The sequence below is a fragment of the Aythya marila genome (assembly GCF_965140915.1).
Source record: "Aythya marila genome assembly, chromosome: 1".
NCBI classification, from domain to species: Eukaryota; Metazoa; Chordata; class Aves; order Anseriformes; family Anatidae; genus Aythya; species Aythya marila.
The window spans coordinates 22,747,714-22,862,756 of record NC_139042.1 but is presented as its reverse complement, the minus strand read 5'-3'; the positions used below and the strand labels follow the sequence as shown (position 1 = coordinate 22,862,756).

At 40.1% G+C, this 115,043-nt stretch overlaps 1 protein-coding gene across 2 annotated transcripts; it reads right to left on the bottom strand.

Moving 5' to 3' along the window:
* Positions 1-27,509: 27,509 nt before the first annotated feature.
* B3GLCT (beta 3-glucosyltransferase) lies at positions 27,510-97,317 on the bottom strand. 2 transcript variants are annotated; one of them, XM_082780236.1, is made up of 15 exons: positions 97,142-97,317; positions 88,623-88,684; positions 87,235-87,274; positions 73,634-73,743; positions 57,934-58,010; positions 54,575-54,686; positions 49,740-49,876; positions 48,353-48,416; positions 43,149-43,280; positions 42,271-42,340; positions 37,832-37,945; positions 35,856-35,955; positions 34,765-34,884; positions 32,366-32,510; positions 27,510-29,233 (listed from the first exon to the last, which is right to left on the bottom strand). In XM_082780236.1, the coding sequence occupies exons 1-15, from the start codon at positions 97,230-97,232 to the stop codon at positions 29,066-29,068; spliced, it is 1,542 nt and encodes a 513-aa protein (XP_082636362.1). In that variant the 5' UTR covers positions 97,233-97,317; the 3' UTR covers positions 27,510-29,065. The 2 variants fall into 2 exon arrangements, with proteins under 2 accessions (XP_082636362.1, XP_082636363.1); XM_082780237.1 differs by lacking the exon at positions 37,832-37,945.
* Between the last annotated feature and the right edge of the window lie 17,726 nt (positions 97,318-115,043).

Genomic DNA, 115,043 nt, shown 5'->3' with positions numbered 1-115,043 from the left:
TTTCTGTCGTCCTGAATTTAACAATTACTCCCACAAATACTGGGAGAGGTCCCATGGCAGCTGGCGTTAGGCTGCAGGGATGCTCATTGCTGGTAAAAAACTGAGGAGAAGAAGGAAAGAGAAATAAGATTATGATTGATATTTGCAGTCTGCATCTCACTCTGCTAACTAATTCCTAGTAGTCAAATAGATTGTACTATTATTCCTATTTTCTTACTTGTCGTAACAGTGTCAGTCAAAGCATTGCTAGGGCAACATTGGTCTCACTGCATTATAATATGTGGTCATAAACTGAGACCACAATGCTTCTCCATGACAAGATGACAGTTTACTATTGACTGTAGAACCAATTTAGAATTGAATCTGAAAATAAGCACAGGATTGAAAATGGAAAGTATAATTAGAACGTGCCCTAAGTTAGGACTCTAAGTCACACGTTGTCATAAACAGATCTTGTTTTCATCCTTTAGTTGTAAACTCCAAGCCTCTGTTCCTTACTGGGAATGGGAATGCTCAGTTTTTAACATGAGAGTTATTCATGGATACAAATGGGCTGAAGTGGGGCCTGAGGAGAGGAGAAGGGTTTCCCCTTGGGTTATGCATTATTAAGAAGAGCTTGGAGAGGAGATAGGTATGTAATGCATGGAGAGGGGAAGAGCACACCTGTGAGATCACAAATTGAGCACACCTCTTTTTTGACCTTCAAGGGTGAGGATGTGCAAACCAGAGAGCTCCCTTTGCAGCCGAGAAGACAATATTTCCAGATTTGAAAAGGAAGGAGGAGGAGAAGAGGAGCAGCTCGACATCTGGGGGAATAACTGGCACAGTTCTCTGCTGCAGGTTTTTCTGAGAAAGACAGACAGGTTTTGCTCTTACAAAACGCAGGCATCAGACTGGATTTATCAGCATAAATAGAACGATGTGGACGTGCCTCCTGTGCTGAGGCATCCTGCACACTGGGCTGAGGATCCAGCAGGAAAACCTTCCTCTCATTACTTATGCGCTGGCATGAAGAGAGCCTGCAGAGTGCAGGGAGATAAGCCTCAGCTGCTCAGCAAATGCACGATGTGCCTCAGCGAGTGCATTATACAAATAAACTGATACTTGATGGGTTTGCAATTTAATTGTGAAAGCTTATGGAGTGGAACACTGTTAACAGCATAAAAGGCATTAGTTGGTGGGCGTCTCTGTGCTGAACCTAGAAAGTAGGCTCAGCAGCTGTCCTCATTTTCTCCTCATTGATTTTTTTCTCCAGTGGTGAATTCAGTCTGTGCCGTGGCACCACGGTTGCCATATGTTCCTTGACCTGCTGTGCAATGCCCATACAACCTCTGAGATGGGGACAAGGCAACCGGGCGCAGCCATGCACTCAGGGTCCCTCGTGCTGCCCCTGAGCCTGTGCCAAGGGAAGGGCACGCCTGATGGGCACGTTGCTCTCCTCCAAAGCAGCCGAGCAATGAAAGCTGGCTGCTTGCGAGTAAGAAATGGCCACGGCCACTCAAAATGAATACAAATAATAAGCTCTGAGTTCAGTTGCTTGTCTCACTTCCTGAACCACCTTTCCAAGACTGTTAGATTTACATTAAATTCTTGATATTAGACTCACCATTCCTGAAGCCAGCCCATTTACTATCCAGAGTTATGCTTTTCCTCATCAAGTTGAACCTTGATTGTTATTCCCTCCTCAGATTTCTCTTTCAGTAGCCTTCTCCTGACCTTCCAACCTGCCTTTGCCTTCATGCATCAAAACTACCCCACCAAACACAAAGCCAGCTTATGCATTTAGGGACTAGATTGTTTCCGAACTGCGCCCACACTTACCGAATGGCAACTATGCATCTTCTTTTTTTTTCCCTCTTTCCCTCCACATGACTTCAGAAGTGCTTTCCATTTATTGAAACGTAAAGAAAACGTAAGGTAATCGCAGGGCATAATTTAGCTTGCCTTTTGGCAGTTTTTCACTCTATCTCAATGCTTTCTGACCTCTAAGGCTGAAGAGGATTTGAGTTAATTTATGGCCACTTTGCTCTGCAGAAGCCTGGAGTGTTCGTACAATCAGTTCTGATGTCTTCAGCGCTGGAGGAAATGGCCTCCAGGTGACAATAACCATTTGAACCACTTTTGGTAGAGCTATGTGAGCACAATTTTTAACACCATCCAGCACCTTGCAGCGTTTAATGACTTTGTAAATCAAAGAAGAGTACCCTCAGACTGGTATCCTGTAGAAATGGATGGGAAGCAATACTTTATCTGAATACAGTGCCCCGGTCTAAAAATTGAGGCAAAAAAAAGAAATAATGATAATAATTTAGAACTCCAACTAAGTTGTGACATTGATAAATACTGATTAGCTGTTTCTGAACTGTAAAGAAAACTATAAGAAATACAAAGGGAAAAGATGTCTTCTGATAATAATCCTGTGACTCTACCAGAGGATTATTTTTCTGCCTCTCATATCATACAACAAATGCTGGAGGAAGTTGCAACAGTAAAAAAGACAGAAAGATATATTCTGCTGTTTTAATTAAAAATTATTACAAAACTTGGTTTTATTAGTATCAATACAATATCAATCCATAGCTCCTGGGGGAGATATCCTGTATTTCTCATTTATGAAGAAAGAGAGGCATGCGGAAATATATTAAATCAGAGCCAGGAATTTTAAAAGTGTGTAGCTGGTCTTACTTCAAATTAAAAAGTGATGTTATACAAATCATTGCTATTTTTATTGACAAGGCTCTCTAAGCAGCAAAATTATTTATGCGCTTTGCTGTTGCAGAATGCTACCCAGTCATTTTGCACGGTTGAAAATAAAACTCATGCTACAATGTCATATCCAAAATCTGAGCACCATGACAGCTGTCTAGCAGTGGTCATAAATTTTTTGGCCATGTTCATATAATAAAGAACATCTCTGGCAACTACAGCTAGAAAAATACCTGCTCCCATAAGAAAATATTCTCCCAACCAAAACACTTCTCATCTGTGTTTCTTTTCAGTGCTTCCTCAGCCAAGATGAAGTCTTGTGTTTGTGTTGTTTCAGTTACATTAGTACTCCACAGGTTGTGAATCACCATAAAAAACTGCACTACCCACCCAGCCCTAAAGGACAGAGAGCAGGAACAGATCGTGCCGCCACTGCGTTTTGCCATGGGAGAAAAATCAATACCTGGAAAACATCTGTAAATTTACAGCTAGGAGCTTTCAATATATCATATGGTAGCAAGATGGGATATGCTTTGCCGCTGAGGTATACAAGGCATGTCAGCCTCCACTCTGAAGAATAACCCAGAAGCTGTAAATAAACCTCTTTTCCCAATACCTCTGAAAGGAATAAAGCAGATGCATAGACCTGGTGGCTGTTCCCTCGTCTCCAGTTGTACGCTCAGGCATTTGAACCTGGAGCTTGCTCCTGGTATTCTCCCTCCCTGGTCCAAGGGCATCCTTAATATCACAATAGACAGGAGTCACTTACCCATTGCTGTAGCTCTCTTCAAGACATCTCTTGATGTATATTTCAAGCTAGATGTGTTTATTCCCCAATTCAGCATCAATTTGTTATCACCCTTCATACAGACCATGAGACTGCCTGCAGTACCTGCAAGCTTGCATTCAGTGCAACACTCAGGTAGATGACTCTGAGCATGCAATAATTTCTTAAAGGAAAAAAACACAGCACTAGCTTTGGAGAAGCAGGATATTTGTTTTTCTTAATCAGAACAGAAATTTCTATACTTTTTTTCCAGCTTTATCTTTTTCAGTGCTCAAGCTTAACACAAAGAATAGTGACTACATGACTCACAGGGCTGAATGTCAAAGGCCACAGAGAAGTTTTGGTATGCAAGGCTCTTGGTCCTGCCACTGCAGTATTTCATGCTGACAGAAGCAAAAGAATAACATTATTAGACTGGGGATGAGCCAAGCGTTATCACTTTTACTCCATTTAAGAATTCAGTCACCAGAGGAAAGACAAGTTCAATTGAATAAGAAGTAATGGCTACATTTCCTCTGCTGTTACCTCGGAGCCCCACTCTGTGTGAGAAGGAATGAATTTAAAGAATGAGAAAAAGCCCTTACATGAATATATATGAAACAAGGTACTGCAGGGGTAAGCATACCCTGAGTCCAAGAAAGACCAGAGGGGAAGAACTAATGAGGATAGTTGAAATATTTTAAGGTCTTTCATTCCAAATATCTATATTTTATAATTAGGTCCTAATAATTTTGTACTAAGACATATTCATTAACAAATGCAAGTTTGTTAGCAATGCTTTAATCTATATTTAAGATTATTATTAGAAGGAATTATAAATTGAGGTCTGTATCAATCCTACTATATAAAATAGCTCTCCAGTAGCATAAATGTAAACGAATGCTTCCACACACACACACACACAAAAGTAAGAACAATAATATCTGAATTATATTTTGCTGGCACAGATATCAAAATGTTTTATGTATTAACTGTATGATGCTCACCTGAATATAAAGCAGGAAGATAATTTATAGGATATTTTCAGAATTGCAGGAGTGCCAGTACCTTTCAGTTGAACTATGGAGAGGAAAGTAACTTAAGAGACAGTGAGAAATCAACATTCTTGGCAGGAACACTGTGTATCATTGACTATAGGACATCATATCTCTATTAAAATAAGATAGACCAAGAGTGTCTGAAGAGAGCTGGTAGCCCAGAACCCATGGGTACAATGTGTTATGCTTCTCACTGAGGAGAAGGAAAATCTTGCTCCAAAGGCGGAAGATTAAATGGAGAGGTTTTGTGTTTTGAAAGCACTCTGAGAACTACCATGGAGAAACATCCTAGAGCAAGTATATCAATAAAGCTTTCTCAAACCAGTCAATGACAATACCAGGTTTGAGCATTATCTTTGAAAAGTTCCCTGGGTGTCCAAGTGAGTGGGGATATGGCAAAGACCAAGATGGAAAATTGCGTTTTTAGTAAAGAGATTAATATTCACAAGGAAACTAAACCACAGCATTTGCCAGCTACGCTTACTATGCTTCAGTGTTTTTCTTGGTGAAGTGTTAGGATTTGGCCCTGGTTCAGCTGAAATCAGGAGTAATAGTCTCTGAAGGGAATGGAGTGAGGGCCATCGAGTGGGACAGGCACAGACAGAAAAACATTAAGAAAGTTTCATTCTTCCTTAGGACTTATTACATTTTTTTATTATTATTTATTGTACTTTGTGTGTGTGTGTGTGTGTAGCCTGATTTGTCTATATGTACTTCTGAATAGGGAAATGAAATATTTTTTCTGTATCTCTATATTTTCTTTTTGTATATTGCACTTAAGGCCAGGTTGTGTCACTCTATCCACATTAGCAGGTAACTTTGATTCAGTGCATGAGCAAGCCCATACAAGTCAATGAGCATGGGTTTAATGCAGGTGTTTGCAGTATGGAACAACTCACTGCTCCTAATGGAGCAACTGTTGGGATCCATGGGGGAAATGTTTAATTTTTCCTCGGTAATGTAAGTTAAGACATCAATGGAAACAACTAATTTTGGTGAAAATTCAATCCCTCCCTCACCCAAAACGCCTAGTACTCAGACTCTTGAATTGTGATCTTTTATTTTTTCTCTACTGGGAGTGTTCTCCTGGGCAGCAAAATGACGGATACTGAAGTAGTCAGTATTAAAGCTGTTGAGAAAGGTGTTGAGAAAATGTTTTAAAAAGAAGTGAGGACATACTTGTATGCCATTGCTGAGCTCAACTTGTGTGTTATAATCTTGTGAACAGCTGGCTTTTTAGTAGGACTGTAAAATAGAGTTTTCCACTCCACAATGTCACAAAATGCAGTTTTCCAGTAGAGTATCAATACAACAAAGGTAAAGTGGGTGAGATAAGAGCTTTGATGTTTTTAGCAGGAAAAGGACCCATTTCTTTTTTTCATTTTTTTTTCTCCCAATTCTCCCTAGCTAATTTTACTTGGCTTGTTTGAAGATATGAATGTGCATGCATTCCTTCATAATTAAATGCTTCTTTGCAATTTGCACAGCTAAATGCAGCATCACTGGTTGTGATCCACAGATTCAGGAGGGATCAGGCTGCTGATGGCCCTGATCAGTCAGAGGCAAAGAAATGAAAGCACGAGCAGCTATGGCCACAGTGCAATGGGTGTCTGTGGGACACCAAATGAATAAAGTAAATGAATGAAGTAAAGGAATAAAGCAAAAATGTAACACAACATGCTGTGAGGAGATGCAGCAATTGCCCAGGATAATCTGGGCTGAGAGATAAAATAAGAGAATAAGAACGCCTTGAAATAAAACATTTTCTAATGGTCAGGAAACAACTGAAAAATAGCACTCAGCACTCACTGAATAGCACCTAGAATACTTGAGTTTTGGGCCCCAGTCCGAATTCCTGCTTTGAACATGAGACCCTCCGACATCCCTGCCAAACCTGAAAGATTTTATGGTTCTTTAATGGTGGGTTATGACAATGTTAAGACCATGACCAAGTCAAGTTATACCCCAAAAGAGAAGGCATTGGATTTTAAAGGAAGTGCAGGACTGTTTTTGTAACAGTCAATAAGGAAACCAATAATTGCCCCGAGATTTACTATAATTTATTTGGAAAAAGGTTTTCACTTGCTTTTGGTTGACTTGCAGATATAGGAGAGCATTCAAAAGGAACAGATCACAAAAACATTGCTTTCATGGCTTCAAAGAATGTTTTTTTTTCCCTAGGGGTCTGCAGACACAAAGTGACAAAGGGGCTGCGGCACTCCAGTGGGATGGCAAAAAGTTAGCTGTGGTAATTCACTCGATTCTGACGGCAAATTAAATAATCCTGTCATTTGTGAGCCATAGCTAAAATATAAAGCCTTTTTTTTTTTTTTCCTCTAATGAAGATAGATTCCCTAGAGTAAATAGGCTCATCTCTCAAGAGAGGAAACAAAGCCCTAGTTGAAAAGGCTGTTTTCTTCATAGGCACCGATGCCTCAAACACAGTGACATCAAAGCTTTTGTAAGATATGTTTGTCACTATAAAATTGAAGAGGGAATTATCGATTGCTTGCTGGACTGCTTTGAAGACACCAAACTATTTCCTGTTGGAATATTTGAAATGAGGTGAAGCTATTCACTTTGGTGTCACATGCCAGCAAAAGGAAAGTGACAGTGAGCATTTGTGGTATAAAACTGCTGCCTACGGCATGGCAGCGGGTGTGCTATGGGGTGCTCATTGCTTCCTTCGGAACAGTCTGCAGCACACGCCGACCACTCTCACCTGCCCAAAGAGCTTTGGACTTGAAATGTATTGAGTTTTGTCAACTTTGAAGGTATGAAGTTGTCGTGGTTCCGCTCGAGTGGGCAGCCGAGCTCCACCACAGCCGCTCTCTCACTCCCCCTCCTCAAAGAGGAATGGGGAGAAAATATGTGAAAAGGGCTCAAGGGTTGAGATAAGGACGAGAAAATCACGCAATAATTATTGTAACAGGCAAAACAGACTCGGCATAAAGAGATAGTAAGATTTATTGCCTATTACTAACAAGCGAGAGAAGTGAGAAAACAAAGGAAAAGGCAAACCAAAAGCACCTTCCCCCCCATCCACCCTCTTCCACCTCCTCCCCCCGAGCGGCACAGGGGAACGGGGGAATGGGGGTTATGGTCAGTCTACAGCACTTCTTCTCTGCCGCTCCTTCTCGGTCACTCTCATCCCCTGTGCTGTGGGGTCCCACCCACGGGATGCAGTCCTTGATGAACTGATCCGGCATGGGCTTCCCACAGGCAGCAGCTCTTCCAGAACTGCTCCAGATATGGGTCCGTACCACGGGGTCCATCCCTCAGGAGAAAACTGCTCCAACCTGGCTCCCCTACGGGCAGCAGCTCCTGCCAGGTCACCTGCTCCTGCGTGGTCTCCTCTCCACGGGCTACAGGTCCTGCCCGGAATCTGCTCCGGCAGGGGTCTTCCACAGGCGGCAGCCTCCGTCGGTGCAGGGCCACCTGCTCCACCGTGGTCTCCTCCACGGGCTGCAGCGTGGAACCCTGCTCCACCGTGGTACTCCATGGGCTGCAGGGGGACATCCTGCTTCACCATGGTCCTCACCACAGGCCGCAGGGGACTTCTGCTCCAGCGCCTGGAGCACCTCTCCCCCTCCCTCTACACTGACCTTGGCACCTGCAAGGCTGTTCTCTCACTCCCGGCTGCTGAGTGGCGCAGCGTTTTTTTCCCTGTCTTAAATATGATCTCACAGAGGCGCAAAACAACATCGCTTATTGGCTCAGATCTGGAAAACAATGGGGCCCTTCCCAAACATGGGGCAGCTTCTAGATCTTTCTCACAGAAACCACCCCTATGGCTCCCTGCTACCAAAACCTTGCCATGTAAACCCACTACAGGTACTTCCTCACTTGATGGTTCTTTCTCATTTTGTACCTTTGTGGAGTCCTAAAATCCTTGCCAGTTGCCACTAGGTATTTTTCTATTACAGATAAGATGGTTCTACTGCAATTAAGATCCAGAAGAAAGGATGAAAGTGGGAAAGGTGAAGAGATTCTCTGACTGTTTGAGTACTATTTCACTTCCACAAGGTACATAATATGACTCCGAGATGCAATTTGACAATTACAACACTCCAATCTTGTATGTCTATGGTCTATAGCATCATGATTGGAAGATAGCCTAACACAAAGATTTAAATTTGTTTAGTCAGGTGCTTATCTGAAAATATGTCATAACAAAGCAAAACAAACAAATTCCTTAAACCATAAACGGAGTTCACTTGGAGGTAAACGCAGTTGTTTTCCCATTTTGACTTCAGGAAAAAATATATATATTGAGAGAATGCCAGTAAATTGCTGGCTTTCAATCAATAATAGGCATTGAGGAAGGACATGGCACCACATAAGAAATCTAAATGTTTTCATTTGCACAGTGGTAGCAGGGGGCTTCTGTGTGGTAGTCTCATAAATACAGGATACCTCAGAGTTACTGTGTCTTTAGTCATCAGATTTTACAGAGACATTTTATTTCTCTGGGTAGCTTTATAGGTGCAATGCATGGTTTTTTTTGTTTGTTTGTTTGTTTGTTTGTTTGTTGTTTGTTTTGTTTTGTTTGTTTGTTTTTTTGTTTGCTTGTGTATCTTGTTTTTCTTTCTGCAAAGGATGACTTGGGGTAGTTTTACTCAGTTCATCAGTTAAGCAACTGTTTCACCATTCTGCAGCTATGATTGTCTCCCCTCCTCCTTCTTCTCCCTCCAGGGATGGGCAGTCCTCAGCTCAGGAGGAAAAGGGATTTTGGATGTATTTTGGGGGTGACATTGAGCATCACATCCTGGCGTTTTCTTATGGAAAGAAAATCCTTCTGCATATATATGTATATACATATTTCTTTCTGAGAACACTGTGTTCTCCACTGCTTTGGAAGAAAGCTAGGCTTGTTCTTCAGAAAGTGTTAAAGACTGTGACTTCACAGGCATGTCTGCACATATTCAACGAGTCTGACATTTCAGTTCAGGATATTTTACCCTTTTAAGCACATATGAACAGAATCTGAGCAGGCAGCTAGGTTGGATTATGTTCACCGTTTTCCAGTCTGACTGCACCTTCTGTCAGAATTTGGTAATTCTGACAAATTAATGCATAAAGATAAAGTAGAGTATCCCATATGGAAGGGAAACACAGTGTCTCTCCCTAAGGCCCACCACATTGGTCAAGTTATTCCTTGTTCAGAGGAGGCATCTTAGGAAGTTAATGGCCATGAGTGATGCACTGGGGGCAGCAGCCTTTCAGTACATGCCAGACACCTTGCCATGCCTCTCAGCTGGTTGGATGTGTCCTCTTGCTTTGCAGTTCTTCAGCCCATGCTGCAGACACCTCTGGGAACTGTCTGTGCAGCTGAGAAAAGTACCTATGAAGATATTTGTTAGCTAACACATAATCACCTGAAAGAAACAACGTGAAAAAAAAAGTAAATTACTCGTTTAAATCTCAACAATAAAAATGAAATCCCTCCAGTTTTCTCATTTCTTTTGTTTTATCATAGCTGCTATCTAGACAATAAATGATATAAGATGCTGCAATTAGAAACAAGCAAATGAATTTGATTAGAAACAAGCGTTGATCTCACCCAGACAATGTCAAATTTATTTAAATCAATATAAAAACCTTCTTTGAAAGGCTTAAGTGTGATGACATCACTCTCATTATCTGTTAGATGATGTTTAACTAGATGAAAATTTCCATTTTTTAACTCATTTGTTCAAAATAAAAGACTCACAGAGGTGGATGTCTTTACATGTTACAATATCTGTAAAGGTAAATCCTAGAGTCTTGAAGTCACTGGATGTAGCAGACAAAAACAATCTATTGGGTAGGTGTACAGGAAGATTTGACAGGGCTAAAATGGTATACTTAAAAATTATTTTTAACAGTAGCCTTCTTCATGGCAATGAAGAAGGGAAAATGGATTTTTCAAGGTCTGAGCAAAAGCACTGAAAGGCAGCACTGCAGACACACTCAGCTTCAACCCAAGCAAAAGTCAAGATGGTGCTCTTATCTAAAGTGGCTGAGAGAGGAGGATGGAGAAGACAGTCTGAACTGAGCCCTGAACCTCTGTGAGCACTGCCAGAAAGAAGGCAAAGTTTTATTTTAAACAGGCATCTGGAGAAGGCACTTATTTTTGCAGCACAGAGGTATCCATTTCAGAGGTACCCTGAGCAGACAGACAGGAAAACTGGGTGGCTTTGGAGGAAAATCAGGAGGCAAATGTAGACAGCACAGCCTTAAGGAACTTAACGATGAACAGGAAGAAACCCATGGAACAGTTGTTAGAAGTTATGCCACAATCTAAAGGCAGAGCACAGAAAAGGGACCCATTAGATAGGGCAGATAATGCCCATGGATGGGAAGTAAGGTCCCAGCTCTTTTATAAAAGCCTGGAAGACTTCCACCTAACAGCCTCCACTATGGATTGCCAACTCATTGAGTTTCCAGCTGTCCTGGAAGCCTCTGTTGCTACCTAGGGATATTTCTGCATTAACAAGTTTTGATGACCTGCTTTGACAATCCAGGTATGCCTCTGTCACTTCTCTACCCCACCTATTGCTTATATTCTGCTCTAGGTGAAAAAAACAAACTCATCTGTGGAGATAAGCAACAAAGAGACAAAGAACAGCTCCTGCCTTGGTTCCTCCCTACCCTCCCCATTTGATTCCTCCTCATGCAGAGGCAGACTGAATATCAATAACTTTCCTGTCCATAATTTAGTAACCTGACTCGTTGTAAACACCCTTCAGTCTTCAAAACCAGATAAGTAGAGGATCTTCTTAATTCTCCTTGAGTGTGGAGAGAACTTGACATTTTTTAGGTCAAAACCACAAATAACATGTGGAAAGTGCATCCCAAGCAAGGGATAAATGCTTGTAAAACCAGAGCTGTGGTTTTTGATCTTAGGTAAATAATACAGAATCAGGCGAGTATTCACCTCAAAAAGAATATGGAGTGAGTCCATGGAGAGCAAGAAGTAGACTGTGGAATTCAGAAAGCATCAGAATAAAATTTTAAGAGAATAAAATTGAGTTAAATTAGACCTTGCAGGGCTAAAATAAAAAGTGAGAGAGTTTTCATCATGTAAATGAAAGAGGAAATTTGTGGTCTGACCCCAGAGCCAAAGGAATGCCTCGTCCCAGTTTTCAGACTCCCATTGGGACTCTCAGCAAACCAAAGCAGCCCCTCTGGTTTACAATTACAGCATGAAGTATATTTTATTTCACAGAATCACAGGATTGTAGGGATTGGAAGGGACCTCAAGAGATCATTGGGTCCAACCCCCTGCCAAAGCAGGTTCCTTAGAGCAGGCTGCCCAGGTAGGCGTCCAGATGGGCCTTGAATATCTCCAGAGAAGGAGACGCCACAACCTCCCTGGGCAGCCTGTCCCAGTGCTCCGTCACCCTCACAGTCAAGAAGTGCCCCCTAATACTCAGCTGGAACCTCCTGGTCTTCAGTCTGTGCCCTTTGCCTCTCATCCTGTCACTGGGCACAAAGCAGGCCCAGCTCTCTCAGCCTGTCCTCATATGACAGGTGCTTCAGGTCTCTAATCAGAAATAGTGTCTGTATTTTAGGAAAAAACTAAACGTGAGCTGTTTTTGCTTCAACCTGATTTGAATCTGTGGCATTTTAAAGCTTCTGGGAAGGCAGGCAGGCAGGCAGGAAGGAAGACATTATTTGCAAACGTTAAATAGCAAAGAGTTTGTTTAGGGGCTTAAAGTAATTCTTAGGAGCAGGCTATGGGCTTATGTTTGCTCTGATTTATGTATAGAAATGGGGAGTCAGCTTCCAAACTGGCGTGTGTCACTGCATGGCCCCAGTGGAGCTGTCATACTACAGGCTTGCACAGGGCACAAACCAGGAAATAATTTGACTCAAGCTAATAGTAACTCAAACAAAGGGCTTTACATAGCAAAACATTGGGCCAGCAGATTATAAACAGTCCCTTAGTAATGCCGTATTTCAAGTTTCTTGACTCTTTACAGAGTTCAGAAGAAGCATTAGTTAAGAGGGGATGAGCCAGCTCCTCCTCCCAGCTAATGGTGTAGGAGGGTTAGGGGGATAATTCATTTTGTGGCTCTTACGTATTTTAAGGTCTCCACTGGAAAAACATTGCTAAGTACAATTAGTGATTTTAAAAAGAAGGAAAGAGGTGAAAATGGAGGGAAGGAAAGATCCCAAATCCCATAATTGCCATATGAAAAGTTTAAAAAAACAAGCTGGGAGCCTGCTTTACTTGCAGTCACTGCACTGTGCTGATGGGAGGCCCGTGCAGGGTGACTTCCACGGGACTCTGGAGGCTGATATTCACAGCTCTGTTGGACAAACAAGCCAACACAAGACCAACACGATAAATGCTCTATCTTAAATTTTCATAAAATTCTCATTATTATTAACTTTACATGAAATTGGGCAACTGAGGTTCTGGGAAACAGTGTGGAGATGTACTACACTTGAACTGAGCTTTGTCTCAGTCAAGAGTCAAAGAATGGAGGAATGATCATACTCCGACTGGTTTTATGCTCAGTAATAAATGCAGGTCAGCAGCCCAAATACACCAGCTATTATGTTTATTTGGACAAATTATGTGTAGTTCTGTACTAGGATTACCAGACGCTTTTCTGATGGCCTATAATTGTGCTGAATTTAGAGGTTCTCAACTGTTTGAACAGCTTTCATACAGTTAATATTAGATATTTTGCAAGGTTAGGTTTAATTGCTTATACATGCAAAACCATAAATAACTGGTGAAACAAACCATTTATTTTCAGATTGACCACATATTTTATTTTTTTTTTTTTCCTGAAATAAAATAATTCTCTGCAGCAATTTTATAAAAATAGAATTAGATGCTGGCACTGGAAAATTGTTTGGAAGAGGATGTAATTAATGTAATTAAAAATTTGTAAGATTTGGATATGCAGGGTATCTTTTATAACTCATCTCTGTTTTGCCTGGCACCATGCTTTTACCTGATACCATGCTTTACCTGATGGCTGCTGGAAGTGTCTTAACTGAGGCTACTTAAAAATGACATGTTCTTCATGACATGTTTAGTGACATTTCCCCTTTGCCTAATTAGCAGAGAGTGCTAATTTCTTTTGATGGTGCATAGCCAAACCAGTCTGGGAAAGAGAACTGACTTCTGTCCTACCTCATATCAAACATTACTCATCATTTGAACTCTAGTTGAAGAACTCCAGACCTGGTTCTCATTTATGGCTTTTTAAATAATAAGAATCCAACACCTGATCTTGGTTAAGAGCTAATTGTTAAAACTTCCAGAAACATTTTTATCTGGTAGTGTTAAAGATGTGATCTTCAAAGATGTGCAGCTTGCACTGACATCCTGAAAGATGCAAGTGATCACTTTGTAGTGGGACCATTAAAGCTGGCAAGAGTTAAAGAGGTCCTGGGCCTGCTCTGTCTTGGAGGAGATAGGAAGTTTTTTGTTTGTTAAAGCCTTTCTTATGTTTAGACTCCTGTTTTCAAGCATCTATGCATGATTTCACTTATCTGTGGAAAACTTTCCTTTGAGACTGTACAGTTGTGGTCAAAGCCCTGTGAGGTCTCACACCTGTTAAAAGCTCTGCAGTGAGGGATCTCATACATTTAAGGAAGGAAAGGAATTAGAAAAATGGCAAGGATAGAAACCTGGATGAGACTGTAGGGCTTGGGGAGAGGAAGGTTTTGTTCTATCTCTACAGCCAGATCCTGATCCACAATCTCAGGTTCTGCATCAGGGCTGAAGACATGATTGGAGATGTTTTCAGTGTGGTTAAAATCCTGCAAAAACTGTAAGTCATCCAACCATTGGACTTAATTAGCAGAAGTCTGAAAAATAAGATTACTCTAATGACAGAATCCCTCTCCATATGATATTGTTCAAAATATTCTGGACCTATTTTTTGAAGCTGACCCAGGGCAGCTTCACCAGCTTTGATACAGAAACAGGACTGGCATCTCCTTCACTTGGAGCAATCAGTTGCTCCATGCATGTGCCAGACAGTGCCCAGAAATCAAACTAAATAATGCAATAATTAAATGGAAAGTTTCCAGAGCAGATATGTTGGACTTTAGTTATCCCCATCCATTTATTCCTTATGAAACTAACACATTAAAACAATCTGCTTGTAGGCAATGTTTCCAAAAAGAGATTTTTTTTCTGAAGGTTCTCTGCAGCCAAACCCTCACTGAAAACAAACAGAAACAGAAACAATAACATGTGCCAGTGGTGCTGATACCAGGAAAGTGGGGACATAAGCAAGCTGAGGACAGTGTTCAGCACTGCTCTGGTTCAGATGGAGGACACCATGTGGGTCCTAAACAGCTTCAGGTTCCTTTCCTCAACGTTTCTTACAGGGGAACAGAGTTAAACTGTGTCTGAATAACCCTAACTAACTGCTTTAAGAGAGCGCCACATCTTCAAAAGAACCTGATAAAACGCACAAGCTAGCATGCATTATTTAAGAGCAGCTGTTGCCATAATGACTGTGTGCAAAGAATAGCAGAGCCACAAATCCCAGGCACCACATCCTGCAACAAAACCCGCGCGGATGTAACCCTAGGACCTCATTTGCCTAATGGGACTTACTACAGCTAAGAAACATGTTGACAAGGGGCAATGGCTTTAACATCTTGCCGTCCAAAACTCAGTTTTTCCCCTTACTTCCTTCTGCTTGGTCCAGCCCTGGGAATTTTGCCACTGAGAGCTGGCTTATAATAGCTGGATCAGCTCAGTTTTCTGAGTGCTTAGGGAAACTGTTAATGCCTGCATTGAGTGCTAGGCAGTGGCCAGTGACAACACTTTGGGATACATTTGGTCTAACAAGGGAAAAGCACGGTGCAAGTGATAGCTGGTGGTAATGAAATCTGCCTCCTTCGAATCTATGCAATATTGGCCTGTGCAATATCGATTCATTCAGCGTTTCCTCCTGAGAGCACAATTATAATGCGGAGACAGCTCATGGTGGTGTATCAGAGCTACACACACAGCAGACACACAGCAGTAAGACACAGAGAAGACAGCAAGAAAGCAGTACAAAAAGCTCCAGAAGCACCGCTTACAACGTCCTAATGAGAGCTACAAAAAAGGGGCTTTTTGGGTGCTGTTTTAAAAAGGAAAAGACTCAAACTTGTTCAGTTTTGCACAGCCCAGACACTTAGGTCATTTGCATTTTGGCTAGCTGCTCACTGAGAAGCAGTAAGTAGAGACTGCATAAAAGCTTGAATGATATTCAGGGAGAAAAAAAGACCCTGAAAGCACCAGGTCATACATATTCTCCTTTCCATTACTTGATAAAAGAGTTTTTACCAAATAACTCCCAGGACTTTATGTAAAGGCAGCTCGCAGAGGTATTCACATGCATGAAGGAGGTTTCAAGAGCGTTTCCTCAAGTGGATTTGATCGCTGTGCTCATTTCCATCATCTTATGACCTCCACAGAAATTTCCAGTCAGGCAAAAGCTCAGTTTGCGTGGCCTTTGAGAGCTGAACAAAGCGCTACCTCTCTATTTGATCCCAAGCACAAGCCCCGGGGTAGGTCTGGGCTTAGGTATGTTTGTGTTGGAGCCCTACCCACTGTTTCCTCCGAGCCTGCTTTTATTTTTCCACCAGCCACACGGCAGTCATAGTGCTCACTGTGGCAGACAACCCCACATTAATCATCTGAGATAAGCCGTCAGGCAGCTCTGCCTTCCACCCAGCTGATGTTGCAGCTCCCATCCGTCTTCCTCCCTTTTCTTTGAAAGCAAGCAGTTCACCTTGGCTTTAAATCTGCACATTAAATCAAGAGGAACACCTGTCTTTTTTTAGCCTTTGAAAATATTTTAATCTGTTCCTTTCCAACAGGCAGATATAGCTAGAATTACCACTAATGGGTTTCAATACACAAAGTTTTATGACTTGGTGGCTGGCACTGCTTATATCATGTGGGTTTTTATTTACATAATTGTGTTTGTCTTGATTCCCCAAGCTGATATTTATTAGCACAGAAGAACTGGCAGAGCTGATATAAGGAGCAGTATTTAAAATATATTTGTCAGCCAGAATGAATCTATGATACAATGTGCCTCTCTGTGGGTTTCATAGAAAAAAGCCTTATTGAAGAGCTTTTTTTTGCAGGAGTTGTGCAATTATCCTGCTTTTAAATACAAACCTATATGTGTACCAAAACAGTACTGGGTACCCATCTATCAAATATAACACATGATCATAGATAAAATTACCTGTAACCAAAATACTTAGCTTTACAGAGATATAGGTTGTTCCCGTGGCCATAGAACTAAGGTAAAATAAAACAGAGACACACACTTCACTGAAGGTGGCTTAGTTTTGGGTGTTTGGCTTTAGATATCTATGGCTTTGCAGATTCCCCTGGACTTTCCTGCACTTTAACAGCCATGAGCCTGAGGTACCAGTTGATGTCTGAAGCTGTTGCGCCTCACCAGGCACAGAGTAACTTGCCTGAGGTCACACAAGGTTTTGCAAAGACCCTAAACTTATTTTTCCTGTCCTGTCCTGCCCAGCTCAACTTATATGGATCCTATACCTGTTGTCGTGCCGGTGGGCTGCTGCTGCTTCTGCAACAAAGCTGCTATGGGATCTTCTCCATGCACCCCACTGGTGCTGCTCGCAGTGGATGAATACCCCAGGAGCTGGCAGAGGGAGGTGACTTTGGCAGTCCTGTCCTGTAGAGGCTTCTCACTGCAGTCTCATAGCCTGCAGTGATCCTCAGGGGGGCTGATTCGTGTCCTCTCTGTGTCTGTGGGGTTTCATCCCCTTTGTCAGGATGGCAAAGCTCTGGCAGGAAGAGGTGAGCAATAGGTGTATGCAGGGAGAAGTGCTTGGGCCTTGAAGGTGAGCTGGGGAGGGAGTTCATGGGGTCACCCCAAGTGTACAAGGAGATAGGCACTGCCTGCAAACCTGCAGGTGGGGAGGAGAAGGACTTTTTATGGCTGGCTGCTATTAAAAAACCCTGCCCAAAGACAAACCATTCCCGAGACCTAGTTTTGAATGAAATTTTGCTTAGTGTCATAACTAAATCATCACAAAGAAGGGTTTCAGTAGAAAAAGCTATGGTTAAAAAGAATTGAGATGCCATCAATCTTTGAATATTTGAGACTATTTAAACCTTATTCCCTCTTAATGTGGGGGAAGAGGCTTGCTGTGCCCAGGTGAACAAGCCTTGTCACGAGGAGCCTGAGGCTGCTCTGGCGTCACCTCCTGAACCAAAGCAGTGTGGACCCAAGCGTACAGTCACCTGCATCACCTAATTATTACTGCCCTGACAAACACTTAGATGCAGCTCCCAAGGATGCAAAGAACCAGCACCCACAAAGCTCTCCTCACCACAAACACAGTCAGGAAGCATCTTGAAGTTGTTTAATTAATGCCTTAATACAGCACTGCCTCTTACTACACACAGGTTGAAAGCCCACTGTCAAGTCCCACAATAGCCCATGACATGCTGAGGGCCACCTTCTGCTCTTCTCAGCCCCACAGGACACCTTCTGAAGGCAGAGCCACCACAGGGCTGTCCAGGCCTTTTGGCACTCCTGAATTAAGACAGCTGCTCAGTGCATTTAGCTGCAGACTCTTGGTCATAGCAGACGGAAAATCAGCCCAATTTCCTGGGAAAATTATGTTAAAAGGAATCCCGCAGGCTAGGGAGAATTTTCTCCCAGTTTTGCATAGAAATGATACGACAGCAGTGTTCATTGGCACTGCTGAGTTTGCCAGGTGCAAGAGGAATTGATTAATGACAAAATTCTGACTGTGCATTGCTCTTCAATGGGTGGCAAAATCTCTCCCCTTTTCTTTGTATTTTTATAGAGCTGAGCTCTGCTTCTTCCTACAAAGCTATTCCACTTTGACTGTACTCACCAGGCATTTCTAATTCCTCTTTACAGCAACACTTTGGCCAAATCCTGAACACATTCAGCAATTACATACAGGAACCTTACCACCAGGTAAGGGGCTGGCTGTTAAAGTGCAGAAAGGAGATTTGCCAAGGTGCTGCGAAGTGCGAAGTGCAGAAGGCAGCTGAGTGCTGTCATGCAAGGAAATGCCAGATTTTATTTTTGCAGACATTTCGTGCAGCAGGGACTTCAAGAAGTGCTGACGCTCAGCAGACCTGGGGTGCTTCCTTACATCATTCCTGTCAGCTGATGGCACGAGTATCTCCTCTGTGGGAGAAAAGCAAAGTAAATATTCTGGTATGTGAGTGCATAGAAACAAGTGCAAAATGGCAGGTGGGAGGAGCAGGAGCAGGAGAATAAATCTGAGGTGCTCTGGGCATTTCCTACCTCTCAGATAGCCTTGGTCTGAATGAGACAGCTGTGATGATGTAAAGGGCACTCCAGATTGCTGAGGTCCCCTCAGCCTCCCTGCTAAATCTCTGTGTGGATGATGGGTTCATTATGCCAAAAAAAACAAGCCTAGGTAGGAGGAAAAAGAGAAAAATATTTTGGCAGGGAAGCCAAACAACGCTGCATGAAAAAGAGCCTCTAAGAGTCTGGTAAGCCATGGGATCTCTGAAGCAGTATGGGGTCTGAGAGCCAAGTGGTGGGAAGGTTTGAAGGGTTTTAGGAGGAACCTGCAGACCTGCGATTATCCCTGCAGGACTGATGAAGTCTAGAGCTTTGCAGCACCCTGGGGAGAAGCCCCACCAGGTTAATCCACCTCAGTTTTTTGCACAGGATATTTCTCCCTGCCTGGCTGACAGGTCTGATCTACACCCCCAAACAAACAATGAGAGAAACAAACAAAAAAATTATACTCTACCCTGTGAGTAAATCTCTCTCTCTTTTTTTTTTTTTTTTTTTTTTTTTTTTAATTTCCCATATTCATAAATAAAATGACCTGAGACATTTTCCCAGCAAAGATTATACTGTTTGTTATTCAGTAGCTTGTAGTTTAGAAGTCCTGCTTCCCACTGCTGGGAGCACAGGACAGCCGTGAAGACAGACAACCCAGTGCTGCCCAGGAAGGATGTTGTCACCCAGGAGCAGAGTCTGCAGGGAGAGGTTGGAGGCACGAGGCTTGCTCAAGAAAGGATGCTGAGGCAGGGCAAGCCAGGGAGTCCACACATCCAGCTGTAACCATCGGTGATCTCCAATCTCTTTGAACCTATCTTGAAAATACTTAAAAGTTTATAAGGTATTTCAAGCTATGTCACACCCTTAATAGATTTTTAAACATTCTTGATAGTTTATCAAGGAAAAGAAAAGAGCTCTTATGCCACATGAATGTGTATTTCTTGAATAATTAATATTACCCTCCAGGGGATGACTCAGTCAACTCAAACGTGATTTGTATGTGTAATGTGGACTATTTCTGCTGAGATGTATGACTAAAAGTGCATTTTAAGGTATGTTCTAGGAAGGCAGAATTAAGACAGTCTTGCAACATTACTCCCTGTGCCTGAGATGTAGAAGCCCAATATCCACTCACAATTATCACATTTCTTTCTTTACTTTGGTCACAATGATTAAATGCTTGGATCCCTTTGGGAAACTTCAGCCTGTGGGATGCAGGCACGTCAGGAAGGGTTTTAGCCAACAAAGGCATTACGCACACCTGAAAAAAAAATGCACAGAACAGGACAAATCATTAGTTGTATGCTCACGGATATTGTACCATTATTTCCCAGTTCAGATGTAAATAAAGATACTTATTGGTGGCCACTAGGTAAAATCAGTTCCCCAGAGCTCTTGAACACTAAAGTTTAACAAAAACAGGTGTCTTTGAAATAAGCCTTATACATAGAATCACAGAATCACAGAATTTCTAGGTTGGAAGAGACCTCAAGATCATTGAGTCCAACCTCTGACCTAACACTAACATGTACAAATGTAGTAAAGAAACACTTCCATATATTCTCTTTGAGCACGTGCTCCACTGAGATTGTCACTGAAATCAGGGGTTTTCTTTATTTGCAGATGGGAGAGGAGAATATGGCATGGATATCTGGAAATCTGCAATTAATAACTCTATTTTTCACTATTTAGGGGACTTAATGGAGAATAGGACACTTTTTCTGAGGGTCAGAGTCATTACAGAAAACTGTATTCATATCTTATGAAATGAAACAGCATTAAGATTGTCTTCTCTAAGCTACGACCCATAGGTCATGTTCCTGAGAGCTGTCTAAAAGACAGGCATAATTACATTATATTTTTAAGTGATCTGAGGGAGAAACTTTGCTCTGCACAGCCCAGCCTGCAAATGCCTGTCCCTTCAACCAGCAATCAGTAATTCCTCTGAAGGCTGACACGGGGCTGCGGAAAGCCAACACCAGAGAGCATCTCCTCGGAAGAAAGCAGTAATTCGGGGCTCCCTTGCCAATCCTGGTGTGCCCTGCACTTAGCAGTGGGGCTGCCAATTAGCTAGCTGGCTGCTTTGACATGCTTTGAAGATGTAAATTGGTTCTTCAGTTCCATCAGGGAAATGAATGAAGTGCTGCTATTATATATATATTTTTTTTTCACAGTGGAAGCAATTGCTTGTGAATATTAAAGGAGATATCTGCCTGCACCAGTCTGTATTCTGATTCCCCTCAGGTGTCTGATGCTCAGCCTCAGCAGTGAGCACTTCTCTTTGCACCCATGCAGAGGCCAGGGTAGGGAGGAACCTCAGTCCAACCAGCAAATAACCAAAGTGTGCACTCTTACAGGCAGCCTGCCTGTGTGCTGGTGTGAGCAAGGTACATCCACACAGGATGCCACGGCAGCCACAGACCTGGGGGGAGCTGGAGCAGGTCACCAAGCCTCCCCAGCCTCTCCGTGTCACAGATCCACCTTCCAGGCAGGACAGTCCCTAGACAGACACTGGTTGTAATTGAAAACAGCCTCTCCTTCATCAGCAGAAGATTTAAAACCTGCACATCACCGCGGTAATTGGCCAATTAATTTCCCACAGGATGAAGGCAGCAGGAAGACCACAGGCAAAAGGGAGAGGGGAAAAAATGGGAGGCAAAATCAAGGCAATGAGAGATGGGCTGAGCTGTGACCTGAAGTAAGCGATACAGATGGGATAAGCTGTTTCCTATGAGGCCACAAGCTGCAGATAACCCCTCCTGTGGAAAGCTCCTGGGGCATCACTGGCCAAGCAGGGGGAAGGAATGGGCACCTGGGTGGGGGGCTTGTCCTGCACAGATGTGTAGGGTGCATGGATCCAGGGTCAGGGCCCTGCAGAGATCCTGTGCTGGCACTGAAAAAAGTGGGAGTATTTTGTATAAATGTTATGTTTGAATCTCTCTGACATTTTCCCCTCGGTGCTAATTATTCCCAGCAGCTTCTCACCATGCAGCAAATGCCTGGCACCGTGACGATTGCTAAAAATGTGTAAATAGACTCTACAGGAAAGTGCCTGGAGTCACCTTGCAAAGTTAAAGAGAACCTGTCAACTAAGTAAAAATAAGTCAGATCTCAACCCATATTCAGCAGCTTCAGAGACCTCTCAGAGGCAGAGGCTCAGGGAGGATCTTATCAATATGTGGAAGTATCTGATGGGAAGGTGTAGGTTAGGTGGAGCCAAAGTCTTCTTGGTGGTGCCCAGTGCCAGGACAGGAGGCCATGGGCACAGCCGGGCACCCAGGAGGCTCCCTCTGAGCACCAGGCAGCACTGCTGTGCTGGGCAGGTGACGGAGCCCTGGCACAGGCTGCCCAGAGAGGCTGTGGGGTCTCCTCCTTGGGGAGCTCCAAAAGCCGCCTGGACGTGGGCCTGGGCAGCCTGCTCTGGGTGTCCCTGCTTGGGCAGGGGGGCACCAGGGGCCTCCAGGGGTGCCTGGACTACTCTGTGATTCTGAGTTTCTGTGTAAATGCTGTCCTCTTGGAAGTAGCTGTGACAGGTATTCTTAGAGGGACATAAAATATAAAGGATCTGCTCACTCAGAAGCAGCTAGCACAGCATTGCCTCCAGTCCTGTCAGCAGCGTAATTGATACTGACTGGAGTCAATGAAATACACACCAGGAGCTGAGCTCCATCTTCTTCACCTTCTCACACCAGAAGAAATGGCCTGGCTCTGTTCACAGCTTCAGCATTAAAGGGACTTTGTAGGATTTAAAAAGCTAGAGTTCCTGCCATGTACAAGTGGAAACTACAGACAAAGCCAAGCAACTTCACTGCCTGGAGCTTCAGCAAGCAAGTGCCTCAGCGCAGGGTTAGGACAATGGTGGCACTGTGTGGGCCCAAGGCTGTGTTTCCACCCAGCTCCCTCCCTCATCTCTCTGCCAGTTTGCTGTGGTTTCAGCAATAAATTACCATCTGTAGAGACAAATTGTGTCAGTAACTGCAGTGTGTCAGAGGACACTGCAAGCCCTGGGGAGAAGATCTCACTCCTGAGTTACTGGAGCTTTCTGAATGCTAGTTCTCATGTCAATTCAGGCCTGATGGGCCTGTGCAGACCCAGAGCCAGTGGCAGTGCTGCTCCACGGGTTGTCACGTTCCCCTCATGCCTGTTTGTCAGAGCTGCTTGTGCAAAGGTGTTCAAGAACATTTGGTCTCAACTGGACGTGTAGTCTGAAGTGTGCCTTGTGTCCCTTCCTTTCAAACTGCGAAGCCAGAAAGTCAGGGTGTGGCAAAGCACATGAGAGTGGGATACGTCTTCAGCTGGCCATTCAAACTACTCCAAAAGAGGCCAGGCAGAGCCTACCGGAGTGTCAGCAACCTAAAAGGAGGCTGTGCCGTCCTTTTGGTGAAGTTCAGCACAGTTTTGCCCAGCCAAACCCCATTCCTGGATACTTGAGGGCTTGAGGGAGCAGCAGTACCAAGGACATCTGGAAGGAAGATGTGGAAAGTGAAGGCTGGAGCGTGTCCAAGAAGCTTAGCACGAATCAGAAAGTTTAGTGAATCAGAAAGGACAGAGCTTTCTTGGGATCCAGGGCATGCACCTCTTATGGTGTGATGTCAAGGGACACAAAACAGGTCAGCTGAACACCTAGTTTGAAGGAAAGTGTCATAAGCACAGGAAAAGCTTCAGATATCTGAAGGTGCATCCTACTGATGAAGATTTCTAGGGATGATCTGTCATCGTTTTAAATAACTTTTAATATATTTCCAGCAGAAACAGTGGCTATCAGGAGGTCACCTTCACAAATAGCTGTGACAGTTGGTAGGATGTCCGGAAACCTAAAGGAAGGTGCTGTGACAGATGTCAGCCCTGCAGAGGTGGGGCATCCTTCAGGAAAAACCTTAACCAGGCCCCCACAAAACAAAATAACTGTGAGATGTGGAAACCTTTAAAGAGTTTTTATTGGAGGGTGATCAGTGGAAATCACCCACAAAGAACTGAGTCCCTCAGCCCTCACAGGCAGCACAAAAAAATGGAGGTGAAAGTACCTTAAAGGAGACCTGGAGTTCCTTAGCACTCAGAAGAGAAGACAGAGTCTGCTAGGTAGCCATGGGTGGCCACCAGGCCAAAAGATGAGTGTATTTCACCCAGCACCTCAGTTGTGAGGATAATAGGGTTGGATAACAGCTCCCCCCAGGCACTGTGTGAGCAAATGTGGCAGGAAGGGGAAGGGGCCTTGAGTTTCTCTCTGCCACGTTAAGAAAACCGGTGAAGAGAATTGTTTCGTCCAGGAGGAGGTTTACCAAGTTATGATGCCTTGTCTGATGAAACTGGAAGTCAGCCAAATGAGGGAGAGACATAAATTATTCCTATGAAACACGGGATTTAGAAAGAACACAGGTTCAGCCCTGCCTTGCAGCAGACTATCTGTCATTTCTAGTTAGACTTTGGTGCAGATTGACCTCAAAGCACTTTGCATTCAAATATGATCCCTAGGGGATCAAGCCATAACTCACACTTGTAATGAAGGTTTTTTTTTTTTTTTTTTTTTTTTCTGAGACTCTCTCCCAGAGTGATCAGCCCACCAGATACAGATAAAGAGACTACTGACAAACAGGTCTGATGCTGTTGACATATCAGCTCCAAAGCTTGTTCACTTCCTGGCATCAAAAGTTGCTCAGTTTCTCTGGGATCCTAAAACCATATTCAGCAAGGGGAGCTTGGCTGACTGCCCTGCAGAGCCTGGGCTTTGGGATCCTTGTCTTCAGCATGTCGCTTGGCCCATAAATTGTGGTGAATCAGCACTTAAGGTTGAATGTATGCATGGCCCATCATCCCAGCCTTGGCAGGAGTTTTCTTGTCTGGGCTCCTCAGGCATTGACAGAGCTGAGGAAAGCAGGGATTTGACGGATGCTCTGTTGAGACTCTTCATCTCAGAGGTGGCTCCAGACTTACACAAGCACGGGATGCTCTGATGCTCTGTGTACACAGGGACTGAAGCACTACCCACAACCACCAGCAGTAGAAACCCAAAACCCCAAGTCTCCACTTCGAACTGAACTGTATGCATACAGGTATCACATGGAAAGAGTCACAGTGAGGACATGGGTCTATTTAGCCCAGTGTATCTGCCCTGTTTTAAGTATTAGTAGTTTAGAACCTCAGCTTGAAGAGGTTTTTTGAAACCACTGTGTTTATAAGCCATTTACTTTTGTTCTGTGATTTTGTACAAGTCGTTTTGCAGTTTTCAGCCTCTGCACAGCCTGTGCTTCTGGGTCCTGCAGCTTAGTTTTGTGCTGTGGGAAGAGTCCTTGCCTGTCTTGAAACTATTCCAGTAAGTTCATTATCAGAGTGTGAAAAACCACTCCCTGCTCACCCTTTCTGTATCACTCATAATTAGGCAGACCTCTGCTCCACTCATGCCTCAGTTCATTGAACTCATTGACTCATGTTCAGTCTTCCCCTGAACAACTTCCCCGTGTTCTTACAGATCCGTATCACTCTTTGCATTGCTTCTCACTGTCTTTAAAAAAAAAATGAGTGATGGAATATGTTACTTTTTAACCCAAACGTATGATGTTTCCTACTTAAATGAGTGTTGACAGGTCAACAGCTCAAGGAGCCATTAGAATCTGACTCATTTCATTGCATTTAAAGCTTCTGTTCAATCTCTCTTCACATCTTGTACAGGCAATGACAATTCAACAAGCCTGGCCACGACATCACTTGTTGGGATCTATTCAGTCCCTCAGCTGGATGGTTCTGCAGTACAACCTTGTGTTTTTCAGGGCATCCAGCAGAGTGCTGCGGTGCTTGAATAATGCTTGCCAAGAAGAACAATGTTGTTATTGTGTTTGCCCATGGAGCTGCAAGCTGCGTTAGCTGTGGTGTTTAAAACTGACTGTAACTTCTGCTATTTTGGGACTTTGCCTGTGGGCAGGTGGATGTAAAGGCAGAAGTTAACCCACCTCCACTCGGAGCTCTGCAGAGGCTGGAGAATGGTTCCTCGTGTGTAAATCCAGCACCAAAGCAATGGAGTGCAGCAGGAGGCTGACTATGATGAAGGTAAATCCACAATCCTTCAAGCTGCCAGGGACACAAATGAAATAAAAGCATAAAAGCTGCACAAAGTACGGTACAGTTTTATAGCTTCACCTCAGTATCTCTTTCCTTTGCTTTCTGCACTTCTACAGCCTCTCTGCCCTGTTCATTGCAACCTATCTGACATTCCAGGACACTCTTTCAATAAACCAGAAATATCTTACGAATGCAGTGGCTGAATTGCTAGCAAAGGTCACGAGAGCACTCATACGCAGAGGCTATGAGGATGCTGGAAGGGCAGCAAATGTTTTATCAGATTTTGAAAGAGTGTCAGGACAATTACAGGCCTCTAAGAGGAGCGTTTGCTGAAGCGTTAATTATACCACTTAGATGAACAAGTGGCAAGACTTGATGGAGGCGAGCCAGCACTTGTAAAACAGAATCCTGTCTTATTCTGATAAGACTTTTAATCTTTTTTCAGACATTCAAACTGCACTTGACAGAGTTCTTCACAAGCAGATAATAACTTGGTAATTATGGGATAATTGTCCACATTTTATTGAGTTAAAAAATGTATTTCACTGTTTATTAAGTGCCAAGTAATTCCACAGCTAGTATTTGTAAGATCAGAAGCATTTTAGTTAACTTATAATCCATTAAGAGGAAAATTCCAGTGTAAATCTGCTTGGTAGAGTACCATGGGACAAGGCCTGCGGGGAGGAGGGGCCCAAGAAACTGAGCTTCTCAGAAAAGGGAACTTCATCCAACTTTACAATTCCATGTTAATTTGTTTGCTGCAAAAGTGATTTGTGAATTTCTGTTCTCTTGCTTTAACGTTATACCATTTATAATCCCCTTGTATTTCTTTAAAAATCCTAGTACTGCTCAAGCTTATTACAGCCTAATTTTGTCCAGATTTCAGATAGTAACTGCCTTGCTGAGTCTTCTAAAACTAATTATGGAAGGCTTCAATTTTGAAGAGTTTTTTTTTCAGAAACTCCCTATTTGAAAAAAAAAAATCTTACATTTTTCAGTTCATGGAGTAAAACGTCACTTTTGCCATGCTGCTGCTAGGGATGCATATTATTGGTTATGTCTCAAAATTTAGAATGAGTTTTTGGGATAGGCTACTTCAGTAAATTACTGCTTCATTGTTTTCAAAACCATGACGACTGGAATCAGAAGTCTTATACTTACTAATACCTCCAGGATCCTTGCAGTAAAGCCCAGAGGAAATGGCAAGAGAAAAGGTGGATTTTAAAGAGCTACTATCACCTTAGTCACATCAGAAGAAAACGTTCAAGTAAGTGACCAAGCAATGAGTGAGTCAATGTCTCCCAGTCTTTAAGACAGAAGCACAGAAGTGCAACACAGCATGGATCCAAAGCTGAACAGCTTTGCCTGGCCTATTCTGCCTCCACAAGGCCCAAGGAGATGTGAAATGTCACCAGTTTGAAGTTGGAAGTGATTAACAGCATCATTATAGATGGAGTTTTGTGATAGCTTCAAGATTCTCAATCACATGAAGAGTCCACTGCAAAAACATTTTTAATTTGCACAAGAGACTTGAAAATTAACCTAATCTGGCGAAATATCTAAGAACTGAATATGAAATCAAACAAAAATCTTTAAACACTCTTTTAGTACAACTGACCATCAAATGTTATTCAGCTGATAAAATTACGATGCAGGTGCTTAAAGAATTCCGTACTCTCGCTGCAAAAAGGAAGAAGGCACAAAAGGTTTAACAAGAATGCTTTTATTCAGCTCTCACAGTTCTAAACAGTAAACATAATTAACGATACATCTGTGGTACCAGACAGCATACTCCTGGTATCAGTAAAATGTCTACTGTTTAAGGCACTGATAGTGGGAAGGAAAAAAAAAAAACAAAAACATTGATTGCTCCTATTTAATCAGTACTTGAATCTATTATGAATATGTGCTTGCTATTAAAACGCTTCTAATTCCACAAGCTACATTCACAAACAAGTGTTTATACAACTTCAGTAATTACTGAAACAGGAATCAGTGGCTCCCCTGTTTAGGCATAAGAGCAAGTATTGCATGACTCTGAATGGAATCAGTTTCTAACCTACCAAAAATAAAATAAACCCAGGAACAAACCCACAAATGACTTCAGCAGTATGGCTTTAAGACCCTGTATTTGGTTACAATATAGCAAGCGAAGTTAAATAACAGCATACAAGTGCCATATTCTGTTCTCTTGAAGTAACAGTTTTACAGTATAAAAATTAGTTCAGAACATACCAATGCCAGTTTTTGTACAAACATTTTTACAAAACTGAATTGCTCAAAGAAAAAAAAAATCAAGAACATTTAAATATGAATCACTTTTTACATGTTTTAAGCATAAAATTACTTATCTTGGTGATATAAATTATAAATCCTACAAACTTTTTAAAGCTGGCATCCACGCACTACTGAAATGCACACGTCAGAAATACTGAAGTGTTAGTTCATCGGAAATCCTTAAGTCAGATTTATACTTGCCAAATAGATACACAGCGATTTAGGTTTCTGAAGGAGCCACAGTGACCTCCCGTGGCCACTTCAGAAATCCCAGTCTTAACCTTATCACGTATTTTGAACACGACATTCCTCAGAAATACTGATCAACTTAAAGGTAAAACAATAGTTCACGCTTGGTCCACCTATCCAAGGGAGCTACAATATTTCTGTTTGAAGTGAGTATTAAGGAACATGGCCTTCACATGACCCAGCTCCTGGTCACAGAAACAAATTCATGTCTCCTCTCTCATTTATCAGGAACCTGTTCTAGAACGGTTCAGAGAACTGTTTCTGCAGGTCAAGCAGACACGAAGGTCAATAGATGTTTAACAGATGTTCGGTGTTAGGCTCCCAAATAAAGAACTTCAGTTTTTGCAAGAACAAAGAAAGGAAATGTGAATCGATGCTGACTCCAAGTCCAAAACAGAACACAGATAAAGTTGTAGGAGACATTTTAAATGTGTGGCAAGTTCATTGGTATATAAAGCCCTAAAACATTTTAAAGAGAAACCAAACTAACAAAAGAATCCAAATGTCAATTACATCCCTTCTTCCATCACTCTGAAGGAATGTAACGACCAGGAACAAAACAACAACATCTATATTACGAACAGATGATCAATGTAAGAACAGCACAAAAATCACAGTAGTGTCAGCCTCTCATCTGCAGTACATTCATCTGCTGCTTATAAATCCTCCCTGTTGTAACCAACTTTCTTTCCGTTAAGTACCTCTTCTGCGTTTGGTGCCAGCCACGTAAAATATACCTTCACTGGATCAATATTCCAATGCTTGTGAAACGATATTGGAATCTGGTGAGAAAGGTAGTCTTTTGGGTAGTCCATTGGCCGTGCCTAGGAAGGAAGAACAAACCAAAAGCACCAGTAATCAGTTCTGAAGGATAATTTTGGAATCAGAAAGGATCACCGCTCGATGGCCTCTGTTTTATAGCAAAGCAACATGGCTTTGACAAACTATATAGGGTGACAACAAAGGTTATTTTACATCATCCTGTTAAATTACAGGCATTAGCTTAGATCTTAAACTCATGCTACAGTCATCATGGCACAAAGTACACTGACAATAACCCTGCCCTATTTCTTGAAATGAAATGGCCGCTATCTATGAACACAAGCAGCAAGCAGTATTGTTTGCATCACATCTGTTTAAACATTCAGTTTGGATTCAACAATGAGAAAATGATTTTACGTAATGTTCTCTTCGTTCCTCCTCTTACTGAGAGATGTCAGCACTGCTAGTGGGACTGTAGGATCCTAAATATAGCAGCTGAAATATATGAAGTTTTACGATGGCAAAGGATCACCAAACGCAGGTGATATTGTGGTGCCAGGAAACTGCATCATTTTTCTTGATCACATCACATCAGAAGAGACAGAATTACAACAAATGCACATAATGCAGCTGACTTCCTATTGTGCCAAGCATGTTTTATTTTCTCTGACAATTTAATGGCAGGTAAATGCATCACTATGCAAACAAGCCCAATCTGTAGTGGTCTCTGTAAACTATTTTTTTTTCCTGTTGTAAATAAAAATTTTGTATAGAGAAACGCAAGAAAGGCATGCAAAAACTTACTCAGAGAGCACTTTGTTTCAACATTTTTAAAATGATTTAATAAAAGATGCATTCTTTTTTTTTTTTTATAAGTAAAATAAAATTGAATCAATGAGTTGATGCTGAAGCTCGTAACTAATTTAATACTGTACATTTCACCTACTTATGGTCACAATAATGAATTCTACATGCTGCATTCATCATGCTCTTTCATGTACAGCCACTCATAAAACCAGGCAAGGAAATTTGACATTAAGAAATCTGAGCTGTGTTTTTTTTCCTCTTATGTTTAAACCACAGACTATTTATTTAAAGAATTAAAATAAAATAATTTGGTGCAATCAAGAGGGAGCCCAAAAATATCTTTCTGGTTTACAAAAAATCCAATTTTGGTTTCTTGGTTTTAAAAATATTTGTTGAATAATAGTGAAATTCAGAGAATGAGCACACTCTAATTTTATTCAGTAGTTTTTCCCCTCAGGCTTAACTTTTGTTTAAGGTATGCTAACTTAGAATTTGTTATAAGTGACAGTAACAATGTATTACAATTCAACTATAATTTTCTGTGTGGAAAATCCAACTGCTAGGATTTCACTTTCAAAGTGATTCTGTATCAAATGTATGCTATTAAGGATTACAAAGAAGTGCTTTGTGTGGTTGTGTAAGTGCCACTCCTACTAATCTGTAAAATGAGTTCTAGTCTTTCCAACTCTCATTTAAAAAACAACAACAACAACAAAAAACACCCCCCAGCCTCTACAAGCAAATTATTCAGTAATTCTGTTGATGAAGATGCATTACTTTTCTTTCATACTTATACTGAAAGAAGTGATGATAAACCAGGAAAGAAAAAATCAATATGATTTTTTTTTTTATATGCACAAAGAATTCTGAATAGTGTGTTCTCAGTCATCCCAATTCCCTAAATAGTAAATGTAATCAGAAAGAAAATCTCAATACAGGAAAAGCTGATAATTTAATTAGCAAACTTCTTCCTCCCTCCCTGACAGCTGCTTTGAATTACTTGGTAATTTACTAATTTTTCAAGCAGGCTATTATCCTAATTTCAGTTTATTTTCAGCTACACAGATCTTCCCAGTTTTTAAACTAGATTAACTTCTGAAAAACATCCAACATTTCACTGATTTAAATGCTAATTTTTAAAAAAGTTCTGCACTGTTTGGAAAAATCACAAGCGCTTCTTCTCTTTACTACCATGGGAGGAAGGCAAAGTGTTTATTTGGTTCACGATGCAACAAATCTCTCTGGGACTTGACGCATCATGTTTTCCACTATGATGTCACAGTTAGATAATGAAAAATTCTGGAAAACAGAAAGACGATTTAAATCTATTCTGATCCTCTTCTCCCAGACTGGAGAATACGCTCAAAAGAAAATTATGTTTTGTGACCTTTTTCACTTGTGCTACCATAGGCCAATTTATCAAAAGGTATTTGTATGATTCTTCAGAACCCTCCATAAAAACAACAGTTACAGGAACACTTTAATGTTATATTCATATACACTAAGTAATAAGATGTTTCAGAATACTAAATTCTGAACCACTAGAAGTATTGGATACAGAGATGTATTGGGTTTACATAGTAAGCAAGGGTTTGGTAGTGGGGGGCTGCAGGAGTGAGGAGCTGCCCCATGTTAAGTTAAGAGCCAGCTCCAGCTGCTGGCCAGAGCCAAGCCAGGGAGCAACGCTGGTTGTGCCTCTGGGAGAACAGACTGAAGGAAGGGAAAATCTGCACAACAGCAGCTGGGAGAGAGGAGTGAGAAATGAGAGAGAACCAGCCCTGCAGCCCCCAGGTGAGTGCAGCAGGAGGGCAGGAGGTGCTCCAGGCAGGCAGCAGCAGTTCCCCTGCAGCCTGTGGAGAGGCCCCTGGTGGAGCAGGCTGTCCCCCTGCAGCCCATGGGTCCCACATGGAGCAGATCTCCACGCTGCAGCCCCCCCATGGGTGGAGGAGCCCCCTGTGGAGCAGGTGGATGTGGCCTGGAGGAGGCTGCGGCCCATGGAGAGCCCCCGCAGGAGCAGGCCCCGGGCCGGAGCTGCAGCCCGTGGAAAGGAGCCCACGCAGGAGCAGGGGGCTGGGGGGAGCTGCCACCCACCCATGGGGGACCCGTGCTGGAGCAGTTTGCTCCTGGGGGATGGACCCCATGGGACGGAGCCGTGTGGGAGCAGTTCTTGAAGAGCTGCTGCCTGTGGGCAGCCCCCGCAGGCTCAGTTTGGGAAGGACGGCATCCCGTGGGAGGAGATGTTCTGGAGAGAAATAAGCTACAGCAATAGCATCTTGGTTATAGTTATTACAAAGCAGACTGATGTGTAATATTTATGAGTCACATTTTATGTGTATACTTAAAAGAACAAAATGTATTATAAACACTAGTATAAATAACTCTCTGACCTGATGGAAGAGTGGGCTATGTGTTATAGGGATTCCTAAGCCACTGAAGCACATCCCAAGAACCATATCATCAGGTGCGTCCATGCTGTAACACCGGCATTTACTAGCAAGTAGTTTCTGAACGGCTGTTCTGCTGAAAACCATCCTGAGTTAAAAAACAAAAGAGTATTACACAGTAAGTACTAGAGAAGCCAAACAACTGTAAATAATTAAATATTAATTATAAATATTAATCATACATATAATAAAATTGAAAGACAACAAGTAGCCCTCTGGTGCAGCTTATCAGAAATTTCCAAATTTGAAAAGTCAGTACTGACAAGTAATGCAAGAGGCATTGTCTGAAAGATAATTACTTCACATAAAGAAAATGAATTATGCTGTTACTGCAACAGCTACTTATCAGCAGTAAAAACGGTGGCTAGCTAATTACCCTTACATTTTGCCAGGACTTTCTCTTCTGTCTTAGTCAAATATATCGTCTAGTTACTTCTCATGTAACCATTAAAAGGAAAAGAATTTGAAACCTGAACTGTCATTCTTTGAATCCTCTGCTGTACAGAGTTCTGTATGTAAGTGAAAAATGTTCCTTGAAGCTATTTACAAGGCTTTTCTGCTCACCCTCTCTTGCTCATCTAAATACCAACAAGAGCCCCACAGCTGTTAGATCATTAGCACTAAAATAAGCCTCCAGTAGACCAGAAACATGATGTCTTAAATTCAACAGCTGAGGGAATATGCTCTTGTCTAGCATTCCCTAGCTGTCTTTTCTGAAGTGACAACATCAACACAGTTCAATACATGGTGCTCCAGCTTCTACAAATTCCACTAATTAGATTCACACTCCAAAATTGCTACACAGCTTCATGAGTTTGTTCACAACATGACAATCCTTTGCTTGATACAGGGACATAGCAAAACTTGTAGAAATACTGAGGCTAAGGCAAAAAGCCTGGCCTGAGAATATTGCCAGATTGGGAGCTGTAGAATATTTCACATTAGCATTGCAACTTTGAAGACAGATCAACTGCTTGTATCACAAAAAGACAAAAACTGGTGAGCACAATAGGAAGTCATATTTCAGTATTCAGATCAGAGGAGGAAAAGTCAGCTAAAGCCTTGAAAAAAAAAGAATCAGGACTTGTGACGTGTTGCTATGCAGAAGGTGTGGTGTAAATTGCCCACATCTGGGGAAGATACTTGCTAGCTGATTATCTGGATCGTGTCCCTTCATTTATATAGAATTCTTCACTTTAGACAAACCTCAAAATTGGAGTATGGAGCAAGACACATGATCTATGCCTTCATCTGTTCAAACCCAAGAATAAAAATAATCCCCAAACTTCTACATCTAGATGACAGAACAGAAACTAAGACATAAAGACTAAAGATACGGAGGTACAGGACTGGTAACTAACAAACAGCAAGGTCTTTTTCTCAACTCTAGCATAAACCCTACTTGAGCAAGACCTTCTGCAACTACGCAAAACAACGAGAAGGTGAGTCAGAGGATCTTTATTTACTTATGGATGGATAAGAAAACTGGCAAGCTATTATAGTCATTACTTTTCACAGAGAACAACGCTAAGGCTATTTGGATGTCCACACTACTTGCTTTAGATGGTTCTCATTGTAGTAGGAGCCAAACCAAAAGATCACACACACGTTAATTTAAACCAAATTCTATATACAATCTCAGCAGCCCATCTCTCTCATGCGTGAGATCAACCCACAATGTTCTCTTTCTATGAGAAACTGTTCTCCAGGATATAAATATCAAGTTCCTTGCTTAGCTACCTCTCCATAAATCATTGCATAAAGTTCAAAAACAGAAACAGAATCATCATCATTTTTAACCATGCTTGGACACAGGAAAAAAAAAAAAGGAAACAGGAAAGAATGTTTGCATTGCAGCACTTTGTATCATCACTATGTGCTTCTTTAGGTTCTCCTGCAAACTCCACCACAGTTCAGTTCAGGAGTGTATTTTTTTAGGCAAGTATCCCAATTGTCTCTGCTCACAACACTTTGAATCAGATTGTGAGATGGTCTGAGTGTGCAGAATAAATTCAATCAAATGAAACTGAGCTGTATGATCTGCTTCAGGAGAACATGTGGTGCTGATAACTGGTAACTGTTCACAGGAATGCTCAAGCTCAAATGAACCCTCTTAAACATGCATGGTGCTCAGCACCAACTGCTTTGCTCTACAAACCTGTTCCTACTGGGCTGCACAGCTTCTGACTAGTTGTGATATTTAGGTCTTGGAGCATCACTGCATTGTAGTTGTACTGAGCAACATCACTGTTTCTGTTGCAACTGATTTGTATTGTAATTCAAAACATGTGCATTCAAACTAGGAACTGATGGAGTTCTCAGCAGGAATTTAAATACATTACCCTCCTCCTCCAGTGATGTAACTATATCCTCCTGTTCCCAAGCCGTAACCATAACGCTCTCCAAGAAATACTGCTTCATTTGGGTCATAGCAGCTGAGCAATTTTCGGAGCCTGAATATACTGTAAGAGGAAAATCCATTGAAAAGAAAAATTAAACCATATAGATATTTATTTTGACAAAGACATTGCTAGCCTAAGTAGTATTCTAGTAAACAGCACAAAAATTATAGGAGAAATCCAGAAATTCTACAGAAACAGAGATACCAACTTTAACAGGAATTTATGATGGACTATTTACTGAGAAATGATTGTTTGATTTGCTCAAATGATGGATCAGTTAGCCTAGAAATATTTTTCTGAAGTAGGCCACGTTTCTCAGCAAAACAGTCAGATATCAGAAAACATACAATGTTATTTTTTCCAAACAATGGTAAGAACTTTGCATATTATCACTTTGGCTCAGGAATTTAAAGAAAAAAAAGCTAGCTTAAATTATATAAATACTGCTTTATCTACATTTACAGTTTCTTCCAAATTCTTCTTCTGGCATAATTTGATGTAAATTATTATCTTGAACCACATATTCTCATGTTCATGACTATGCACTCCTGATGGTTGATTACTGTGCTTTATTTTTCTTATACTGCAGCATTGGTTTTCATGCAAATGCGATCCAATTTACTAACAAAGGCAAGTCTCTGAATATTGTTTGAGATGGCTGTGACAAGCGACTACAAAATCTTTCTCCTGGCTCAGTTGTGCGAGCAACACAAGGGAAAAAGTGTATTAGCAAATGAAGAAAACCAATCAGCTCATACATGCCTATACTAAAGGATCACGCTGTGCAACCTTCAAATTTTTAGGCTATAGGATTACGTAGTAACGCTGTGTGCATAGTTTTTATCAAGTTAGAAGACTACATTGTTTTTAATATCAGTCAAGGAAACAGAACAATTTCCTTCCCTGAAGGAATACAAAGCTACATAACTAAAAATATAGTTGTATATCTTAAATACGGAAGAAGAGATGAATACTGCTAAAACTGCTATCAACATGAACAGTGGTGATTCCTGAAATACTGTAACATATACCTTATCAGTGTGTCATCATCCACTATGACTAACCAAGGAGTTCTGGGAGAGCTATGATTCAAAAACCTTTCCAAAATGGCAAAAGTTTTCCCACAGTGACCTAAAGGAAGAGGAGTAACAGAAAATATGATTTAAATATGATGAGATTTTGTAATGAACAATTATTCACAAATTAAAAGTATTTTATAGCACTTTGCAAAAACATTTTGGAAATGACACAAAATATCTGAGATGCAAGTTTAATTTATATCCTTCATTATGCTGGATGGTTATTTGTACAAATAGTTCCAACATAATCATTGCTTTCTATGCAGGACCATACCTATGAAGGATGCTGAAGTATGAAAGTTCTTTGGTTATGAAAAAATAGAAAATAAACTATATTTGAGCTATCCTATTGAACTGTTGGACAGTTTGGGGCAAACTACTACTCTTAATTTCTGAAAATGTAAAAAGAGGAGATTATGACAGAAATATCTTCTGCAAAGTACTCCAAGATATTTTCATAGTATTTAATGATGCATCTGATCCATTGCTCGCACATAAATATTTCACAGAATCATAGAATCGTAGAATGGTTTGGGTTGGAAGGGACCTTAAAGACCATTTAGTTCCACACCCGCTGCCATGGGCAGGAACACCTCCCACCAGACCAGGCTGCCTGTCGTGAGCCCATCAGGGTCCCTCTGGATGGCATCCCTTCCCTGCAGCATGTTGACTGCACCACGCAGCTCGGTGTCATCAGCAAACATGCTGAGGAAGCACTTGATCCCACTGCCCATGTCCCTGACAGTTAAGCAGTGCTGGTCCCAGTACTCAGCTCCCTGAGGAACACCACTCATCACTCATCTCCACCTGGACATTGAGCCACTGACCACAACTCTCTGAGTGCAACCACCCAGACAGTTCCTTACCCATGGAGTGGTCCATCCGTCAAATCCATATCTCTCAAATTTAGAGACAAGCTTATCATTGGGATAGTGTCAAATGCTTTGCACAAGTCCAGGTAGACGATGTCAGTTACTCTTCCCCTATCCACCAATCTACTGTACTTGTAACCAGCAACTCAGGTCCCAGTAAATTCCTCCATTTAAAAGATAAGGATGGAACACTGTATTTGAAGCTACATCCAGTGAGAATATTTTGAACAAATGCACTAACTCTCTGCTTCAGAAATAAAATAAGCCTTAGCTCTGCTGATTTTGTGAAACCACAAACATAATTTATTTTAATTACTATCCTCTGTCTGCCTTTGATAAGCTGCATGGAAAAAAGGACAGCTGGAAATAATCCAGAGATCAGAACAACTGAATTAGTGGGTCAGATAAAGCTGGCGGGCCACAGCTTGGACACCTCTAATTGAGAAGGTAATAGCCTGTGGCGGACACCGCAAGCCTAACAACAATAGAACATTAAACCCTAAAATGAATAAATTCATTGGAGCCATCACATCCACAGCCTTTTTTTTCCTATTCAAAGCAAATTACTTTAAAATCACATCATTTATCATTAAAAAAATCTTCCAATATTAATGTTTAGCTTTTGAATCCAAATTGAGGCATACTAGACACAAGCATACAATACTTGAATACCATATGGGAAGTAATTTATGTTCAGAAACCAGTTGGCACTGTTTGAGGCCTTTGGTCATAAATCCAAAGTGAGCCCAGGGTAATTACACCGTTTTTTGTTTCTTGGAGTATGTCAGCACACCCTCCTTTCATACTCACAGCAGGTTTCTACTCAAAAAAAAATAATACAATATTCTATCTAGTTGGGTGAACTTTGCTCTCCATACATTTTCTGTGTGACAAAAGCATTCTTTTAGTTCTAGCTGCAGGAATGTGCTATAGAAAAACACAATTTCTAGATGTCATCCTCTGCATATCCTCCAATGAAATATGCATATCATCCTGAAGCATTTCATCTTTACACAATCACTCCTGCAAAAGTGAGAAGAACAGCCACCAGCTCACCTCTTTCAGTATTAGGTACGCCTAAATCTATAGTAGGAATGGAGCTGTCTGCGTAATCACTGTAGTATTCAATAAGTGCAGCTTCTCTTTCCCAAGTCTGCTTTACGACTGGTACTGCAAAACAGTTGTTGACATTGAAACATAAGTAACTGCTAGATTAAAATGCTGATGTCCTCGTTAACTGACATATTCCTTCACACTGTAAATAATATTTCCAGTACAACAATTTCCAGAAAATAATATTTCCCGTACAGCATCAAGGTTGTAAGCATTCATTCTTTTTTCCTTCCTACAATATTTAGGGAAACATTTTTACATTTTTATGTCAGCTAGCCAGGACAGTTTTATTTACACCATAATGAATTTCCTTTAAGAATATGACTATGGTTGCATTCATATTACATTGAAAAGGGTGATGTTTACATTTGTGCAAACCCAACTATGGAATTCGTTACTTTTACACTTGCCATGTTAGACTTTATAGCATACATCAGCAAGAAGACTATTAGAGACCAATCATTCTTCCAGTATTGAAACTGTCACATTATAAAAACAGCATATCCAACTGTACAGCATAGAAAATACTCTGAAGCATAAGCGGACCGAATGCATCTTTTGAAACACTATATACCTAATATTTGACAGCAACACCATGTTAATGCTCAAAAGCACCCATCTGTGGAGGCACGCTCACAAGAGAACATTTATAAATACACAACCAATTTTTATCCCCTGCAGACTTTATTCAAAGGACTGTTTAACATTGTCGACAAGCACAACCCTTTCCTTAAGAGTCTGCCATTTGACTTAAACATTTAAAATGCATCACACACAATTCTAGTAATGATGCTATAAATGTTTAAGTTATTGTCAGCCCCAAAGCAGTCTGACAGTGGGACTTGATGACCTTTGTACGTCCCTTCCAGCTGGAACTATTCTGCTCTATATCCTGAAGTGAATGAATTATGATTAACACACATTAAAACAAAAACAACACAGAGTGGTACGAACACCTGTAGGATGTTTGGAAGAGAATGATCAGATTAATATCAATGATTTTTCTTCCATTTTAAAAATGAAGAGGTCAGGACTTAGATGAGCAACTACTCTGAAACATCGTGCTTCTCCTCTCATTGTCTGCCTGCTCTATGTTCCGTTAAGTCTCATTAGGAGTTGCTAGTTATTTAATTGGTCACCAAAGCCCTAAATCCCAAGCATTTTACCTACGTATAATATAAGTAATTTTCTACACTAGAAAAACTACTTTCCTACTACAAGGAAATATTTATATAAATTCCCTTTGCCACTATTTAACCGTGATGCTTGTGAGTAACTCATTTCAGCCCCTTTCTGGAACCATCCTTCACCTGAATGTTTGCTGCCTACCTACTTGCTTGCTTCCCTCTATTCTGATCATATAAGGATTAATTGTACGGTTAATTATTGATTGACCAACGGTCAGTTCGATAAGATTAAAATGAACTAAAAGGGTACTGTTAGGATAGATAGTAAGAACTCAATCCACTAATAGAAAAGGCTGCAGCATGTGCAAAAAAAAAAAAATGCAATTCCACTTCTGTAGCAATGCACAATAGAAAATGTTGCTTTTACAAGTTTTAGGCACTTAAAACTGCTCACAATTTTTGCATTAAAACCTAAAGGGAATTATGTACAAAAAATGTTCATATAACATTATGGTGAAGTTCTGAATTACAAAGTCAGGAATTTCACACTATATTAACTTTATCTCCTAACTAGTAGTACTAACTAGTAGTACTATTTAGTGTACTAAATACTAATTTTAGATCATATAACACTGCATAATCATGCACTAATTGGCAGAGAATACCACCTAAACTTACTTATTTCAACTAGAATTAAAAAAAACAAGTAGAGAAAATGATTTTCTTATTTTGTAGAAGTGGTCCACTTCAAAAACGTTCCTCAGAAGAACAAAACCAGAAAACTTTTGGAAACTAAGGCTCCAAACCAGAAATGTCTCAGATACACAAAACTCTTCCACCATTCACCTGGTGGAGGCACACCTTTAAAGGTTTTTTTTTTCCCCACTCTTCTACAAACAAGGACCTAAACCTCAGTACAGTGCTTTAACATACACAACTATTTGCTATTAAGGACTAAGCCTCTCACTTTCTTTGGTGGAGTCCCCTTTTTTCTTTGTATAGATGAAAAAACAGTTCACTGAAGTGGGGACCTGAATGTCACCTTAGTTAAATGGTCTAATAAGGGAATTAGTAGCTAAAGCAGCTCTTTTCCTTGCTTGTTTTGATGGAAGTGTCACAGACATATGACTATCGTAAATTAAACCCCACAAAAATTTCCAATTTCTAACATGTTTTCCAAAGAAAGTGCAGCTGTTTGAAAATTTCTGACCAACCACTGATGCAAATATTTATCAATATGTATTAATACTAGTGATCACAAGGAACTTTTAATACCACACTGCAGAGATACTTACAGAAGGTTAGCTCTTAACTCTGAATTTTGTTAATTGTGCAATTTCTAGAATCCTGATGTATGTTTGAAGTCTTAAAATCTTCTTATATTACCATATACAGTATGAAGGAGAGTTATATCTGAAGTAAATACTTAAATTGAGATACTTTTGTACATCAAACTCCAAGCCTTACTGTTGCACTTATGCAGATTTTGGTATACAATAAAAAAAAATGACTTACCAGGTAAAAGGAGCTCTCTGAAGCTGGCATCCATTAATCATTCAAAATCTTGAGTAAGATTATCCTCTATTGCATAACACTGGAAACTGTGAGGAAAGTTCAAGAATTTTCCTCAGTCTTCAACAGGTGTTTCTTGAAGGATATTTATTTATGCTACCTTTTTGAAGTCATATGTTCCTTTTTGAGAAGGTTTTTGTTTGTTTTAATTTGGTTCAAGAAATTAAACATGGATCCAGAAAGGAGAACTCTTCAGTGAACTCCAGTTACAGGACAGTCAATTTTGTTTTGTCAAAAGCTATTTGCTAAAAATATCCAAATGACTATCACAAAACAGCGGGAAGAGGCATTCATCAAGTGCGGTAACAACAAAGTTATTAAAATATCTTCAAAGGAAAGAAAAGCACCTGGCAAATAATCTAAATTTAGAAGTGATAGAACCTACAGTTTTAGATGCATCAGTCTATGGGGACTTAGTTAAGAAAAGAGCTTTTATCTTCATGCTGTCCTCTAACAATAGGTGTGGCAAACACCACACAAAATTTGGTACAAATACTAGCCCTTCATTTTTTCCCCCAATAATAATCACTTTAAGCTTATGAACAAAGTATGCTGACACTACTACATGCCTGGAGTATTCAAGGACATACAGAATTCACATAAATCCATAAATTAATGATAAATAATAAATCCTGAATTTCTTTATTCACAAAGAATATAAAAGTAAAATAGAACGGACTGGTAAGTGGCATCAAGCAAGTAGAATGTCTACTGTTAATTTGGAATTTTTCCTTCCAAGTTTTGTATACACTGTATCTGCCTCAACTTAGCTAAGCCTTACTGTGTACTAGCTGAAGCTGGGTGTCTCTGTGTCTGTATTTTCCTGGTGCCTGAGACAGAATTTAATACCCACTGTACAGATTTGTTTGGACTGTGCTACGTTGTTTGCTTTGTGTTTTTTTTTTTTAAACCATGGTAATCATGGTTCATGGTCATGTTTTCATGGTGACTATCATTACTTGTAGAGCACCACAACTTCCAGATGAAATACTACAGTGTTGCACACTTGAGAGATTCTTGATCTGGACCATAGCTTCAACAAAGTACTACAGCTGATAGATTTCTACAAGAGATGAAATTTCCCATTCCAAGCATTATAAAACACCTGTGCACAACCAATTGCTTAGGGTGACAACAGGTGGAAGCAATATGACAGCATAAGCCACTCAATCTTCCTTTTATCCTGCTCTCCAGTCCAATAAAAGAGCAAGTGGAGAGAGCTTTCATCTTACTCAAATTTCTGAAGCAGTCACCATTGAGTTGCACAAGTGTCATTGCTAGCACAAAGAACAGAACTGATCCAACTAGCAGGGGAAGTCACTGAAGGATATAAAAAGCAGCAGTATTAATATCACAATAGCACCAAGTAACATCAATATAATTACACATATTTGTAATATATGTATTCGATTTTAATATTGTCAACCAATTTCTAAGAAACACCAAACTACTGTAATTTTGTCTTGAACATTTTGCAACCTTCCTGAAGAACTCTGAATAGAAAAAAAAAATCTACCTAAAGAATAATTCAGTGAGACTTCTGAAGCCTTCATGCTTCCCAGTGAATTTTGCAAATATTTAGTCCTCAGAGCAACACAGACAGCATGTATCAGCTTGTTTTTATATATTAATTTCATGAACTATATTGTACAGACCTACTACCTTGACTAACCAACAACTTACTTCTGTCTCCATGAAATTTCCGACATGTTTTTACAGCAACAAAGACATCTTCCTTTTTCACTGGCTCTTTCTATTTGGACAGAACAAAAATGAATTTTGTAATTGCAGGCTCTGCCTTTAACATTTTATACGATATGTATGTCCATAAATAAAATAAAACAGAAGATACCTTTTCATTGTACAGCGTATCAAGTACAATAGCATATTAGTAATATAGTAGAACTGAATTTTTTGTCTCTTGAAAAAAGATCATTAACGATTTAAAATTCCTAGAATAGCATTATTGAAATACTTTTTCTGTTGATGTAGTATTCTAACATGAACAAAACATCTATCATTAGGAAAAGAAAGTGAGTGGTGAAATTTGTTGCACTAAGAATGATTTGTCTGAAAAAAAAAAAAAAGTTCTTTTAAACTTATTTGAAATTAACATAATCACTATGAGAAATGCTGAACTATATGATGCTCATAAAAAGAAGCTTAAAATCTACAGGTGAGTAATCTTGATTTCCTCAACTCTACAAAAGACAAAAAAAAAAAATATTAACCACCTTTGTTTTCCTTTTTGGCACCTAGAATTTTGCTGTCCTGGAATCATGGAACACTTTTATACCTCTAGCAACAGTTAACGCATTACACCATAAATATATTCTCCTAGAGGTAGAAGAGATGAATTGTACATTAATGTACCAAATACCGTATTATATTTTATCTTTATCCTAAACAAGTTTTATATTTCCATCTGTGAAAAAAAAAAAAAAAAAGAGTATCTGTACTTGAGTGTCTCAAGGTTTGAGATTTTTTGAAGTAAAATATTATGCATTTTAGTAAGAGTTTTACCTTAACTAAGCAAGTGGTATTTAAAGTTTGGGACTTACACAAAGTGGCAGAAAATTACTGAATGTTGTAGCACACTGATCAACCTTATACGAGTTCACGTCATCTGTGCAGAATTCAGGCACTGGTGTAAGATGGGGTCCATCCCCTTTCTGCCAAATATACAGGGCAATCTATGAAAACAGAAAGCACTTATATCAGTAAGAAAAACTGGATAAACATTCTCAGGGCTTAGAAAGAAACCACATTACAAGTTAAGCTTAACAAAGAAAATGGAAAATATTAGATGCCAGAGAGCATGTGACTTTATTGATTTACTAACTGGATACTTTACCTCTTGCTTACATTTCTAGAGCCAACATCTATTTTTTTAGTTTGTTTTTTTTTGCTATAACAAATTCTATACATACTCAAGCTTTAAAGGATTAAAATAGTTTAATATATTCAAGCATGTCAAAATAACTGATCTCTAACTTTTGTAAGAGGTGGAGTGAATATTTGCACCGTCCTTCAAATTAAACAAAAGCTCTTATTTTGTTGCTTTTTGGAAATTATTTTGATAATTTGGAATAGGTAGGGCTACTTCTTCCTATGTAGAAGTTTTCAGCTTTTCAAAAGAGACACATTCCCTAGTAACAATTTGAAATTAAATTTAAAATTTAAAATTTGAAATCAGCGATGACATTGAGAAGTTGTAAAATACACTGAAAGAAAACGTAGATGTTCTAAACTATAGTAGATCCTTGTCTATTTTAAATGGAACAACAACCAAAAAAGCCAGCAAAAATTTACAGGAAAAAAAAAAGAAGAGGCAAATCAGTGATGCCTGAAGCTGACAAAGAAAATACCCCTTGAGTTTATGTTATTCATTTTATTCCAAATTAAATGAATACTTCCATACGTATTTTATTAAACGTCAAGAACACTCAGACTGGCCCAAAATTTGTATTGCAAACCTTTTACACTGCTTATAATGCCAGACTAAATATTCATGCAGAAAAATTCTATGCTGGGTGCCTTCCTCAGACCAGTTAAAAGATTAACTCCACTTCATCTAAAATTGTTCAAAAATTTGCTAGAACAAAGTGAAGTTTCTCAAAATCTAAAAGGCAGAAAAGAGCATCTCATTAAGTATATGCATTCAGAGTTTCCCTGCTGCACTGACATACATTTTGAACGCTTAATCTCTCTCAAGGACAGCTCAAAGATGTGAAAGCATCTTCCACTTTGTACAAGAGCTCTTTGAGCATAGACTCAAGATGTAGGAATCCCCAGGTTGCTTCTGCCTAACTATCAGAAATTACAGTTTTGACTTTTGAAAATGTTGCTATGCCAACAAACCAGGGATATTCTGGGATTGACTCTCCATGCTACCTCATGAAACGGAGTTAGTGTGCAAAAATTTAGAGTCATGGAACCAACACAGTGTAGCAAGGAGGAGCCTGACTCTACCACACAGGTCTCTTCCACGCAAAGAAAATCAATCTTGGGTTTTCAAATGTTCCCAGAGACCCTTGCATGAAAAACAAGTGTGTGCTTCACTGGAATATGGGACTAGACCCAGCACACACCAAAGGAAGTGAAATTGAGTCTCCTCCTCGCTATTTTATGCCTGCTTGGAAAGTATTAACCATTAGTTTTAAATCCCCTCAGGTTATGCAGGGGCCAGAATACAGATCCTCTTTTAGGGATAATTCACCATTAATCTGTTTTTAAGAGATCAAAATATTTTCTTCTCTCCAGTGTTTGAGAAGAACTCAGTTCAAACCAAGAGCATTAAGTGTGGTCTGGACATGCCCAGGTCATCCTAGGTTAGAGACTTCTAATCTCAGCCCTATCAACAGGCTGAGTCACAGAATCACAGAGGGGTGAGGCTGGCAGGCACCTCTGGTGGTCACTTTGTCCAGCCCCTGCATTATCTTTGTGGCCCCATGTCCGTCCATTTTCCTCTTGTACAGGGGAGATCCCAAACTGGACTCCAGGTGCAGCTCCATCAATGCTGAGTAGAGTGGAAGCATCATTTCCCTTTAGCTGCTGGCAGTATTTTGCCTAATGCAGTCAAAAACACTGCTAGCTCTCTTAGTGGCAAGGGCACATTGCTGACTTGTTGAAGAATCTCAGCATCCTCAGAAAAATCCAGTTAGCTACACACAGCCACTTCTGGAACTTAGGGGGAATAAAGGGGAAGCGCCTGTTTGTTACAGGCGCTGCTAGGACTGGAGGCAGGTTTGAGAACAGAACCACATTCTTGAAACTTAAGCTTAGAGATTTGAAAATTTTTAGACAGCAAGCACCTAGTGTACAGTCACATACTAAAGCAATTAACTGAGGAGTTTTTAAGAAGTTGCTGGTTGAAAGTGGGCTGTCATATACAGATGCACTCAGACCACTTCAATTGCACAGTGAAGTCTTTAGTTTAATTGCACTGAAAAGAGTTTAAATTACTGCATTGTAATTTGTACTTGATGGGATACAAACGACAGCTGTGAGTGCAAACAGTTGCCACCAGTGCTCTGATGGCAGTGACTAGAGTTAAGGCACTGTAATTAAGCTGCAGGTTCTCCATACACAACGATGAGTTCTGTAGTTTGTAAATTCTGATTTCTTTAAGCCTCACCTTTGTTAAGGGGTCTGTTTCTTTGCTGTTTTAGCAATATTTTGGAAACACATATGATCTTAGCATTAAGAGGGAGTTCAACAAATTACTAAAGAGAAGGGCCTCTCTGTATAGAAGAAAATGGAGAAGCATGAGTGGCAGTTCAGCCTAATACCATTAATAGTGGTTGGAATAAAGGAGGAATATGGAGAAGTATGGAACATGTAACACATACATACATGTACTTCTGTATGCTCCTTGCCTGTTCCTTATCAGATCTCCAAGGTTTTCTCTTTGCCTTGCCACTATAGTCATGTTACAGGTGTAACAAGTGGTTCTTGACCCTGTCCCGTAGCTGGGAGACTAGGTAACTTCATAGCCTCCAGTGCATTTTAAGATTGTATTAGCTCAAAATTCAGCTAGTCAGAATGAACGTTTACCACATGAACAACAACAACAAAAAAAAGCAATGCTTGTGCTGCACAAATAATATTTAAGAACTCTAAGTTAACATTAATTATTTATGAAGGTTTGTGATGTGCTTTGATTTCCCACTAAATAATGAATCATGAATAAAAAAAAATCCTTAGACTAGTGTCAAACTGTTCTATTTCAGGGGTGAGGATAGACTGCCCTTTTGGTTATAGAACAGGATGACACTGTCCTCAAAATAATGGAAATAGATATACAATAAAAGATGAAAGATAGCCTCAATCCTAGTTTAAATCTAATGTTAGATATACTATAAATATATATATATATACACATATATATATTGTTCACTTCCAGTATAGAGTAGCAGGACATATGCTATACCATGCAGTTACAAGAAGTCTAAAAAAACATCTAAAAATGAACAACAGCATGACTGTATTTAAAGTTAGGTATTCCAGATGGGAAGAGCGATAAATGTTATGGAGATAAGTAAGAACTTGGGAAAAAAGAAGGTTAAAAAAAGCTGATACAGAGCACAGTAAAACACCAAGGACTAGAGGAGCGCGTTATTAGGACTCTGTCAAACTAAAACATTTCTTAAAACATTTATCATCCTTCATAAACTTAAACATTACGTGCAATCATTAAAGACCACAGATTATATCCTTTCATGTGTTGTCAATCTTGATTCACACAAGAAGGCTGTAGGAAGATAGAAATGATTTAAGAAGACAGTGATTTATAAAATAAATGAGGAGGAATGGATCTGTCTCCAGGGAGCTGTGAGACTGTGCAGAAGAAATAACCACAGAGCTGAAGCAGGTTATCAATGGCAATAAATTTGAAATGAAACATATGCAAAGAATTGCTAACCGAATAAGGAGAGAGAAGTAATTTTTCCAGACAAGTGATCAATTGCTTTTCATTTATCAGCGTGTGGCACACAAAAGAAAAATCTGCTAATGATTTATTCTGATGACACTACTATGTTTAGAGGCTTTGTCAGTGCTGAGGTAGACTAGAATATTGTGAATATCCAAATGACTTTGAGGTAAGTTACAGAACCGAGATTAACAGCGTGTAGTGCAAGGTCTTGAATTCAGGAAAATTAACAAGTGGAAAGAAACAGCTTGTTGGCGTGTTTCATGTGGCAAAATGGAGGCTGAGAGGGGTCCAATTGCTCTGGAGAAATACATCAGTCAAGGAGGGAAAACCATGTGAAAGAACAGCACTGGCACAAAATCAAATTCAATGAAACATGCTACCAATGCATACTCTATAAATACACTACAGATTTATGTTGGAAACAAGGAGCTTTCTAACCATAACAGCATAAAGATCTGGAACTGCAGCAATAGCTTTAAGATCTTTTTTGTGTTGTTTCCTCCTTTCCATCTGGGCCAGAACCACAATTTATAGCTGACTTTTAGGAGAGTTTTTTTTTTTTTTTTTTTTTTAAATTCAACATCACTCATTATTTCAGGCCCAAACCAGCAAGCTTACTCCATATTCATACTCCCTTTGCCCCACAGTTCAGTTCACCTTTCGTGACAATACAAAATCCTGGGCTGCAATAAACATTTTGAAGGAAGAAAAAATACAAAAACTTCAGAAAAAGGCAGCACTGATCTTCTTTCAGATCCCCACTCCTTTCTTCTCATGCTCCTTTCAGTCAACTCACCTATTCTCTGAAGACCTAGTAGCTACGCTTTAAAATTGTTAGAAGCCAGAGGCAAAGAAATTTCCAAACCGCCACACTGCAAGTTGATCACACTGACACAAAAGTTTCCATTCCTCAAGCTATTTCATCCGAAGTTCAACATATCTAGCTGTTAGAGTCCAATTTAGAAAGTAAATGAGGCTTGCCAGTGTCTGAGATACTCTTCATGCCAGTGTACGTTTCATTAATTAGAAGACTCTCTCCCTCTCCATAGAGCAAGCCTCAGAAGATACCTCACTGTACACAATCATGCATATTAATATGAACGCAATTTTATTTATGAATTCTTCTACGCTTGAAATGCGATTTTAAAACGTTACGTTATAATATTCTAAAGCAAGGCAAAGAAATTAAACATGCTATTGTGTTCAGAATTTTTAGCAATTTCAGAAAACACACCATTTCCATTATAAATTTATCAATATTCCAATATATTTGAGACTTTTTTTTTTTTTTTTTTTTTACTTACTTTACAAGCATAGCACACTGCTTACCTCATGTTTTAGATCTATAGTAAAGTCTGACTTGAGCGGTTCACTTTTCAACTTGATTGCAAGCCTATGAAATTAAAGATGAAATTTACTCACTTAAAAAAGGATATTAAAAAAAAAATATTCGCTATTGTATGCAGTGAAGTGTGGCTGGTGTTTTTAACCACCTTATAAAAAAATCCCACTTCTGTATTTCTTACCCCCAAAATCAACTTGTATTTCATTTTTGTATTTATTTTTTTTGTCTGCACACAATATGATGATGTTAGTATTAGTTTTCAGCACAAACATTCTGACATATTCCTCCTGCCCAAGAAGAAAATTCTCATCTGGAGAAGACTAGAACAGTCTGGCAAAACGTTTTCAATAGATTTAAAGCAGCAGTGTCTTTTAACCTCCATACATACCAGCATCTCAAACTTCAGACAATATTCTCTTTTTTGTGTACTAAAAATTGCAATATTTAAGCACCTTCAATTTATGGAAAGATCTTCCTACAGCAAGATGCATTCGACTTCTGAAATATATGAACTTTTAAAATCTAATTTAAAAACGAAGTATCTAAGCTGAGCTAACCATCCAGGCTCTCTCTATAGCACGAGAGAAGCATTTCTAGAGGGCAGTGCAGTCACTGGAAAATCCAGGAATAAAACTACTGTCTGGAGGTGCCTGCATTTTTAAAATGACAGAGATGGTATTGAAAACTAGCTGACATGATGTTAACTTTTACATAGGCAGAATTTAGCAAAATATATCATGTGTACAGGCACAACAATGATACAGAGATTTTATTTCTGTTTACAAATTCTTGAGTGTAATTCTTAAGTGTTTATTTCTAATAGCTATGCATGAATGGATAGAATAAGGAAGAAACTGAATTTTGTCTAAGGAGTATTTTCAGGGTAAGTTCACAGTAAGAGTACAAATCTGTGCATGCATACCCAGAGCTAGCTGTACATTACCATGACTAGCTGGATATCTTTGTACCTTAGATCCTCAAACTGAAGTAGACTTGCAGGTTTTAACATGGATGCTGATAATAAAAGTAACAACAGCAAGAGCCCAGCATAGGCTAGAAAACCAATGCATGAAATCAAACAGCTTGCCAGCCTGCAGTGATTGAGTATATCCCAAGCTGTCTGCCCTAGCTAAGCTGCAATCAGTATTCATAAACAGCTCAAAGTTAAAATTTGACTCTGGATATTTACATGATCCGTAGCTGTTCAAGTGCACTGCAGGCATGTGTTCATCTTTTAGAGAAAATATTAATCCATATGAATTCATAGCTTGTTAAAATAATATTGATTAGCATCTAGAAAAAAATGTAGAAATTCAAAACTTAATTGCTATCAATAAACAATTAAGAAGTGATTAAAAATCCAATTCTTACTTGTTAACAAGTGGAATACTAAGTGCCCATCCAGCAGCAAAATCTGGAAATTTAAAGACTGTCGGATTTTCAGCAAAGGCATAGTGGTGAATTATTGTAGATTCTTCATCATATAATGCTTTACCTAAAAACCACTCCTGTAAAGGAATATAGGAAACAATTTTGTTCATCTACAGCATCCTTTTAGTGAAGATGATGACTGCATTCATGCTGAATAAAGCAAACCTGAAAACAAAAACAAGGGAAGCATATTGTTCACAATAATTCAGACAAAAATTGGTAAGAAAATAAAGGCAGGTGCACATTGTAATTTAAAACCTCAGCACGTGCCCTGGATTCCACCTGTTCAGAGAGCACTGAATCACAGAACAGTTGAGGTTGGAAGGAAGCTCTGGGGGTCACCTGGTCCAGCGCCCTGCTCAAGCAGGGTCAGTCAGAGCAAGGTGCCCATGACTGTATCCAGCCACGTTTTGAATACATCTGTAGGATTCTCCACTGCCTCTCTGGGCAACCTGTTCCCATCTTTGACCACCCAGATTGACTACTGATTAGGTAAAACACTCAGAAGCACTGCATTGCATTCAGGAACTTTTTATACATCCATTTTGAGTTTTCATCTGTCTATACCCTTCTCCACTAGGGAATCTAAAAAGCAAAGACATTTTAAATACCTTGATTTTCGTAACAGTTAAGTGAAGATGGTCTCAAGTATGCATTTGTAAAGTAAACAAAAACAATTATTATTATTAGAATTTTTAATATACATTGAAGAATTTACCACTGATTCTGCTGTATCTGAAGATATTTAAGCAACTGAAATTCTACTTCTTTAACATTATCATCAGCTGTCCTAGTATTTCTGTTTAGAATGGATATAAAACAAGAATAGCCCCATTTTTTGCAAAGTAAGGGCTACTATGTATAATATATAATAAAATATATATATTAAAAATGTTTCTCATGGTTACAGGTACAAATGATCAAACAGAATTCTCAGTTACCCTAATGGTTATATTAAATCACTCAAGTGTGGAGTTGTCAGCAAAAATGACAGGAACTCAGACTGCCCTTTTCCTTTTTCCTGACAATTTAAAATTTATCACTAAAAACGATTCAAATTAAGGCAATTTTTTTTTCACTAAAGATACTTCTTCTCCATACTCCCCAGCATATTTCATTTTTCTCCTCCTTTAAAGGGGCAGCTGTCAGCAACAATGAAAAATGCCATACGTTAGAATAGTTCGCAAACTTGATATAAGGTAAATAAATAATTTACACAAAATTTGAGAGAAAAGGAAAAATATTCAACTAAAAGTACTATCAAAGCATCCACCTCCAAAAAACATCTGACCCCAAGAGCATCCTCCTCAGTAGCCACCTTCCTACCTCCAAGCAGAAGCAGCTATATAGGTTGTGCTAAATTTTATACCTGCCCAGAGCAAATGAGGAAAAATGTGTAATCTTACAATGTGTAAGATTTGGCCAAAGCAGGGAAAGTCAGCAAAGTGAGCTCTGCATGCACAGGACACACCTCCAGCCAAAATCAACTGGCCAGGCATGGCAGGACCATGAAAGCATGACTGCCTCACAGGACATTCAGCCTGGCAAGCATCTGGCTGCCTAGAATCAATAAAGGGACAGACAGCAGGAGCTGCTGGTGATACTTGTTTCCCCACACATACCTGAGTCAAAGCTACGGGATGGGATGCTGCCTGCTTTGAGAGCCTCACCTCTGTAAGGATCCTTTGGTGTGGCCAGCTCATGGCTAGGACCCATATAAGCAACTCAAGTTGAATTCAATGGATGCCACTCCTGCCCAGAATCCCGATCCTACAAGGGACTGATGCAGGTGTAACCTGCCTTGCATATGAATGCGTGTGTGTGAGGTGTTGAGTGCTTTCCCCCCTGAATTCTTATTTTTCTCCTCTGCTTTGATCAGCTAAACTCGGTAAAACTAAATCAAACAAAGCTTGTAGTTGACTAGTTACTTCTTCAGGTAACAAAGGCTGAAAAGTTGTTTGCTCCCAAAATCCCCACGTGCCTTCTGAGGCTGAGTGCTGTTCGGGAATCTGTTGAGGAAACAGCCAAAGTTAAACTGACACTATCCATTACATGAAAAGATAAGGATGAAGAATTTTTCCACCATTTTCTTTTTTTTTTTTTTTTTTTTTTTAAATCAACTACACAGGAGTTGCTGCCAGGTATCTACTTACTCAGCCCTCAACTTATATCTTCAATGATAACAGACCCTGTTTTCTCCTTCCTTTATTGCAACAATTCAATAGTGTTCAGTGGAACAATTTAAAAACAAAATATTGGGAGATGACAGAAAACGGATAAACACACTAATTTTTGAGCACAGAGATGACTGCCTTGAAAAAAATATCAAAGCCAGTCTTTAGGAGCATTTCCGCCAAATGTTTTTTAACATTTTTAGGGCCTCCAAGATTTCAAAATATTTAAAACACAAGTACTCTATTCGGTTTCAGAAACATAATAATAAGAAACAATAATAAATATTAACATTTTCATATGACAGCAATATTATTATCCTAATTACCTTAATTTTAGATGCATTTTTACATCAGAACAATCCATTAATGGCAATATTTTTTTTCAATTTCTCTATAAAATACCTAAAATTAAATCCATCCATACACCCTTCTCTGGCTTTCACAGAATATTGTTTCTGGCATTATTAAGCCACAAATCAACACAGTGAAGGCATTCCAGTTTACAGCTGATACTCCGCAGGCTGGTTTGTTTGTAAATCACTTATTTACTACACAGATATGTAGGAGGAGTTGTTCTGTGCAGGCTGGTTTTACAAGATGACATCAGTTATGTACTAAGGAACTCACAAAGTACTTTGCATATAGTTATTAAGAGCTATTAAGTCACTGCTGCCCACCAGCTTGGTTTGCTCATTCTGCATGTCTTTGGAGCCCCAATCAGTCATCCTATTAGGATGATAGGAAGAGGAGTGGCACATACAGTTCGGTTTAACCTTGCTGTCTCTCATTATGAAAGCACAGATTGAATCAATTGATTATTAAATCATAGTATCACAGAGGGGTTGAGGGACACTCAGAGCAGGCTGTCCAGGACCACATCCAGGCAGCTTTTGAAGATCTCCAAGGAGGAGACTCCACAGCCTCTCTGGGCAGCCTGTGCCAGGGCTTGGTCATTCTCACATTAAAAAAAAGCAGTGTTTCCTTATGTTCAGACACAACTCATCATCTGAGTGCTGGTCTTGTCATTTTTATGTAAATCAGATATTCCTCACTGTTTATTAGTTTTACTGCAGTCAGTAATATCCTTGGTTAACTGCACAGGTCATTCTCTTAACATTCCTCTATGGTCTCCTATAGTGCTTCAACACATCTGTTTTCACTCATATTGCATTCACATCATTCCCTATAGCTCTGTCACTAACCTCTACATATTGAGATTGAAAAGCTGCAGATTCATCAGCAATTCACATGCCCCTTGTAGACCTTTTATTATGATTAATGTATATCAGCTTTTTATTATGCAGTCTGCTGACATGATAGAATGAATTATGAATGAGCTCATTCTGGTCTAGCTCATCTTAAATTATGTAAATGATGGACTACTACTTGATATAAGGAATCGGTTATGGACTGTTACACTAAGATGACTATCACTCTATAAAAGCAAAACATTTTATTTTCATTTTAAAGCAGGTCAGGACATAATTTGTCGTCGTAATAGGATTTACACACCTGCAAAGGAGAGATTTAAAATTGGTATGTAAGCAGCATCTAGAAGAAACGTTATGTTTCTGTTCAGGAAACATCAAGTAGAAGTGTTTCAGAACAGAAACAATTGGATATTCCAAAGACTTGGAAATATTCAATAGGCTGTTTTGAAGACAGTGTGTTTAAAAAATGTACAATATTTAAGTAATTATTGTTATCATTTTCAAATAGAATTGTGTGAAAATGCAACAAGGCCACGTGCCTGCAACAGAAGTAAATACACTACAGTGAGATCTGGAGCAGAGTTCAATATTCAGTCAAGGTAACAATAATGAGGCAAAGCATATTTCTCATAGGAGATTTTGGCTTTTTTTACTGCAGGCTAAAGAAGGACATCAAGCTGAGGTGTTTTTCTGAACACTGAGCTGAGTTTTCTGAACTCTAAATATTAGCAGATTTCTTATTAGTTGCACTGCCAAATTCAACTGTGTTCCTTGGTGACTGCTTTTTTCTTTAGTTCCACAAGTCTTCTGGTGTTCTTCCTTTTCCAGCAGGTAAGGGTTTTATTTCTCTCTTATCACCAAGACAGTTCAGAAAGAGAATGCAAATAAAATACCCTAAAATATTAGATCAGAGACAGTTTGACTAGTATCAGTCACTCTGTCTGATGATAATCAGAGTAGAGAACAGACAAGAAAAAGGGGAGGGGAAGACACAGCAGACTGCATCCATCTTTTTACTGCTCATACATCATTTTTGGGATATCCACAGAAGGACTTCTTTTCTGCTCAATTTTAACAGTTATTCAACACCTAGACATGTTCTCATGGTTGTTCATGTTAAATACCTTGCACACTCTCAGCCTCAGCATCAAAAACTTATTCCTCTATTTTAAACTGTTTGAAAATATCTTTTCCAATCCTTGGAGCTATAAGCCATACAAGCAGTGATATGAAATTGAATCCTTGACAACTGAAACGCTTCTATAACATGGAATCCTAAAATTCTGTGTTTATACTTCTGTACTTAAAAAAAAAATGATTCCCCCATTTAATCTAAAAACCTATTCAAGCACATTAAAAATACAATTAAATATCTAAATGTTTACTTCACCTTAGAAGCATCAAATCTTCCAAGAGTTTCTAGCAGCTTTACAACTTGTATTCTTGTATCTTCTTCACAGAAGAAAATCCATGAGGAATTCCTACCATAGGCAATGGAGAAGCTAACAAAAGAAATGATCATTTTACTACTAAACTGGCTTACAAACAGAAGGATAGATTCAACCTCCCCAAATATGAGTACTTGGCAATTAATTATTAATTTACACAGAAGCTTTTAGTATTAACGTAGAATTACATAATCAGAGCACAACAGTGAATGGATATATTGCCTCTGCTGCCATCTACTTATATAGCACTAATTAGGCTAGGAAGAAAGGAACATGAAGAACACCCACTCAAAAATGTCCACGTCCTACAGGTGTAGCCATCTATCAATTCCAAGCTTATAGGCAGCAGTTTAAGTTACCATCCCCTCTGTATCTCAACTTTCTTCCAATGAGCCTCATTATTGGGCACCTAACATTGCAATGATCCTGGAACTACCTAAGGAGATGCTTTATGACAACTGTTTGACACTGATCACATCGTTGTCCCCAACTTAAAAACTTCATTAGCTCTTTCAATATGGTTAAACTATGCAGACCGAAGGGACTTGCCACCTTCCTCAAAGCTAACACTAATCTTGATGCAGATTTCCTGACTCCCTAATGAAGCTGTCATCTTTAACTTCTCCACTCTTCCCAAATGATTTTTCCACAACTTAACAAGAAAAAAAAAAAAAAAAAAAGCCTTAAAAATTCATGACATTGTAATGCTGGGATTAAAAAAAATAATCAATCTTGAATTGTCCTTCTCACAGCTTTTATGTTGGTTCAATTAAAGAAATCATCTGAGGAGAGGGATAAGAAATTGGCTTCTGTAGACATCACAGCCTTCTTCTCTGCAGCACTGCTTACTGATAAAATCAGCAATGAAAATAAACAACAGAAATGTAAGTCGAGAAAAATAAGTAAAATAGGGTGATAGGATTATTTATGTTTTAGGGAACTGTATTTTCTTTAGAAAACAAAACAAATAGAAAAAAAAAAAAAAACACAACAAACAACATTGTCTGAAAAACATTTCTGCTAGAGCATGAGACATCTGCATCTACGGGTCTTCAAATAATGTGCTAGAAGCACCAGATGGTTGCCTGGTACTAAACCAGTTTATTTTTTATATTCTGGGATAAGTCACATATTCCTGTAAAGCTACGCTTCCTCTGTGTCTTGCAATGGTATTTGATCAGTCACTGCTTTCTGCTTTTGATATTTGATTTGCTCAAGTATAATAGCTAGAAGAACTCACGCTTCATTCATCCTTTCAGTTTGTAAAATTATGTACTTGTTGTCTTCTCAACACCGAAACCTAGGCACTTCTGTCATTCAGGTAACAAACAAAATACAATCAGCTAGGAAAAACCTAGTTGACAACACTTCCTAGTTGTTCCTTCTAAAACCTGCCAAATAAGTATCTGGATGGGTATCATATAACTTCATGTCTTTAAATATGCACAGTATTCAGTGCCTATGAAGGCTGAAGGCTTTTCTCTTGTGTTTTAGTGAACATCTAGAACTTCAGGAGAGAGACATCTGGATTTATATGAAAGCAGGTGGGTGAAGGACAAGCAGAAAACAAGCAGAAAGCTGTATGTCAACGGATGTCTTACGACTGCATCTTCAGAAAAGTAAATCTTCCTAATTAACCTCTGCCCAAGAACTAAAACGCAAGATTTTATTTATTTATTTTTTTTAAACTGTTTAGAGGCCTCCTGAAAATTACTGTCAAATATGAAATTGAGGGAAGCCATTCTTGTGAAAGCAGTTTTCAGGTAAGAATGCATCTAACATCACAATTCCTAGTATTGTTAGCTCCTGCAGAATGGGATGATCCCTTGAATCTTTCTCTCCTCCTCCTCTTCTTTACATTGAAAACACCTAACTAGTACAAGCCCCACAGCATGAACTTATTTCTAAATTACTGTAAGCATTTATTCTGCCAAAAATGATAAAAGAAACAAGCACAAGGAACTTGATATTCCAGAATTCTCTTCAAGATAAAAATCTGAAAAGTGATTTTTCTTTTTTGATTCCTTAAAAAATCTCTTCTATCAGACAAATGAGTATCTGTATTTTTTCATCTGAGTTTTGCTACCTTGTAAGAGCTGTATCTGAAAGCCTTGTCATTGAGACATAAATAATTCAGAAGAGAAGCCATTAGGTCACTGAAAGGTGAGCAAAGAAGGAAAAACAAAGTTGACATAGCTGGAACATCATCTTCCTGTTTTTCAATTTACTTCAGTTCTCCTTGTGCATCTTTTTCACGTGCATCTTAAAAGATAACCACTACATATGCACCATTTTCATGTTTCTGCTCATACAGAAAGCAATGGAAAACAGGAAAGAAAACAGTATGAAAATCCTGTTCTGTAATCAGTCCGATGCAAAACCCCAAAACCAAACCAAGAAATATCTTTTTGAGTACCTCTAGTAACATTATTGCTCTTCTGATGTGCCATTAGCTAAACTAAACCTCAAGAGGCTGCAGAGCCTCTGGCATCAATTTCAAAAGCAATTCTGAGGCAAAAGACAGCCTTCAGCTTCAGGTCTTTCTCAAACAGGAATTGTTGCTTTCTAACAATTTGTAACATACTACCATGTAAATGCTGCGAAGTCTTCCTCAGAGCAATCTGCATAAGCTAAAATGAAAAGATATTTGAAATTCCCTGTGTCCTCTGACCATGGTAAGATGAAAATTGGCCATAAAAACTTCTAAAAAGATGTCAAAACCTATACCTTTCCTCTGTGGAGGAGCACCGCCTCTTAGGAACACTGTGAGCAATGGAAGATAGAAACCCAATACAGATATTATTACTTTTTTTTTTTTTTTTTTTTTTTAAATGATTTATCCTCTTCATTCAGCCAAGTAATCTGAAAAGTCAAAGATTCTGAAATACCTTACACTTTACACTGTGAGCAAATGGAAAAATACACATTTTAAAATGGTATTTCTTTAGACTAGTTTCCTTTTCTAAAAAATTTTAAGTCCCTTTTGAGTGGACCTCAAAGTCCTAACTTTATGAGGCAGGTAGTTGTTCGCTTATGTTATATTATCACTTCTATAATTGTTCTTAAATTTAGAACGTCCTTCTCTGATTTAATGAAATTTGACTGAGAACTGCTTTAGAAAGCTAAAAAAAAAAAAAAAAAGAGCAAGAAAGTAAAAACATAAGGTAACAACTCTGATCCAAAAACTGTTGCTTCTGTGAAAAATTAAGTCTGAGTAATTCATAGCTATATTCTTTAAGTATTAATTAACCTGAAAATTTTATATATTAACCTGAAAATAACCAGCATTTATTACACTTACTCTCTCATTAATGGCAATATGGTCCATGCACCTTCATGCCTGTCGATCTCATGAATAAGCAGGACTATAGGTAATTCCTTTAAGAAAAATAAATACACTCTTGTTAAACACAAATAATAAACCTTTTTTTCCCTATACACCAGCTAATCTTAAAAAAAAAAAAAAAAAAAAAATCTGCAATAACTACTTGGTTCTTCATTGCTTTTACTGGTATGCAGCCCTGCAGAACAGATGATTTAAAACGGTATGAAGTAAGGTGACCTACAATTTAGAGAAAGTGCCTCTTACAACTCATGATTTCTTAATTCTGTATTACATATAAAGCTAATATACTTTGAGATAAATATTTTTCAGAAATCCCATGTAATCAATGAAGCAACATATCATTTTCATTTATCTTACCGTAAAAATCTCATACTGCAAAGAAAGACATAAATAACGTAGGCTATTTTACAAAGGCTCCCATTGACAGTCTCATTACAGAGTTTACAAGATTTTTTATTTGCTAAATTCAGCTTTAAATGATCACAGTAACACCATGACAGAAACTCACAGGTTTAAACAAAAATCAAGATGAAGGTTTAACATTTTTTTTTGTACTGAAAAAGTAAAAAAGCATCCTACAAACCAAAATCTTCCTATAATTTTTTTGTTCTTTTGTTACTTGAAAACTCTTTGGTGTGGCATATCAAGACGTTTAGCAGAAAAGTCTGGAGAAAGTTCCCAAGAAAACATCCTTTAAAGATCGCCCATCGATAAACCAAATAGGGAAATTTACTCAGTAGTTCATACATGTAAAAGGTGGGAAATATATAATGCATGCTATATAGGCAGTACCTTACTCCATTGATTTACTAGCTGTTCATTCACAAGTACAATTCTCTACTGCAGCACCACGAGGGTCACAACAGCTTCACAAATGACCAAAACCTCCCTGTTGGACTATTGCAGCAGTAGTGACACAAATATCTTCCTAGCAGACAAGCCTAACCTCCCAAACGGTTTGTCTAAACTTTGCCAGCAGCCAAGCATATTCCATTGCAAAAATTCACCTAACAAAGAGCTGGTGGGGTAAATGCATTTCAATACGAGTGACTTACTACTTGCAGGCACATGGTCCCAGCTTTCCATTACGCGAACTGTTCGGTAATGTGGTTAAAGACTCGTCTCCATAAACACAAAGAAGCACAGAGCAAGAGTGACAAGGGAGGAGAAACCGCAAGTCAGATGGGTCCACATGTCCGTGTAGGAACTGGGCAGAGTGAGGTGTGTGTCAGTGCCATGAGCATCAAAAGCTGGGCTAGGAGGAGATAAGAGAAGGAGGAGAGGCCTGGGAGATGAGTACTAAAGCAGCCGTGAACTGGGGCACACACTGGAGAGACCAAGGAGCCTGACAGCTGGTTACTGGAGGGACCAGGAGGTCCCAGCTACTGGAGAACCTCTTGGGAGCAGGCGTCAGCTACTAGTAGGGCTGCCAGTCTGCACCAGCTCCTGGAAAGACCCCCGTGCAAGTGGGTGGCAGGGAGGCTGGGGAGGGTAGGGGTCAACTACTGGATAGCCCGAGCATCCAAAGCTTCTGGGAGGATCTACAGAGGATTCATAGCGTGTGTGTGTGTGCAAGCAGTGCTGTGGTTTGTGTCTGTGCTGATCCACAGCTGAGAAAATACTGCGTGGAAGTGTGCACGTACCTTTTGGGAATGCATGCTTGGCCTCACTACTGGCTGCTCGTAGAGACACGGGACTGCAGCCTCGGCTGGGCTAGCAAAGTCTGCAGCTCCCACCACGAAGTGCCTTCATCTCCCACGGGTTTAATTCCTTTCCACTTACACCACGCACATGCCAGTCATTTCTGGCTTGATGAATGCTTCCCATGAACATAAGCTGATGTCATTGGCATAAAATTCACATCAAAACACAAAAATATTTTATTCTCTAAGTAACGCTGTACGATAAAGTTTACACTTGTTGCTATGTCAGGTTTACATTAAAACCTTTTTAAGGGCAGTTAAGCCATGGCAACTTGGCATACATAAAACCCCCAAGTTTCATATACTAAAGAAAACATCTCTATCGCTCTAGAGAATAAACTGTGTCTTTCAGGATTGCATTAACTCTATCAAAAATAACTACCTACTTCTTTTTTATTATTATTATGTTCTTGTGAATGACACAGATTGAAAATGAACTATGCCAAAACCTTAATTTGGACCAGGATATTTAGCTGCATCTAAAACATGAGCTGTTCTGATTTATGGCTCTAGTTCAAACCAATCTATCAAAATGCTTCTGGCTGCAGTTTCGATTTATTGCAAACCCACAAAGTCCAGAGCTTTTTACTGGATGGGGCAGTGTTGCGAGGACATTTGTTGTCGACGGAAGGAAGACACAGACGCTCAATATGAGTGATCAGTGAACTTCGATTTATTGGATAGCTCAGTCGTCTTTTATCTAATTCAATATAATTAGCTCATACATATTGCAAAAGCTAAGCTCATGATTGGTTAGTGCATTTCTCTATTCTATCAGCTAGTTTCCCACCAAAATAACAGTTAGTACTTTCCCAGCATACCAACAGATATCATGTTCTTGTACCTGAAACCTCCCTGAAACCTCCCTAAAACCTCCCAGAACTTACATTCCTTCCCAGGCCGCATTCACGTATTTTCTCAGGCTTATTTACGTACTTTCTCAGGCTCATTTGAGCTGTGTTCGATACTTTGTTAGCTCGCGACCTCCTAGTTGCTCAACATTCACATGACCTACTTCACTTAACCATTCCTCCACAATTCCCCCGTTTTTATTTTGGGCTATAAACACCTTCTCTGTGAGTTGTTCTAGTTTCCTAGATAAGCAGCTAAAGACTATGCGTGCAGCAATTATAATCAATACAATTATAAGCAAAAGGCGAAGTCCCTCTTTGATTAAGTAAAAAACCCATCCCCCTACATTTCCAAAGACAGATTTAAGCCAATCATCAAACCAATTATTCTGTATCGTAATTTTTTGTGTATGATCCCTTAACCATTTCAATTGATTGTGAATTGATTGCCCATGATCAGAGAGATTAAAGCAACACATTCCTTCTACATCTTCACACCCATGTCCTTGAGCTAATAACAAGAAATCAATAGCGGCCCTATTTTGTAATACAGCATGTCTTATGCTCTCCATATCTTGCGACATTTCAGAAAGAACTTGTGTTGTTACATTTGATTGTTTAACAGCCCAACAAGCAAGCTTATTAATGTTAGTCAAAGCATGTGCAGTTCCCACACCAGGTACCAAAGAAGCAAAGAATCTTTCTGCTGGACCCCACAATTCTACACCATCATTACAGTCAGAACCCAAAGTTTTTAATTCTCGTTTAATTCTTCTGCTCCCTGTCGAGTTCTTCCACGAGTGCAAATCTGGAACGAAAAGTGTGAGTCGTCCTAGGTAACACGGACCCCCAAAAGCACTAGCTGGTATTCCTTGCCATGCACGGTCCCCACAAATTAAAAACATACCAGGTGGCAAAGCTTTGGCCTGACTTTGAAACCAGATTGAATTGGTATCACCTATTCCATATGCCCCAAATGGTACACTAATATTCCCGGTGTTGTTCCATCCACAGTAATGTCCATTGGCCTCAAATCCAAGGGTCCTCGATGTTATGTTGGTCCAGTGCGTTTTATTTTGTTTCCCTTCATGGAGTACAAAGCATGTTTGTGTCCAGTTACTACTGCTATTCCCTACTACCACAGACCCCAGGAGATCCAGTTCTTGAGGGTCCCATGGCAGTGAGTTATTAAGAGCTTGCAGGGCAGCAACTACTCCATCCGAGACGTTTGCAGAAAAGGATCTACTGAGTAGAGTAATACTGGCAGAATATGGTGCTAACATTTCACTCAGTTCCTTTGGATCCCCTATTGGGACCCCAAACAAGCATGTTCTAAAAGGATACATAACATAACACAACTATACAACTTAACCCTAATAACACTACAATTACTGTAAGCACTTAATGGTAACACAATTAATAGTAAGTAACACAACTTAATAGTAACACACTTAAACCTAATCACTTGATGGTGATCGAAGGCTGTTCTTGACAGTTGTCGAGGTGTCACAACCCACGTCATTGTCAGAATAATTATCAGCAACCTCTTCCTGGTCGTCTTTGGCGTGTGCAGATTCTAAAGCTGCTTCAGTCCACTTTGCAGTGATCCACTGGGTACCTGTTTCTGGCACCATTTCAAAATCTCTATAACATTTTTGATCAAAAAGTTTTAAACAGTACGTTCCCTTAAGTTTCTCCTAGTGGCTACTTCACACAATGACCCCATACTTGTGAAACATGATTTTGCTTGACCAGTACTAATTTCCTATGATTTCAGCCTGTACTATGGCAATAAATGGGCTCTCACTAACACAGTACACAGCACACTCACACCCAGAGCACACTTGCACACTCAGAGCACACTTGCACACCCAGAGCACAATTGTACACTCAGAGGCCTCTTGCACATCTCACTCTCAATCATACCACAACCTCAATCATACCACAAGAATATAATTTAGAATGATAAGCAAACAAACAAGTATTGCCTCTCATTGTGTTCCTCCTGAAGTGACTTGCAACACTTTGTTTTAAAACCTTACCCTTACACAAATACTTTCAACACAAAATACCTGGACATTTAAGAATAACACATACAATTATTAACACTCCAGTTAGTATCCCTTTTTCATTGCAAGGTAAACCCCTTATAAAAAGAATGCCAGAGAGAAGCAGCACAGCCGCCGCTGCTTCCATGGTTACGTCAGACAGGCTGCAGGGTCCTGATGTCCGTCCCTCTGCTCTGTGCCGACTCGCCACACGGTGAGGGTCGGCTGCCGTTCGATTCCGCGGAACTCCGAGTGCAGCGCTGCTCGTGGCGGTGACTGAGGGGGGGGGAGGCTCCCATTGCCCCGTAGCCCCCTGAGGCAGCGTTACCGTTCTCACTGAAGGCAGCAGTGGGCAATCCCCAGCTCCAGCACTTCCCGGCAATCCCAGTCGCTCTGTAGCGGTAGCAGCAACTCTCTGCTCAGCCTGATGTATAACTAAGGCGTTAGTGACTGCTCTCCAAGGCTTCAATAATTTTTTAGCAGCCTTATTTTCATCAAACAATTTGTCCCCAAATTTACGCCACTCTGTTTGTTCAAAAACTGTATCAGGATTGATAAAACAACCCTTAGCTACCCCATATGCTAATAATCCTGGTAAATCCTTTTTGCAGTCTATAAGCTGTGTGCTCCGCTTTTCTAAAAAGCATTTGAGCAAATCATACGCCGCTTGTCTCTCCATACCTTTATATACGTCGGTACCGTTGCAGCCTTTGCAAAGACCTCGGCGACGCTTTCCGGCGGGACCCTCTATAGGCTCATCCCGGGTGCGAGGACTCCCTTTCCGAGCTGCGGGTGTGGGGATTCCAGGTTTCTTGTCCATTCACCTTTCAGACCTCAGATGCAGGGATTCAGCAATTTATAATCCTTTTCACCTCCTGAGCTGCGTTGCAGGACCGGTCCTCGTATTCCGTCCAACCGTGGCTCGCAGGTACAATTCCAGCGCAGGTTCAACTCCAGCGAAGTCCCTGTTCCTGTATTGCATGTCCCTGTTCCCGTTCAGATTAGCCCCACGTTGGGCGCCATTTGTTGCGAGGACATTTGTTGTCGACGGAAGGAAGACACAGACGCTCAATATGAGTGATCAGTGAACTTCGATTTATTGGATAGCTCAGTCGTCTTTTATCTAATTCAATATAATTAGCTCATACATATTGCAAAAGCTAAGCTCATGATTGGTTAGTGCATTTCTCTATTCTATCAGCTAGTTTCCCACCAAAATAACAGTTAGTACTTTCCCAGCATACCAACAGATATCATGTTCTTGTACCTGAAACCTCCCTGAAACCTCCCTAAAACCTCCCAGAACTTACATTCCTTCCCAGGCCGCATTCACGTATTTTCTCAGGCTTATTTACGTACTTTCTCAGGCTCATTTGAGCTGTGTTCGATACTTTGTTAGCTCGCGACCTCCTAGTTGCTCAACATTCACATGACCTACTTCACTTAACCATTCCTCCACAGGGCAGATCTTAGTAAGAGCATGATCAACATCTGGTGTTTCACAACAATCTAAATACACTTTATGGAGAAACAATAAAAATGCTCTCTTTGGGGATTGCAGATAAGAAGGTAAAAGGACAAACCTCTGTCTTTACATGAACATCTGATTTTACATGCATACAAACCCTACAGTTGTGCTACGATTTGCATATGGCCACGGATTTTATTTCATGTGGAGTCAGACTGAGATACAGACAGTTAATATCAACATATTCAGTGTCTATATTACATTAAAGGCTGAAGTTGTACTCTTTTAAGTTACATTTTCCATGCAAAAGGTATGAAATTATGTGATTTAGGAAGCTCTACCACTTACTCTGGTATCTCCGCTTTAACAGAAAGAACTCTTTCCTTTACGCAGATCAAAGGGGTAACGATACAGAAATGGTGCTCTTTCTTGAGCCAATCTGATACTTTGAAAAGGTGTCCTTTCTCTCTGACATTTTCATAAGCCTGCTCTCTTTCTGTCCCTACACAAGTCCCTCTAAAACACGAAAATACACCTCTGGCGTATATCACTCTTTCAACTCATCTCTAACAATGCATCAACTCTGATTTAGCAAGTGAAATGCTTAAAAGAACTGTACAGATAGAATAGCCTCCTCCTCTCCCCCCCCCCCAATAAAAAATAAATAAAAACTACTAACCAGGATGACCTTTGTTGCTTTTCCTTTCTTATTTTATGCGTTTTCACTCAATCTATTCATTTTACTTATTCTCCTTTGGTACAAATATAGAAAAAGGGCAAAAGGTAAGCAACAGCAGCTTTGGGAAGCAAAAGGGCATACACAGACTGGCTTATAGAGGATGGCTAGATAACCAAAGTAGTGATAAGCTTACAGTAAGTCAGATACGGCTTCTGTGCATCTCAAAAACTCTCCTCCAAATGCTCAAGTCCTTACAACATCTATACCCTGTGCTGTATTCACTAATTTTCTTTACCTTGAAAGTATCATGCTTCCACAATTACAGAGCCCGTATGCCTTCACAGAGATTAACACTTTAAATTTCACTTACACCACGTGTAATCTAAATAAGATAATGTAATCACTTTTAATGACCAAGAAACCGTCCTCTCCACTTTCACAATCGAGCTGGCTTTAAAAAGGCAAAAAGCAGAAAATGGAATCTCTTGTGGCCTGAAATAAAGCGTAAACCACTTTAGCTCCAAGTGTCACCTGCTGTATCAGCACGCCGAGCGCAGCAATACCTGCCACACGCTACAGCTGTGAATGCTGCACACAAAATAACCCCTACGCAATGTGTGACTAAAGGAGTTAGATCCACATCTTTAAACCAATTCATAAACATTGGCACAGCCTCTTATCTTTAAAATTCTGTATGATATAAAAATGTAAATAAATGGAAAATGCATCTTTAAAAACATTTAGTATTACTTCTAGCAGTTGAAGTACAAGGATGCTGGTGATATGCTCAGTTTCACAGTAAATCAGCAGCAGAACTGGAATCATAAACTCTGGCTCTTGAATCCAAATATTACAAGTCATCCTCGTCTCTCTGTTCTACTCTCAGATGCCTAGTTATCATTTTGAAAATGTACCAACTTTCCTGAAAATATTATGTGCAGTTTCAAAGGGTTCAGGGAAAGGCCACAGCAGTACACTGCCTCCATAAATCAAGAGAAAGATGCCGTGTATACATCTGGCTTCAGCTGATCTTACATTAAAGAATGATGGAAGCATTTACCCAGTCACACCGAGGCAATAACTGCAACTTAAGAAAGTGATTTGAAGTGTCTGTGACTATAACTTGAAGTAAGAGGCAAAAAAGAAGGAATAGTTGTAGAAGAAGAAGAATTTTAATTAATTTTCCTACTGTACATTATATTGAAAATCCTCAGCACACAACTCTGTGAAGCATACACGAATGCATACCCAAAGCACTGACTGCTGAGTGCCCACACGCCAGATCCAACAACTCAACGCCTGACAAAATAGCTGCAGTAAGTATTTGTATTTGAAAGCCCGTTTTAGGCAGTTAGTTTATTGCATAAGGATTGATTTTACAACTGTTTCATCATGAAAATAAAGCTTTCTGCAACGATATATTGTTTCAAACCCCAACAATTATCATTGCTCTCACTTTTTCATGTGGCTAAGATGCTGGTAGCCATGGATTTTTGGATTTTACCAGGCTGCTCCTCAACAATAGCTGGAGTAAATTTCAGCATGCTTATTACAGTGCTGTCAATTGCTAACGCGCTGCCTAGAGTTCCCACAATTAGAAAATCAGTAAAAAAAAATATCTGGTAAGGTTCTTGTTATCCAAAAAGAATTATTTGTTTCAGCAGTCATCAGCGTTCATTTGGTTTGCATTATGTTCATGGCTCCACAGGTTTTTCCTCAAATACTGGTACAATCAGGTCTCCTGCAGCAAACTGAGAAACAGGCATTCAACTCAGAATTTTTAAGTGTGCCTGTTTTCCACTGCTAGGAGAAGAAAATGTGTTTACATTGATACACTTGCCTCCAATCTTCTAGGTGAAAATGTGCACAGATTATCATTCAGATGATGAGGACATGAAAAGACTCAAAAAAACACTAAAATGAAAAAAAAAAACAATTCAAAATATATGTTCATCAACAAATTAATTACACCCCACCCCCTCCAAAAGTGTCTAAAAATATAAAATAGTTCTAACTCAATCTCTTTTTAATCTAGACCGGCTACATGTTTCAAAGACCAAAATGAAGTCCGGAGTCTTCAATTAGTGCTTGCTAGCAGAGTTAGCAACTCCTGACTTTCTGAACTGACCGACATAAAAAGCTAATTAACTCCATTCTTATAATTACTGCGATGTGAACAGCATTCAGAGGTCTTGCCCCACTTCAAAATGATTACCATAATTGTTAATACTTACCAAAAAAGAGAGATATTTACTAATTGAAGTTCAAACCTAATGAGAAGATTGAGACCTAGACCCAAACTAGTTCCTACTAACCCGGCTCTATCTATTCAGACTAGGCTAGCCCAGCATGCATTTTTGTGCATTTTTTTCTACTCACTGCATCTTCTTGCACCACAGAGTGCACAAATTATATTCCTTTGGGATGAAACTAAACCAAAAGATGTGCTGCATCTGCAAACAGATCTCCAGTTCTCAGAAACAAGTCAGAACTAGTCCAGTGTAAACCTCCTCGAAACATGGTGTAACATGGGTGCTAGCTCCTCTGCAACAACTGCACTGGGCTGTCTATTTGTTCCTATTGCAACACGCTACTTGTTTATGTAGAAATAGCCTAAATAAGCTACTATAGGACATTTACTATAGTTTCAGGGATTTAAACTGGGATTTAATAATACAATTCTATGAATTTTAAATCAGTCTAACTTGAGCAGCAGTCAGAATTCTGGAAACTAAGACAAGCATTTGAACTTGCCAATTATAAAGTGTAGCTTTTGAGGAAGACACTTAATAAAGATAAAACAGATCTCACCAGTTTATTCTGCATTTCCTTTTCCTTCCCTAGAATTATCCAACATCTTCCCTGTTCTGTTCTTCTGACAGATAATTATCATCAACATCCCAAAGGAAGATTATTTTGTAACAAGACAAAAAATGTGGAAAAATCCAGAAGCAACTGAAGTGTTTATTACAATAAATGCTACCAGACATGTATGTAATGTGACAGTAGCCTAGAATGACAATAAATTGCACTGAAGCACCAGTTGCTTGCTCATCACTTGTCTGGATAAAAACCAGTCTTAAATACTGTCTGCACAGCTCACAGTTTGCAAGAATCCCATATAAAATTGATCATATAGAAGACAGACATGACATATAGTACACAGATATTATTCATGAACGCAAGTATTAGTGATGAACCATAATAATTATATTACCAACTGATCTGGATAAAATTCTCAATTTAGGAAGTCTGTTGATGATAGATTTTGCTTTCAAGCAAAAAAAAAAAAAATCTAACATGATCAGCCACAATAAATCTTTTCTCATCCAAATCTAATGCATAAAGACATTGCAAACAATTAAATTAAGTTTGTTTTGTTTTGTTTTTTGAGGAGGGGGAGGTTGTTGCTCATTTTTTTTATTAGAAAATTGACCTTTCAAAACCTATGTAGTCCGTCCTAATGTCAGCTAGTTTGCAAAACCCACACGTACATAGAAATGGGGGGCAGTTTACTTCTGTTCTTCTCTGCCTGTAATGAAGCCTGTAGATCACTCTTATTCGCTCTTCACAAAGAAAGATATACCTTGGCAAAATTGTTTCATTCAAATTTCATGATTTATGTAGAGATTATCGTAGAAGAGCCTGAGAGGCAGTGCTTAAATCACTTAAACTGGCCAATTTCATGGATACATTTTGCTCTGACATGATTTAGTCACCTCCAAGGAGACTCAGAGATTCGAGGAGGCCACTGATAAAAGGCTGTAACTTCTTCCTTCCTCCCTTCTGCTGCAATATCATTACTCCAATTTTTTATTCCCCTTTGAGGGACTTGAATTCTGGAAGAATTTAAGAGTGTCAGATGCTCCATGTACCCATAAGCATCTCTGCCCTCACCACAGAAGCTCAGGCTGTGTCGTCTCAGCAAGATACCTTCACACAATCATTGCCAGGCATGTGCCACGTGCATCATTTTGCTGTGGAAAGAGCCCCACTGATCAGCCAGAGACAAGCAAGAATCAGGCCAACCAGAGTGGAATATAACATCTGTGATACTCATCTTCACAATGAGTTTCAGTATAGACTGCCACCTGAGCTTCGTTTTACCTAGAGGGGAAAGCAATGGAAAGCTAATGTAGAAGGAGCACTGGAGAGCCTTGTTTTTCATAAATGAAGTCAATAAAAACTGTCCACCAACAGGCAAGATAAACTGACATCTTAAGGGATAAACATTTTAAGAACTAAAGGTGACAGAAACAATTTGTGAGACTGCAGAATTTATTTGGCCTGAATAAATCCTTGCAGCTGAAAAGAAAGCTGTTTGTAGGAAGGAAGCAGACCTGTACACTAACATGGTAACAAAAAAATGTTATTTGATCTAATAACACTGGGAAATAAAATAGTGATGTGTAAACCAGCTCTGTTCTAACAACAACAACAAAAAAAGGGGAGGATCATAAAGTTGAATCATTCTACACATAGAGAAGGATTGGCAGGACTGAATGCAGCCCAACGCTTTACTTAAATAATTCATTAAGCTTTGTTAAAACTGCAAGATCGAGAAGTGAAACACCTGACCAGTCACAGGTGGAATCGGCTTCCATGGTGTGGGAAGCTGTTCTAGAATCCAAAATTTGAGGAAGAAACCTGTGAGTTGAAGCCTCAGATCCATTATGGATGGGGCTGCACTGATGGTATTAATTTTAAAAGGCCTCCAGCAAATTAAGCCTATGAATAGCTCTGCTAAATATACTCTTCTAAATATACAGATTAAACAAATCAGTCGCAGTGAAGAAGTTCTTCCACCAAATTTTATAAGCAAAGCTTCATTAACATGCACGTAGGCTTTACAGTCACGGTAAAACACAGAACTGTTCAGACCTACTCCAATACTCAGAATCACTGGAGAAGTCCAGCTACAGAGTTTGTTGGAAAAGTATCCCTGTTCCTTTGTGGAATACATCTAATAAGGAACAAAATAGAGAAACTATGACTACAGCCCAAGGAAAACATAGATGCGTTTTTCAGAGTTATTTCCACCTCAGCCTGATACAGTATTTAGAAATTTCTTTCAGGTGAGATATGGGCACCAGAACTCACAGTGGGAATAGTATCCAACAATAACAGAAAAATATTTAATGAAGCATTTAGACAACAGAACTTCACCTAGAATCCTCCAAAGAATCTGAAAGCAGACGTGGAAGTTGAGCTAGGAAAAACTTTAGAAAACATTAATTCACCCAGACAAGGAATGCATGTCCCACAGGAAAATTAAAAAGCAAAGAAAATATACTCTAGAAATCCCCCCAAAGTAGTCTTTCACAGATGGTCAAAACACGAGCAAGAACAATTTGGAGATCATTTCAGACAGGAATATGGTGAATGTATACATTAAAATTCAAGTGAGCTCTTTAGACTTGCTTCCTCTCAACGCTTTAGCAAGGAAATCTGTCATTTTGTTGAAGCAGTGCAATGGTGCTGCCAGTACAGCCTAGGTAATTAAAAGTAGCAGATTTTTAAAGCACATAATGCCACACTCAACAGCAATTGGCACACGAACAATAGATACCGAGGCCATGACTCTGATGGCATAACAAAACAAAGCTGAGACACGCACCAAGAGGCTTTTCCAGGTTACAGAGGACACAAAGCAGCAAGGACACAAAGTTATGGTCACTGGGTGTTGGAGGCAAAAAACCACAGCCTTCTGTAAGCATGAACCTGTCAGGTAACAGACTGAACTTCTGCGGCACAAACCAACAGCCAGCTGGGTTTCTGATCAGCTTTATTCCTTCTTCACTTCTGGACAAATGCATTTTGCAATTTTATTTATTATTTTTTTTTTTTAAATAAGAAAGAACACAACTACAGGATGCTTCTAACATTTGTCACCTGTTTTTACTTTCGCCCAAACACTTCAAAACCCTGAACTGGAAAGTCACAGATTGACAAAGAAACATTATTATGAAAACTCAATAAAAACATTAAGCAAAGCAAGCATTTACTCAAGCAGTATGGGTATTTTCTGTGTACGTTTCCATATTTATGAATGTCCTTGTTTCATTTAAACTGAACTTAATAATCACTACAGTAGCAGTCCCTGACCTCAGACACAGTGTTTCCCTTTATATGCAGGACTAGTTTAAATCTGTGATACTTCATTTCTACGAGATGGTACAAATTACATGATTTCACTCAAAACTAATAAGCCTAATGGTAAAAGTACTGCAAACTAGAGCTAGAACACTTCTGTGTAATGGAGTTCATATGTCACATCATCTGTTATTCATATGAAAGTATGTGATACTCATTTTTGTTCTCCAATAGTACATGGTATCAGTCTTAAAATCTTCCTCTTACATTCTTGGTTTTTAAACAAGAATGCAGTGAATATTACTCATTTCCCAATTTGCTCTATTTCTTCTGGTTAATATATTCAGGATACCATTTGATCTCTAAGCTTTTCAGAAAATAAATAAAAGCTTTCTGAATAGGATAAATTGTTTGAGGGTGTTCAATACAAGAAACTTCAAGGAAAGGAAAAAAAAGTATTTAAACTATTTTACTAGTTTTCATAAAGAAATATGCAGCAGTCCTTTGTCTTCAAAACAGTATCATGATCACAGGCAATTAAATAGCATTAACTGCATCAAAAACAGCATTTCAGACAAAATCCATCATTTTTAGTGACAGTATTTTATCTGTGTTTTAGTCTTAAATGTAATAACCAAAAAAAGTAATATTGTTGCTAAATTTTTAAAGAAGATGGAAAGAACAGTCTCAAATATTACAATATCATAAACTAGCAACTTGTTTCTTTTTTTTTTTTTTTTTTTCCCCTTAGGAAGGTCTGGTTTACAGAGCTTCTTAGAATAGAAATCTCAGAAAATTAATAAAATTGGTGAAAATCTTAAACTTTCATCATTATGTTCTAGACCTTATTTAATGTATCTCAAGAGTTTTGGTTAATATTTAATAAATATTGATTAATTACGCTTTAAGGAATGAAAACAATACTGACATCTACTGGTGACCACAATTATAGATTAAATTCACTTTTTTTAAATGCACAATGAAAGAAATGGACAAATTACTTGTAAAGACGTAAATATGAATGTGAGTGATATAATCCATTTTAAAGCAATGCTGATACGCTAGTGCCATTAAAAAATATCTCAACCAACTTGTTTCTACTTCTCATTTTAAAATAGTGAAAATAACTCATGAATTCTTAAGGACTAAATATCTACTGCTTGGTACTGTGAAACAGGCAAGTGAACCTGGATACAGATGATCTAGTCTTTTGTTTTTAAACTGCCATTGTTCTTTAAAATATAAGGATTTAGCTTCCTATACCGCCAAGTAACAATTTCATATATACTCTTATTAATGAAAAATGCAAACTTCAAATGCTGATGGGCAGTGTTCTGGTGACCTTCTATCTCTTCTCCATAATTAGCACTATTGGGTTATGCCTTTCCATGGCCTACAGTGGAACTGAGAGTTTACAAAAAACAGGCAGCACACCCCAAGTACATGCCAGCTATACTCATTTTTTCCTGTACATTAATGGCTTTCCCCTTTTCCCAGATTTCAGGTATGAAATTTTTGCTGTGATATAGTTTCATCACTGCTTCTCTAAAATTCCATACATGCTGTTTAACAGGTAGCACTTACCGTTGGAAGAGCATTACTGTTTCAGCATCCCCACAAAGGAATCTCCTTAACAACAAAATAATTTTTCCTAAAACCAATTCAGTTTGCTAAAGGCTGAGGGACTCACAGGTATAACTTGATTTTACCTCTCTCACATAAAACGTGCTTATGCTCCTGCCTCACAGAAACTATTTACATTTCCACTTATTGATCTTTTAATCATTCATATTCTGCACTACCAATTAAGAGAATTCACCTGAAATCCTTATTTTTAACAATTAAAGTCATAATCCCCTCTGCACACTTGCTTCAACCCCTAAGAGGACTCTGCAGAGCAAAGGCTGTTCACATGACTGATTTCATTAAGGGATTAAAAAGTACATTTAGAATGAATTTAATTGCAATAGTTTTGATAAGCTTGCATAAACGAAGTCTAAAGCAACCAAGAACATAATTTAGGCACTCCAGTTCAGGGCCAAGATACACCAGACACAATTTAAATCAAACTTATTTTTCCTTTACACCAAAGATCCTGGAGCTGAAAAGTAGGTCCAATAACCTCACAGCAGGCTGTATCATACGCAACCCTCTCCTACTTTTTTTTTTTATTAAAGACAGAGAAAATAAAGCCTTGTTTATATACATCTTAACCTTCAATGCAAGGCTCTTAAAAAAAAAAAAATCTAACAAACTCTTCTCTTCAGGCTAAAGATTTACAAGTAAAATTTCTTATCAGAGTTATGTTAAAATCAGAGCCAAACAGCATGCTACAGTTGTGCAATGAAATTCCGACCAAAATCTACATTACAGCATTTGCATTTTCATCCACACTAATAAAACGATGTACTGACCTAAAAATTATCCTAAGTATTACTAGAGTGATTATGTTGTTTACCTCATAAAGAAAGCACCTTTTTATTTTTTAATTAAAAAACAAACAAACAAACAAACAAACAACAACAACAAAAAAAAAACAGTTTACAGTAGCATGGCAAAACTACTCTTCAGTTTTTGCTTTTTATCACTTCTATATTGAATGCCTTCCAGGAAGTTCAAATTAAAATCATTTGGTGATAAATTGTGGTGAACAATTAGTGAATAACCATTGAAACAATTTTCTTATACGCACACGGAAGACTATTAACAAAGGCAATACAATGGAACTGAAAAAGGGTATAAATAGAAAACTATTTTTTAATAAAATGCAGGAAAAACATAGATAAGGCACAATCTGTATTATCTTAACTTACCTTCCCAAGATCTGCAGCCTGTTTCAAAATATCTCTTTTTAGATCTTCTGCTCTCTTGGAATGAAATGAATTACTTTGGCTCTGGATGACAAATACAATTTCTTTTAATTCTGTGAACCAAAAAAAATAAACAGATTTAAAAGACAAAAGAGATTATTTTCAACTGTTCCCAAGCAGCTGAGAACCCAGTTGTGGGTGCCAATTATTACACAGCAAGCTATTTCTTTAGTTATACAAACATTTCAGGAAAATAGTAACAAGGTGTAATTTCACACAAAAATAAATCCAAGACAATCCTTTTAAGGATTAACATACAAAAACCATGTCTTGGGGATGAGATCTGCAGCAACAAATAAAATTATGCATACAGAAGGAGTTGCCACATTGAGGAAATTGCTTTTCCTCCCTTAGCCCTGCACTCCCAGTTACAACCGAGTTAAACATTACAGTCAGAGACCAGCACCCACCTCACTAGCCAGTGGATGAACATAAATTGGAAAAGAGGATTCCTCAATAAAGAACTTAAGACCTTAGCTGGAAGCAAATATTAGATGGAGTGAGACACACATGAGAACATTGAGGTATTACTTTTATATGATAGGGCAGTATCAATACCTCATGTGTTTCTTCACAGTGTTCAAAGCCATCACAACTAAGAATTTTCAGTGGGAAAGGAGACTGAGAAATTTGAAAGAAAGTAATTAAGTGGCTTTGCCACTTAATGGCACTTATGGACAGAAAAAAAAAAGTGCTTATTGAAAAGTACAAGTAGATGATTAAGATGATACCATGGGGAAACTGTAGATTACAGATCAAGTTTTCTTGACGATAGTAGATAGCTTTGAAAGTGTGAAGGAATTATTTTGAGGAAAACATGCATTTGACCCAGTTTATACACAGCAGAGGATAGGAAGGTAAAAGGAAGAGGAGAGAACAGGTACCCCTTCAAAAATTCTTACAAGTTTGACAGAAAGTTTGCAGGTGAGGGAAGTCAGGATGTAATAGCTTAGAAGTCAAAGTCAACAACTAACCAATTACAGGCTAAAAGAGAAAAAAAAAAAAAAAGGACAGTAACAAACTTTCTCAGAGCTCAAGGAGATAAACATAGGACTAATGGGGAGCAAGAGGATTGAAGACTTGTCCTGGTTTCAGTTAGCACAGAATTAATTTTCTTCCTAGTAGCTGGTGGAATGCTGTGTTTTGGCTTAGAATGAGAAGAGTGCTGATAACACCCCGATGCTTTAATTGTTGCAGAGCAGTGCTTATACTAAGCCAAGGACATCTCAGCCTTTGCTCTGTCCTGCCAACGGGCAGGCTGGGGGGTGCAGTAAGAGCTGGGAGGGGACAGACCCAGGACAGGTGACCCAAACTAGCCAAAGGGGTATTCCATACCATCTGACGTCATGCTAAACAATATATAGGGGTGGCTAGCCGGGGGGAGGGGGCGGGACTGCTCGGGGTTAGGCTGGGCATCGGTCAGCGGGTGGTGAGCAATTGCATTGTGCATCACTTGTTTGTACATACTATTATTACTTTCGTATTATCACCATTGTATCATCATTATTATTATTATTATTATTATTTTCCTGTCTTATTAAACTGTCTTTATCTCAACTCACGGGCTTCACTTTCCATTTCTCTCCCCCGTCCCAGAGAGGGAGGGGGGAGGGTGAGCGAACGGCTGCGTGGTGTTTAGCTGCCAGCCGGGTTAAACCACGACAGTCTTTTTGGCGCCCAACGTGGGGCACGAAAGGTTGAGATAACGGCAGATCTGACCAGAGTGTGTTAAACTAAAATTGGTATAAGTATTAGACCTGCTTAATAGTCACTTGTCATAATGCTGATTGCTTTAATCTCAACTGTGCTGCGCCTGTTTTCCAAATTGAGTATTATAGCACGTTATTTTCCGTATGTGCTCTCTGTCATGTTGTTTATCCTCTCCGGGCCCTGGTTTCAGACCATTATGGTACTGTGTGTTGTATCAGCGGCTGGGATCCCTTGCTCGAGACGCCGGCATTGACAAAGCAATTGCAGATGGAGCACGACCCACCAGCCTCTGGAGGCGTCTCCTCTCAGCTGTGAGGGAAAGGTATCCCTTCAAGGAAGATATTTTATGTCTACCAGGCAAGTGGACCACTATGGAGAAGGGAATCCAGTACCTGAGGGAATTAGCCGTACGGGAAGTGATTTATGAGGATCCAGACCTCAAACAAACATCCACAGATCCAGATGAAGTCAAGTGTACACGACCCATGTGGCGGAAGTTTGTACGGAGTGCACCATCATCATATGCCAGCTCATTGGCAATAATGGCCTGGAAAGAGGATGAGGAACCCACAGTGGGTGAAGCGGCTAAACAACTCCGGCAGTACGAAGAAAGTCTCTCCTCTTCCTTACAGGCCTGCGTCTCAGCTGTGGAGAAACTTTCTGAAAAGGTTCACCAACTTGAAGAGAATCTATTGTCCTCCCCACCTGAACCAACCAGTGCCCACCGACCAAAGGAGAACACTTGGGAGAAATTTTCTGAAAAGGTTCACCAACTTGAAGAGAGATTATTCTCCTTCGCACCTGTACAAAGCAGTGTCTCAGCTGTCAGGGGTAGGCGTTCACCCACACAAGGAAGACGATATGGTGGGTACTCACCCCGTGCCACCCTGTGGTTTTACTTACGAGACCATGGAGAGGACATGAGAAAGTGGGATGGAAAATCTACCGCGACCCTAGAGGCACGGGTACGTGAGTTGCAAAAGAAAACAATCAGGAAAAAGGGATTCTCCGAAAAGTTTGCTGCTCCAACTTCCAGCAGACAGTCCTTCAAACACAGAAACGAGGAAGATTCTGACCAGGATTAGGGGGGCCCTGCCTCCAGCCAGGGGGAGGAAAGGGACAATCGAGTTTATTGGACTGTGTGGATTCGATGGCCTGGCACATCACGCGCACAGAAGTATAAGGCTTTAGTAGACACCGGTGCACAATGTACTATAATGCCATCGAGCTATAAAGGACCAGAGCCCATCTATATTTGTGGAGTGACAGGGGGATCTCAGCAGTTGACTGTATTGGAGGCTGAAGTGAGTCTGACTGGGAATGAGTGGGAAAAGCACCGCATTGTGACTGGTCCGGATGCTCCATGTATCCTTGGCATAGACTATCTTAGAAGAGGATACTGCAAGGACCCAAAAGGGTTCCGGTGGGCTTTTGGTATTGCTGCCTTAGAGACAGAGGGCATTAAACAATTATCTACCTTGCCTGGTCTCTCAGAGGACCCTTCTGTTGTGGGGTTGCTGAGGGTCGAAGAACAGCAAGTGCCAATTGCTACCACAACTGTGCACCGGCGGCAATATCGCACCAACCGAGACTCCCTGATTCCCATCCATAAGCTAATTCGTCAATTGGAGAGCCAAGGAGTGATCAGCAAGACTCATTCACCTTTCAATAGTCCCATATGGCCAGTGCGAAAGTCTAATGGCGAGTGGAGACTAACAGTGGACTATCGCGGCCTGAACGAAGTCACGCCACCACTGAGTGCTGCAGTGCCGGACATGCTGGAACTTCAGTATGAACTTGAATCGAAGGCAGCCAAGTGGTACGCCACAATTGATATCGCTAATGCATTTTTCTCCATCCCTCTAGCAGCAGAGTGCAGGCCACAATTTGCCTTCACTTGGAGGGGAGTCCAATATACCTGGAATAGGCTGCCCCAGGGGTGGAAACACAGCCCTACCATTTGCCATGGGCTGATCCAGTCTGCACTAGAGCAGGGGGAAGCTCCTGAACACCTGCAGTACATCGATGACATTATTGTGTGGGGTGACACAGCAGAGGAAGTTTTCGAGAAAGGGAAGAAAATAGTCCAAATCCTTCTGAAAGCCGGTTTTGCCATAAAACAAAATAAAGTCAAAGGACCTGCACGGGAGATCCAGTTTTTAGGAATAAAATGGCAAGATGGACGTCGTCAAATCCCAATGGATGTGATCAACAAAATAACAGCTATGTCTCCACCAACTAACAAAAAAGAAACACAGACTTTCCTAGGTGTTGTGGGGTTTTGGAGAATGCACATCCCAAATTACAGTCTGATTGTAAACCCACTCTACCAAGTAACTCGTAAGAAGAATGAGTTTGAATGGGGCCCTGAACAACGACAAGCCTTTGAACAAATCAAGCAGGAAATAGTCCATGCAGTAGCCCTTGGGCCAGTTCGAACAGGACCAGATGTAAAGAATGTGCTCTACACTGCAGCCGGGGAGAACGGCCCCACCTGGAGCCTCTGGCAGAAAGAACCTGGGGAAACTCGAGGTCGGCCTCTGGGGTTTTGGAGTCGGGGATACAGAGGATCTGAGGCCCGCTATACTCCAACTGAAAAGGAGATATTGGCAGCATATGAAGGAGTTCGATCTGCTTCGGAGGTGGTCGGTACTGAAGCGCAGCTCCTCCTAGCACCCCGATTACCGGTACTAGGCTGGATGTTCAAGGGAAGGGTCCCCTCTACGCATCATGCAACTGATGCTACATGGAGCAAGTGGGTTGCACTGATTACTCAGCGGGCTCGAATAGGAAACCCCAGTCGCCCAGGAATATTGGAAGTGATCATGGACTGGCCAGAAGGCAAATACTTTGGGATATCATCAGAGGAGGAGGTGGGTCGTGCTGAAGAAGCCCCACTGTACAACCAGTTGCCAGAGAATGAAAAGAAATATGCCCTGTTCACTGATGGGTCCTGTCGTATTGTGGGGAAGCATCGGAGATGGAAGGCTGCTGTATGGAGTCCTACGCGACGAGTTGCAGAAGCTGCTGAGGGAGAAGGTGAATCGAGTCAGTTTGCAGAAGTGAAAGCCATTCAGCTGGCTTTAGACATTGCTGAACGAGAAAAATGGCCAGTTCTCTATCTCTACACCGATTCATGGATGGTAGCAAATGCCCTGTGGGGATGGTTACAGCAATGGAAGCAAAACAACTGGCAGCGTAGGGGCAAACCTATCTGGGCTGCTGCATTGTGGCAAGATATTGCTGCTCGGGTAGAGAACCTGGCTATGAAAGTACGCCACGTAGATGCTCATGTGCCCAAGAATCGGGCTACTGAAGAACATCAAAACAACCAGCAGGTGGATCAGGCTGCTAAGATTGAAGTAGCTCAGGTGGACCTGGATTGGCAGCATAAAGGTGAATTATTTATAGCCCGATGGGCCCATGACACCTCAGGCCATCAAGGTAGAGATGCAACATACAGATGGGCTCGTGATCGAGGGGTGGACTTGACCATGGACGCTATAGCACAGGTTATTCATGACTGTGAAACATGTGCTGCAATCAAGCAAGCCAAACGGTCAAAGCCTCTTTGGTATGGAGGACGATGGCTGAAATATAAATATGGAGAGGCCTGGCAGATTGATTACATCACACTCCCTCAAACTCGCAATGGCAAGCGCCACGTACTTACAATGGTGGAAGCAACCACCGGATGGCTGGAAACATATCCTGTGCCTCATGCTACCGCCCGGAACACCATCCTGGGCCTTGAAAAGCAAGTCCTATGGCGACATGGCACCCCAGAAAGAATAGAATCAGACAATGGGACTCACTTCCGAAACAACCTTATAGACACTTGGGCCAAAGAACATGGTATTGAGTGGGTGTATCACATCCCCTATCATGCACCAGCCTCCGGGAAAGTTGAACGATACAATGGCCTGTTAAAGACTACCTTGAAAGCAATGGGCGCTGGGACGTTCAAAAACTGGGATACGCATTTGGCAAAGGCCACCTGGTTAGTCAATACTAGGGGATCTACCAACCGAGCTGGACCTGCCCAATCAAACCTGTTACGTACTGTAGATGGGGATAAAGTTCCTGTAGTGCATGTAAAAAATATGCTGGGTAAAACAGTCTGGGCTACTCCTGCCTCAGGAAAAGGCAAACCTATTCGTGGAATTGTTTTCGCTCAGGGACCTGGATATACTTGGTGGGTAATGCAAAAGAACGGAGAGGTCCGGTGTGTACCTCAAGGAGATTTAATACTGGGTGAGAATAGCCCATGAACTGAATTGCACCATGTTAAATAGTATATTATACTGTATATTATCACTACCATGATTACTATAGGTGACTAATTAGAATGTATGGAAAAGAGTGTAACCTGAGCATGACATAAATGGTATGGAATAAGGGGTGGATAGATGTCCTGGTTTCAGTTAGCACAGAATTAATTTTCTTCCTAGTAGCTGGTGGAATGCTGTGTTTTGGCTTAGAATGAGAAGAGTGCTGATAACACCCCGATGCTTTAATTGTTGCAGAGCAGTGCTTATACTAAGCCAAGGACATCTCAGCCTTTGCTCTGTCCTGCCAACGGGCAGGCTGGGGGGTGCAGTAAGAGCTGGGAGGGGACAGACCCAGGACAGGTGACCCAAACTAGCCAAAGGGGTATTCCATACCATCTGACGTCATGCTAAACAATATATAGGGGTGGCTAGCCGGGGGGAGGGGGCGGGACTGCTCGGGGTTAGGCTGGGCATCGGTCAGCGGGTGGTGAGCAATTGCATTGTGCATCACTTGTTTGTACATACTATTATTACTTTCGTATTATCACCATTGTATCATCATTATTATTATTATTATTATTATTTTCCTGTCTTATTAAACTGTCTTTATCTCAACTCACGGGCTTCACTTTCCATTTCTCTCCCCCGTCCCAGAGAGGGAGGGGGGAGGGTGAGCGAACGGCTGCGTGGTGTTTAGCTGCCAGCCGGGTTAAACCACGACAAGACTGCATTTAAATTCTGGTAAAATCAAGGTGACAGTCGGATCAAGCATATGAGAGAAGAGATTGTAGTTAATTCAAGGAGAAGACAGCACAGAAAAGGGAGCTGAATTAATGCTTAAAGGTAACATCACTCCAAAATGTGACAGGAGGAAAGAAATCAATGAAGAAGTCTCATGGGATTTGTGCAGAACGTTAAAAATGTGGAAAATAAACAGAGCACACCTATATATATGTGTGTATATATATGTATATATTGTTTATAGGTATACAGGTAACAGAAAATATGTAGGAGTCAAACTTCAGAAAAGCAAAACTTCAAGACTATTCATTAAGAACATTATGAAATCTGGCAGAAAAAAAATATAGATAAACCCTGTAGGAGAGCTTTTTAAGATCAGTTACTGGCACTCCATTGAAACAAAGCTTTCACTGGGGTATAGGAGAGATCACACTGAAGACAGTCCAGAAGAGAAAGTTCAGTAGAGAAAATCCAGAGTCATAGTTGCCTGAAAACAGGCAGACTTTACTATAGGCAATGTCTGTGTGAAGACAAACCTCCCAAGGGCTGAGCACTCAGACGAGGCAGATGGAGCTTCTTGTCAGGCAGCAGAGCATTTCAGCACTTTTAATCTGCAGTGCCACTGCAGCAGAAATTCAAATTTTATATCATGCAATATTTATTTGCAAAATGTGTACTCTTGCATTGTAGATCAAGTAGATCAAATCTAGGAAGTCCTTGTGTCACACTGAGATTTTGACCTCTGGGATAAAAATGCTACCTTGGCAAATAGAGTAGAAGGAACGAACAGTGGAACGACAAAGATGGAGAGAATAAATGCTCAAAGAAAGAGAGAAATAGTCTCAAAGAGACTGAGCACATGAAGAAGGATCACAAAAACAAAATAGTGGCAATAAAAAGGATACTAACCCCAAATAATCCTCACTAAGTTTACAAGAACATTACAGTCTCCAACATCTGACCACTGGTTACACTCCTTTGTTGTTCTGCAGTTTCTTGCTTGTTAATTTAGACCTACGACAGCTCAGAGTTGCCAGTTACATGTTTTTCTGCCTTTCCTGATATCCTTTTCCCTCAATTTGTTAGCTTATTCACCAAGACAAACCCTGAACATGTCAAATCGTGCAAGGTTTCTGGTGATAAAGATGGGGAGACGGCGTAAGTACTGACATAGATCTAAGCTCCGACTTCACATTTTTCCCAAATAACACTCCTGCCTGTTCTACCCCAACCCTACAAACTGCTTAAAAACACCTTGCACAATAAAATCTTCTAAATAGCAACTGCTATCTAGCACAAAATTTGCTATTTTTTCCTGTGCAGAAATTAAAATCAGCGCAAAATTTAAAATTACACTTCACTGATGCTAGCAGGAGTCAAAAGGCTACATCTATATGCACAACACTGAAAACATCCCTAGAGATAAAAAGTAAAAACTAGACTGCTTTGTCTAATTGCTGGTTTACTATCGGTAATACACAAACATCTGAATTACAGCCAGTTTCACTTACGGTACATTTAACAACAGCTGTGATATCCCCCAACGAAATACTTTCGAGGAGTGCTCTAACAGCCAGTCTGGTGTTACTGCTTTAATCCAGTGGAAAGCGTTTCCTCCAGCACAGGTACTTTAAAATAGTTCACGAACGGAAATATTCTCTGTATTGAAACGTCAACAGAAAGCACGTAGAATTTTCACCTCTTTATTGCACACCTGAACTGTTTCTCAAGCTGAGAAATAGCCAACCAAGCAAGACAAAGAAGAGAGTTTTTTTCCAGAAGAGCTACTAATACACTGATTTTCTTTCTCCTGTTGTCTTCTTTTCTCATTTATTTCCCTCAGGCATTTCTGTACCTGGAAAATATCTTGAACAATCTCAAATGCTCGCTGATTGGAAAGGTGCTCCAAGTTCACAATGAAAAAAAAAAAGAAAGAATTGGGAAAGAGGAAGACAGCAACTTGTGTTAATACAACCATATCTGATTGCTAAGCAGAATGGAGAGGTAATGAACTTTTAACGAGCCATTATCAGCAGTGTGTGTTTTAGAGAGTATACAGTGGCTATGCAAAATACACCTTCTTTGGAGTTATCACTAAATTAATTGAAAGGTGAAAGTGGGGAAATATTGCAATTTGAAAGACTAGCATTGAAGTATGAGGACCAGCACAAGAAAATGACCCATGTGATATCAGGATTTTTTTTTGGCAAAGATCATGATTTTTTTTTGGCAAAGTTTCACCATAAAAAGTTGTTTGAGACAATTCAGAACTACTGAAAACATTAAAACAAACATTTCAGGGGAAAATAAATAAATATTTAAAAAGGAAAAAGAGGACAAAAGCTCCAAATACTGGAAGAATGTATGATGATGCTATTGCTTGCTAGCCTTTTCTTCTAGCCAGTCAGGATGCAAGAAACCCAAATTCTCATCTGTGAGGCAGATGTGGGCTTGAATATCTGCCTTAAATGTCTTGGGTTTCTGGTTTTTCAAGTCAGACTCTTAATTACCAGGCTGCTGGTATACTCTGAGGTGGGTCTCACCATTCCCTCCTATTGGTCTAGAAATGGAGAAGAATGAAAACAACTCCTGAGCTTCCAAATTTCATTACTCTCCTTGAACAGTGGGTATCTCAATGCCTTTCTCTAACTCGCTGAATATTGAAACACATCATTAGGAAGGCAGAATAGGCATCAACAGAAAAGACAGAGCATTACATGATGATTTATACACTTCCCTGGAGCATGGGTGACACGGTCCAAATCATTTCTGGCAAAGAAGCCAATGATACCTACATCTTTAAAACTGCTAGCGTGCACTCTTAGCACTGGTCTATTAGGTAAATGAATGCTGCTGACATATTTGCAGCTCAGTCAACGGTGCTTAAACCTAGCTCTTCTTTTCTTTGGGTTTTTCTTTCCAAAGAAATGATGGAAAGAAAATCAACTTAAGTCTATCTGCACAATGGAAAAAGAGTTTTTATTCCAGTAAGAAAGAACAAAACGTCTCTTAATTTTTGTCTAAATAATAAACTGCAGAAGCACCGTGATGCTTTAACTCACAAACTGTAGACTCTAGTACATGTATCAAAAAACTCCGCTTCCAACGTCAGTATCAAAAAATTAGGCCACTTGCATATTCTGTAGGCTTCCATGGTATGCCAACTCTACAAGCAACTTGAAACTCCAAATCAGGATCTTGTACTTCAAGAATTTTACTGCAGCATAGTATAAAGTTAAACCCACAGTTAAAGATAAATCGTTTCTCACACTACGAACAATAACTTGCAAATGTGTTTAGAGGAAATTATTTGGATCTTTCTGGATTAAAAGCAGTGTGTCTTTATATATAGATAAACGTGCACACACACATATACAAGCAATCTCAAACGTGTGTGTTTATTTATAATATATTCAACATGCATTGTAATGACTGGTGGTCTGTTTATGGCCTGCAGCATGAGAACTGAAAGTCATCCTAACTTCAAACACTAACTCTCAACAGTTTGCATGCTTGTGGTACTTCTGCTTTCTGATTTTACTAAGCCATTTGCCTTATTAGCATCTAAAAGAAAAGCCTTTAAAATCAGTTCCAAACATGCCATGTTTTTGAGAACACTTCTTAAAATTGGCAATAATAGTGCCCTGTTCCTTAACAAATTGCATACCCTTTTACACTTTTGTGATAACATTAAGTATGTTGCTTACCACTTCAGAACTCATGATTTGTGTTAATACTTACTTAGAAAGAAAGGTCTGTCACCTATAATATTTGCTCTGATACTAAAGAAATCCTTATTGATAAATTACAGTTCCCTACCTTACACCTTTGCAGGCAGAGAGTGATTTTCAAGATGATTTTTCCATGCGTCTCATGCTCATAATATCAAATACTTAACCAGCAGGGTTTAAACCTTGCAAGTTGTTCTCACCTTTCCACCCAGGCTTCCCACAGTAATTCTTAGAGAGCCTGGATAACAAGCAGAACTCAGCCAGGCAGGATATTAAAAGGACATTACTGAGAAAAACCCCTTTGATCCTTTCAGAGTATTGCGGGTGTTTGCAGATCAGAGGAGGTAAAATATCACCACATTTGCAAGAATCAAATCCAAGAAAAGAAGCCTTAGCACTACTGCACCCTTTTCACATAACATGTAAGAAAAGAAACAAAAAAATCCCCTCCAAAACAAATAACCCCCCACCCCAGAGCCAAAAGCTGGTAGATGCGAAAGGAATAGCTCCAGACAGGACAACTCAACCTACCTCGGATCTCAGTCATCCTCTGGAAGTTGCCCTCTCATTCCACACGAGGGATCTAACACTCAAGTTAAGCGCTTGAGTTTCCAAAAAAGGTGAAATCACTGTATCCTAGCTCAAATCAACACAGTGCTCACCCAGTGACCCTCTGCATCCTCTGTCTTTAGGTTTCCTAACCCACTGAATTAAGCAGATGCGAAAGGATAAGCTTAATCATCACTGGCAAGAGAAGGACCAATACTACAGACAGGATCGATGCCAATTAGTTCTTCAACACCTGCGCTGAAGCTGGACTACAGCCTACAAAGTTTGTAAACTGCAGCCTCAGAAGCTGCCAAATCCTGCCTAGAGCCTCAAGCTATAAATAACTCCACTGATCCTCACTGCCAATGTCATCTACTTCATTGAAGCAATGATAAATATTCAATAAACTTTCTCAATTATCTACTCTGTCTATACTCACCCACGAAGATTTATCCTACGTTCTCAGAAATCACAACACATATCAAACTTACGCAAAGTTCTCAGCAGAAGTGTTACTCCCAGAACCCAACCTTCACACGTTTAAACATATGGCAGATGAGTAATTGCTACGCTTATGTGAAACAGCCAGTGCCTCACTTCAAGAAGAGATCTGCTTTCGTTATTCAAAAATGCTAAAAGCTGAAAATATTGCTGGTCAGTAATAGCCTACCTCCTGGGGACAAATGCACCCAATGTTAAAAGTACCTACATGCCCATCTGAGGGGCAAGGCTTTTCACCGCGGTGCGGCAGTGATGGCCCAACATCAGCACTGGTCTTGTGTCTGGGCTGTAACATCCATGCAAGAAAATTCAGAAAGCCACGTCACATTCTGGGTGGACAACGGGCTAACAGTTTGAAAAAGATGATGAAAAAAATGAAATGATGAAAAAAAAAAATGACAGGAACTAAGAACCATCAAGAATTTCACTCTGATTCACGTCCTGTGATTCTACCCTCCTAAAAGAAACACTTGAAAACATATATTAGAAAAGCTTTTGTTTTTTTTAATAGGTAGGGTCTCCATTAAAAAAGATAGAGAACACAAGAAATGATGTATTGGATCCTCCTAGTCCAGTTTACTGTCTTTAACAACTGCAACAGGAAACATTATGTAGGGACACCACACTTCACTTTATCCAGAACTCCTCATACTCCACCAGCATCTGCAACTAATGGATTAGGAAATGCTAGAGAATAAATCACTGCCTGTTTCTCCTCCCATACATTTTCGGGCTTGATCCTCTTGAAATCTGCCAGTACTGTCAGCTTCCTGCTGTAACAAGTTCCTAAATTTTGCTACCTGCTGTATAAAATACTTTTGTTTGTCTGCTTTTAAGGAAAGAAATGGCAGATGGTAGCTACATCAGTAATGTACCATCGTAACATGCCTATATATAGCTTTCCTACGTAATGAGATTTTATAGAAAGTTATGAAAACAGAGCATTGGCAAAAGCCAAAAGAAGCCTGTCGATGCCTCTCTGGATGTTTTATGAGGTGAGACACAACAGGTCTGCAGAGGGTGATAAAAGCAGCAACCAGAACCTGGTTACGCTAAGAGATTCAACAGAAAGAGATGAAAGAACACAGACTAAGGAAAATGCCTTCATTTGACACCACATAAGGAAAGGTGATCAAGAAAGGAGAGTAATAAAACTTCTATAACAAGGTCCTGACCTTTCAGTGATAAAATGGGAGCTAAGTGGGTCAAGGGGAGAATAGTTAGCTGTCCTAGGGACAGAGCTTGCAACTAGGTTCAAAACAGTCCAACTCCACAAAACAAACAAACAACAGATCTCAGTGCCGTTAAGAGTTCTGTCAGCAACTCCAGTAAAAGCACGATAATGTTCCTGGCGTTCAGCTTTGAAGTCAGAATGAACTCTCAACATCCGAGAAATATGGTCAACATGTCTCGTTTTAGAACAAGCAGATCTGGGTCCTCGGGGTATAGAAGAATGAGAAATACCATAACAGTCTGAATTTATTTTACCACTTAGTATGCCATTAATGTTTAAGAAAGGTGTCAAATACTTGTTCCTAGTTATTACAAAGTTATTACCAGTAACTAATTGTAATTCCAGTTATTACAATCATAATCAGAGCCTGGCAGACTGGTAGCATTCAGTTCCATGTTAAATTTTTACAGGAACTGCTACTACGTATCATGAAATTTGATTTAAAATTCTGTGTATGACAAAAAGCAATGCATCAATTTCATAGTGCAAGTGCACATTTTCAGGGAAAAAAAAAAAGCTTAACTACAAGGATTGCAAATACAAATGAAGATCAAGAAGCTTATGTCTGATGAGACTACATGAGCAAGGAAAACAAAAAAGTATTTGGGAATCAGCAGTTAATTAGCAGTGCTGTTGAGCATTTAGCCACTGCTCAGAGACTCGCTTTTTGAAGCATAACCATGTTTTATTTATACAAAAAAGACAGACACAAATAAAAATGAACTAGCTGGACTCAAAACAATCTTGGAATGCAGAAACTTCAATACAAGGTTAGTACAAGTTTGCACAAAACAATTTTGTACTTACCTCTGCTTCTTTTGCTCACTGTTCCACTTTTTTCAGACTTCTGGAAGGGGAAAAAGGAAAATTAGGATGCAGGCGAAAACTCAAGTATTTCTGTAGAGTGGTAAACAATATGACGATAAAACATTTTACAATACCTTTATTAAAGAGCAAAACAAATTGTTTACAATTGTTTTCCTGTTATACTCCTGCTTAAAAAGAGTAATCCTGAAGAGTTCTAGGAGTTACCTCAGATTTCACGTGAGAAACTATTTTGAAACTAAAACAGCGCAAAAGCTTTCATAAATTATATCCTATGGAAGAATGATAAAACTCTACATTTATGCTGGATTTAGGTGGTTCTGGCATTTCACAAGGAGTAACAAAACCATGATGACGCTATCTAGTCTGCCGTATGCATGGCAGTGTAACAGGAGTTTGCAGTTGGGATCTTTTTAATTTCTGAAAACCACTGTAGATTCAGCAATGATCATCATGTGCAAAAAAAATATTTAGAAACACACATCTCTGACCATACTTCTATTGGATTTGATGTGAGATCACTAGATTTAAAAGACTTGTTATAGATCCTAACTCTTGATTAGTTCCAGTATTTTTATTTGATTTTTCTCCATTAAATCTTCTATGTAAACGCACACGTCTGTTACAAATGTATAAACGTGCACGTGTGTGCATGTATATACATAAATCTGTATGTAGAGGTCTGTTAAAAGACATGCACGCACACACACATTATGCTCTTTAATTGAACGCCAGGGCTAGCTCTGACCATTTGTTCTTCTAATCTGTTAATTTGAAATTTCATAAGCAAGCTTTACCTGAGATGTGATCTGGGTAGCAATAAAGCTCATTTGACAGGAAGGCAGCCATTTCCCTCTCAATGTATAGCACAGTTAACAAAATGGAGAAGAAAGGAAGACACATCGCTAACGAATAAGAAAGGTGATCGAGAACCATTCTGGACAACATGTAATGATACTATATATATAAGTTTCTAATGTACTTCCCAGGTTCTCTTGGAAAAAGAAAAATTTTCTCAATTATACTTTTGTTCCACATTAAAACTTCAAAATAATAATAATTCTCTTAATGAAAATGTCACAATAAATGAGAAAATTCAATGTAAGAAAGAATCAAAGGTGGCAAGTATAAGTTTATTCCAGTCATTCTAAGAATCCAGGGGATAAATTAAGATGCTAACAATACCAGAATTACATGTCCTGTGTGTCCCAGGAAAGACATCTTGCTTGACAGACCAGGATAACAAGCGACAATGAGCACCACTGAAGTCCTAATGATGTCACAGATGTTAAGACTTTTCCTCTGGTCTCTTCTAGATGATTTTATAATGGCTGTAAAATGTTTCTGCTCTGGCAATTAAAATTTATTACCTGCAGCACTGGTAGTTCAGTTGTATCTTCCGCATCGTCAAGAACTACATTTAGAGCAAAAGCTGAAAGAAAAAGCAGATGTTTTTAGATACTATAGGAGCTGATTTTCACACTTGACAAAGCTCCACAGAAAAAGAAAAAAAGAAGTGCAATTTTTCACATTATATGATACTATATTGATAATCTTACAGGAACATAAGACAGTCCTTTCTGACCAAACCTATACTTTTCATGCCTGACAGTTCTATTCCTGCACATCTAAAAAAAAAGACAAACCAAAAACCACTCCGATGTGAAGCCAATTTACCTTGGCTTCAAGGCAAGAAAACCCCATTAAAAAAAACACAACACATCTGTTCGGTACAATAGTTCACCTGACAAGAGCATAATGTGCTATCACATGGGGACCTGTACTCCGCTCTGCCTTCAGGTGAAGGTTTGGATTATCAAAGCTTTGCTTGGAACCACAGAAACGACATCACTGATGTAAATTTGAGTCAAAGATGGTGAATAGAAACCTTGAATGTCACCTTTGAACATGTCTAAATTGCTGATGTTTTAGAGACCTAAATAAGTGTTTTAAAAAAGAAGAGACCCAGCAGAGCAGATTTGCACAAACTTCCTGTCCTAAGTCTTTAACACTGAAACCTCCCTAAGCATATCCTCTTGGTTTGCATTAGGGAGGAAAAAAAAAAAAAAAAAAAAAAACCAACTAAGAAAGGATTCTGTAATTTTTTTGATTGCCTTCCTGTTGATGGAGTCTAATCGATTTGTCTCAGTTGTAAAGCAGTAATCCTATTAACATAAGAAAGCTTTGCTAAGATTCTTCATAACGACTCTTTTTGTTGAGTGTACTGAAGATATGCAAATTAAAACTAATTGCTGTGACTTGGAAGGAACTAAAGGTACTTCTCGTCAAATAGATGATTTTCTTAAAAACTGAGAAAAAAAACGAGATTCAAGTGGAGTGTCTCACCGCAATTTTAAATTATTTACCATTTGAAACTGATTTCAAAGTGAATTACCAGCAACCCTCAGTTCCTTAGGCTGGAAATCTGGGATGTAGGAAAGGGAGAAGACAAGACTGCAAAGCCTGTGATGCTCCATCTCTGATTGCCTCTAATCCTAAACTGTTTCAACTGGAGACCAAATCTGATGAAATATCCAGGAGCTGTGTTTCCCACTGACACCTTAGGTCATCTCAAATCACACCACTAGATGTAGACATCCCCCAACTTATTTAAACACGGTAGACTCACGTTGGCCATAGCCACATTTCAATAAGACATCAAGCCAGGAAGAAGAAAACAGGGTACAAATGGGGGTCACACCCCCCTCCCATCCCAAAAGTCAGCCTCAAGAAATGTTTCCCACTTCTATTTCGAAAGGGCACAGCAAATATCTCAATCTGACTATTAAATCCCTTTCTGACTGTTTGTTCTGATCATTTTCATCCTCTTCTTCCAGCCTAACACTCCTCAGGACACCAGATAAGGGATTATCTTCCCTTACACAAACCAGACCCACATTCTACCAGACGTGATCCAAATCACAAGATGAACACCAACACCCTTATTCTGAGAGATGTCTTCACTGCACAGCACTAACAAGAAGCATCACCACGTAAATTTGGCTTATTTGCAGAAATCAACACAAGCAGAAGTTTCACGGGTTTGTTTTCATTCTGCACAGGAGGAATGGCACACAGAGAGCTGAAACAGCTGTGCCTGACAGGCGGCGCTGCCTCCCTCACCGTAACATTGAATAACCCGTGCCACACAGCTCCAAGGATTTATGAAATTTTAATGTGTGTGATGCTTGAAACAAAACAAACAAGACTCAGATATACTGGAAAAAAAAGGCCTGCTCCACACTGCATCCTTCTGAGAACACACATAAAGCTCCTCAAGGAATTATTTTAACATCTTTGTATCACAGAACCTCACAACACGTGAGGTTACAAAGGACTTCTGCAGACCATTTAGTCCAACCACACCAATCAAGGCATCTTCTTTCCTCCACCCTGCCCTGTACAGGTGTTTACACATGTTAGAAAGACATCCCCGGAGCCTTCCTTTCTCCAGGCTGAGCAGCCCCAGTTCTCTCAGCCTTTCCTCATGTGTCAGGCTCTCCAATCCATTAACAACCATCAAGGACCTTTGCTGGGTTCACTCCAGTACATCCAGTACATCCAAGATTGGACACTGCATCCTCGGTGTGCCTCACCTGTGCTGAGCAGAATCACAGAACCATTAAGGTTGGACAAGCCCTCCAAGATCACCTGGTCCAACCATCCCCCACCACCAATGTCACCCACTGAGCCACATCCCCAAGCACCACGTCCAACCTCTCCTCGAACACCCCCAGGGACGGTGACTCCACCACCTCCCTGGGCAACCCGTCCCAGTGCCTGACTGCTCTTTCTGAGCAGAAATGTCTCCTCATTGCCAACCTGAACCTCCCCTGGCACAACTTGAGGCCATTCCCTCTGGTTCTATCACTGGTTACCTGTGAGAAGAGGCCGACCCCCAGCTCCCCACACCTTCCTTTCAGGCAGTTGCAGAGAGCAATGAGGTCTCCCCTGAGCCTCCTCTTCCCCAGACCAAACACCCCCAGCTCCCTCAGCTGCTCCTCACAGCACTTGTGCTCCAGGCCCTTCACCAGCTCCATAGCCCTTCTCTGGACACCTTCCAGGGCCTCGATGTCCTTCTTGTACCGAGGGGCCCAAAATCAAACCCAGTACATGGCACCGTGCAGGTTCCTGGTCAGCTTTGTCCACCAGGAGCCCCGGGCCCTTCCTGCAGAGCTGCTGGCCAGACTGCGAGCCCCCCGTTTGCACTGGTGTGGGGGACAGTTCTTCCCCAGGGGAAGGACGTGGCATATTTCCCTTTGTTGAAGTTGATGGGATTCCTGCCATCCCACTTCCCCAGCCTGTTGAGGTCCCTCTGAGTGGCAGCACAGGCAGCTCGTCCTCATTTCACAACATACACAAACTTGCTGGGGGTACCACTGTCCAGGCGTGACATCCTGGCAGGCAGTGCTGACTCCCCGCTAACACTGAGATAAACAGCACCTACTGCTTCCCCACACCCACCAGCACAGGCATTTCATTGCAGAAGTCTGTGGGGTTGCTCAAGCATCGTTTCCTCTTCATAGAAACACGCTGATGTTTCCTGATCAACTTCTTGTCCTACATGTGTTTGGAAAGGGTTTCCAGGCTTATTTGCTCCACCACCTTCACTGGGGCAGAGAATCAGAAAAAAGGCAGACCTCACGGGTTGAGATAAGGACAGTACAGCAGGACAGAAAAGGAAGGGAAAATAGTGATAGAATATATGAAACAAGTGATGCACGATGGAATTGCTCACCACCTGCTGACCGATGCCCAGCCAGACCCCAAGCAATGGCCATCCTACCCCAGCCATGTGGCATGGAATATATTTGGGTCCTGGCTGTCCCCTCCCAGCTCCTCGTGCACCCCCAGGTACCTCCCTGCCAGGGCAGCGTGAGGAGCTGAACAGTCCTTAGTCTGTGTGAGTGCTGCTCTGCAGCAACTACAACATCCCTGTGTCAAAAATCCATCCAAATTTCATCAAAAATCCAAAGCACAGCACCACTTGAGCCTCTACAAAGGAAATTAACTCTCTCCCAGCCCTAACCAGGGCACACAGATTCTCTTCCTTGCCCTTCCTGAAGACAAGTATTTGCTCTCTTATAGTCACAAGTGGCCTTACAACAATGCCGCCAAGCTCCAACAGCACTCCCATGGGCTTCTGGATGTCTTGTTTGTTTAAAGGTTCCTTAAACTGGCCCTGCCCCAGTAAGATGAAGTCTTTTTGCTTCAGACTCTCTGATGAGTCTTATGGCCCTGGGATTGCTGAAGGTTAAGCCTTACCAGTAGAAATGGGGAACTCAAAACCTTCTTTGCCTTGGTCTTCTATATCCTGCCAGTTCACCTCCTCCATTTAACATATTTTTCCTAGTCTCCCTCTCTTTTGCTGTCAGTGCAGCTGCAGAAGCCCTTCTTGCCTTCCACATCCCTCACCAGATTCAACTCCAGCTGACTTTTGCTTTCCTAACCCCATCCCTGCACTCAGCATCTCTGTGTTACTCCCAGGGTGACCTGACCTTGCTTCTACCTCTTGTATCTGAGTTTTCAGCAGGAACTTTTTCATCCCTGTGGGCTTCTTGGCGTCTTCCTTTGCCTTCCTGCACGCAGGGATGGACCATTCTTCAGCTTCCAAGAGGTGAACCTTCAAAACCAGCCAGCAGCCCTGGACCATCTCCCACACCAGTCGTTCTGTGCTGTTGCAGAGGGCGGTCAAATGAATATGCCTGGCTGAAAATGATTTTGTTGCAGCTGACCTTAATAAAGGGCAAGTTCAACACTGACACATACCATTTATTAAACAAACTGAACTCTGACAGCGATGAATGGTAAGTCTCCCTCTATACCTTTACCCTTACAGAGATTTCAGACGTGCTGCCTCCCCATCTTTTCCAACAGTTAAACTTGTTTAAATGATTCTGTATCTTTTACTTTAAATATCATAAGAAGATTATTTTTTTTTCCAGCTCATGCATTTTAAGGATGAGACAAGAATTGTTGATTATTTTTAAACTACTGAAGCACTACTGACCCTCAAAGACACTCCAAAGAAGCCTCAAGGGTCTTCACCCAACAGCATCTGAGTTTTTCACCCAGGCAGAGCATATGAGTTTATTTTAGCAATGATTATGCCACGGTCCCTGGACAACATTATTAGAAAACATGTTATGATCACACAATATAATTTGATACGAGCAAAGCAGTCTTCAGGATTAAACAGGTGTGTACTTGTGGGGTAACAAATCTTACTAACACACGGCCAAGATGAACTGCTCTGGCTAAGCAACCTGATCTCTCAGCCTGGACACAAATATCCTCTTTTAGGGATTTATCAGGAAAAAAAAAAAAAAGAAAAAAAAAAGTGGAGCGAGGAGAACATGCTAAGTCCAGCTGGTGTAACACTCATCAACAACGGGGTCATGGGGTTGAAGGGAAATACAGTGCCTGGAAGCCAGTGGTCACCTCTAAGATGAATTCATCCACCCACAATTAATTCCCCAGAAGTTTCTGAAAACATTATGCCCAGAAGCAGAGCACAGACAGAAAAAAAAAAAACTAACTACAGGCACAGGTCATGGCCACTCAGTTGCACAACACAGGTGGAAACTAGAAGCTCTGTGGAAAGAGCATCTTTTTGTTGTGTGTGTGGTACACAAACAGAGAAGTTTGACCAATATCTGGGAACTTACAGATGCTATCGGTAAAAAAAAAAAAAAAAAAAAAAAAAAAAACTTTTCATGCCCAAATATCATTACTAATTCAGAAAACTGCAGCAGATTTCTTTCAGCACAGAATTCCCTGAGAAAGGCACCAATCTCTGGAGTTAGAGCTACCTCTGCCACAGCCAGGATTTGCCCCTATCCCTTTGATTCTGTTGAGGTAAAACAAACTTCAAGTGGGCCACTGACTTATCGCTGGGCACTGAGAATATATATTAACCAAAATAAAAAAATCACCTGGTAATAATAGTTCAAACTCTGTAGGCACCACCAAGACCAAAAGGTTAGGGTGATAAATGATACAATTTCTCATAATCAAAGCTATCTAAGCAAAAAACAAACAAACAAAAACCCAGCAGCACTGTAATAGATGCAAGCTGTAATTCTGTTTTGTCACTTTGTTACTTAATGCATTGTGTTCATTGACATTTGTTACCACACGCAGCTATTTACATGCTCTGGCACAAGCAGCCAGAAGCCGCACGTGTCGATTGCCAGTCCTCACCTCCTCCTGCTCGAGGACTGAGGCTAGGAAAAGAAAGGAAAGCAAAGAAACTTTAGACACATCTTAAAGCTCTTTCTTTTCATCAAGCTTATCGTTATTTCCTTTGAAAGCGGGGCCAAAATCAACTGAAATGCTAGACAACATTTCTGTATCAATTTCCACAAAAATTGGAAATTTAATCAGAGAACGGAATAAAAGCCACTTCAATTGCTAATTATTTTTCTCAGTCGTTTCACTATTTCAACCAAAATTTTGGTGAGCAAGGAGATTTGCTTATGGCACTAGAAAATACATTAAAAACCCACAATTTATTTTCATCAATCAGCAGCTGAACTGCATGAATACATACTAACAAACTGTTAGGAAAGTGGAAATAAATACTGTAGATTAAATATAATATACTATATAATGTAATACAACTGTACTATAAAAGTAGAAGCAATCCTCTTTTTCAGTATTACCCTTTCATGTATAAACAACGACTATGATTAGATGTCCTTTGAGTGCAAAGGATGTTGTTAACTGAGGAGTTGCCTCTTTTGCCTTCGTAGAGAAAAACGATTCGAGGCAATGCTTCTGGTGCTCTTCTCTCTGATGGTCTGATTCAAGGCCGCCTGAACCACTTCACCAAGCTGTGGGTTGACTTAAATGAGCTACAGAGAAGTTGTGATTCGATGACTTACGTACAGCAAAACCACAATTAATAACCACTTCAAATAACAAAAGCTGTGCACAATAGACAAAACACTTAAAAAGATTTCCTTATACTTCTGATTATAATTTAATGAAAGGCCTATTTTTGCTTTGGCTGGAGGCTGCTTGTTTTTCTTCCCCCCATATTTTCAGAGAACCTAAGAGTCTACAGATTGACATGATTCCAGAGAAAATCTGCACTGCCACTGTCAGTCAAAGAGATAGGATCTTCGATAATGAGACAGCATGAGAGCACTAGCAGGCAAAATAAATTAGTTTTATGTATTTACATCCATGTTTTAATGACATTTCTTTATTGTTGCTACCCTACAAGCATCAAAGACCCTGATCTAACCAGGTAAGGCTGAAGACTGGGAAGAAAGCAGGGGGAAGAGGAGGTAATGCGAGCAAGTTTTCAGCATCTGAAGCTTTTTATAAAATAAAAGCAACTCATTTTGTTCTTTTACTAATTTATTTAAGCTCATAGCACATATAGGAAGAAGTCAGCTAAAACCACCACTTGTAAACCACTGAAATGTCTAAGCGAGCACTGTATACACCAGTACCTTTATAAAGGTGACCAAAGAAAAAACATGGAAGAAAAAGCATCACTATTCCTTCTGATTGTCTGAAAGCCAGACCAAACAAAATCACCTGAACACATCTCCCCATTCTGCAAGGTGTCACCTGCAAGCTGGAATTTATAAAATGACAACTAACAGACGTGCTGTTTTCTCCTGTGAAATGAAATCCAAATGATTTCCAACAGCAAAGCTGATTGCTTTGCAAATTTATTACCCTTGCCATCTCAAAAGCCTACAGTACTTACAAAAGGACTTTACAATAAAAAGATATTAAAAAAAAAAAGAAAAAAAGAAAGCCTTGATATTGCAAAAAGCTTTAGGTAAGCAAATTTTATAGCAGCATCTACAAAGCAAGAGATAACTGCACAAGCAAGAACACGAGTTTTTCCACTTCCGTCTATAAAACATATTTATATACACATACACACACAGGGAAATTGAAGCTGCTATCCTCAGTGTTATCACAACCCTCTTAGAAGTTACGGGTGCCACAGCATCTTGCTGAACCACTGGAGGAAAAATTACTCATTCTTACAGGCATGAAACACAGCTTCAGGACGAGCAGTAGGGCATCAGGACTGCAAAGCCCAAGCTACACGGGTAAAAGGAAGAATGTTTTACAAGGCAAAAAGCAAAATATCACCCTTTCGTGTTGCTAAAAACTGGATTTATTTGTACGAGGTTTCTCCGGCAGGATTTTGATCCACGAGCCACGCTAGCAGAAGGCAATCAAACCCAAAGGCTCAGAATGAGCTGATGAGCCCATGCTGACAGAGCCTGGGTGCGTTTGGGAACACAAATAAGGAGAAACTGAACAGCTGTGAACATTTATTTCAGCTTTCCGCACTTCAGGCAACAGCTCCTAACTCCAAGAGCCCGTGGCGAGCCGACTGCTGGCAAACCCTTCTCTCGCAATCTCCCCCCACCTGCCTAGAAAAGGTCTCTAGAAATCAAGACACATCGAGAAATGAGGTTTTATTTTTTCTTTCGCGATGAAGGAAACTGGGCAGCGTTTCTCCCCTCAGAAACACCCGCTCTCAGTCCGGGAGCGCAGGACTCAGGGGGGCGGTTTCCACACGCTGTTGAAGGGTTATTGAGGGAAAAAAGGGGTTGCTGAAGGAAAGATTTTTGAGGGAAAGAGTTGTTGAGGGAAGGGTTGCTGAGGGAAGGGGTTTTTCGAGGGCTGCCCCCTGCCCGCGGAGCCTCTGCCGCCTCCCCTCAGGCGGCGCCGTGGCGGGAAGCTGAGGGGAGCCCGGGCGGCCGAGCCCCGCTGCCCGCCCTCAAACAAAGTTGAGGGGAAGGGCGAAGGGCCGGGGTGCCCCGTCCCCTTCCCTCCCGTCCCATCCCATCCCGTCCCCTGCCCTCCTCCCTTCACCCTCGCCATGGCGTCCCGGCTGCCGGTCACTCACCGCGGCTCCGGGGCGGCGGGAGGAGGACGAGGACGTGGGCGCAAGCGGCGAGGAGCAGCCAGCGCTCGCAGCCGGGCTGCCGCCGAGCCATGGCGGCGGGGGAAGGAGAGGAGAGGAGCGGGGAGGGGGGCACGGCGCTGCCCGCCTCTGCCGAGCGGCCTCCGGCTGGTGGCGGTGCCGCCGCTGCCTGCCCGCCCTCCTCCCCTCCCTCCCCCGCCAGGGCCCGGCAGGACCGGGCGCCAGCGCCGGGAGGAGGAGGAGGAGGAGGAGGAAGGGAGGGAGGCGCAGTGGGGCCCCGGCGCCCTCTGGCGGGCGGCCGCCCGCCCGCTCCGGCCTCTCGCCCTTGTGGTGACTGCCTGAGGGGCGGCTGCGGCCGGAGGATTTTTAAAATTTAAAAGTCCTTAATTCTAAAAACCGTGAATAATGAAACGTGCCCGCATTTATAGCTACAGACCGTGTGGTTACGGGCTATAAAGTTATGGATCATATAGGTATGGACTAAGTTCGCAATATTAAAGCCCCAAATCCTCCTGACAAGCACAGCGCTCCGTAACCAGCATCAAGCATCAAGCAGCCATTACCAAAAAAAAACAATTAAGATGTCCTTAGTTCTTAATGCTCAATTGCAAACTCCACAGGAGGTCCTCCAACAAGGTTTCTCCATTGTCCAAGGTTTTTTTTTTTTCTTTTTTTTTTCTTCATTTCTCATGAGCAAACTTAAATATTGTCAAATGATATCCAGCACTCCTACAGAAACACAGTCCAAATTAACAAGTGGCCTAATACAGCCCTAAATGCCTCACAAAGTGTTGTGCCAGAGTGTGCTAAGCCTCCAGGCAGTCACCCCATAACTCCCTGTGTAACCCCATAGCCCTTGGACTGCCATGAACAGGCCACAAGTTTTTTATTGAATGTGTATTTTTTATTGAATGTGTATTTTTTATTGAATGTGTATTTTTTATTGAATGTGTATATTCTGTGTGTGTGTGATTCTGTGTGTAAGGCCTCGGGGTTGCAGCCAGTCTGAACTTTCTTGACCTGCCCGCGCATTTATTTCAGTTTGTTTAGCTGTGACAGCCTGTTCTCTAATCGACCAGGTGTCCAAGACTACAATTGTCTATCTTTCTTGATCCGCAGATCAGTGGAGAAAGATCACAAATATGAAAGCTTGTTCACAAACAAAAAATGACTCCACATGTATTCTGGAGTGAGTGTGAAGCAAAGGCGTAGAAACCAAGTGGTGTATGTGCAATGTTAACTGCGCTGTCATTTTTTCACCATTTACTGTCATTTTTTTTCATTTGTAGCAACGAGGCCTGCATTAATAATGAGAATTAATAATCCTTTACATTTTATTTAACAAAAAAAAATCTTGCTTTTACTTACATGTAAGGTGTAGGTCCTCTGTGCCCTTAAAAGCAATTTAGAGTGTGACACCTGGCATTTCGAGGTAACAATTGCTTACACACTGGGTACTTATAGCCATGAATTCTCTAAAGATCTGTATGTACACATTTTCCCATCAAATACAGAAGATTTCCATTGCAGACACTCCCCTCCTACTAACCCAATCACTCAGTACCCACTGATGTTACTGGACACATCTGGTTCAGCCTCCAGGAAAACCATAAACTGCCTGTTTTTAATTCAGTAAGGCCAACAGCACAGTACCTGACCTAGACCTTTCATAAATACTCTGCAGCTTTTAGGTCTACTGCCTTCTTTTCCTGACAGATCAAGCATTCAGTAGGGTACCTTAAGTATGCCAGAGAGGTGATTTTGAAGATGAATGGAAATCTTTTCATAGTGATAAATGTTCACTCTCATTGCAAGTTCAGTCAAGCGCATCTATATCACCGTAACTCGGTAGCAGACTTCACACTTCCCTTAAAACCACCTCAATAGAAATATATTAGCCAGACTTCTTTGGGGATTTAGACTTGCTAAATCTAGTTGCATAGATCCATCTTATATTACTTGGTGTTGGAGAGAAGGGGAAAATTGGACGCAAGAGTGAGCAACCACAGTTTGTTATTTCCCTTACAGAACAATCTCTTTTTGCTGACATTCTAATTCACTAAATAAGTTACTGGCCTCAAGAACAATTATTCTTATACAAAGGAAGTAGAAACCTTCATACTATGTTTATTTCTCTAATTCTACATGCATGCTCATTACCAGGAAAAAAAGTATTAAGTTATCCTTCAATTTCTAAACCCATAACAATATAAAAGTTATGAATCCTTCTGCGTATCATGTATATCTGCATTTGATTGTTTTTCCCTGTAGGTTTCAGACACGTTTCCTGCCCTTTCTCCTATTTCTCTGTTCTGCGCTGGTTTCTGCAAGTATGCATGTAACAGTGGTCGTGCCCTCAACAGTGGGGATAAACACGTTACTTCTCACTTTCAAGATGGTTGAGAAACACCCATATTCGAATGTTTCCCTACCCTGCAGTCATTAAGAAAAAAAAAAAAAAGATGGGATATGGTCAATGTTTTGGTTTTGCTCAAGTATAATAGAATTTTTACTGTAACAACCTTACTCAAAATATGGAACTCTTACATATATCGTAATGTTCTCCAACTGTTAAGAAGAACACCACTTAAATGTTTTATATTCAGGGCTGTGAAGGGGAAGAAATAAATCCTTTTTTTTCGATTCTACTGTACATACAAACTCAGATTATGTTTGTTTGTTGTTCTAACTACCCCACTGAGAATTTCCAATTCAGGAAGGATGAAAATAAGGAACTTTCTTGTATGGAATACAGAAGTTCAGAGCAACACTAAACTTCCTTTCCTGATAATATTACATATATCATACATTAATAACTAATTCAAATGTAGCACTGATGCTGTCCCATGTTTTATATTAATTAGGGGGACTTTAAATCCCAAAGTGTCCTGGTTTCAGTTAGAACAGAATTAATTTTCTTCCTAGTAGCTGGTGGAATGCTGTGTTTTGGCTTAGGATGAGAAGAGTGCTGATAACACCCCGATGTTTTAATTGTTGCAGAGCAGTGCTTATACCAAGCCAAGGACACCTCAGACTTTTGCTCTGTCCTGCCAACAGGCAGGCTGGGGGTACAGTAAGAGCTGGGAGGGGACAGACCCAGGACAGGTGACCCGAACTAGCCAAAGGGGTATTCCATACCATCTGACGTCATGCTAAACAATATATAGGGGTGGCTAGCCGGGGGGAGGGGGCCGGACTGCTCGGGGTTAAGCTGGGCATCGGTCAGCGGGTGGTGAGCAATTGCATTGTGCATCACTTGTTTGTACATATTATTAGTAGTAGTACTATTATCATCATTGTATCATCATTATTATTATTATTATTATTATTTTCCTGTCTTATTAAACTGTCTTTATCTCAACTCACGGGCTTCACTTTCCATTTCTCTCCCCCGTCTCAGAGAGGGAGGGGGGAGGGTGAGCGAACGGCTGCGTGGTGTTTAGCTGCCAGCCGGGTTAAACCACGACAGTCTTTTGGCGCCCAACGTGGGGCCACGAAAGGTTGAGATAACGGCAGATCTGACCAGAGTGTGTTAAACTAAAATTGGTATAAGTATTAGACCTGCTTAATAGTCACTTGTCATAATGCTGATTGCTTTAATCTCAACTGTGCTGCGCCTGTTTTCCAAATTGAGTATTATAGCACGTTATTTTCCGTATGTGCTCTCTGTCATGTTGTTTATCCTCTCCGGGCCCTGGTTTCAGACCATTATGGTACTGTGTGTTGTATCAGTGGCTTATGAGATGATGAAATATCTGGCCATGACTCTAACCTGGTATTTGTACTCAGTAACATCTTCGATTCTATACTTTGGAAACTGTATTTTGGAAACTATTAGCAATTGTATCTGTTGCCTTTTTTCATTAGGGAGTCAATCTGTGGAGGGGAAAGGGGAAGATAATTTTTCTTACTTGATCACTCTCCCTTTCTCCTTCACCACCCCTGTACCCTCCTTGATCACTCTCCCTTCCTCCTTCACCACCCTCTTATCCTCCGAGTTTATTACAATAGCTCTCCAAGATATTGAATATCCTTGGGATACTCAGACCAGCATAGTCCTGTTGTTCTGCCTCCTGAATGCACTTCAGGTTCTGCTTAAAGTTAAACAACTACTTAGGAAGCTCATCCGGAGATCTGCCCGGAGGCAGTATAGTTGTGGGTGGCAGGGAGTATGGGAGGATATGGGCAGGCATCTAGACCAGTTGGCACCCCCAGTGTTTTGGAAATTCACCCCTGAACAAGTGCAAAATCCTCAAAAACTGGCAGAATGCTTGAATAAAAGGTGTCGCGATTCGGGAAGTTCCAAAGTAACACAAATCATTGTAACATGCTGGGGCCTGGCTCATGCCTATCGAGCTGCCATGGATACTGCTATCAACTTAGTGACAGACCCTGCGGCCACTCCAAGTCCCGTGACAGATCCAACGGCCACTGTGACCCCTACGGTGGACTCTGCAGCCGCTCCAGTCCCAGCTTCTGCAGATGCTCCAATCCCAGCTCCTGCAGCCACTCCAGTCCCAACTCCTGAAGCCGCTCCAGTCCCAGCTCCTGCAGCCGCTCCAGTCCCAGCTCCTGAAGCCGCCCCAGTCCCAGCTCCTGAAGCCGCTCCAGTCCCAGTTCCTGCAGCCGCTCCAGCTCCGGTTCCTGCAGCTGCTCCAGTTCAAACTCCTGCAGCCGCACCAGTTCCAGCTCCTGCAGCTGCTCCAGCTCCGGTTCCTGCAGCTGCTTCAGCTCCTGCAGCCGCTCCAGCTCCTGTAGCTGGGTCAGAGAAACGAGCTGTAGCAGTGCAAGTTGACCCTGCAGAGGGTATTCCAACCTCTGTGGCAGACCCTATAACAAGGTCAGAGAAACGAGCTGTAGCAGTGCAAGTTGACCCTGCGGAGGGTATTCCAACCTCTGAAGCAGAAATACTGTCAAATATATATGCATAGAGTTATGCATATTGAATTTATTTTGTCCTTGTAGGACGTCTTTTCCAGATATTAAATACAAGTTAAGCATTTCAAATAATTTATTCTTCACAGATGACATATTTAGAAGAAAACAAAGCAAAAAAAGGGCATGTTTTCCAGAACTAAAAGTAAATCAGGACTTTCTGTAAAAAGAGTAATTAAAAAAGTAAATGACTGTGTCCTCTGAAAACTTGCAATAGCATGTGTGTTACAGAAATTTTACATCTGTTTTACTATATTTTAGTCAATAAAATTTAGTATAGTAGTGTAAACTGTGAGAATACAAGGCCTGTAGAATTTCTGAGGTTTTTTTACTTACCAATTTGTGAAAGATTTGCTGCTTTACTTCAGCTTGACAGTTTGATCCAAAAGACAGAGCAATATTTCACCAATTAAAAATTGTCCAAGATTTGAATGAGTACAACTTTTCAGCTATTATTTTGTTCCTAAAACCACTTTATGTGCCTAAACAGTTAGAGATCAACAGGACCTCTCACATGGTAAATTTAAGTCTTTACAACTCTTAATAGATCCAATGTTACTATTTTAAGCTTTTTCGTGTATCGAGTGGCTGCAAGAAGGTAGAGAATCCAGAGTCCCAATGGAGAAAGAAGCTTGTAGTAGTTATGGCAAGTGTTTATTATTATACAAAGCATAAGAATAAACTTTCACAATATATACTTGTGTTCCAACTGTGCCGTTTGGGCTAATGTTTTATTCAGTTCTTCCTTTACATAAGCCAAAGAACAGATAATGTTTCTAGCCCAGAACAAAATGCTCAGATAGTCATGTCAGAAAAATAGGCAACAGTGGGAGAAGTTCCAAGGTAGAAGATGACAACCTAGTCCACTTATTTATTATGCATGCTTGGGATGGAAGAGGGGGACATCACAATACAGGTAATTCAGCATCTTTGAATCATAAAGACTAAGCCATGGGTGAGAATCAGGAGTTCTGTCAATTCATGGAACATGACACAGATCCCCAGCATCTTGAGAAAGCTGCTTTAGGCATCAGTGCTTCAATCTCCTTTTTAGTCCCCACCTTAAAATGTCTGATCGGATCATTCTTGTAAGTATCACTGCACATCTTTTGCCTCTGCACTGCCAGATTCCAGATGTGATTTACCTTCTGAAATGCATAATCTCAGAGAAACAAATGGTGATGCTTATTACTCAGGTAGTGTAAAGAATATAACCTATAGCTGCAGTTTGTCAAGTTTAACGTTTCCTAAATTTGTACTTTAAAATGTGCAATAGCAGTAAAACAAGAGGTCTGTGTAGGAGAGATGCAACCTTGGAAACTGCAATACTTTGGAAGGTGAAGCTAGAAACTAAATTTCCTCCTTCTCCCCAGGCCCCCGAAGCCTTTATTCCCTCGTTCCCACAGGATCATAGCTTAGTTGCAGAATCTGATCCTTTATTGTTCTTGCCATATTGTTTCAGGCCTTAAATTTCAATGACTGTATTCTAGTGCATCCTCAGATGTGCAAAGTCACCGTGTTGGCTTTAGTCATTCTGCACCCCTAAATTTCTACCTCCTCTTTGGCTTTGTTCTAACTACTACAGTATTTTGAAACTATCTAAAATATATATATATATATATATATATATAAAATATATATATATATCAAACTGCCCAAACTGCCAGTGTCCAGTGGAAAGCACATAAAGCACATTATACCTAAGCTAGTATTAACATTTTGTAACATTCAACCATGTACAATTATCTTTTTTTTTTTTGCTTTTCTACTTTTGGAAACTCAGTGTTTTGTCCAGCTTTATTTGATAAGATTACTTCTGAAAGCAAATTATTTGATTAGAAATTATCTAGGTTCAGAACCGAGCGTTTTAAGTGATTTAATCCCATATGATATTGACAGAATGATTCAGTTATAAATTATTTAATCCAAGATTTTTGAAAAACTCTTTCAGAATCAGTATCTGCAGACAAATAGCTGTCAGGCTAAAATTATGGGGGAAAAACCTTATTTTGATTTCTTGAGACTCTTGGGTGATGAGAAGAAGATGATTTTTGCATCTGTCTTTGTATTGCACACAGTCAAGGAGAAACAAGGGTAATGCTTCTAGAGGCAAATGTAGAGGAATGAAGCTTTTCAGCCTTGATTATAAACCACGGGCATATTGCCGACTCCTTTGGTCAAATGAACAGCCTGCCTAGAAGAACTGTCAGGCTTGATACTCTTTCCTGTTTTGTCTCCTGCTGCTTCCATCTGACACAAAATTGCCTCTACCAAGCATATCAGAGCTCTTTGTATTTTCCCCGCTGAAGTGCAGCTATGTGAAAATAACAGACATTAGTCCTAAAGTACTTGATAGTCTCTTTTTATCAATATATGAAAATACCACCTGAATGGAGAGAGTCACAGTATAGTTGAACAACAAGGGCTCTAAGTGAGCAAAACGACACAGAAACCAAATGTACCCATATGTTATAAAGAGCTTAGCGGACATGTTGACTATTTTCCCTTCTTCTGTTCCCACAGGAAAAGAAAGAGTAGTATAAAGAATTGCCTTCCCTTCTCCACTGTGCACTCGGTCATAGTGGCAGGAAGAAAAACAAGGTGAGCTGCTCAAGGAACACTGCAGTGAACAGGCAAATAGTGGCCTCTGATTTTGTCTCAGCTACTTTTCTGCTGTTTTGATGTGCTCTCTCAAGGGTTCCATCAGCTGCTGAGTTTACTGCCTCAACATTACAATTCTCACAAGTGGCTTCCACGTATTTTATAGTTTTATTACACCTGCACTGTAAGCTATGAGAGTTTGGGAACCAAGTCAAGAGTTGTTATGACATCCCAACATGGCAGCAAAAAAAAATTAATAAAAAAAACACACCTCCCAAGGAGTAGGACAGACAAGTAGGCATTCAGAGATGTCCAAAGAGTGTGCAACATCCAGAGTAGATTGCAAACCCAGGAAAAATCCATCCTGCAAGATGGCGATACCAAAGACTTTGGGGTATGTCTGTATTACAATGGTTAATGCCAGTAATCCCAAGAAATTCAGGGGATTATACTCTCATCAGAACACTGTAAGCAATGGCAGGACTATAAGAGCTAGATTCTTTAGCTGAAGTAGCTCTCCTGTGATCCAGCTTGGGTGTGCACAATAATCACGCCCCAGAATGAGTAAGGTTGGAAAATCCTCACTAGCTGGTAGGTCTCCACATTTTATTTTAATGTAAATAGATTAGGCATAGTTTTCTCATTTAGTCATGTCTCCATAGCTTCGTAGCTACATGGTTTCTTAAATCCTTTGCTCTTATCTTAATGACACTTGAGAGAAAGCTCATCTCTAGTTGAGTAGCTAATGCCAACGCTATTTCTATAGGAGTGGGCTTCAAACCAGGACACATGGATACTCTCACAGCATCCCAGCACATAGGGTTTTAAAAAGCTAGTGAGTTGCATGAACTGATACAGAGAAGAGCCCTCTTTTCATAGAATCATGATCATTATCAGCCAGGTACGCTTTCTGGTGTAGAGCAAGATAACAAGAGGGAGTCCAAACCTCAAAGATCCCAAAAAAGCTTTGACAATGACATCGTAGTGCTAGGTTGCACCCTGATATCTGAAGCTGCTTAACACAGAGTGATAAACCACAGCAGCTGCCTTCATACTGACAACTCTGGGCTATACAGGCAGCTGCTGGCCTTATTTAATCACTGTCCCGAACAATTCCTGTAGGGATGCACCTTCAGCATGCTTGCAGATGACTCCAAGCTGGGGGAATAGTCAAAATCCCGGAGGGCAAGTTATGAAATGTGTCTTAGGAGCCACTACAGTCTGGTGCCACTTCAGAGCAACTGCACTTACTGCAGCCTGTATTAGCCTCAAAGCTGTTTTAAATTATCTCCACCAGCAACTGCTCCCTTAGGACTACTTCTTCTGCTTTTGATAGAGAAATTCAAATGGAATTGGATCACAAAATACACATGTCATGTGTGGTACAGAGCCACTCACATACAACAGCATCAAATGAACATGATGCATGAAAAAAAGTCAAAGATGTTTAGGACATTGATGTCAAAACCATAAAGAAAAAAATACAGAAGCAAAATATGCAGTTCTAAATCAAAAATGCTGTTAAGACTCTTTGGAAAAAAATGCTTTTTGGACATGCCCAGTATGCTATAGTGTTTATCAGCAGTAACAAAACTTTATGTCACTCTACAAAAACACCACAAACCCTGAGAAAATGCTTAAGAGATGCACAGTAAGCCCCAGCAACTGGAGCCATGTGTAAACAGTGTGGAAAACAACTGGAGTGTTGAATTTTACCTAAAAAGCTGTACAGGCTTGGTGTGCTGGGTCTGGCCAGGATGGAGTTAACTTTCTTCACAGCAGCCCTTTTGCTGCTGTCCTTCCACCCCATCCCGTCCCATCCATTGAGGGAGAAGCTGGGAGGGGACACAGCTGGAAACACAGACCTGAACTGGCCAAAGGGATACTTCACACCGTGTAACCCGGTGCTCAGCAAGAAAAACTGGGTTAGAGGAAGAAGGGGGGAGCTGAACTCCAGTGTGGCTGTTGCTTGGAGACTGGCTAACATTGCACTGCTTGTGAGAGGTGGTGACTTACTGCCTTTGCGTCACTTCATGTTGTTTTTCTTCTTTCCCCTCTTTCTTTTATTTATTAAACTGTCTTTTTCTCAACCCACAAGTTTTCTCGCATTTGCTCTTCCTTTCTCCCCTGTTCTGCTGGACAAAGGGGTGAGAGTGAGCAAGCAGCTGTGTGGGTGTTTACCTGCTGGCCAGGGTCAACCTACAACACTCAGCAGTGATGTTCTCAATAACAATTTTGTCTTTTCATCACCATTATTTGGCAGAGAATGTGCTTGGAAGGGCCTTGATCTGATAAGTAGGCTTGAAAGACAAATTATTGTTTCCAACAGATTCTACTACAGAATGTACAGTATTAAAATTATGTGAAGGGGAGGATTGGGACAGGATTTATGAATTAAGTGACCTCTTTTAGGAATGAGAAGGAATGAGGTTTCCTTCTGTGTACTCACAGTCACATGCTGCCTCTCAAAGCATGGAGACACCACAAATCAAAACCATCTACCAGTTATGCAAGACTCCCATGCCCTGGCTGACACTGAGCACCAAATTCAGCGATCAAAATGAACCCCTATGAAAGGAAAAATACAATCCAGGACATCACTTCTTCAGTCACAGCCCCTAGTCCTCCTCTGCCCCTTTCCAGTTCTAGTCAGAAGGCACAATGAACTGGGTAAAACCATTTTGAGAGTTTGAAACACCCATCATCAGAAGTTGCTATGCAAAAATAAGCTCGGTATTTGCCTCTACTTATGTTTAGAATATTTATTTATTTATTTATCTTTCCCTCTGATCTTACCTGTTTCAGTTTCAGTTTTAGGACTTTACATCTTGTTTTATAATTTATGGGCCTAGAAAAAAAAAAAATCCTTATATATTTTTTCAGTAATATTACCAGAATTCAGAAATAGTATCAAGCTTCTTCTCTTTTTTATTTTTTTCCACTTAAGAATAGAGGAGTGGGATTCTTCTTATGTTGAGCCACTCACTGATCCTCAGTGGTTCTCCCACTGTATATTTAAAGCTTCTGTCCACCTTTCAGGTCTGAAACTGGATTGTGTGTTGCTCCAAGTTTACTTGTAAGCCTTTAAATATTTGTAGAAGGAAAGATCTTCAACTTGCAACACTGCACTGCGATCAGTTTTGGAGCAGCATAAACAGGTATAGCTGGTCAGATAATGCATTACAAATAGAAAACCCAGTAAATTTATTTTAATAATCTATTTGTGAGTTTTGTATTTGGGTCAGATTCTACCGAACACATTTCTTACAAGGCTTGAACTTACACTGCAAACTTCTACGGGTTCATAAACAGTTTATAACAGATACTATGGATATTTGATTTGTTATTGTGTCTGATATCTCATTTGATGGCAACATTTTCAAAAAATAAGCAATATTTTTATGCTGATTTCTATTTAGCTGCAAATTTAGGATTAACAGCCAACAATCATTCAGTTAGCCTTTATCCAAAACCTATTGTTTTGCTTCAAATACAGCCAGAAACTGAAGATTAATCCAAATACTGTATTCCTTTTTACATGTCTGTCCCGCAGTAGTAAATTGTAAAAAAAGTAGTCGATTTTCAAAATGAAACCTCTGTTGACTTAATCTAATAGTAACATGTTTTTAGTTATCTACCATTTGAATATTTTGTTCTGTACAGTAAATTTAATTAACTCCAGGAGAAAATAAAAAAAAAAATACTTAAAAAAAAACAAACACACATATATATAAATATACACACATATACCAATAGCTAAAATAAGTATTTGTCATAGGTTTTATACCACTAATGTATTAATTTCAAAAGTGGAATACATGTAAGTGTTTCCTGATCTAAAACAAACTTTGTACCTGCCAGCAAGAAGATTAAGATCCAATTAAAAAGACCTAAATACATTGTAAAAGTAAGCTGCTTAGAGGAGATGTGGCATTTGCAGAAGCATATAACAATATCCGCTATGTCAGCTATGTCACCAGTGCAAAGCAGCTTTTAATTCAGAAATCATTTTAAACTGAAGGAGATGAGAATAAACCACACAAGAGCAATTCCTGCTTTCTGCATTACTGCACAGCTTCACTGTAGGTTGGCTGGGGCACACACGCACGAAAGCAGATGGGATGAGAAGCACATCTTTCTGTTTTCAGCAGAAAGCTTCACAGATGATCTGTAGATCAGCACTTGAAACAAGAGTTCCTTAAATTAAGCAACATCAGTTCTTAGTCAGAAATCCTTTACCATTTAGAGCAAGATGATTACTTAAAAGCAAGCTAAAAAAAAAAAAAATACATAGACAGTTATTAGTTCTGCTTTTTGACTTGCCTTATATAGTTATGCTGGAAGAAAAAAAGAAGCAGAACCAGCATAGTACAACATGATAGGAGGTTTACGTGAGGCTATAGTGCCCCCCAATGTCCACATGTTATAGATAAGCTTGTTTTTCTTTACTGAGCAAACAAGCAAAACAAAAAACAAGCAAAACAAAAAAGCAGCAAATATGAAATGCTTAGTAATAATCATTCCTATATGCCAAAACTCAGCTCAGAAATAAAATTAGAGTGTGATGAGTTTCAAAACGTAAATATTTCTTATTTCTTTTGCTTTGTCTTGAATTCCTTGTAAAATGGATAGTAGCAAAGTTTGGGTAAATTCAGACAAGCTGTAAAAGTTCCTAAGTTGCTTGTTATTTTAGTTTCCCCACCTTTTGGGACCATCTGGTTAGAGTCTCTTGCCTTCAGCATGTTGCATGTGCATGGGCTTTCCTGGGACACCATGAAAATCAAACCTCTTGCATGACAATCCAGTTCCATCCATTGAGCCTTGAATCTAGCCCATGTTCAAAGGTCAAACCTTTTTTTTTTTTTTTTTTTTTTTTAAAAAAAAAGGCAGCCATCCATTACTATAAAGAATTCATATTGGAAAAGTCTACCAGGAGATCATTAATGACAGTCACTGTTAAATGTGTACACCTCATTTTTATTTTGAATTTTGCTCTCATCCTTACAGGAGAGGAATATTAGATGACTATGTCTAAACTTAAAAAAATAAATAAAAGTCCTCCACTAAGAATACTTTTGTGGTGCAAGTAAATTGAAGTCTCTAAATAAATCTAAGTAACAGATTACTTATACCACTTTACAGAGTATGCTATTCGTACTACACACAATAAATCATACTTTAATTTACACAAGTGTCCAGATCACATAAAGTTGTCTTGTGCTAAGAGCTGTATCTCTGCAGTGGAACATTCTGATGAAGTTTTTCTGATAGTACTTCCTTCGCGCTTACCAGTCCTTTCTACAGCTAAGGATTTAGGTTATCTTATTTTCACCACAGATTCATAACTGAACCTTATGTCCACCTAACAAATAAACAAGCTCCTTTCATAGTCCCTCAAGTTCCACAATACACTTAGTATTTCTTAGTCAAGCATATCCTGTTTTCTTTTTTTCTTTTAAAGAATCATTTATAAAAGCCTTGGATGTACCACCTTTCAGACATTTCTGATGGAGGAGAAAGCAATCAGGCCTTTTAAAGCACTTACGCAGCCTGCTGATTTTTAACTTTTAATATCTGATATTGTATTCAGTGTTTGTTTGTAGCTTTCACATGAAGACAATCTGAAGGTTTAAATTCTCAAAATACATTTTATCAAGTTTTCTGTGACAGCGTGCTTAAGACGGTTGTGTATTTATAATAGCTAATTTATTCTAAGTATAGCCATGCACATGCTATAAATGCTAAAAGAAAACCCTCTTGCAGTACTCCATTTGTTTGTGGCAATTGTTTACTTCGTGACTATGCAAGCAGGCAAATAACAAACCTAGCAGCCTTTTCTTAGGAAACAATATATGAAAATGTTGGACTTCTTGTAAACACAGACACACACCATGCCACGCACAGACACTTTAGAAGATGATTACAAAAAGATTAACTACAGATGTAATAAAGGCTGGCTCTTTCAAAGCATGCTTGCAGTAAAGTGCAGTGGAGCTATATCTCGTTATCTGCTTTTTCATGCTGTCCAGGCCTAACTGCTTAGTCAGTATATGTTCAGCAAGCTGTTGAAAAAGAAAAATTAATTTCTTAGTATAGATATTTGAGTGTTGCTTGGCTTTTTTTAGTTCACATAAAAATCAAAGTTTGGATGGTCTTTGAAGTGCTTGGGATATTTTCTAATGAAAAAAAAAAAGTTTGGATTGCTGTCAGAAATTCATCGCAAGTACATGTCATACTAATATTGCAAGTGTTATTTTTAAAACATTCTACCGATGTTGAAAGCACAAGAAGTCTGCATAATCCCTGCACATCTCATTAGCACTGAGTCATACGAAGGATACATAATGATTTGGCAGCATATTGCCAGATGGTTTGCTATCAGATCAAGGAGTAATAACTCAGCTTCTTTTTCTCCATTACAACCCCCTCCCCCCAAATTTTCATTTACATCCATTTTCATTTTCTCTGTTTAAAAATAAGATCCGGTTTCTTTGATTTGATATACACAAACCAGTCAAAATCACTTTTTTTTTTTTTTAATCCACTCTGCCTCTTTGCAATCTTTTTACGTTTACAAATGTATTTATTTTATTAATTGCACTTAGGCACCAGACAGTTTATGCAATCAAATTCTGTATTTATTTAAAAACTGTACAACTCTTCTCTCTTTCCAATTAGTGATGTGTAGCTGGTCACCTACATGAAATTTGTTTTGCACCATAGTCGGATTGTCTTTTCTCTTGCTCAAAACACTTCTTGTGTCCAAGCAACAAGGAAAAAAAAAATTATGAGGGAATTGCAAACAGATAATCACTCAAATTCTTTATTTAGATTCACGAATACTTAAGGCTTAGTATTATTTGGTGCTTCTGAACACCTTTTAACATTATTATTTGTTTTAATTTTAAGTCATTCATGGTACACTTACCATACTGTGAGAAGTTTATTAAGTACAAAGCAAATAGTTTTAGTGTTCCTTTTCCTGAAGTCTTCACATTTTCCAGTAGGACAATCCAGCTGATTAAGTGAAGGCATTAAAACATCTGTATAGGTAAGTGATTAAGACTGCAGTGTTTACAATAACCTCGGCACTATAACTTTTAACTTACCTTCTCCAACATTGCATTATTTAGTTTCATTGTTTGTTTTGAAATCCCAGGAATGCTTAACCAATGTGAGACAGTAATGGTAGTTTCCCAGCAATCAAAGCAAACACTTATAATACTTAATTTTTGAGTAACTCATGCTAACCTCAAAAGCAACGCCTGCTCCATTTTAATCCATGTTTTATAAGCACACTGCTTAGATCTGTTATTCAGTGTGAAAATTAAGTGTGGAAAAAAAAAAAGAAAAAAAAAAAGAGATCACAGAAAAAAGGACACCCTTGTACTCAGATTAAAAAGCCATTCTTGTGTTAAGAATCTTATTCAGAGTGTCAGGAAAATAAAGTGTTTCCCCCCTTGGTTACAATGGGATTTGGATCCATGCTATGCTGGGTGTTAAAGTATGCTGAGACATGGACAGAGCCAGGAAGAGTCACGTTAGAGTTTGCAAACTGCTGAGACTTACCAAGAGGCATGCAAAATCTATGAAGAATGCTTACCTTACCCAAGAGACTACTTTTTAATTTATTTATTTATTTTTATTTATTTTTTTAAAGTGGATTTTCCCCACACTAGGGATGCTCTTAACCACGCAGCTCAGATATCAACCTTGGGAAAGCAGTGCCCACTGCTTGCTGTGCTTCAAACAGCTTACATGACCACCTTGGCACATATCCTCTTCGTTCTTTCTTTCCTTCTCCAGGCTAAGTATGTGGATCAAAGTATTAACAAGGATAATGCTATAAACCCTTATCATTAATGCTTCCTATACAGAAAAGACAAAAGGCCAAATGAAAACACTTAGTTATTTGCAAGCATAATTTGACTTATCGCTTCATATAGCTGAACAAACATTTGGCATTTCATAGTATATGTGGATGTAGAAATGTATATGCCTGCAAATCCCCATGGCATTTTACTTATTACTGTCATCTGTTTCACTCACGTTGCAAAGTGTTTTTGTATATCAAAATAAACATAATACAGTGTTAACATAGTGACATGAAAATCAGTGTCAAAAAAATAAAATAAAATAACCGTAGTGCAGCATTGTATAGCAAGGAACTACTGGAGGCATGCTGCAAATTTATTCATAGTTCTGGAGAACCATGATTTGATAGGAACATCTGTCTGTCTTTGGGATAAGCAATGATCTTAAATACCCTTTACCCTTTGAAACTTAGTTTCATACCCAAGACCAAAAGAACCCTAATCTTGCCAGGTTTGCATTAAAGGCCTTCTCAAATGAGGAGAGGCAGAAAATATGAGGAACCTCAGACTGACCAGCAAGTTCATTGGGTACTATCATAGGAGCCAACTGCTTATAGTTACGGAATGCCAGCTGCAGTGAAGCTGGGACAGGCAGCCTCCAAATAGATCAGAATGATACAGCATGGGCTGGAAAGTGAGTACACACATGAAACCCCCAAATAAATGATACAGAGGTCTATACAATTTTAATGCAATGTATAGATGTTGCCTGCCTGTGCTGGGGTGGGCCTTCCTGTTTTCTGTTTAAAATAAAACATGAAGATTACGTACAGGAGGTCTGCTGGGACAGTAGAGGCAGCATTCTTTGTGCATCTCAATATCTGGGCCCCTGAAACACAGCAGAAATCCTCAGAACCCAGTAGATTCCTATGTTGTGTTCTGTGATACTTTGGCCTTCCACCAGGTCTTTAGCTAGTCTTCTTTAGTTCACCTGGGTCATGTTTTACTATGGTAATATTCACTGTGTATACACTAATGTCATTCCGACTCTACCCCACAAGACAGTTTACAAACATTAGGTTTGGTGTAAGAGATGAGATCACCCTTGTCCCAGTTTCAAATTCAGTTTCTCAACACACATTAATGCCTCTAGTTCTGGTACAGGCCACAACATAGAACATCCAGTACCAAATAAAAACAATTCCTTAAAGGCCTGATCAACTACTATTTTAAAGCATTGCTTGGGCTGATGAAGACCAGATTGCTCTTTTTTTTTTTTTTTTTTCCAAGTCAGAGTGTGGACATAATTAAAGGTTCCTTTAACTGCCACAGACAGCAGGAGCACCTACGTAGCTCCACATGCTAACTAAGAAGCAAAGGAAAATTCACAACATATACCACGGTCACTGAACCATCTCCTTATTTACCATAAGCTAAGCACCTAAGTAGATAAGATGAGTGTTGCTCAGTCTACCCAAATATTCTAACTGTGCACGGCAACTTTAAAAAGTTGAAAAACATTGGTTAACCATTGTATATCCTGGTAATGAGCTGTGGTGGGACAAAAGAAGGGAAGGGCAGCACACCAGTTATTCTCTAAACTCACAAGCATTGCAACAAAAGTAATCCCCAGAGGAAGTTAGTTACAGTGTTCTCCCCCAACCCAAGACATTTAAGCTGTCCTTATGTGACCCTTACGTGTCCTTATGTGACCCATAGTATCTCTATTCAGAAAGGAGAGACACACACAATCTCCATATCGTCAGAAGAAAGTTCCAGGAGTTTTGAGTTTTTGTTTGTTTGTTTGTTTTTTCTTCCTAGATTGTATAAAAAGTGTATTACCTTGTCTCTAAAACATTTGGTAACTCACATCTGTAATGATTCCAGTGCTGCTGGCTGTATATACAGTGTCACAGACTAGCCAGACAGACCCAAATCTCACCATCAGGCCTAAGCAGCATTTCAACTTTAGCCAATCAATGTCACATCATTTCTTGATAGCTCTTTGATCTGATATTCGTTGGCTTCCGCCAGCAATGAAAACCACAGGGTTGTTATTCGTGGTACAACAGCCCCAGGCCAAGAAAAACTCTGCTCCTCTGCTGGGATCCCAGGTCCGTGAAGCTGCAGCCTAGCGACTGCACTGCACAACACCGTACCAAACCATCGGATAGATGGTGCCAGCAGAGTAACTTCCAAATTCACTGTTTGAGCTTAACATTTTTCTCCCTTTAGAGACCAGCTGCAAATCTGGGCAAACAGTCAAGTTTTCCGTATTTCTATTCAAGGATAAACAATTTACAGCAAAGGATGAAAAAGCAAAAGGAATGTTTGGTATCTGCTTTTATCATCTATGCTGACACTGAAACTAGCAGTTACACTGTATGTTTATCACATACACAACAGGATTTTCTAAACAACCACTGAAAATATGAGGCACGCAGCTTGTTGTTAGATAGGGCTAAGGCTGACGTACAGATGAGCTGGTAATAAAGAGACTGGATTTTCACCTTCATGCTCTATAGAAGTACTAT

Excerpts from the sequence above, each read along its gene's own strand:
- B3GLCT (XM_082780236.1), bottom strand. The coding sequence starts at position 97,232 with ATGGCTCGGCGGCAGCCCGGCTGCGAGCGCTGGCTGCTCCTCGCCGCT. Across the intron at positions 87,275-88,622 it reads CTGAACTACCAGTGCTGCAG|AAGTCTGAAAAAAGTGGAAC; the intron begins GTAATAAATTTT and ends TTCCCCTTCCAG. Across the intron at positions 58,011-73,633 it reads AGGCTGCAGATCTTGGGAAG|GAATTACCTATAGTCCTGCT; the intron begins GTAAGTTAAGAT and ends TTTTTCTTAAAG.